The sequence below is a fragment of the Talpa occidentalis genome, unplaced genomic scaffold (genome assembly GCF_014898055.3).
Source record: "Talpa occidentalis isolate TD23 unplaced genomic scaffold, MPIMG_talOcc4v2.1 talOcc4.11, whole genome shotgun sequence".
Taxonomy (NCBI): Eukaryota; Metazoa; Chordata; class Mammalia; order Eulipotyphla; family Talpidae; genus Talpa; species Talpa occidentalis.
The window spans coordinates 67728219-67872397 of record NW_023601104.1 but is presented as its reverse complement, the minus strand read 5'-3'; the positions used below and the strand labels follow the sequence as shown (position 1 = coordinate 67872397).

Below are 144179 nucleotides of genomic sequence, written 5' to 3'. Positions count from 1 at the left end.
TTGGCTGTCACATGCCCTCTAATCAGTTAGGATTCAGTCTTTGCAGAAGTGGATCATGAATGAAAAGTTTTTTCTTTAGTCTTGACTACGGTTGTTGAAGTCTTCCCCTCTGAGGCCTCTAAACTAAATGGATTTTCAGCTGAAAGAGACCCTCCTATTTTCTGTGCCCATGGGATGTTTGTAACTGGACATACTTCATGAAGCCATTCTTTGCCAGCCAACATCAATGGCAACTTTTAAACATGTGAATATTGACTTAACATATATTATTTATCATTGGTATTTGTAATTTTGAGGTAAACATACTTCTAGCTCTAGATATTATAAAATTGTTATTTTACTATTAACTAAAACTGAAAATGACAAAACAAGGACTTCAAAAAACTACATAACATGATTAATTCCATCAAATTGGGAGAGCTGGTTGTTAAGTTTAGAGGCAGCCTAATTGTGCTGTAACAAAGAAGGAAAAAACAGGCTTGAAAGCACAGATATCTGTCTATTCTTTGTCTGATTTAATCTCTGACTTGCTCATAATTCAAGCTGGTTTTTTCTCCCATTTTCTCAGAGGCCCACTCTCTCAACTGTAAAAGAGAATAATTTATGCCCTTCACATAAAATACAGGGTTGGGGTAGATAGCCCACTCATAGTGGAGAATAGTTCAAAGTAACAGAAACATCTTGCAAGTTCTATCAACTTCTTAAAGAAATATATTAAACAGCCAATGTTATTAATGTTTGAGTCAAGATAATACTAATATACCTTAAATTTGCATAGAACTTATTTACAATGTAACTTGGTAAAGTAAAAATGTAGTCTCAGTTAAATTTGTGAAATCTTAACTTCTAAAAAGCTGATTTGGGTATTTGATATAAAAAGGAACATTGTTGAAGATAACCAGCATGCTATATTTTACTTGAATTTTAATTGTTTGCATTGAAAATAGTACAAATAAAAATAAAGTTTTCTTTAATGTACAAATATTAAGATGAGAACCAAGGATGGTTCAACATTTGAAAATCAATGTAATTCACCATAGCAACAAAAGGCAAGATAAAAATTATATGATCATAACAATAGATGTATGTCTAAGAAATATACCAAAAAGGGGGGGAATAGGAGGAAAATATAATAAAAGCCATGTATGACAAACCCACAGCTGACCTCATACTAAATGGTGAGAAAATAAAAACTTCTCCTCTAATATCAGATACACAAGAATGTCCACTTTCACCAATAATTTTCAACACAATGTTGGAAATCCTAGCAAGAGCAATTAAGCAAGAGAAAGATATAATAGGAATCCAAATTGGGAAAGATGAAGTGAAACTAGTAAAATAGCAAAATTACTATTTTGCAGATGACATGATAATATACATAGAAAAATCCTAAAGATTCCACTAAAAATCAATTAGAAACATTAAATCTACAAAATGACAGGTTACAAAATCAAGTGCATTCCTACATACAAACAATGAACTAGAACAGAAAGAAAAACAATCCCATTTATTATCACATCAAAAGATATTAAACACCTAGGAATATACTTTTAAAAAGAGGTAAAGAACCTGTACCATAAAAAGCCATAAGATATTTTAGAAGAAATTTCTTTTTTTCACAAAAAATGAAAAGACATTCCCTTTGTTTAAATGGCTATTTTACCCAAAGCAATATACAGATTCAACACAATTCCTATCAAAGTGTCAGTGGCATTCTTCAAAGAAATAGAACAAACATTACTGAAGTTTGCATAGCACCACAAAAGATCCCAATTAGCCAAAGAAATTCTTTGAATTTTTTTTTGCACAGTGAAAGAACCTATCATTAAAATGAAAAGTCACCTTAGAAAGTATTTGTTCATCATACATCTGAATGGATCTAATATCCAAGAGCTACAAAGAACTCACAAAACTCAACAACAACAACAAAACCCGATTAAAAATAGGCAGCAGACCTAAATAGACACTTTGCAAAAGAAGATATACAGATGGCCAACAGGCACATGAAAACATGCTTATTGTTACTTATCATCATGTAAATCAAAAACAATAAGATACCATCATATTTGTGAGACTGGTCCATATCAAGAAGACCAGAAATAACAAATATTAGCAAGGGTATGGAGAAAAAGGAAACCTTGTACACATTAATGGGAATGTAGACTGGTCCAGCCTCTGGAAGAGAGTATGGTGGTTTATCAAAACATTAAAAATAGATTTACCATAGGATCCAACATTCTACTCCCCGGTATACACTCAAAGAGTGTAAAAATACTAATTCTTAAGGCTATATTCACTCCTTTGTCCATTGCAGCACTGTTTACAGTAGTCAAATCAGTGTTCCACAACAGATGAATGGATTAAGAAGATGTGGTATGGTATATATACACAATGGAATACTACTCAGCTATAAAAAAGATTAACCCCCTCTTGCCTTTATGCCTGAAAAAGAAAAGGAAACAAAAAGAAATAAGAAAATATGAACTCTTGCCATTCATGACAACACGGATGAAAGTGGAGGGGATTATACTAAGTAGAAAAAGCCAGAAGGAGAAAGACAAATACTGGATGCTCTCAGACATGTAGAATATGGAGAAACAGTCAAACCAAAAGAAAACAAAGCAAACCCTAAAAATCTGACTGTACAATTGAGCCTACCAGAGTGGGAAGGGAAAAGGCAGATGGAGAGCAAAGCAGGGAGGTGGCCCAATGGACTATGGGTCTTGGTGGTGGGTGTGGTATGGTAACATACAACTGAAGAGGTATGATCCTATACATCTGAATTATATACTGTGCATAAACCAATATTACCTCAATAAGAAAAAGAACTATCACAAATCACGTGATTTCTAAACTGATGGGTTAGGTGGATCATTGGTGATGTTACCTGGTATGTGATAACTTCATTTTAACCATTTATGTAAAGAAAAATACATATTCACTCTCATTAGGAATAGTCCTAAAATAATTACAGTTTTTTTTGTATCACATGGTCCTGCTCTTCCTTATATTAAAACAATGATGGGATATAAAACCTTCATTATCTTGAAGGACTCTCATTCTGACTTGGAATTTAAATTAAAAATCAGATCAAACAATACCAGTGTTTTTAATCCAGTTAAACACATAGTTCTAAATTTGTAGGGATACCTAATGCCTGGCCTATACTTTTTAAAAGCTATAGTAAGACACCTACAACCTTCCTCCACCAGGAAGGTAGTTTATACCTGATCCCAAACAGGCTCTGATAACTCTAAACTGACATTGACTTCCACTATTCCGTTTACCTTGGACTGATAGCATTTTATTGGATACATTCAAAGATCTATATTTGGATTGCTTTTGCTTGGATTCCCAGTATCATGTCCTTCTTGAAAACTCTCCCTTTGCTTCCCTAATACAATTCTCCACATTTCTCCTAGCACTTAGATCTCTACTTCTGGATGTTTTCTGCTTGTTCCTCTTTTTTATGCTCATGCCTGGGGTTTTACAGGGTTACAGCTATTGATCTTTTCCTCTTGTAACTCTATAAACTCTTGCTGTGCAACTTGTCTACTGCCTTGAATGTTAACCTCTATCCATATGGCAATGCCCCCTACCTATAAGTATCTTTAGCTCTGCATACCTAATTCAGTTACTTTATGCACCAAAGTGGAATTCATTATCTGTTCTTGAACTTTTTGATCTTTACCTCTACCATCTATGTCATCACTTACATGCCATGCTAGAAGACAAAGTCATCCTCAGTAACTCCTTCTTTCTTACTCCTCCCTATCTAGTTTCTCACATACCATTACTGATTTTCTAATAAAACTGTACCTGAAATTAAATTCCTCTTTTTCCATAGCCACAGCTCCTGCCCAAGGGGAGGTCTTTTTCACACCTGGCCATTATCACTACAATCATATCCTAAACTGTAATCTCATGACCAGTCTCTTCTTGCACATAAGTTATCCCTCACTCCACTGCTAAAGTGAGCTTATTTAAAAGCAAGTCAGATCATGCTTCCAAGCTTCCATAAGTTTTTCTGATCAACAGAAGTGTTAGAATGAATGAACAATGGATCTCTTTAATAGAAAAATAATATTGCATAATGATCAAGAGTCCAAATTCAGGAGTTAGGCATGCAGTCTGATGTAGGAGCTTTTTATTATTATCTGAGTGACCTTGGGCAACATCCTGAAACCTTAGTTTAGACACGCTTCATCAAATGATTTTCAAAAGTAAAAGGTAGTTTGCAGATGAATCAAATGAATTGAAAACTTCAATCACAAAATTATTCACTTCTAAAAGGCTGATGAAGATGAGAAATGCTCATCTGTTTGGTTCTTACCTTTTTAAAATTTTTAGCTATTTCTCAGGGGGTTACAAGCACTTATTGAGACTTTGCTCATCTTTCTTTCTTCTACTTCCAAATAAATTTCCCATACATATTTCTACTGTCATAAATCATTTCAAGTATCCCTGGTCTGGACTCTTCAGAATTATAGATCATCACCTGGACATCATTTTCAAATCTCTGGGTGCCACTCAGCATAGCACAGTTCTGCATAATTTTGGCCTCCTCCTTGATGTCCAGAAGTTGTGTCTCCACATGTGCATCTTCAGTGATTCCTTGTGTTCATTTTGTAGAGATTTTTTAATTACATTGCTTTTCCAGCAATTTTTATTCATGAGATATTATGAGACCAACACCATTCTGGCATAATCTTTCAATGCACTTAAATTAGAATCATAAAATTCTAGAAGGGGTCTTAAGAGACCATCTGCTACAGCCCTCTGCCCATTAGCAATTGTCACAGACATTTCTCTTTTGGGAATACTGGATGATTTACTTGTTTTTACCACACCTGAGCAGCATGTGTTTAGTGTAAAAAAGGTTCAAACTAGTTTAAGATGAGATGGACTTTGGTCAAAGAAAAGGCCATACTCTTCACGTCAAAGGAAACGGATGCTGGGAGTAGGTGAGCATATATCACAGAGTCTGAGCAACAGGTTTCCCCAGGGTGGACTGAAATTCCAGTGGTTCATGATCCTGTCAAAATCAAGTGTAGAGAGAAATGGGCTCCAGATTTCCTCCACTGCAACTAAACTTGCAGATGCTGGTCGGTGCTAAAAATGAGAAGTTTGAGAACCTTCGTTTTTCTCTCACATACGTTATTATTCACCAAGAAAAATAAAGATTACTGACCATTAGGCTCCACCTTCAAAAGGAACAGGTGTTCTGTGGAGAAAGCCCTTTGGTTTTGTGTGTGAAAACAGGCCATCCTGGGAGCGGTGGTGATAATACCTGCTAAGCCTCATGGTAAAAGACAGCAAATTCGTTAGCCATATGGGATCAGTCAAGGGAATCTCATTGTTTTATAAAGGTCTTGGTGTCAGTCCAGGACTATTTGATAGGGTCTCTGGTACCTGAGACTGAGGTCTTTTATGCATTTCTTGCACATTTACCATCTGCTTGAGACCATGTTTTTAGAGTTAATTTATTTCACATTTTGTCAGACCTGGAAGAAACATTAGCAGTCATCTGGCCTCTTGCTAGCCAATTCTGTGCTTCCAGGGGCCAGAAACTAATGTAACAGGTATGCTGCTGGGTATAGGTGAGGGAGAGGGAAGGGTTTAGGCTGGACTGGAGAGGGGAACACACACAGGTTCATATACTTGCACATACGAATACTATCTCTGCCCATCAAAGCAGCATATGGGGCCAGATTTAAGCCACCAGTCACAACTTTGCAATTGTTAAGTCTCTAACTCTCTTATTTTATAGTGGGGGAGACTGAGGTCACCTGGATGAGGGATGGTAAAACTGGGAATAGAAACTGGGTCTCCAAATCCCAGTCCGGCCGTGTGAGGGGACTGTATTCCTAGATCCGAGATGTGCAAGACACGGTCAGGAGAGCATCTGATCACCAAGAAATGCCATTGCTTGGTGGGGCTGGAGTGCAGGCTTGAGAGGGGCAGAAGGAGGAAGGGAGGGAGGGAAGAGAGAGAGGAGGAAAGCAACAGGAAATGGAGCTGCAGATGGAGCCAGTGACTGAACTGTGAAGAGCCTTCTTGGACACTCCAAGGAGTTTGGATCTAATCCTAGAAAAACAATGAATAAAACCCAAAACCTGGGAAGCCACTACATTACCACAGAGCAACTTGTCCTTAAGAGAATGCTGCAAGGAGCCACTTCCATGTCGGGCAAAGTCCCATGGGCCAGGCCAGAGGTCAGCATTTAGTGGGTGTTCTAGGCTCTTCCCAGACTTTGCTTGGCCCCCACAGACCAGAGCCAGAACCCTGCTAAGTTACCTTCTCCTGGAGCTGAGTCAGGCACTGAAACCATCCTGTGAGCAATCTTCTATCTTGATAGGATTGGGCAGAAAGGTTGCCAGAGGATGAGAATATCAACACGCATAGCCAATATTCTTGAAAGTAGAAGCAGGCTACTTGAAAGAGTTATTGAGATGATCTACTTAAATAATTTATTAACCAGAGATAAAATTCTCCTAAATTCATTTCTTTTTTTTTTTTTTTTAAATAATAAATTTTATTTTTATATTCCCCCATACAACTGCACATGCCCCATTCTGACCCCAATCCCTCCCCTCCCGGCCCCCACCCCCCAAAAAGTGTCTCTGGTTCATAGTTTTTTGTTGATTTTGATTTTCACTTTCTTATAGTTATTCATTTTCCTGGTCCCTTATTTAAGTTTTCTAGATTCCTGCTATGAGTGAGACCATCCGGTATTTTTCTTTTTCTTTTTGGCTTATTTCGCTGAGCATGATCCCTTCCAGCGCCATCCATGTTGCTGCAAATTGCATGTGTTTATCTTTTTTGAATGCTGAGTAATATTCCATGGTATATATGTACCACATCTGCTTGATCCAGTCATCTATTTTTGGGCATTTGGGCTGTTTCCAAAGCTTAGCTATTGTAAACAGTGCTGCTATAAACATAGGGGTGCAGGTGCTCTTTGGAATTGATGTTTCTGTGTCCTTTGGGTAAATACCTAGGAGTGGAATTGCTGGATCATATGGAAGCTCTATGTTTAGTAGGTCCAGAAATCTCCACACAGCTCTCCATAGTGGTTGGACCAGTTTGCATTCCCACCAACAGTGCAGGAGAGTTCCTTTTTCTCCACAACCTCGCCAACATTTGTTGTTGCTAGTTTTTTTAATATGTGCCATTCTCACTGGTGTAAGATGGTATCTCAAGAGACAATAACAAAAACAAAGAGAAACCCCACCAACTGGGAGAACATTTTTGCACCCAACACTAATGATAAAGGACTGATCACAAAAATCTGCAAAGAGCTGATGAGACTCAACAACAACAAAGAAAATAACCCAGTCAAAAAATGGGCAGAAGAGCTAAAAAGAAACTTCTCTGAAGAGGAAATGCAAATGGCCAACAGACATATGAAAAAATGTTCAACATCACTTGTAATCAGAGAAATGCAAATCAAAACTAAATTCATTTCTTATGGCCCTCATTACTCCAAGTCTTCTTTCTATCTCCATCTTGAAAGGATGTTCCCTCCTTTTTAGCAATCATGTTATTTATGTTAAAGAGAATTATAAAGGTGAATTTTTTGGAAAACAGCAAATCGCCTAAGGTAACAATGTTTGCTCTTCTTTAGTGTTACTCTCTTACAGTCAGGATTGCAAGAATCCTTGGCTTGTGGGGATAGAACTGAAGGTCCTCAGCTGCTCCAGCTGTCAGTGTAGAGATGGCCCTTCTCACAGTTTCCTTCAACAATGATTAAAGTGTGCTGTCTCTTTGTTTTTCATCACTGTGGGAAGATGTCTATGCAGAATGGTGAAGCTTATATAAGGCAACATCATATGACCTAACTTGCCTCTGGAAGTTTCAGTGTTTAATTAAGGTCAAGTGACAAGCCTTTCTGGGCCATCATTGACAAGAAAATAAAACCTCGCGGGAAATTACAGGTTATTTTTTTCTTAAAAAGCTTATGATTGGAATGAAAATGTATTCTAAATTTGCTTAATCCCAAACCTGCTATCAGCACTGTTTCTATACTGAATATGCTTTTTGACTTCATGGGGACCTCCTGTCTATTGATCTTTGTAATATTTTGATATCCTCTGCCTTTACTTTTATCCCTAAACTGGTTTAGATTTGACTAAATCTTGTCCATCATTCTAATTTACCCCTTGTGAATTCCTGACTTTAGTTTCACCCAAAGGGATGGGTGGATCCTAACTGGGCTGCTACACATCTCTGGGGAACTTCCTTTAGACAGAATGCCCAGACCGACCATCTGGTTTTGTATTGTATTTGTATACAACCATCTTTGTATTGTGTGTGTGTGTGTGTGTGTGTGCATTTAGTTTTAGGGACTCAGGGATGCAAAATTATAATGTCAAAAAGAACATTTCTGATATTTACATTTCTACTGGTGGTGCTAATCACTCACTTTAACTCAGGGTCTCGCCACCTCAATACTAGTCCACTTGGTGCAGGATAATTCCTTGTTGGGAGGGTGCATTGTAGGATGTTTAGCAGTCTCCCTGATCTCTGCTGAGTGGATATCGGTAAACAAACCTCACCTGCCTCCCCACAAGAAAATGTCTCCAAACATTTTCAAAAGTCTTTGGAGGGGGGAAATTGCCCCTCATTGAGACTACTGCATTTAGCTTATACCCTCTCTTTGAGGGTACAGTCATATGCTGGCTCGCCTCTTTTCCCAAGCCCAGCTCACCTCTGATGTTGGCTGCCCACCCACTACTGCTACTGTAGGGGTTCCTGTCCCACCTCTGCATGCAGGCACTCTCATCCTGTCTGTGCTCACCGAGTCCTTGACCACTATTGGGGATGCTTTCAGGTCCCACAGGGGCAGACAACCCAAGGTGGCATCTGTGTGCAGAGGGCCTGCCTCACCTCCCTTCCCCCCTGGGCCTGCTGTGGCCTCCCAATCTACTCTGGCTCCTCCATGTTGGTTCAAGTAACCTGAAGGGTCTTCTCCAACATTTCAGATGCTGGGCACAACTCCCACTCCTGTCTTTTTTTCTCCCCAAAACATTCTGGGGGTTTCTATCACCTTGTTCCTCCTAGGATTTGGCACAGCGTAAAGAGCTCTATTATAGACTCACATCATTAACCCCGTTTAAGTCTTTTCACTCTCCCAAGTCTCTTCAGCTCCCTCCCTCAAGTGTTCTTATCATCTCTCAGTGTTTCAGGAAAACTACTTTTGCAATCACACACTAGACTTCATCATGTAAACATTATGTTATAAGCACTTCATGTACTTTTTCTTCTGAAGCTCAAGAAGTCTTATTTTTTCTGCTTGACCTGCCTCTGCTAGAGGTTTAAGAACTGTCTGTGTTCATTCTATATAGGCTTTGAGCCGATGACCTGAGTCTTTGATTCTTACTGGGGTTTTGTCTTCTCTTTGCTGGGGTAAAAAGCTTCAGCTTTAAGGTTCAGTATAAATGACAGAAGAACTGAAGACTAAAAAAATTAACAAGATGGAGAAAAAATATTTGCACTACATATGTCTGATTGTGTAACTTTTGCACTTCATTTTGCAAAGACACCTTACAGGACTCACCAAACATTTCATTTTCACTGGAGCTTCATCTCCTCAGAGGTAGATAGTACTACCTGTAACTGGCCTTGAAAGGGGGTTGGAGATAATGGGTTCATAAAGAGTTGACAACTCTCCCCATCCTTCAAACTCTGGAGTAGAAAATGCCCTAACACAGGAACCTGCTTTGAGAGGTACCACTGGTATAGAACCTTCAATCTATGTGGACACGACTAATAAAAATTTGAAGGGAGTGTAAAATATGTATATATGTTCTTAAACATTATTGGCAATGCCTAGTTGTTTCACTGCCAGTAATTGTCATTCATTTTATTCCATATAATTCCGTTCAGCTTTATTTTGGGCCAATTCAAAGAGGAAGCCAACATGATATCTACCAAAAATCATTTTAATCTCCAAGTCCCATATAACAATATAAGACACTCACATAACTCACTTTCCTGGAACGAAGGCTGCAGCAACTAAAGTGCTTCCAATTTTATTTTTAGAAACCAGTTCATGCATTTTACCCTGATTCAATTCTAGTTCCTTTCTGTGACAGTTGGGGAGTTGTTTTAAATCTTAGTGAGAAAAGGGTAATTTTTTCTGATCTACATTTTTGCTTTGAAGAAACCATTGACCCTCTTAAAACAAATGCTGGTTTTGTTTCCTTGAGAACTCACAACCTGCACAAACTCTGCTTGATAACCTGAGACAAAATAAATTGTGATAAAATGGATTCTATATGACAATGAATCAAACTGACAAGAGAGCTGAGGGACTGGTCCTGAAGAGTGACAATTACATTTACTGTGTTCTCGAGTCATAAGTGTTTCATGGTGCCTGCTTGTAAGAGCTTCTGCATGAAATTTCCATACCCTTGCAGATTCATATGAAATCATTCCAATTACTCAACACCTCATCTGGTTCCTAGACCTTCAAATGACTGCCCATAGACAACAGTATAACTTAGAAAAGAAAATCCCATAAAAACACACAAATGAAATGTAAGTTGAAAGTAGTATATAATTGATGGTGTATTACTGGTGGATTAAGAGTTTGTTGTATTAAAGTAATAATAAATCTTCAAGGGATTAAATAATTCTTAAAAGACAGAGACAGTTAATGATGAATTTCTATGTCTTACTAAGAAATACTAAAAAACACATTTATGTGAGAGATACATTTTTAAAGCTTCTCTAAAGACAGGATAAACATGGACTATCATTTTTGCTTCAAATGTGGAGATCGAATAACAAGCAAATCTTTGGTAAACCCTTTGCAGTCTTGAATTGGCTCAGAAACACAAAGAAGAATTCAGAAAAGCCACAAGGCGCTGTGGGTGCTTATGACAACCCCCCAAGTCTAACTACAAAAGAGGTTTATGTGCAAACCTCAAACCACTTGTATTAACTGATTGACCCTCAGCATGTGCTACCGATCCATCATTTATATCCTGCCTGACAACTTCTTTTTAAATTACTGTTTTTAGCTTTGTATTTATTATTTTCCTTGACTTTTTATCTTGAGAATTTTCAACACTGCAGAATCATTGAACTAGTAGTGGGAAAAAACATCCTGGTAGCCTTCCCCTAGATCCCTAGTTAGTAACATTTTAGCACATTTGTGATCAATTTATGTTTTCTTTGTCTACAGCTCCCCAGTCTTTTGCAAAAGTTGCACCCTTTGTATCTCCTAAGACCAAGGATGCTCTCCCACATAACCACAGCTCCATTATCACACGAGGAAATTTAACATTGTAATAGAAATAGGATCTGATTACACAGAACATACTCACATTTCTCAGATTGTTTCCAAAATGTCCTTCACAGCATTTTTTCCCCCTGATCTTGGGCCAATCAAGAATCAAGTCTTGGTTGCGGCTGCTCTCCCAAGATGGCGGCTCCTCCTCAGCCTTGGAGTCAAGTGTCAGGAGCTGAGATGGCAGGGTGAGGCTGTAGCCTTTGCCTGCTGGTTCAAAATGCAGACTTTTAAACATCCCTCTTCCCGGTGGAAGGCCCTACTGTAACAAAGGCATCTCCATAAAAGGAGGAGCTACCGTGTTCACTACCCCACTTTATAGGCAACCACTTTGCACTAGCTACCAGGAACTGGGAGAGGGAACTTTAGAGCATGCAAATTTGGTGGTCTCAGGTGGAGCTGAGCAAACAGGTGAAACTACCTAAGGCAGGTGGGCTCAGAGGAGAGACAGGTGCAGAAGAAGGGGGAGGGGCACTTGCTTCTTGCCATTGGGCATGCATTAGGCACTTGGGGATCTTGGAGGAGACACTAAATGGGATACACCACGGAGACACTTGAAAGAGGCATGTAGGGAGGCTGACAGTGGCAGCTCTCATCTTGATTTGTACTTTGATTTTGTGCCTTTTGTCTTATCCTTGCCTAGCCAATTTTGCCTCTTTCCTATGGTTCCCTGGCAGAAGGTGCTTTTGACTTGTGGCAAGTTTTTGGCCTCAGTAGCTGTTTTTTGGGCCAGCCCTATTTGGCTGGGCATTTACCTAAGAAAGGATGGGTAATTTTGGATGTTTTACTGGGAAACTAATATCCTTTCTCCTCCCCCCCCCACCCCGTGTGCGTGTGCGTGTGTGTGTGTGCTCATTAATCCTATTAAGGTTCATTTATACTGATTATGCTTTGTCTTTGTGTACATGGATGGCCAGACCCCTTTAGAGCGTGCAAATTTGGGGATCCCAGGGTGCCCCTCAGTCTGTACACTGACAAAACCTGGCAGACATCTAAAGTGGGAAGGTACAACCCCAAACCTCTCCTCTCCTGGTTTCACTTACTGTTGGCAAACTTGCCAGCAAAGCACTAACAGAAAAGAATCTGGACCAGGCGTCTGCAGTCACTGCTGGTGTCTCCCTCAAGGGCCGGCAGCTCTTCCAGACCATCCACAAGACCATTAAAGACTGTAAAATGCATGAAATAAACCCAAACACACACATCTTAGTTATGGAAGAAGCTGCAATTACATCTCCGCATCAAGTGGACAACTGGAAAGAGGAGAGTGCACTGCCCTACGGACGCAAAAACAGTTGAAAAACATTTTAGAGATGTGGAAAGTCAAAAGATACTGTAGCGTTCACAAGCCTGGCAGCCACAGGAGGAGATTGCCCTGTCATCCCGAGTCCACACACGGGAAGAATTCTTCCAGCATCAAGCCCCAGAGGTCAAGGCCGTGGCTTCAGCCAAAGCGGCAGGGGAGTGGAAGGGATCCCATGGACCCGAACAAACAGAACACCTGACAAAAAGGAAGAAGTAAATAACTTTTTTAGAAAAGATCATCCCAGTTTTTTGGTTATCTTGTGTTTGTTTGCTCCCTATATCTGGAACAAGGATCAGCAAACATTTTCTAGATATAAATACAAATATGTATACATAATGTAAATAATATAATAAAACTATTTAGACTTTGCAGATCATGTTTCTCTCTCACAACTGCTCCACTCTGTTGTTGTAGCACAACCAACTATCAACAATATGTGAAGGAATGGATATGGCAGTTTCAATAATGTCTTCTTATAGACACTGAAATCTGAAATTCATAAATTTTCATAAGCCACAAAATATTATTTTCTAACCACCTAAAAATATACAAGTCATTCGTAGCTCACAGTTTGTAAAAATAGTAGGTGGCAGGATTTTTTATTTGTTATATTAATTTCCATAAGTGATAACGCATCATATTTTAACATGCCTTTTCCTAATGATTAGGGATATTGAACATCTTTTGTGTGCTTATTTGTTGCTGTATATACATTCTGAACTGTACAGAATGTCTCTATAGCTTTTGCCCATTTTCTAATTGAATTTTCAAAGCATTGAATGAAATTTTGTTTAAAAATTTTTCTTTATTGAAGTACATATAACATTATGGTTTATAACATTATGTAGGCTGCAGGTATACAGAATTATAAATCAACACCTGTAGCACTATATTATGTTTGTCCCAAAGCTTAGTTTCTGTCCATTACCATATAATTGACCTCTTTTATCTGATTTATTAACTCCCCTTCCCATTTGGTAACCACAATTTTGTTCTGAAAGTATAACAGGTTTTTTTTGTTTGTTTTTGTTTTTGTCCGGTGATTAACCTTGTTCCTTTGTCTTTTGCATATTAGTGAAATCACATAGTATATGTCTTCTCTGACTTATTTTATGTAGCATAATCCCCTCTAGGTCCATATATGTTGTTGCATATGACAGGAATTCATTTCATTTTTTTTTTAATTGCTGCATATGTCATGAGTAGTATTCCTTTGCATATTTATCCCACATCTTCTTTATCCACTCATCTGACAAGGGGCATTTAGGTTGTTTCCTACACTTAGCTATCATGAATAGGGCTGTGATGGACATGGGGTGCACATACAATATCTCCTTGAACTGTACATCTCATTCTTGACAATAGTCTGCCTGTTGGGCCAGCCCAGCCAATCTGCAGCAGTCCCATTCGGAGCTATTTCAGAAGCCATGACAGCATCAGCAGGTTCCATTAACTGCTTCACCCCTTCTTATCTAGCTTTCCTCCAGTTCAGTGCACCACTTCAGAGGGTGTCCAGAGCATGAAGGTACTATTTTAAGAGTATACTCAACAAAAGGTAGAGATCAGCATGGCCCCAAACTCTTAGGTGTGGGCTAAGTGAAGTTCACCTTTATCAGCAAACCTGCTCTGAATATCTGGAATCATGACATGGTCTGGCTGGAGGAAAGCTATCATTCCTGCAGGGTAACTGTCAGATGAGGCCACTTAAAGCCTTTATTGTATCCAGTTTGCTGCATTCTATTTACCATGGGTGCAAAATCTCTTGGTTTTGTAAAGTCAAAACTTTGAAAGGCTGCTTTAGACATGGGAATGGTCATGAGTGATTCACGGGATCTCCTGAGACAGAAATAAGCTGCCTCACAAGGTCCTAGTTTTCCTATTTACTCAGGCGCCTTAAGTCTGCTTACAATATTTCCATGGATTATTCCAAGTGTAAAATGAGGATTAGGCATTCTTTTGGGACACAGATGCAAGGATCAGTCTTAGTTTCTCTGAAGATGACAGAATTGTTTGGATGACTGTTTAGGACACTACCTTAATGTGAGAGATACACAGTCAAGTAAACAGCGGTCCAGCCTGAGCCTCAGCACATGACTCAGTCACTCATTTTTATACTGACCAATTTGTTTGCAGAACTCAACCCCCAAGCAACCTCCTCTACAGACCTTTAATATTCTCCTTGGGAATCTCAAACTCACATTCCAAAATAAAAGACTAATTTGAGAGGCCTGGACACCCACATAAAGAACTGAACAGACTAGGGGGGCAGTCACTGCTGTGGTTCTCAAATCTTTCCTTTTTTCCTAAGCTCAGACCTAATTTTATGTTAATCTCCAGTTCATTCCATAACTCCTCCTTCTCCCCGCACCCCAGGTATTTTCATTGGGTTGAAGGCATTTAGTTATTAGCTCTTCAATTTTATTAAAATGTTTCTTTTCTATGTTCACATTCCAAATAATAAAATGGTGCAATTAAACAGAACAACATGGCAAAGATCTCCTAGTGAGAAAAAGAAACCATCAGACATTACATATTAGGGAATTCCAGCCTGGGAAGATTAAAAAAACATGCCGTGTTTTTTTTTTTTTTTTCTTTTTAAGTTTATCACAATGCAACTAGAAGAGATGATGGGCTTTCTTCTTTTTATTTATGATAGGATAAGATTGCTGGTTGGTAAGTAAATCCCATTCTCTGGCTTTCCCATCTAGCTCATGTTCCCAGCTCAGAGCATCATAAATAACCAATGAAGAAAAACACTGTCTAAACATTAGAGAAGATTTCCATAAATGTTCACATTAAAAATGCATGATTGGTATGAAGACTTAATTTTAACCATGGCGTAGTTTCTGTCTTTTTCCACGGTCACATTCTCTTTGCATTGTCTGTCTCAGCTATTTAACTTTGGAGCACACTAGAGATGATGAAAAATGGGTAATTATGGAGCAGACTCATAGGGTTCCAGTGGCTCAGCTGCTGGCATTTCCTCCTCTGTAGCATCAGCCCTTGTGTTCTCAGCAATGAACTTCAGCAAATCAGCCTTGAACCTGAGAGGTGGTGGCGAGAATAGAACAGTGCATGTTCAGCGACCGTATCTAGGTTGACCGTATCTATTATCTCTTTTGTCTGTAACTATGGTAAAGATAGACAAAACACAACTAATTGCTCCTTCTACTCGACTATGTGAATTCTAGAGATATGCAAAGTTGTGTCAGAGACACACACTGATATTAATGAGTTTTTTGAGTCAGAGGCTAGTAACACAGAGACAATGTTCACACAGTGACTTTTCATTTCATTGAAACTGAGTAACAAAATAGAGAGAAAGCCTGGAATATTAATTTCTATAAATATTTTGTTGTTTAAACAAGCTGAGAAGCTTCTGGCTAATTGATGTTCTTTGTTGTAACATGTTAGTGAGTATCCTGAAGGGTAGTTGGTGAAATGGTTAAAGTTGGGAATATAAACAATGTAAGTCTTTTTTCCTTTTAAAATTCTTGGCTAGTAAACTTTTGTTAAGTGTGGGTAGACTGCTGCGGTTTCTGTGGGAAGTATCATGTTGGCCTTGGAGAATTGCAAGGCATCATCCCAGATTTTGGAGTTCAGAGCTATTTGGCTGTTTGGGAAACAAGGCTGAGAAATGTTCCCTTTCTTTCCACTGGGAAAGGGCTACTCCTGCTTCTTTCTTTTGCCTTCTAGCACCAAAAATGTAAGGTATAAAGATCTTTCAAGTGAAGCAAGTGAAAATGATTAAGAAGACATAGTTATGCAAGGATGCAGAGAGATGGTCAGACTGGAAACAGTTTAGTCTCAGAGGAGGAAAGAGACAGGAACATCTAGTTTGATTGGATTCAGAAAAATTGAGATTTCTTAAACCAGAAAGAAAAAGAAAAATACTGGATGGTCTCACTCATAGCCGGAATCTAGAAAACTTAAATAAGGGACCAGGAAAATGAATAACTATAAGAAAGTGAAAATCAAAATCTACAAAAAACTATGAACCAGAGACACTCTATCGGGGGTGGAGGGCGGGGAGGGGAGGGATTGGGGTCAAAATAAGGGGGTTGCAATTGTATGGGGAATATAAAACTTATTTAAAAAATAGTACATAGCAAAAAGTATGTTTTCCCTTCAATATCACACAATAAATTTTTTTAAGAAAAAAAAATTGAGATTTCTTTAAAAGAAAAATTCTGATGATTCTATGAAAGTAATTCTTTTCAAGTATATTTCAAATTTCTTAAGGGTTGAGGTCCTTTACTCCTCTGTCTTTTGCATAGAATTCCCAACTCCCAACGAACACTGTACTTTAAAAGTATTCTCTGTGTATATGTTGAGTATTATGATGATGGTGAACTTTTAGGCAGAGCTGGGTCACATTCTTTTCTCATACCTATGAATTAAGCATAGAATGAATCAAGAACTAGCATCACCTAGTTCATAACCTCACATTCAAAATCCTTTCTGATCTGAGATGTTTGTAAAAGCAACACTGCCACCTTCTGGGAAATGCATGTCAACTTTCTTGCATCTCACAGATGGCATTTCAGCCCATCCACAGTTTCCATCAATACAGATTTAATATGCTTTGAAGCTTTCCAAACTTTAAATCAAGTCTAATAGTATCTTATATAATATGGTCAAATACCAAAGAACGGAGGTAAGGCCTTTGATTTCTACTTTTGTACCTGAAATAATTGTATATTTATAATCTGACCTTAGGTTTACCATGACATCAGCTTTAATATCTATTACTTTCCTGGGGTATTCTTACAGACTTTTAACACGACGAGAATATTCTGGCATTAGAGTTAAAGATAATAGGAGTGTGTGGAAGGAGGGTATGGTGAAAAATTCGAAGACAAGCTTGTTAGTCATGAAATTAAGAGGATGAGCAAGCAGGTCAGTATGTCTGCCCTAAATGGTAAACAGATTTTTCCACACTGTATTTTCAGACTTCTAGTTTACTTTATTCGAGGTTAAATGTTTTCACTTATGGCTACTTGAGTATGTTCATGGAAATTCAAGTGAACTTATGTTTTTCCTTGAGCTGGGTATATAGTAGGTGTCAAATAAAAATTAGTTGCATTAATGAATGAATGTGAAGATACCTTTGCTAAAAATTAATCATAAAATGATTACTCTCTAAATACTCTGTTGTGACTGTTGAAGAGTAAAGAGTTGACTTTCCTAATCATTCTTCCTGATTCTTCCATCCAAATCTCCTGGTAACTGCTCATAAGGGAAGGAAAATGCTCGTGGATAAATCCTCTTCATTTTCCTTTCACTTGATCCATGCCAAGACATTGAAGACATTGAAATAAGCAAACAACATTAATATAGTCTCAAGAGAATGCTGTAACACTTGGGATTATCTGCCTAGAGCAACATGGACTTTTGTCTTTGACTAGGATGTGATCTAATTCTGGAGACATCTACGTTACCTTATAAAACACTGGCAGCAATGCAAATATGTCAATAGACATATAAATACATTCTATCCAGTGGATGTTAATTGCTTTCTCCTTGTGCTCGCTCCCCCCAAATCATACTAGTTATGTTTCCATTTGCAAATTCGTTTGGTATTCCTGATTTTAAAAATCTGTTTTTTTTTTTCTTCTCCTTCGAACTAGCTGGTAATGGAGACTCACTCTCTCAATACCCAAGCAATTTATAGTATCAATCAAATGGAATTCCTGCTGAGTTACTAGAGGCCCTCATTTTACCAGTTGACACGTTTGTTTTATAATTTGTATGAGAGTCAGGAATTTTTTCTAAAGTTCTTTTATCATTTAGTAGTTAAAAGAAGGAGTCTGGGCCTTTTCCCTTTGCCTTCTATGGGAGTTGCCCCACAGCTAATCCAAAGAAGAGCATCCCCCCCCCACCCCCGCAAACCCTTTGAAGAAGAGGGTGCAATAGAGGACTGAGTCTATATGAAGAAAAATTTAGGAGTCTGTCCACCTTCCCATAACATCCTCCCATTGGCTAGCTCTTTACCCCTCCTAGTGATCTTCCTTTGGGTAAATCACTCCTGAAACTCCTCTGCTGGAAGTTTCTTCAGAGTCTGCAGCACTCTTTGTTCTTAGGTTTGCAGCAATGATGAATTTCACTGGATATTTAACTTTGGTATTGGTGAGATCTGCTTTGAATTCTAGCACTCTCCTACACTAACTAGCTGTGGGATCTTGTAGGAATCACTAGTTTCTAGATTTCCCAATCTGTGTAAATTAAGGCTGTTGCAAAGAGTAACTGATATAATACATGTGTGCCTAACATATGTGCTCCTTAAATCTCACCTATTATTGCTATGTAAGGACAAAACCACAGGCTGGATGCTGGCAACCTTCATACTGGTTTCCTCCTTGACCGACCCTGATGAGTATGTGGTAAGACCATCAGAGTGATTTTTGAGGCCACATGTAACTCAGACAGCTCTACACCCAGGTGGACCTACAGAGGGTCTGAAGGGTCTAGGGGGCTGGCTGGACTGGATGACATAACTTCCTGGAGTGAGCAGAGCAAACCCTTGGTCTTTCAATTATTTGATTTCAGAGACATCCCAGGTTATAGGGCCTCCCTGGTGGTGCAAGAGGTTGAGTCTCAGCACTATGAAGCTATCTGCAGCATGAGTTTGATCCCTGCCTGGCCAGGGAGGTGACCCACAAGGCACAGCAGACCTCTCCTGTCTCACCTGCTACTCTCTTCAGCAGTGTATTTCAGTAGATCTGTCTGTTCTGTTCCCCATTCTGTCTTTGGTGAATCCTCTCACCAGCTCCCCCACCCCCTGCACCTCTGGCCTACACCCCAGATCTTGTATGCATAAATAAATAAAATATTTTTTTTTCCAAAAGAGAGAGACATCCCAGGGTAGGGTAAGAGGTCAAGATGTGGTTGGTGGTAATTGGTAGCCAAGGGCAGTGACCTTTGACCAAGAATGGAAATATTTCAATAGTTAGTAATTTGTATGTCTCTGCTGAGTAAAAGAAATTGGTGGGCATAGCCCCAGATATTCCTACCGTAATCTCTGTTGGGATGGTCCTAAGCAGCCGGTGACCAAGTCAAGTACTTCATTGCTTTTTTCTGATGGAGTCTACATGAGCAATGGAGCAATTAATATGGAGAGTTTCTCCAGTGGTGGACTGGTTGACCCTTCCATCCCTCTGAGTTTCAAGTGCCAGTCGATATTACTATTGGACCAGGACAGCGAATAAGTCTTCTTAAATATCACCATGACATTGTGACTCTTTAGAGATGTCTCAAAGGTAGCAGTGACACAGACCGTATCTATTCTCTCCCTTCCCCTCAGCCAATACTTTCTATATGAAAGGAATAGCTGACTCTGAAATTTGCATTTGATGCACAGAAAAGAAATTCTGACATCAGTGAGCCAATGTAGCTGAATATTAATTTTAAAAAGCTATAAATGAGAGTTTAGAAGATCATGTGTATTCCTATTTCAGTCACACTGCAGTATTCATTACGTTTAATTTCAAATATCCAGTAGAGGGCGTGAAGGAATTATTTAGCTCAGAAATTTGCAGACAGGATTAAAACAGCAAAAATGCTTGGTGATTTTGATTTTTACTTTGTATTAATTAGTCTTTTTCCTGGTCCGTTATTTAGGTTTTCTAAATTCCTGCTATGAGTGAGACCATCTGGTATTTTTCTTTTTCTTTCTGACTTATTTCACTGAGCATGATCCCTTCAAGCTCCATCTATGTTGCTGCAAACAAAGTAAAAATCAAAATCAACAAGCAACTATAAACCAGAGACACACTATGGGGGTGGGGGGGTGGGTGGGGAGAGGAAGGACTAGGGTCAAAATAAGGGGGGGGGGTCAATTGTATGGGGAATATAACCAAAATGAAAATGCATACATTGTGCAAAAATGAAAAATGATATAAGAATTATATAAAATAAAATATTTAAAAAAACAGCAAAAATAAAAGTGCAAATGGGTAGCAGTTTTCAGCTAGGAAAAAACAAAAATCCTTTAAACATCAACATGAAATATTTTGCTTCCTTTGCTTTTTTTATTTCTATCTATATCTTTCATTTAAAATATTTGTCTCATTTCTCACTAGATTAGAGCTACATATGAAATCTTTAGATAAAATATCAATGATTTGTATTCAGATCGAGTAGAGACAGACTTGAAAAATTATAAAACTTTTGCACAAACACTACGTTAAACACTTGAAAAATAATTTTAATCTTTATGGCAACCCTATGAAGGGTTGCCTGAGATTCAGAGAGGCTCACAGCATTTCTCTGCCTTGACTTTTCACTGTTTCTCATAAAAACATTGAGATGTATGAAATGAATTTTTCTTATGAATAGGCAAGTGTCTAGAATTTAATCTAGAACTTGATATAGCCAATATGATCGCTTCTGTTTTTACATATTTTGGATATTATTTTTTCCTAGTCAAACCACACAGGTGGTTAATTTTTGCTTTTTTTCATGTTTCCTTTTGATTAATTTCTTAATAGCTCTTCAAATTAATAAGCCATCTCACATTTGTAAAACTGTAATCTGTTTGAAAGAGGCAACTAAAAGAAATCTGATCAGCAATGTCAATGTGTGTGTGAGTGTGTGTGTGTGCCCCCACACCAACAAGCAATTCTCCAATTTCATATCCTATAATTCAATACAATTTGGACACTATATCTGGATTTAGCATTGTATCCCACAGGTGAAGTGTTCAGTTCGACACAACTGCCCTCTACTTCAGTGTCAATCACAAACCAAAGCTGTCATGGTGCTTCTGACCACCTGGCTACTGACTGGAGGTTCCAATGACCCCCCTCCTTGGGTTACAGGTTGAGGACTCAGTCCTACCAGACTTCCCTTCTCCTACTTCAGACACTAAAAGTCCAGATAGTCCCTGAGCTGACCGGATGGCTGTAAACCAGGGGTCCCCATGACTCCTTCCTTGGGTTTGATGAATTTGCTGGTGTGGTTCACAGAACTCAGAGAAAACTTGTACTTACTAGATAACTAGGTATTAAAAAAGAATATGTCAGTAATAGCTAGATGGAAGAGATGCAAGGGGAGGTAAGGGAGTGTGGAGCTTTCATGGTGCTGTAAGCTCGCCACCCTCCTCGAATCTCCTCAGAAGGTGTGCAACCAACTAGAAGCTCTCAGTAACCTGTCCTTTTGGGTTTTTATGGGTGACTTTATTACACAGGCAGGATTGATTAATCAGGGTTGTTGGTGATTGAGCTCCATCTCCATGCCTCCTGCCTTCCTCCAAGAAGCGGATGTGGTGGTGGTGGGGATGGAAGGTGAAGTGGGGATTCCAACCTTCTAATCCCAAGATCATCCCACAGGCAAACACTTCCCATCAGGTCCAAAAACTACCTCATTAACATAACGAAAGACAATTCTATAGCTCTGTCACTTAGGAAATTCCAAGGGATTTCGGAGCTCTGTGCCAGAAACCGGGGCAAAGACCAAGTAAATATTTCTTATTAAAGTGCCAATATCACAGCAACGTTGTCTTATTCTCTTCATAGCTTGCAGTTTCAGTGTTTCTCTGATGAGGTTCAAGGACTATCTATATTAAAACACTCTGAAGAGCTTGTTGAAAATAGAGATTATTATGTCACAGCAAAGCTTAGTTTAATCAGTTTCTTGGATTGAGCCTTAAGAATCTGCATTATCATATCCTTCTTAGTTATTTCTCACACATCTTAAAAACTAATGCACTGGCTTAGACAATGAGAATGATTGGTGTTCAGGCAGCACCTGGTGAGCTTTGTCAATGGCTGGCTGTTCCTTAGGCATCAGGCCACACCACCCCACTCAAGGGATCTGTGGGCTGCTAAGCCAACCATACAGGTTAGTGGAAGAGCATGGCTGTAGGAAGCAGAGATACCTTGATCTTGATGACTTATTTAGCTTCAGTTTCCAACATCTATAAAATAATATCTACCTGTAGTATTTTCAAAGATAAAGGGAGAAAATATGGGTCAAGCACAGATCAAGGACAGTGTCTGGTCCATATTAGAGCCTGAAATAAAAGTAGATGCTAACGCAACATGAAATTACATTTAATAAATATAATAGTAGTACTTGGTATTTGTGAGAACAAGGCTTCTATGAAGAGTGAAGCTTAAAGGAAAAAGCATGGTATGATTTGCATTAAATTTTATTTCTAAGAAAGAGCACAGTTAAGTAAACCTTCTGGAAATTGTTTTCCAAGTAAAGTGATATGTTTGTGTGGTATACTTTTATATAAAGGATGCCAAATTCTGAGAGACAATTCTCCATAGGTATCTTACATTTTTGCATGCCTTATGCGCTAGGCTTTGATTACTTTTTCTTCTGGACCATCCTTTCAATGATATTTGTATAGCAAAACAACATTGGGAAATAAAGTGCCTCCCTCTGGGGCAAAGGTAGGGATGATTATTGCTCATTCTAAAAGATTCAGTTTCCGGGCCTCCCCCGGTGGCGCAGCGGTTGAGCGCTGGGCTGCGAGGCTGCCCGCGGCCTCTGCAGCGCCGGTTCAAACCCCGGCCGCCGGCGAGGGTCCCACAAAAAAAAAAAAAAAAATAAAAAAAATAAAAGATTCAGTTTCCCTAAACTCAGGGTTCCTGCCCTGAAATACAACCAACTGGGTGAAGGCTTCCTCCTGGACCTTTCTGTGTCATTACCATACAAATTGGAAACAAAAAGAACTGGCACAGATACATAGGTTCCCATGCTGCTTGCTCTGTCATAATAATGATGCCTTTGGTCCACTGACCCAGTGATTCCAGGTTTTTGTCATCATCCATGAAAAATCACAGTGCCCTAACACTTGAGATCTCAAGTTGGGTATAATCTCACACCTTTCAGTTTTTGACACTAAATAAAAGTAACCAGCATAGGTTCAGTACAGTTCATTGTTTTTGCTTAGCTCAAGTACCTGTCTGGTGAAATCAACAGTGACAGAAGTAAGTCATTTGACCAAGATCGCAGAGCTAGCTCTAGGATGGAACCTGAACTCACTGCTTCTAGTCCTCTGCTCTTTCCTCCAGGCACCGACACTCAGCTAAATATCCAGGCAAAAATGTGCTATGTGAACTTGATTTTATCAGGACAATTCTATCATGGACATTCTGTCATGGAATGGGATTCTTTCTATTGGGCCATTGGGGATTGAATAAAGTCATCGTTAAGTCATTTTTTCTACCATATTTTCCATAGGAAGATCAATGGGCTGGGCTATATCAGTGGCTTTTCCGTAGAAATTTCAAGTTCATGGATTTTTCAGAGATGGACATTATGTTTGAAGGAAAGCAGAGTAGAACCAACATTGCTGACAAGCCTTGGGATGGATGGTTGTGCTGAGCTGATACATGAAAGGGGAATTCTGGGTCACTCTGGAATGTAAGATGATGGATGGAATTCTCAGATAGCTTAGTGAAGTTACACTGTGTTTGGGGTGGATGGTGTCCGGGGTACAAAACTGGCTGGTGAACCTAAGAAATAATTCCATTCAAAATACTTCCTTATAAGCCACTCAATGCTTTTTAGTAAATGGATGAAAAATGTAGAGGCTTGGAATTGAAAACAGCTGGAGACCATTAAGCAATCACCAACAGTTAACAGACAAAGGCAGCAAGCAATGGGGATAGATTCTCAAAAACCCAGAACATTGGATTTAAAGTTCTGTCAGGATACTTGGCTTTGCTTTAGACGTTGTTCCTACTTAGGTATCAGAGTTCCAGTCACTAAAATGCAAGCATATTCTTTAACTTGGAGTATTCCTGTGCCAGTAACATTCTCTGGAGAACACAGAGAGTCCTTTTTAAAGTTAAGTTTAGTATAATTAGTTCATCAGGCAGCTACAAGGTCAAGCCAGAACAAACAGAGAGAGTACAAATGGTGCAAAATGCCTCTACCCTTAAATAGTTTACAATCCAGTTCAGGAGACAGACACGTTAAAAAAACAAAACAAAACCACTACAGCAGAGTGAGATATGTGCAATAACATAAATTTTATGAAATCCAGACAAGGGTCACAGGAAACATTAATTCTCTCTTGCAGTAGAGAGTAATGAAAATGTTCACAGCAGAGATGACATCTATGCCACTCTGACACTATGACATATGACACTGTGACATATGATGACATGATGACCCTTTGGCTCTTCCTTTTAGCATGATCTAAAATGTCCTGGTTTCCCCTGTTAGTAGCATGTCCTTTTTATTAAAAATGAGTAAAAATGGACGATCTCTTTCTTCATCCCAATTACGGAGGAAATTGTTTAAAAACCAAGTGTAAAGGCAGGAATGGACACGGTGCAGGTTTTCTGATCCAGCAGACTGGGTGAAGGAGGAGTCAGAGCCCTCAGTGGCTTTTTGCAGGCTTTTATTGGGATTTGCCCCGTACACAGCAGGCAGGGATGATGGGGGGCCAGGAGGCTGGCAGGCCTCCCAGCCCCCAGCAGGTCTTCACTCTGTCTGGGCTCTTCGGCCTTCTCTCTGCTTCTCTCTGCTCTTCTCATGGCTCTGCTTCTCTCTCGGCTTCTGCTGGCGTCCCCGTGATGCCTCCTTAAAAGCCCAGTCGAATCCCATCTACCTATGCCCACACCCTACTCCAGGTGCCCGCCATCAGGCATGCATTCAGGACCGCAAGGATCCATCATCTATCCTGATGGCGGGAGGGCAGAAAAGCCCGATACCTTTTACCTACCCTACACCAAGCAAGTTACTTGCTGCTTTGAAATGTTTTCAAACAGGGTAGCTTTAAATCAAATCCTTTTTGCAGGTAATGGCAGAGTTCCTGAACTATTGTGCTAAGAGAGACCATTGAGATAATCTGCTTCTTGATTTTGTCATAGTTATGCCAAGGACCAATTTATTTACTGACTTCAGGTTTGAGTTGACCTTAACAGTTAACCACTGAAGACAGGACTGGGACACCGCAGCACAGCTCCCATCACAGACACCTCTGATCCTGAAGACAGATGTTAATTTGGGGTTTAAAGAAACAGAGTAGCTGCTAGCTTTACTTACCATTGTAGTCCTTGTAATTTCATTTACTAGAGTTTTTTAAAAAGATTTTTTTTTGTGTATGATAATGCTTAACTTAATATTTTCATAGTAATCTTTCTCTTTGTTTTTAGACATATCATCTGGGCAAAATGCTCAGGCCCTTGGCCTGCACTCCTTCAAAATTCTTTTACTTTTTCCAAAGGGCCTCAGAATAGCAGTAAGATTATTTTTTCTCAACTTCTTTCTTTTTTGTTATTTATTATATGTTTCACAATCACAAACTTACGCTGCAACCCAGCTAGGCTGGGAAGGGGATAAGGAAAATATGAAATCCAAAGAACTGTAGGCAGAGCATAAAAATTATAAGTTATTTCAGGCAGATGGGGATGAAAGGGTTCTCTTCGGAGCTATAGAAGGGATGATGGTGGTTAAGATAAAGCACAAGTCAAATCCATGAGATTTTCCACACTTGGCAATATGCGTGACCTTCTTGATGGTCTTGCCATTCCTGGACCCAAGAGCTGCATGGCTTCCACAATATTCATGCCCTCTTAATGTAGTATAAATGATAAGGAAAATGGAGCTCATCCTGCTCCTTCCTCCCAGTGACATACTTTGTCATTTATTGCCCCATATATATTATTACAGTAACACAATAATAAATTTCCCTGTTGGAATCTGATTGGGTGAACCTCCAGCTCTTGCTCTTGAAACAATGCAATGAAGACACTTGGACGAGAAGGTAAAGAGAGAAGACAGAGTTTGCTACTTTATCCTCTGCAGCTCTGTGGGTGAGTCACCTGTACACACTTTTATTGCAGCTTGTAGGTACAGAGCAGATTACTCGTTCATTTCTATGCCCCTCTCATGCTATGCAGATCTTATTCCTCTTTGCCTCTACAGCATTGATCATTATGTCCAGGGTATTAGCTGATGCTTACAATACTTATGAAATGGAACTGAGGATGAGAACTGAGACCTTAAAAAACATTTTAAAGTTAAGCTAAGGAGGAAAAAATAAGTCCACAGAGCAGACAGCAGTAGACGGGAAATCAGAAAGGCATGTCTGGAGGGTGGAAGGAGTGAGACTATCAAAAGGATGGTCAGAGGACCTGGTGCGCCAGGAAACAATGTGGGTTAAGGGCCTCCCTGGTGGCGCAGCGGTTGAGTGCTGGGTTGTGAAGCTGCCGGCAGCCTCTGCAGCGCCAGTTCAATCCCTGGCTGCTCCCCGGCCACCGGAGGAGGGTCCCACATGGCACGCAGACCTCTCCGGCCGCCCGCTGCTCCCTTCAGCAGTATACTTCGGTCCCTCTGCCTGCTCTGCTCCCCACTCTGGCTCTGGTGAATTCTCTCACCTTCCCGTGCTTCTGACTGTACCCAGTGCTTGCATGCATGAATAATAAATAAATAAATCTTTAAAAAAAAATGCCGCATAGAGGTACTTGTGGTTTTACTCCAGAGTTGGAAGGAAAGATCATATTGCCATCAACTGAGAAGGGAGAGTCAGCAGGGACAGATAATATTCAAAGTTATCACAGCATAGTGTGATCTTACTTCCTGCAATCAAATATCACAAACTTCCATTTACATACCATTACAAACCAAAGAATAGATCCTTGGTCATTGAAAGACAGGCTGAATACTTTCTATAAACAAACAAAATGTTAAAGCTTCAGGGTGCACTGCTTGATATGTTTGCCCAGATGTTTTTTAAAAAGGAAGAATAATTTGTCTCTCACTTTACAGAGTGAAGTCTCTCACTGCAACATTTCCTGAGTGTATGAAAACATCAGCCTGTTTAAGGTGCAAAGTCTTACACCTAAGTTTCATGTAGAGAAGCGTGTAACTCACCCTCCATACATCAATTAGCAAAACATGTAAATCAAAATGCATATTTTCAGTTTTCACGTGAAATGCTCTTTTTGCTTCCTAAGGTTGCTGTGACAGATGACCACAATTTTAGTGACTAAGAGACACAAGGGTTTATTCTTTCACAGTTTTGGAGGCCAGAAGTCTGAAATCAGGTGTCAGCAGGGTTGATTTCTTCCAGAAGCCCTGAGAGAAAATCTGTGCCATACCTCTCTCCCAGCTTGTAGTGGTTGCCAGGAGTCCTTGACTTGTAGACACATCACTTCCATCTCTGCCTCCATCTTCACATTCACATGCTGTTCTCCTCCCCTCTGAGTGTGCAGGAAATTCTTCATAGAATACAAAACCTGAAGGTGATGGAAAGGATACAGATATAGGTAAGAGAGGATGGAGAAGGGCAGTGTACCACTGTGTCCAAAATGTACATCCTATCCCAAATCAACCCTGTGTAATAGGCGTTATCATTATTCCCATGATTAAAAGCTGGGAAATTTCCAGAGCTGGGTTTGGAATTCTGTCAGAGACTAACTCAGACTTTTTTAAGACTCAGGTTGGATAAAATCCATGTGCATGAAACTTCAAACTGTCCTGCCAGCGTGCCATCTGAATCTTTTGGTGCAGAAAATATCTGAAAGTAGTCTTTGCCCACTTCCTCTCTTGGGTTTTAAATCTAATAATCTTTTCACTCTGCTGACAATTCTGAAAGCAACTGCACGAGGCTCACTTTTGATTGAAAATGGCGGAGGCTTAAAACTGAGGCCAACCACAGACAGCAAAGTGCTTTAGAGCTGAGCTTTCCTGCTGGAAGGCTTCACTCCTTTCAGATTTCCCATGGATGGTGCTTCTAAATGTCCTCACCTAGGACTGAATTTATCTCCCAGCTGCTGCCAAATGTGTGGGTTCACCTTGTACTGCCTGTGCTTTGCTGCCAAGTAGGTGAGGAGCAAACCCCTTTGCCTACTTGGAAGAATTTCTCCAATTTCCCCCAAAACAACACCAAGCTTTAAATTATCAGGTTCTGTTGGCTCAGTGAATGTCAGCTGCTATGACATAAAATGCATTATTTCTGAACATTCTTTTTTGCAAAATATTGTAGCTTGTAGCATCATTCAAGCATTTCATTTTAGATGAAGTTACTAAACAATTCAGACACTTCTGAAGTCTTCTAGGGAAATACCCCTGGTTTCTTTTACTTTAGAGTTGGGTGACAGTCGGTTGTGGTGATGAAACACAAGAATATGAACATGGTTAGCCTTTTCCTATCTGGCTTCATTTATTACTGGGGTGAGGGTGGGAGAGAATAATTGAAAAGGACACTCCGTTCACTTCTTTATTTATACTTGACAGAAAGCAGAGAAACATCTATTAATAGAGCCTAAGATTGTCTCTTCGGAACAACTAACATCTTTATCATGTTAATCTTGGTATCAAGTGCCCCAAAACCACATGACAGGGTCTTCACTGTTTCTTCCACTCTCTTGTTACAATTTTCCTCATTGTTTTTTTTTAAAGATTTATCCTATTTATTTATGCATGCAAGAGCTGGGGTGCAGGCCAGAGGAGTGGGTGGGGGCGGTGAGAGGATTTACCAGAGACAAGAGTGGGGAGCAGAACAGGTGAATCTACTGAAAGACACTGCTGAGGGGAGCAGTAGGCGAGACAGGAGATGTCTGCTGTGCCATGTGGGTCAGCTCCCTGGCCAGGGATCGAACTTGCGCCACAGTGGCTGCCAACTGCCTCATAGTGCTGAGACTTAACCCTTGCGCCACCAGGGAGGTCCAATTACCTTCATCTTAGTATTTCTTTATTTTTACTTCTTTGGAACTAGAAAGGGACAAAAATCCAGAGCCTGTGCCTATTTTGCTATCTTAAACCTGAAGTTTCTCTTTTAAAAAATTTTAATAAGTTGTTTATACTTTCACTTTCAGGTCAATCAATGTAGTCAGTGTTTCAAGTCTTCTTTATATAAGCGAGATATTACTTACCTCACCATCCTTGACTTTCTGGCCTCCTTTCTCCTGTATATCTGCTGTAAGTGATACCTTTACATCGATAACATGGACACACCTTAGCGATATTGCAGGTTGAGTTCCAGACCACTCCAATAAAGCAAATTGCATAACTAAGTGACTCACATGACACTCTTGGCGTCCCATCATATATAAAAGTTACATTTATACTATATTGTAATCTATTAAGAGTGCAATAATAGCATTATTCTTAAAACAATAATGCATGTGCTATAATTAAATATGACAGAGACATAAAGTGCTCCTTGTTTTTGGGAAAATGCTGCCAGTAGGCTTGCTCAATGCAGAGTTGCCACAAACCTTCACTTTGTAAAAAACACAGTATCTGTGAGTTGCAATAAAGAGAAGGGCAATAAAGCAAGGTAAGTCTGTACAGGTTTCAAAAATCTATATTACCTTACAAGTCTGCACAGATGTTCATATCATTTGGAATGGAAAACTAAAGAGGCAAATGATCAGTGAAATGAAGTGATTGTCTTTTAGTAACCCTGGGGTATTCTGCTTGCTACAGCTTGTTGTTTCTTTCTCCCATTGCCTGGCTACTTTTTGTTCGTCCTTCATGTCTGAGCTGAACAGTACTTCTTCAAGGTGGCCTTTGAACAGGTTCTCAAAGTAACCTGTTCTCCCATAAACCACCCACCACACATTGTAGTTACATGTTTGCTGGTCTGCAGTTGAACTCTGTCCCTCCTACTAAGCTGGCAACTCCACAAAAACAGTAATCCTGCTTATTTTGTTCACCTTACCAAACCTAGTGCCTACCTCAGTGTCTGGAATCCAAAAAAGATACACTGAATGAACTAATTCACTATCATTGGGACCTAGCTTAACAAAGGGCTGCTGTTGAGAATATGACTGACACATCAGCATTTATTCTACCCCCTTGGCCATGGCATCACAGCAATACAGTCTGAGGAATCAGTCTCTGCTCCTGGATGCATACTAATTGGTCTAAGCCACACAAGGAATCTCATGCCCTTTGACACATATGGCATGCCTTTGGTGACAATTATTTGCTAGGCAGTACAGAATTCATGACTTAAATTGGCCTAATTAAGTTGAGGGAAGAAACGCTATTCCTTAGCTGGGGAAGGACACTTTTCTCTCTTCAACCACATGTGAAAGAGGAAGCATGTTGCCATCTCCTCCTAGCAGCCACCTTACACCTATGATAGGAGTCTAGCTGAGCAGGAAACAGAGGTTGGATGGACAGCAGAGAGAATGAAGAACCTGGGTCTTTGGTGATATTCATGAGGTACTGCATCAGAAAGTCCTGGTGACTGAGCATTTCAGAGAATGTTCCAGATAGAAAAAAAAAATAGTGAGGAAGGGCTACATATTTGAGGAACAAGAAACTGGATTATTAACCTAGGGAAGAGTTTCCTGAGATGAAGCTAGAATGGTAAGGAAAGACCAAATCACACAGGGGCTTGTGGTCATGCTAAGTGGCAGTTTATAATTCACTTTACTCTGAATGGAGCAACCCGGGGCTCCACTCCTAATGGTTCAATTTCCAGCTGGGGAACCTTGGGAAAAATACCCAAAACCCCAGTTTCCTTTCTTGTAAGTGAATGGCTATACAGTAGTTTCTTTCTGGTGTTTTGGGAAGAGTAAATGAAACGCTTACCCAGAACATAGCATTGTAAGAGTTTTATAAATGAACCAAAAAAAAAAAAAAAGAAATAAAAAGAGATTATGGTTGCTTCTGTTCTTATTGTTTGAGGGCAGAATTAATGTGAAATGATGATATTAACTATAATGAGTTTGGACTTTCTAAGAGTTTAAGCAGAGAATAGCATGGTCAAATTTCCATTTTACAAATTTCCTAAGGGAAATTTGCAAAGTTGATAACACATTAGAGAGGAGCTAGTGTAGAGGTAGGAGGATCAGATTGGAGAGGTTATTGCAAATTTCAGGCAAAGATATTGGCGGTTTGGGCTAAAGTAAAGGCAGTAAGAATGGAGAAAAATAACACATGGTTTAGAATTACTTCAGAGGTAGAAAGAGCAGACTATGATGATTGAATATGAGGGATAAGGAAGAGGGAAAGATATATATGACTCCAAAGTTTCAGGTTTGGTTTATTTATTAAACCAGGGAACCCTGCAGGAGAAACAGGTTTATGTAAGTTTTGGGGGGGAGAGGGCAGGAATAGATAATTTTAGTTCTGAATATGATAACTTTTAGTTACCTGTGAGTCATCCAGGGGGAGACACTTAGTCAGTAATTGGACATACTATATGTTTAGTGATTAGAGGAATGTTCTGGTCTAGACATATCATATTGATTGTCAACATATAAATGGCTACTGGAGCCATGAGAGTAGATGAAACTTAATAAGGAGAGAAAAATGACTGGTGCCTAGAGGAAATCCAAGATAAAAGACCAGTTAATGAATCACAAACAATGAGTTTGATTGCAAATCATTGGGCCAAGCTAGACTGGTTTGAACAATAAAGATTATGTATTGGGGAATTCCAGTGGCAACATGGGCTTCAGGGATGATTAGATTCAGCAGATTAATGATGCCATCACTTTCTCAATTTCTTTCCATTGTGTGTACTGCCTTCAGTGGGGTTGGCTTCCTTTTAAGGCTGGCAGCAGGATGACTGTATACAGTTCCAAGGGCCCATGCCTCCAGTCCATGCCAAGTAGAGTAGGTCTATTATTTTCTCAGAGAAGGAGAAGGTTTTTACTCCAAAGTACCAGGTAAAAGCTCCTTCACTGGCTAGAATTGAGTCACATTCCCACCTCTGAATGGAATGGAATTATGGTGCTTCATTTGACCAACACCCCACGCAAATGTTGAGATGGAAGTCAAGTTCTCCGTTGTTAATTGGCTATAAGCCTGAGGACTGCAGCTCAAGGACCCGGACAATGCTGGTTTGTTTATCAAAATAAAGTAGCCTGGAGATAGAGGAGGTAATCACGGCACCCACCAAAACCAAGCAGTGAGACTGAGAAAGAGCTGGGGGATTAGGAAGAAAATGAAGAGAGTTGCAATGTCATCTTCATGTGGCAGGATGGAAGGGATGGCCCACTGGGATGGATACTGTGGAAAAAGCAAGTAAGATAAGAAGAAAAAGGAATTATTAGTTGGGAAGGGGCAATTACAGGAGCATATGGGGAAGCAAGTAGCTTGGAATTAAGGAGAGAAGGGAGGTGAAGAAATAGAGGCAGAGAGTGTAGACCTATTTACTGCGAAGATAGGAGGGAGGGTAATAGAGGTATAACATGGAATGGAGGGAGCATTTCTGTCTACATTTCTATTTATTTTGAATAAGATACTGTAACTGGGCCACCCCAGTGGTGCAGCAGGTTGAGTGCAGTGCTGTGAAGCTGTCTGCAGCCTCTGCAGTGTGGGTTCAATTCCTGGCAGGCCAGGGAGATTCCCACACGGCGCAGCAGACCTCTCCTGCCTCAAAAAAAAAAAAAAAAAAAAAAAAAAGATACTGTAACATATATAGATGCTTATTGAACAAATCTATTATAGAGGGAGAGGCTTTATATGGATGGGGCGCCACACTTTAAAATACTAGAGTATGTCATGTTGTTGCACCAATGAGAGAGATGGGCTCCTGAGCATGAGTGGAGGGACTGACTGAGGTATGCCTCCTGCCTTGTGATGAAAGGAAAAGGGAATGAGTTTAGTTATGCAGAGTTGAGGTGCTCTTCCGAGTGATTTATATTTTGTCTCAACACCGAAGTATCTGTTGTTGAGAGGAAAGGGATCCAGAGTTTGAAGGCATATGGACAAATTTTTACATTGCCATCACAGATGGGAGAATTAGATGGCCAGAGGAACACAGCAGGATCACTAGGCTCTGCTGCCAGCACAGGGAAAGCTGCAGACCTGGGTTTATAGAGGTACAGATCTCCCAGCTGTGTGAGTTTCAGCAATATTCATCTGCTTGTTCAGGAAAGGGAATGGTGAATAGTTAGATTCATTCCAGGTTGTGCTGTCAGGGTCAAGGAAAAGATGGAAGGTCCGTAGGTTTACTGGAATGAATAAGAAGAGTGATGGAAATCAAGAGCTCTAGAATCTAGTTAATATTGAGAAAGCGGAAAAAATTGTAGGACATGAAGAGAAAATGTCAGTCGTTGGAGGTCTCAGATCTGACAGTTGCAATGGCGATGATTTAAATGGAAGGAAGGGTGACCAGGAGACTAGGAAGTAAATGAATTTAAGTTAGTGACTGAGGAGGAGAAGGTTTTGACTAATGACAATATTCTGTGCAAGACCCTGACAGCCATTGGCTCATGTGAGGCAAAGGCTCATTGGAGATGAAGAAAATCAGAATTGAGAGACCTGGTTGCTAAAGGGGTATCTTTCTTTGTGTGTTGAAGTCCTCCAAGGTGTTGGCAGGAGCCAGATACAAAGATTTCAAGTGCCTCTGACAGAGGCTGGCCCTATTCAAAGCCAGCAGTAATGGAAAGATCACTGAGCCTGAAATCCAGAGAACTGAGTTCTTTCATCTCTCTTTGGTCATTAAGTATCTGAGTAACTTTGGACAAGTAGCTTCATGCTTCCAGCACTTTGTTTGCTCACAGAACCTGAGGGAATTATCTAGCATGGTCTCTAAGATTTCTTCCAGGTGTAAAAATGCTACTATTCCATGATTCATTACACTAATCTGTCGGACTTGAGAGAATCATACTCTTCTCTCACGTTCTGAAAAGACTGAGAGAGAGCTGTAGGAATAAGAATGCACATAATGCAGTACCAGAGGATGTAGCTTGGACTAGGTAGGGCCCAAGAGAGCCTTCCTTTTTTTTAAGCTGAGGTATAATTGTTTTAACATTGTATTAGTTTCCACTTTAGGATATGATTTGATCATTGTCTGTATTGCAAAATAATCACCACACTATGTCTCCAGATATATTTACAGAATTTTTACACCAGATATATTTACAGAATTTTCTTTTTCTCAAAAAAGATTCTGTGCCTTGAATTGCATTTATCAACCTGATGGCAAAGTCACTGGACAAGCACAGACCTTTACTTTAGGGGGCATGGGCTTCCCCCGCAGGCTTACAGAGTGGAGGAAAGCTGGGTACAGGCAGGGGTCCATATCCCTAGAGAGAGGAGGCCAGCGAGACAGAGAGGCCACACGCATGGATGGTGGTTGCTGAGACATTGTTGACCCTGCTTGATGTGGGGTTCACTGGTTTTAGTCTCTCTTCTTCCCTAGGGAGAATAAATATCAGAAAGGAAGTTGAAAGATTTCTTTACAGCACCACCGATTCAGTAGAAGTGTCTTTGTTTTAATCATCTGAGACAAGAACTTGGGGAAAGGAAGAAAATATTTTTTCTTTTCTTCTCACCAATAACCAAAAATAAAGTCTTCAGTTATATCTATGAGCTTGTACATATGTATGAGAGAGATGCCGAGTTAACATGGAAAAAAGTTTCCTGAAGGATGGTAGGGTTCCAAGAACATTTTTTCAGAGTTTTCCAAATGTTCCATTTGTAACTTGGATTCAAGTCAAAATTATGAGGTTTCTAAGCAACATAACCAGAGACAGTAAACAGCGCTTGAGTCATTTTAAAGTCAGTTAAAATAAACAGATTTCTTGTAGCCCCAGTTCTACCTAGGTCAGCTGAGCTGTGGATCTCCTTTAGTATGGCTCTCATTTCTGGAACCCACTTTGCAACAATCATGATAAAAACTGGGGTGTGAGCCAGAGAGAAAAATGCAGTGAGCTCAGTCATTAGCCACCACCTTTGTTACACTGTATTCTGTTAAGCCTATATCTTTGCTGCTCCTGGTTGTAAGACTTTATAGGGGGAAAGCACTAGCCAAATGGATCCTAAATCCTGGAACAGAGGCAGCTACCTCTGAATATTGGGATATGCAGCACAGGCCCTGCCTTGTCAGGCAAGCATGGTGAAAACTGAGGAATACCAGGAGAATTCTATTTTCCCTTCAAACTTTTTCTGGTAGGATTTCTAGAAGTTCACCATTGGATGCTTCTATGGGAGGAGTTAAGAGAAATGATACACTGTTTGAGGAATGCAGTTCAAAGTTGAACTTGTCACTTGGGAGAAGTGCATGGCACTTGAGTTAATAGCCTCTAGAACCTTACTGTGCCTTAGCTCTAGCAAATCCCATTCCATAGACATTCCAGCTGAAAGCAGGCTCCACTAAGAAAAGGGGCGGGACAAGCGCATTCAGGGCCTGGGAGTGATGGAGCAGGGCCCCGGAAAGGGAAGCCCGCTTTAAAAGAAACCCTAAGGGCCTCCCTGGTGGCACAAGGGGTTGAGCACAGCACTGTGAGTCTGTCTGAGGCCTTTGCAGCACAGGTTTGATCCTGGCCAGCCAGGGAGCTACCCACATGGTGCAGTAGACCTCTCCTGTCTTGCCCGCTGCTCCCCTCAGCAGTGTATTTCAGTAAATCTGTCTGTTCTGTGCCCCACTCTGTCTCTGGTGAATCCTCTCATCCCCCATACCTCTGGCCTGTACCCCTTCTTATATGCATAAATAGATAAAATCTTTAAAAAAAAAAAAAAAGAAACCCTGAGGGAAGAAGCTCCAGAGGGAAACCAGGAGATAGGGGATCACCATGGATGACAGAAAAAATGCTGCCTGAGGAAACAGGAGGACACCAGTGAGCACCTCCACTTTCCTCCACTTCCACAGAGTTAGCTGTACTCTCTCCCTCCAGACAGTCAGAGGTGGACAGCTGACGATTTTGGCTTCCAGCAGCGGCTTCACCCCTGCTCCAGGCCTGACCTCATTACTGTTCAGATTTTCAGAGTGGACACGCAACCACCCACATACAAGCGCACACACTCAGACATGCACAACCATATAGACACACATGTGCACACACACAGCACAGGGACAGACACACAGACCCCACATAGAGAGACACACACATATCTATATACACACAGACATGTACACAACACACACACAGGACTACATCCCTGAGAACAAGCACAATAGAAATAACAAAAAGCTGAATTTGTCTTACTAGAATACCAAGTGGCAAGGATGTAACAGAAGATGACTCATTCATTTCAGGACCAAATTGTGAATAATTCTTCTTTACTAAACTCCATGCATGGCCCCCTCCCGGTTCTCCCTTCTGACCACAATTTGGGAAAACTACACTCTGGTCTCATATGTCTTGTTTTACCAAGTAGAACCTGGAAAATCCAGCTACCTGGAGATCAAGTAATTAGAGCTCTCATTTCAATGGTTCATTTTTCTGTTGTTTCTGACAAACTACAAAAGAACCACTGATAGGTGAATCTGAGCACTAAAAAAAACATTTCCAGGGTAAGTGAAAAACTGCTTGGCTGTGCAATATAATTTCTGCGTGCTGGTTGGGAGGCATGAATGACTTTCCTTATGACCGCTCCTCTTCAGAGAACATTCTAGGCTGTGCTGGGAGAGAACAGGAGCAGCAGGGCCAGATAAACCCCTTTGTGTATTTAAACACAACCCAGTGTAACTTCCAGAACTTCTTGTTCTATTTTATCCTTATTTCTTTTCTGTGGAGAATCTTACTGTCAGGAGTAGTTTATTGTTATTTTAAGAAGGAATTTATATTCTATTTATAACATATATATATACTAATTAAATTAACATGATAACTTCATGTGATATACAATTAATATATTACTATGTTGATGAAAATAAGCAATTTATATGATAAATTCAAATTTTATATTTCTATTTTTAAGGAAGAATTCTATTTTATGCTTACTGAGGCAGAAAATTGGGCTCATGGACTCTAATGCATCTCATAAATAATTCTCTAGGTTTTAATATAAAGCTTTATTATATACATACAGTCATGCATTGCTTATCAATGAGGATATGTTCTGAGAAGTGCAGTGTGAGGAGGTTTTGTCATTGTGTGAGTGACACAGAATGTCATTACATAAACCAGGATATAGCGCTGACATCACACAAACCAGACTGTGTGGTGCAGCCTTTTGGGGCCACCTTCATGCAGCACAAGGTTGACCTAAAGGTCAACATGACATGTGACCATATAAACATTCTCCAGCATTCTACAGAGCAGATCCCAGGAAGCCTGAGGTAACCATGCTATTCTGTTCTCCAAGCACTTCAGCTAATTGTGGTTTTATTGTACAAGTAAAACACAATATTTCTTTTCTTCAAGTTAGCACTGTTGGCAGCACACACATGAATTATTTGTTTCTAGGACATCTCAGGGATGTCTCAGGAGACTAACCACCAGGCTGGAGAGAAAAAATGGGTGGTGCTGAATTTTGATGTGTCACTTAATTTTCTGAATTATTTAATTTCATCTTTCAAATAGACAAATCATCACTCTCTTTGGATGACTCATGCAAGAAATCAGATCTCTTTGCTTCAGTTCAGCTTGTATTTTCTTCAATTTTTTAAAAAAGATTTATTTATTTATGCATACAAGAGTTGGGGTGCAGGCCAGAGGTGTGGGAGATGAGAGTATTCACCAGAGACAGAGTGGGGAGCAGAAGAGGCAGACTGACTGAAATACACTGCTGAGGGGAGCAGTAGGCGAGACAGGAGAGGTCTGCTGTGACATGTGGGTGGCTCCCTGACCGGGGATTGAACTTGTGCTGCAAAGGCTGTGGATAGTTTCATAGTACTGAAACTTAACCCCTTTCACCACCAGGGAGGCACTGTGTTTTCTTCAATTTAATTATCTCAGTCACACATAGTCCTGCCCCAGACCAGCTTCTGTGGTGGCATTTAATTAACAAGGTCAAGGACAAGAAAGGTGGCGGTAGTGCTGCAGCAGGTTCTGCTGGGTTCCAAAATCCCGGAGGACACAGCATTTTGGGTGCTTTCCAACTCTTTTGTTTGGAAAATTTTACATTTATTTAGTTATACCTAAAATGTGTTAGGAAAGCAGAAAGAGGTTCCTAGGGCCTAGAAACTTAATTTATGAAAATATTTATTTATGTTTTCTCCCTGGATTTTCCTTTCTTGCCAATTTGCTGTGAATACCTGGACCTGCTGAAAGGCTACCTTGGGGATTTGTGTAATGGGGAAGAATAAGCACCAGAAGCTTTTCTTATCTTCCACAAAATTTCAGGCCCAAGAGACACCATACTGTGTGCTCAGGGGGGTGATGAAAGAGCGAAGGTTCTTGAGTCTCCCTGGTGGCACAGGTGGTTGAGCAATGCACTATGAAGCTGTCTGCAGCCTCTGCAGCGTCGGTTTGATCTCCGCCGGCCAGCGAGAATCCCACATGGCGAAGCAGACCTCTCCTGTCTCACCCGCTGCTCCCCTCAGCAGTGTATTTCATCAGTCTGCCTGTTCTGCTCCCCGCTCTGTCTCTGGTGAATCCTCTCACCCTCCTGTGCATCTGGCCTGTACCCTGGTTCTTGTATAAATAAATAAATCTTTTAAAAAAATAAAAAAAAAAAGAAAAGAAAAGGTTCTTGAGAGTACAAGTGGGGAAAGAATTCTCAGAATTGGGAAGGGATGAAGGGATGGGGATCCTGCACATTTCTCTCTGCCTACCTGTGAGTTGGGCTTGCAGGGCGCTGGTAACTGGTTCCAAGAAGTGTCCCAGGGAGGCATACAGGGGCCACGGTTGAAACACCCTCTTCTTTCCTGAAAGGCTGTGGAGAAAATAAACAAAGAGGGGATCTCCTTGTGGGGCCCATTCTACTCCTGGCCCTCTTATCCACACCCCACTCCCGTTCTGTGGAGTCTTCCAATTACTAAACTCCTTCTCTGCCTTCATGGCCTGATCAAATCCTTCCTTTTCTGATACACCTGTTCCATTCACCCTGGCCCCCCTGCTCTGCTCCTCCTCAGAATTACCCCCACACTTAAAGATTGCCCCACACCAGGAAGCATTTGATGGTCTACTATCCCAAAGTCTTCTCTTATTCATCCATTCCACAGATATTGAACTCCTGCTGTACGTACTAGGCTCTGCTGCAGGCATGGCAGAGGCTACGGTGTACCCAGGAACAAGAACCCTGCCCTCATGGAGGCCACATTACAGAGGAGGTAGGAGAGAGAATAATAATTCCCCCTCCAAAATTGTGCCATGCTCCTTGTCTCAATCTAATTACACGTCATAGAGAGGGAAGAGTCACAGAACTTGTGGGCAGGCACTACTCCTTGAGAAGTGGAACATCAGACTCCCCAGAATACACCAGAACGATCTCCCCAGAATAATCTGCACACTGAGTAATTAAAGAAGGATGGTCCACTGACCACTGACATCAGGTAGAAGCCTATAAATCTCCAATCTCAGGCACAGTGAGACCTCAGATATTTTCCATCCTAAAATTTACATTTCATTATTATCATTTTTGTTGAAGACACATGCATGTGAAGATTGACTTCTGGTATGTTTCCTTTAACCTTACAATTGAACATAGAATCCTCCTACAGCTTAGTGGAAAAGGCATTGGCCATTTTGAAGGCACTCACAGAGCAGATGACCTTCCGTGTTCCTCCATGCCCCTTCCTACTCCAGCTTAAATGTGCCCAGTTGGTTGAAGAAACTTTGTTTTTCCTCTGGAGTCAGGAGTTGGCAGCTCCATTGTGGCTAAATATCTTCCCAGGCCTAAGGGAGATGTTGGTTTGAAAATCTGGCTTCCCTGCCAGTAGAAAGATTAAAAAAAGGAAGTAAGGCAAATTAAGTGGGTGGTCTTTTTCCAAATTACTGACATTGTCAAAAAATTTTCCTCCACAATATTAAATTCCAAATATCTCCTTGGAGAGAGGGGTCTTGGATCACATGGAATAGTAAAGATAGAACAATAGTTTAATGGTTTCTTTTTAAAAAGGCAATTATCTTACATTTGGTACCAGAATCATTTAGTGCAGTCCATTACTTATGAGCCATTCTTCCTGTTGATGATTATCATTTTGGGAGGCAGAGATCTCAACCATGGAATTAGGTATTGTCTTATTTATTTATCTTACAATGGTGTGTCAACAGCAAAGGAACAAAAGTCTGGAAGAAGCAGGGTAGTGGGAAAGAGATATTTGAAATCATTAACATGGTAAAGAAATAATTATGGATCTCAAATAGACCCTAGAGGGATGCCAGATGTGACTAGCAATTGAGAGAAAACCTGGCTGGGTATGTATGTGAAATAGAATCTACCCTTGCCAATGCCACCCATGGCAACTGACACTTCAAAAAGGAAAATTAGGGCTTTTAAAATTTCCTTGCAATTTGGCACGTAGTATTTTGTTTTAAAAAAGGGAGAGGGAGCTAATGTATGAGAAGACTTTCTTCTTTTGTGCCTGCGTTTTATATTACAGAAAGTTTCCTACCAGGGAAATAAAGCTAGGGTTAACTTCCCATTCAAAAAAAAAAAAACCAAAAAACCAAAAAAACTGTTATCTAAGATTATGTTAAAAAATGAAATTTTATCTTCTCCCGGAAAATTGACTAAGGCAAACTATCCTTTAGCCACAGTCACATGCAGGGTAGAAGGACCCTAGAAGAATGTCAAGGACAATTATCTTATATCTATTCAACTTTATTTAATAAGTGATGCTTTATGGTCACAGTTTGGGACCTTTGAGCTTCCTTTGGCTCAATGTAAATTAAGCCACATTAGAGAACTCATGGAACTTGCACTTTTTTTGAGTATTTTCCTATCACATATTTTAAATTTTTCCCTGGAAAGTGATTATGTAACATAAAGGGCTACACTTTTCAGAGTTTTGTTGCTTAAGTATTTATAGCATTGAAAATTTTGCCCCTTGATGGAGTCAAAGGTAGAGGAAGGATGTCTGCATTCCCCTGTCAGTAGGATAGGGCTGCTGAATTGGGTTAAGCAGAGGCCAGGAAACGCCCACCGTTCTGAAAGGTGCCATTCCCTATTCTGGTAAAATATTGGCAGCTCTTCTTGGGACAGACTGTCACTCTTCTGCCTCTTCTGTGTGGCATGGTGATTTCCTAATCTTTGCAAATTTCCCTCAGATGCTGCTCCTATTTTAGCCAAAAGCTGTCACTTAAGTTTACTCTCTAATGACTAAGTACTAATTCCCCAAAATTGAACCAGAGAGTAATGAAAATTAGAATGAGAACAGATGATATTAACTAAGAACAATATGAATCACACAAACACGCTCCATCTACTTGGGGAAAAATCAGAGGAAAGAGAAAATTTTGCATTGCTATAATTGTTATCTATGAAACTTTGGATTTCAACCATCTTGGGATTTCTAACATCCCACAAAAAAGTGAATCCAAGAAAGTCTGGTTAGAGACAGGCTTTACTGTCTCCAAAGCACATTATAAACAAATTATTTCTATATGCTGCCCAGTGAATGTTCACAGCAGCAAAGGACATAGCTAATAAAATAACCAGCTGGAAAAACACTCACATGCTTCCGTGCTGCATTAGGACTTATGGCCATTTTGGGCTCATCCCTCCCTGGCACTGCTCCCTAGCACATCTTCCATCCCCAAATTGTGTCTTTGTGTGCCGAGTTGGATCTTAACCTGGTTATTAATGCTGAGTCTCACCATAGTTCATGCTAAATTAAGAATTTATATATTTTTTCTGTCCTTCAAATCATTATTTGTGACTATTCTGAATGTGCTTTTTTTTTTTTTTCTTAATTTCAAATCTTGTGTTTAAGTAGCTGGTCAAAGGTAAATTATATACACATATCAGCCTTTAAATTCTTCTTCCTCATTCTATCATTTGTGCAGTCCCTTTTGTAACACAAGGGGAACTTCTCACACCTGGTGGAATCCTCACTCTGGCTTAGTGATAGATGATCCTGTGGGAATCACGGGAGCAGTTCCTTTGAGAGCGTGCTGCATCCTCTCTTGCTGTGTAACCACCCCCATAGATTTCTGTATGCTTTGTTTCTAAAGACATTTTATATGTCTTAACTGGGTTTGTGGGAATTTTACTGTTAATCCAGCTTTCATCTGGTTGTGATAACTATATAGGTTGAATCACATGGGATTCTCTATGCTTCTGTTCTTATATACACATTAAGGATTTATGAGAATCAGGTAATGATGGCTTCAGATTCCTCTGAGATAATCCAAAAGACCATGCAAACATAAGTGTTTCTTTCTATCCTAGTAGGCAAGGAAAAATCCCAGAACGTTACAGTGTGTGTGAGAAAATCTACTTAGTAGGTATATTAGATTGCTTCTATATCTTGTGGTTTGGGCCTAAAGTCTAATGTATGATTGGTTTCATTTAAACATGCGTATACCAAGTTAATAACTATAGGCCATAGGCTTTGATATAAATGCTAATAAAAACAAAACTATAATAAAACACAAATGATGCCTAAGTTTCTTTCATGATTATATTAATGAGAAGGATAATATTAATGAGCAGGAACAAATGATTCTAGGTCTGTAAGGACCTTGTTGCATTACCATTTCTTTCCAGAAGTGTGGAACAAGGTGAGTGACCACAAAAGGCACTGGGTAAATATGTGTTGCTTTTCAGGATAAACTGTCTCTGTCTAAATTCTTGATTCCCACAAGTTTGAAACCAAGATATTTGTTTTAGTATTCTTCTGTGACCCAAAAAAAGCTACTGTAGACTGACTTACTCCTGCCAATAAGAAATGCAAATCAAAACAACAATGAGATACCAGCTCACCTATGAGAATGACCCCTATCAAAAAGTCCATAAACAACAAATATTGGCAAGGGTCTGGAGAAAAGGAAGGCTCATCCACTGCTAATGGGAATGTAGAGCAGTCCAGTCCCTGTGGAAACAGCAGGGCAGTTTCTCAAAATATTAAAAATAGATCTACCATAGGATCTAGCAATTCCACTCCTAGGTGTCTACTTGAAGAACGCAAAAACACTAACTTGAAGAGATATATTCACTCATATGTTCACTACAGTATTATTTACACTCGCCAAGTTATGGAAACAACCTAAGTGCCTAAAAACAGATGGGCAGATTAAGAAGATATGGCACGCGCACGCGCACACACACACACACACACACACACACACACACACACACACACTCCTCTATCCATGTAGATGAATACTACTCACCTACATAAAAAAACCAATAAACTTGTCATTTGCAACAATGTGAATGAAACTGGAGGGGATTATGCTAAGTGAAATAAGCCAGGACAAAGACCAATACCTGATGATGTCACTCATATGTGGAATATAAAGAAATAAAACAAAGGAGCAGGTAAAACTAAACTAAAATAAACCCTAGAAATATGACTGCAGAATTAAGTCTATCAGAAGGGGATGGTGGGGGTGGATGGCAAAGGGTGAGGGCACCCAAAGGTGGAGGACAATGGGTGCGTTGGTGGTATGTGTGGTAATATACATGTGAAAGGTATGAATCTATATCCTTAAATCATATACAGTATTATAAAACAATATTACCTCAATTTAAAAAAGTGCAATTAAAAACTAGTAAATATGCCATTGACTTCATTATCAGTTTCTACAATAAAATGAAACAAATTGAAATTCTAAAACTTTTTTTAAGTTAAATTGCTTGAGCACTTCTGGTGTGTATTTGGATACTTTGATGGTTGCTCTCAGGATTTTTTTTGTGACCCACATTTTCATTTGGTGTAATCCTGTGAATTGTTTGTTTTTTGCCTCTGGGTTTTTTGTTTTTTTTTTTCCCGATTCCTTTATATTGTCTTTGTCTTTCCCATCTCAACTCTTGGAAACCATTGACATATTCTCCATACTTAGAGTTTTACCTTTCAAGAATGATATGTAAGCATAATAACATACTAGCAAGCTTTGACGAAGTTGTTTTACCTACTACAATGCTTCGGAGATTCATATAAATTGTATGTATCATATTCCTGTTCTGTTCTATGGTGGAGTCTGATTTGTGACTATTATTTTTATTTGTTTAATTGAGGTAATTAACATTGGTTTAATATGATTGAGAGGTATAGGATCGCCCCCTTCAGACGTTGGTATCACATCACACCCACAACCAAGACGCCCATAGTCCATGTGCTCCTTTTCCTCTTTATCCCTGCCCCTCCCTCTCTCCCTATTGGTGGCCTCCTTTCTACAGTCTGATTTTGAGGGTTTGCTATTGGTTTGACTTTATCCGATCCTTCATTTTGTTTCTCTATATTCCACACGAGATGCCATTGACACTTGTCTTTCTCCTTCTGACTTACTTTGCATAGCACAATCCGTTCATCTCCATCCATGTTGTTGCAAATGGCAAGAGTTTATTTTTTATAGCTGAGTAGTATTACACTGTGTGTGTGTGTGTGTGTGTGTGTGTGTGTGTGTGTGCGCGCGCACGCACATGCGCGCATATGTATATATAATTAACTCCCAGGTCGTGTCTAAATTAAAAACTAGCCATGATGATGATGATCTTGCTTGCATGCATCTCTAAAGAGGTTGCTGCTGCGTGGTCTTTATGAAATCAGCTCAAATGTGATACTGTGCCCGAAAGTGCTGGTTTCTGGTTAAGTCCACCACTGGGTTCATGAGAGAAGCTAATCTGTTTGATGTGTAGGTGAAAACTCAAGGATTACTAATTTTTAGAACGGTTTTGTCTTTATGACAAAAAGATCAACCTGTATGCTTTATTCTTAGACTTAACAGGAATAAGTTTGGTATTGGAAATGACACTTTAAAAATGGATTACTAGCTTCTAATGGATTACCCAAGGCAAAGTGCTTGGCCACAAATTTTTAAAAGTCAAAATTAAACCAGTGTCTTTGTTCATCGTGTGATTAAAAAGGTACATTCCCCTTTGATCTGGTTCTAGAAAGGATATTTTTAGATGCTTTACAAATAGACTTGTCCAGTACAATTCTTTAGGGAATACATCCAAAGAAATGGGGATTTAAAAAAAATATATGTACAAGACTTTCAGCTTTATTTATAATTAATAAAAACAGAAAATTAATCAGCAAAAGGAATCAGTTAAATTATAGAATATTCACATATTATATATGCTGCCTTTTAAAGTCATACTTTTGAAGACAAATGGTTTTAGAAAATTTTGATGTCAATGCTTTGAATATACATTAAATACTATAAAGTTAATGCAAATATTAAGTAAATTAACACTGATTTAATTTTTATGTTCACAAATGGGTGGTAGAAGCACAAAAGTAAAATAAGGAAACCCATCTAAATATTAATATCATTTATCTGTGTCTATTGTGATTAACAATAATTGAAATGTTTCCCCCTTTGGACATTCTTTTATTGCATACATTCTCTATTAAAAGCACACAGTATTTTTAGAGTTAGAAAGAAAAGTTAATTATGTAGCAAGGTGCTTATCCAGGCAGAAGTTGACATGTTTTCTTCTGTGAGAAGATACATGAGTAAAAGCAACTTGAAATCACGATGGAGGACATGGATCATTTGCCTGAGGATTCCCAGAGCATCAGGAAAAAGAAAAGATCCAGATTTCAGTCCCTTCTTCCTGATGTTCTAAGTAATTGAAATTGTTGGGTGGACTGGGCTAGCTCTCTGCATAACCCATGACAAGAAATGGAAATAGACCCCTAACTCACAATCATCAGGAGGCCAGAAAAAACAAGGCAAAATGGTTAAGAGGACTGATGTACTGGGTCCTAGGGGTTTAAGAGAGTAACTCTACCCCACAGCACAGCTTCCAGTTTTGGCCATCATGATCCCCTAGGATGAAAAATGGCATTCCAAGCTCTTAGAACTGATGGGTCTCTCTTCACTTCTTCCAGAAGTGAAGATGTAGACTTAAACCAGTTAGTTGAAACTTTAAAAGGACACGTGAACTGATTTTGTACCTTCATGTTGGTAAAATGGGACCTAAATTATAATTTTTTACAGAAAACTATAAAATGAACTAAGGACACATACAAACAAGATGTTGAGATAAGTGCTTAAGATGAAATGAAATGAGATAAGTGCTTAAGAAGAAATGAAACGATATAATGAAAGCCAAGATTAGAAAAATCCCTCAATAATAAAACAACTAGATTAAAACTATTGATACGATATATGAATAACAATAAAATAATTAGTTTAGGAATACACCAGAGAGATACTATTATTATTTTGTTATATACCCTTTGAGATTCTCTGTAAAATGGTATAATACCACACATAGTTGTTAACAACTTATTTAACTTGAAAATTTATCAGATATCTATTTGTACACCAATGAACATCCATCTCCATCGTCTCTTTCAATGGCTGACCTAGGATAACATTGATAGTGTTCAACATTCTAAATGTGGTGATCTAATTTGGGGGTTGAGAGACAGAAATCTGTTTGCATGTAGCAACTTTTCTCTACAGATGTTTCCTTCTTCTTATGAAAATATAGCAACCAGGGCCATAGTTACATTCAGAATTAAGAGAATGGGAATTCTCATGAATTAAAATATGATTTTGTGAAGGTCAGCAAGACCCAGGCAGAATAGTATTCTGACTTATTAGACTTATCTCTTTATGTTAGATAAAACGGTTGAGCCAATGTTAGTTTGACCTGCTCACAATATCTGAGCCTTACAGTGAAATATATACCAAAGAGAGATACTGCCATTTTCCCCTTTTGATGTAATAGCCTTGAACTGAGATGAAGAACTATCTATTCTGGTGCCAGAAATCTGGAGAGACACTATAATGCTCCAAGCTCTGGACGCATTGGGGTTATTGTGGTCAATGTTACCTCTGTCTTATCTGTGTGCCATCCTGACTGATATTTTTCCATACACATAATTCTAGGCTGGAAAACCTGTGGGTTTGTGTAGATGACCAATGAGTCAGGAGGTGTAAAATATACCTATTCTGAAGGGAAACATAACTGACCTATGAAAGTCTTTCATTAAAACAAGGGTGAGAGGATTTAGGGTAAGGGTTAGGGTGGGGAATGTCACAAAACAATAGCTATTGCTTTCATTTAACTCACATATTCAATACTTAGACTTATTTCTCTTTTGAAGTATTTGGTAGTAAAAAGAGCTTAAAGTAGTTGAATTATTCAGGGAGTCTAAAGAAAATTGAAACAGACTGAAAGCATCATAATTCATTTAGCCAATTCTTTGAAGACAGATGTTTCATTTATTTCTGGCTCTTTTTAATTTTTTGCTTGTTGCTTAGACTCAAAGCACCCATGTACATATGTCTTGTCACATTTATTTCATTATCCTCTTACGATAATTGCTTTAAAATGCAATTGCTGAGTAAGAGTTCATCAAACTTTAATGCTTTGATATATATTGCTACATGAGCTTCCAAAAAGATAGCAAATTATATTTCCATAAATGTATGAAGTTATTTTCTTAATATTTCCACCAACACTATATATTACCATTATATTATAATAGTTTTTAAAAACCTATTTAATCTGAAATTTGAAAGATGGTAGATCATTGTTTTATTTTCAGATTACTCCTGAGTGCAATGATCATGACAATCATTTTCACTAGCATTTATTTAGGTCTTGCAGTGTGGTCAACCACTGTGAAAATCATGTATCTTCACAGATCAGTGCAAAAAATGTAAGTTCTACTAATCTATCTATCCACTGACTTTTTACAATTTTGGGGGGTAAACTTTGTTCATGTCCTTTGCCTGTTTTTTCTTGATTCAGAAGTGCATCCTAACCTTTAAGGAAATTGACATCTTCCTTATAATCTCCCTTTTGGGGGAGGATATGTCTTTATTCGTATTTCTGTGGGTCAAAATTAATTGATAAATCAGAAAGGATGGAAGTAAAATCTAAAACTGAATACAAACAGACACAAATGAATCTCAATGTATATCAAAATGACAACATAGCCACACAAAAACAAAAATAAATAAGCCAAGTGGCTTTCGAATATAGTACTCTAGTGTACACCCTTAGTGGGATATATTCCAAGGATGAGGACTATAAAGACATATTGCACATTATGTTGTAAATTTGTTGTTAGTAGAGATATTGATGTAGGATTTCTGAAATTATTTTAGAATTGAGCAAATGAGGACAGATGTTGATATAGAAAATAGGCTCTTACTGAGGGATAAAGGTGGTACAGAGTGGAACAAAGACATGAAGAATTCCATAGTGTTTGATTGGAATTGAAAGTATTAGTATGAACTTATTATTGCATACTTACTAGATTTGTCTCTCTCAGAAATCTCTAGATTTGTAAATACGTGCCAACAAGCATCAGTCTACACAGAAAAGCTGTGTGGTCCTTAAGGAACATTAACTTCTCAATGTCTTCTGATGTGTCCACAGAGGCCAATGGACAAGGAATTACCTCCCAGAACTAGGAATGGTGGACATTAGGGAATTCCTCTCAGACAGCTAAATCATGGACATACCTCCATTATGGACAGGGGTCTTCACAAGCCCTGAGCAGAAGGATTTGACGGCTACTTATGGAAACAATGACTGCAGTGTGTTTTTCTTTTCCCTTTTCAAAATATTCCAAATCTATCGTTGTGAGTGGAAAAAGAAATTTCCCTTTGGCCATTGGTAATCAGAACAGAAGAAGCCACACAATGGAGAGAAAAGCCTATCACCAAGAGATCTTGAACTTTGAATTTGATATAACTGGATGGGACTTTGGGAGTATTTCCTGTGGGTAAAGGAAAAGCAAGACATATGCATTTGGATATTTGGTGGTTAAAGATACAAGTCTGTGAAAGAGACTGCTTGCTATTTGTCCCTAATCACTATTCTCTTCTTCCTCTTTAAGAGAAATTTTGAATATTCAGCAGAATCCCTTGCACCCAATTGTTTCAGTCTAAATTCTGATCAATGGTATACAAATGATAATGTTGAGTGTAAATTCAGGCTTGTGTCTTTATTTTTATTTATTTATTTTTTAAATAATAAATTTTATTTTTATATTCCCCCATACAATTGCAAATGCCCCATTCTGACCCCAATCCCTCCCCTCTCGGCCCCCACCCCCCAAAAAGTGTCTCTGGTTCATAGTTTTTTGTTGATTTTGATTTTCATTTTCTTATAGTTATTCATTTTCCTGGTCCCTTATTTAAGTTATCTAGATTCCTGCTATGAGTGAGACCATCCGGTATTTTTCTTTTTCTTTTTGGCTTATTTCGCTGAGCATGATTCCCTTCCAGCGCCGTCCATGTTGCTGCAAATTGCATGTGTTTATCTTTTTTTTTTTTTTTTTTAATAATAAATTTTATTTTTATATTACCCCATACAATTGCAAGCGCCCCATTCTGACCCCAATCCTTCCCCTCCCGCCCCCCACCCCCCAAAAAGTGTCTCTGGTTCATAGTTTTTTGTTGATTTTGATTTTCACTTTCTTATATTCATTTTCCTGGTCCCTTATTTAAGTTTTCTAGATTCCTGCTATGAGTGAGACCATCCGGTATTTTTCTTTTTCTTTTTGGCTTATTTCGCTGAGCATGATCCCTTCCAGTGCCATCCATGTTGCTGCAAATTGCATGTGTTTATCTTTTTTGAATGCTGAGTAATATTCCATGGTGTATATGTACCACATCTTCTTGATCCAGTCATCTATTTTTGGGCATTTGGGTTGTTTCCAAAGCTTAGCTATTGTAAACAGTGCTGCTATAAACATAGGTGTGCAGGTGCTCTTTGGAATTGATGTTTCTGTGTCCTTTGGGTAAATACCTAGGAGTGGAATTGCTGGATCATATGGAAGCTCTATGTTTAGTAGGTCCAGAAATCTCCACACAGCTCTCCATAGTGGTTGGACCAGTTTGCACTCCCACCAACAGTGTAGAAGAGTTCCTTTTTCTCCACAACCTCTCCAACATTTGTTGTTGCTAGTTTTTTTAATATGCGCCATTCTCACTGGTGTAAGATGGTATCTCATGGTAGTTTTGATTTGCATTTCCCTGATTACAAGTGATGTTGAACATTTTTTCATATGTCTGTTGGCCATTTGCATTTCCTCTTCTGAGAAGTTTCTTTTTAGCTCTTCTGCCCATTTTTTGACTGGGTTATTTTCTTTGTTGTTGCTGAGTCTCATCAGCTCTTTGCAGATTTTTGTGATCAGTCCTTTATCATTAGTGTTGGGTGCAAAAATGTTCTCCCAGTTGGTGGGGTTTCTCTTTGTTTTTGTTATTGTCTCTTTTGCTGTGCAGAAGCTCTTTAATTTGATGTTCAGGCTTGTGTCTTTAAAGTGGAGGAGGCACACCTTGCTCAGGCTTTTGTTTTTCTTCTACCTTGCTTCAAGTGTGGATTAAGTGGTAAACCATTATGGACATGAGAATAAATGGAGCATCCTAGAGACGGCACAACAATAGAGGAGCCTAGGTCACTGAGTGACTTCATGGAGCAGATTCCTTAAACTGGCATTGCACAGTTTACTATCAGATGGTGAATGAGAGAAAAATAGACTTCCAACTAAATTATTTAAGACACTGTTATTTTAGATTCGTTATAAACAAGTGAACCTATATTCCAATTTATGTATGTATGATTGTATCTTAATGTATTTTGGCATGCTACAGTTCTGAAAAACATGAAATTAAAGAAAGTATTTTTTGTATAAATTTTGTTGAGAAACAAAATTATTAGTAACAATAATTTCATTTATGATAGTATCATAGGTGAACTGATTAGGAATTTATCTTGAAACTGAGAAATGCTATAATAATTTCCTAGTTTTTAATGCAAAAACATTTATACATATGCTTTCAAACAGAAGTTTGAAAAAATATTTGTTTTTGCTCCTTTTATAAATGGAAGCTTTATAGTCTCAAGTATTTTAATTGGTTGTTTGGAAAGTATCTTTTTCCAAACAGAAACATTTTTGAAGCATAGAGACCCTCAAACATCATTTAAAAATCCAAATGGTTTACATTAAATCTACGAATCCATCATTCTAAGTTTAGAGTTCTTTTAGAAAGCTCATGAACTTATTTTTAAAAGCTAGCATTAGCACGGACACATTAAATATGTAAATTATTAAATGTGATGCCATACATATAACTAATGAAGACACGGAAATTTCCCCCCTTAATTTTGAAGTTTAAAAATCAACCTATTCTATCTTATCTTGAACAAACGGACATTTCCAAATTGTACATTTCAGCAGCTGTTTGGCACCAGATTGACTAACTTCATTTTCCTGCCTAGGAACTTGGCAAATAGTTTAGATTCAACTGAGAGTCCTTACAACTTCCTTTTTCCCCAAGGGCTTTGCAGCTTTCACAAACAGTAAAAAATATGAAACGAATTGGATTTAATTAACTTTCTCCCTTGAATCTCGAATTCATCCCTAAAAATGAATATACAAAATTATCGTTGGTTCATCAATTTTTATTTTTGAGGATCTGCAACCTTTACGGACATGTGAAATATTCTGAGGAATGGATGGGTACTTCCATTTCACAACAGAGTAGAAAAACAGATAGATGATTCAAACTAAACACAAGACTTGTTTAGCCAGGAGTAAGAAGCAATGAGGACGTGTGCCTAATCTAAACATAAAAAGAAGATTGTCAACATGGAAACTTTGTCCCAAGCCCCACTGCATATAGAACACCACTACTTAAACTATCATTTCTGCCACTTGGTCCAGTTAGGAACCAGTAAGGAAGGTGAGTCAGGACAGACAGATAGGTACTCTGCTCTTGATAATTCAGAAATTCTGAAACAGTTATCGTATCAATCTGATCCTAATTCCTAGTCAACTTCACAGAGTAGAAGTGGATGTATCTGACTTTACATGGTAGGATATGATAACTGCTACACTTTTTTTCCCTAAGACTGTGCCTAGGAGATTTAGTTACAAGGACACGGAAAGCATGATCTTGGGTCTGGAGTTAGATGGACGACAGGTAGCTCTCACAGAAGGTTTCAAAGCTTTCTTACCTGGGAGACTGGCATCAGGAGATGTAGAAAGGAGAATTCTGTCTTGCTAGACACAGTTGCTTTGAGTCAGCATCAAGACATCCTGATGTACTTAAACACAAACATAAATATAAAATTAGCACAATTTTCATGACCTTCTCTATTTTACATATCCATATCTCTTTTCATGTCTTGTATAGATATTACATTTTTAAATGTCTTCTAAAGATTATATTTACTAACCAATGCTTTTAACTAGGCTGTTTGATTTCTCACCATAATTAATAATGCTACTGATGTGACTACCTTTGCTATGCTTTAACTAATTGCAGGATTGGAGGGATAGTTACAGATAGAAGCTCTATAGATAGAGGCAGATGTGGCACAGCATAACCCCAGGGGTTTCCGTTCACACTCAAGTCTCTGTAGATGATGGGCTCTGGTGCACTGTCATTAACAATCTTTCAGGCTACATGTGATGGCCCTGCCTATAGAATTCTACATGCTCCTGGGAAGATAACCTCACCCCAGCTTTTTTTGGGGGCAGATCTCCCCACCCATCTCTCCAATATTCTTTGGCTTTTCCAGGATTCCTAATAGACTACTCCCAAGAAAGATATCACAATTAAATTGATTTTCTACCTCCCTTAAGACTAAGAAAAAATAAGAAAAGAATATGAAATCATTAGAATGAATCTATCATTTTTAATACCCCAAGTCCCTGTTGTCTTTCAACTCTGACTCTGCAAGAAGTTTAATCCTCTTAGATCGTTCGTCATCATTCTGACCATTAACTGGCGAAAACCTTATGAAGACCTAGCTATGCTATCAGTTATAGGCAATACCTTGCATCCAAATGTTGGGCTAACACTATGAAGTTGAGCACAAGTAATTTATTTGGGAAGCAGAGGCATGAAATGCTGGTAAGGGGGGATGTGATTGAGATGTGACTCTCATTTCACTGGTATTTACTTTTTTTAAAAAAGATTTATTTATGCATACAATAACTAGGGTATAGGCCAAAGGTGTGGGGGTGAGAGGATTCACCAGAGACAGAGTGGGGAGCAGAACAGGCAGATGTATTGAAATACACTGCCGAGGGGAGCAGTGGGTGAGACAGGAGTGGTCTGCTGGGTAACCTACGTGGGTAACCTACCTGGCCTGGGATGGAACTCATGTTGCAGTGGCTGGTGACAGCTTGAGAGTGCTGTGTCTTTAACCCCTGCGCTACCAGGGAGGCCCTGGTATTTACTTTTCTAATTGAGTTGATTGCTTCTCAAGTAAGTACATAATTTTGGTTGATTTTTGTGGGCTACTACTTGATGGTTGAAAAGATATATCAAGTTTTGGAGACAGACATTTGGGAAAAGTTGAAGGCCAGAGAAGCTTTCATGAATAACTATGCCAATATAATTCCAAAGGAAGTTGAAATCTTTTTATAGGTGAGAAATAAAGGGGTTCTGAGAGTGACATGATTACCAGTTGTGTGAAAATACCTATAGATAGAAAATTTTACATAAAGTCTTCCTATGCATTGTACTTAAATTTCTATAAATGATAGCACCAGTTTTATGTCATCTGAAGAGAGATGGATTCAAGATAAGCCATTATTGTGGTAGGAGATACACAGATAGCAGTAAGAGAAGGCAAAGAGGTAAGACAGGTACAGCTAAGAGGCAAAGTGATAAAGCAGACATTGCAAGGACCCAGGAACTCTAAAAGATACCCTGAAGGTCAAGAAAAAATAACCAATATGGGAATAACCTTCCCATTGTTAACAACTATGAAACAAAGCAAATATGACAAATAGCACTAACAGCAGAGTAGCCATCAAGTTCTTGGGAGACAGAAATTGTAGCTCAAGGTTCACTGAGTTAAAAGAATTTAGTAAAACCCCTAAGCTTTATGCTGAAATCCCAGAAACACTGCATCCTAGAAGTAAAATTGAAAATAGAGCAAGCTCTAACAAAGGCTAACATTAACTCTCAACAGGATCTGCTCGTATTCCACCTGCCTGCCAAACAAAACATAAAACCCGCTTTTAAAGAAGATAACATCATCCTGTGGCTCTACAGATTTTCACACACAATGGCCAGCATCCAATTAAAAATTAGGAAGTATGATTAAAAGTAGAATCAATTGGTTGGAATCTAAATGAAATGACAGACATTTAAAAACTCACAATGATTTCATATGACTTTAAAATAAGAATGGTTAGTATTTTAAGAGAATCTACAGAAAGATAGAGTGATTAAATCCTTTTTAAAAAGCATTAAACCAATGTTATAGAGATAGAAAACAACTTAGTGCGGTTACTGAAGTTAGGGATTGGGTAGTGGGGTAGGCGTGATTACATAGCGGTAGCATCAGGGAGAGTTTTGTTCTTTGTGGATAGAATAGCCTTGTATCTTGATTGTGGTGGTGATTACATAAATTATTATGTGCTTAGAAAAAATAACAGCTTTATTGAGATATAATTCACATACTATATAATTCACTTATCTAAAGATTACAATTCAATGTTTTTCTTAGTATATTCACAGTTGTGCAACAATTGGTTTTATGCTATTTTTGTCTGGTTTTGCTATCAGAGTTATGCAAGTCTTATAGAAAGCCCTGGGAACAAAATGCAAACTCCCTCCCTCTCTTCTTCCTTCTTTCCTCTCTCCTTTCTCCCTTCCTTCCTCTAACAACTATTATGTGTATCTACCTGGCCTAATAAATGATCCTGAGCTTGAAGCACTGTTGAGATTTTTATGCGAACAGATTTATCCCCATGGCAGGTTGCCTCTATTTTTCTTTTGAGATTTGGGCTTTTGTCTATTTCTTTAGCAATCAATTTCATTTCTTTTATGTCCTTTAGAAATTTTTCACAATTCAGATTTATCGATTGTTCTCATTTTTCAATAGTGTGACCTATTATTTTCCATTGTATGCTTTTAGTGTTGTTTTAATGGAATTTTAGGTGAGCAGGCAAGAAAAAAAGACCCCATTCCACTACTTTAAAGCATAGGGGCCCTAATGTGGTTGCATGCCAGTCTTTGATTACTATTTATAAATGACTATGGCATCTACCATTTCAATCAGCAATCTACAAACATCCCTCCTATAGATTCACTCAAGCATATGACCGTAATTAAATTTGTTCACACTCTGTCTTCATCTTATACCACCTATCAATAGTTGCTCCCTTTTTTAAAAAAGATTTATTTATTTATTTGTTTGTTTATTTATTTATTTATTTATTTATTTATTTATTTATTTATTTATTTATTTATACAAGCACTGGGTACAGTCAGAAGCGCGGGAGGGTGAGAGAATTCACCAGAGCCAGAGCGGGGAGCAGAATTCACTAGAGCCAGAGAGGGAAACAGAACAGGCAGACTGATGAAATACACTGCTGAGAGGAGCAGTGGGCATGGCAGGAGAGGTCTGAGTGCCATGTGGGACCCTCGTCAGCAGCTGGGATGGAACCAGCGCTGCAGAGGCTGTGGGCAGCTTCGCAGCCCAGCACTCAACTGCTGCGCCACCAGGGGAGGCCCAGTTGCTCCCTTCTTGACCTAATTTCTTCATATGATTTCCAAGACACCACACTCTAATTCTGAATTTTCTCCTATTTGGTCAGTTGTCCCTTCTTATTTGCCTTTGCAGGTTCTTCATGTTGAAGGGCTCTGTCCTCAGACCTTTTCACTTTATACTCATTTCCTTTGTGTTCTACCTGTCTCATGACCTTAAATACCACAGGTAAGTTGATGACCCCCCAAATTTGTATCTCTAGCTGAGGTCTTTCTCACAAATTTCAGGTTGTGATCTACTTGCTTTTTTTCAAATCTCCACTCAATATATAACAAACTACTCTGACTCATCTTTCAAAAAATGAACAGCTGATCCGTTCCCTTTCCAAAGGAGAACAGACCTTTCTCACTTCAGGTGATGGCAAGTCTATACTTTTAGAGGCTCAGGTAAGAAGGGAGCATCCCTCACAATGCTCTTTCTCTTTTGATCGAGGTAATGTCTCAGGAGTTAATGTCTCTGATGGCTACTTCCATCTGATTTCACTGAGCCACCATCCAGTCCCATGTGGAGTTTCTAAAGTTCTGCAATTTCTCCTAATAGATCTCCTTGCTTTGACTTCACTCACTAAATTCTCTTCTAGATACAGCAGCCAAAGTGACCCTTTTGGTATGTAAGCTATCTTCTCTGCTCAAAACCTTCCAGTGACAGGTTGCAAATTAAAGCTCTTTGATCCTACATCTGGTACTTTTCCCTATTTCCCCTATTCCTACCTCTTTTATTACTCTGCCTTAACTTGGCTCTAATCACATTACTTGATATTTCTAGAATATTCTAGATTCTACCTTATGGCTCTTTCCTTTGATATGATTGTTTCCTCTGCTTGGAATATTCTTTCTTCAAATACATGTTTGGCTAACTTTCTCATTGTCTTCAGGTCCTTACTCAGATCATATCAACTTAATGAGGCCTTACCTCACTTTTGACCCTCCCAATACTCCAGTTCCAGTTTATTTCCTCCTGCCAGAATCTGAATTCCAAAAAGGTGGAATTTTTTTCTCTGTTACTTTAATGGAAAAGTCATACATTTAATCAGTTCATACATTCTCCTTTTTGTTTTAACTTGTATGCATTGACTTTTCCTGTAAAAAATAAAATAGTTCCCTCAAGAAATGGAAATCTTTCTGTTAATTTGAATGTTAAGAGCTCTTTCATTTATGGCATCCACATTAAACACAGTAGGTAGGTAAGGTGCATTACTTCTTACTTTAATATAAATTTATTTTTTATTTAGAATGCCAATTGTTTAAATTTTTATCATACATGGAACTTTGTTTATATGGGGCATATCCCTTCAACCTTGCAAATTTAGAACTTGCTTTAATGGTTAAGGTGATGTTTCATCAATATAAAAAGTTTCCCCTTAATTTTGTATTTTTAGCTCATTTGTTTCTTCATAACAAATTCTACGTGCCTTTTCTCTTCATAGGGTGGTCTCAGCAAAGGCATTTCTATCTGGTCACATGCTACTGAGATTCATAGCAAACCCAGAGGCAGTCAGATTTTCCATGACTTCTTGTAGAACTGCTGTATCTATTTCTCTGAAATTCAGCTAGAATAGAACATAGCAAAAGAGTGTTGTTGTTTTGTTACAAAAAGTTACCATAGGTTTCTGCTAAACTTTACATAATTCTAAAATATTTTGTTATCTACTAAAACCATTAGAGTTTACAGAAAGAATAAGTATAATTTAAGATAGCTATTGCCATTTCCCAAGAGATTCCTGGGAAATACCACTGAAGATTGCCAGAGACCTCTGGCACTCCCACGGATTTTTCCCTTCTTATGGGAATATAAAAGGTTATTAAGTGATGACTGTTATTCTCAAGTTTGGAATGTTAGATCTACTTTCCCCTACTAAAAATAGGCTGTTATTCACATTTATGGAGAATATGATGCCTGCAAATTCCTGGCAAAATGATCATATTTGTTTAGAAACCATTCTTACTTGTTTACTATATTTCAATTGATTTTTGACAAGGGTGCCAAGATTATTCAATGAAGAAAGAACAATCTTACTAATAAATGGTGCTGGGTCAACTGATCTTCATACAAAAAAATTAATTTGGACTCCTACCTCACACCACATACAACAATTAACTCAAAATGGATCAAATATATAAATATGAGAACTAAAAATAAAACTCTCGGAAGAAAACATTTGAGGGCCTCCCTGGTGATGCAGGGGGTTGAGCACAGTGCTGTGGGGCCATCGGTGGCCTTTGTGGCACAAGTTTGATCCCCAGCTGGCTAGGGAGCATCCCACATGGTGCAGCAGACCTCTCCTGTCTCGCCAGCTATTACTTTCAGCAGTGTGTTTTGGTACATCTGCCTGTTCTGCTCCCCACTCTCTCTGGTGAATCTTCTCACCCCCTGAGACTCTGGCCTGTACCCCACTTCTTAAAAAAAAGAAAACATTTGAGTCATTCTTAGTGATCTTGGATTAAACACAGTTTTCTTAGATATGAAACGAAGCTTAAATAGCCAAAGAAAAATAAATAGAACTTGATCAAAACTTAAATCTTTTATTTATCAAAATGCATTATCAAATGAGAAAAGATACACCAAATAAAGGGTATAAGTATTAGTAAATGACATATCTGATCAGAGTCTAGCATCTAGTATATATTAAAAAATCCATGACAATTCAACAATGAAAAAGACCCAATTTTAAAATGAGCAAATTAATTTGTATAAATTTCTGCAAAATATATATAAAAGTAACCAATAAATATGTAAAGAGATGCTCAAATTCATTAATCATTTGGGAAATGCAAATAAAAAACCATGAGATACCATGTTTCACACAGTAGGGTAACTATAATAACAAAAATGAAAGGATAGTAATAAGTCTGAGCAAAGATATGAAGAAAATGGAACACTCTTCCCCTGCTGGTGTGACAATAAAATGGTATGGCTGCTATGAAAAATTATTTATAAGTTCCTCAAAAAGTTAAATATAGGGCCTCCCCTGGTGGTGCAGCAGTTGAGAGCTGGGTGCGAAGCTGCCCACAGCCTCTGCAGTGCCGGTTCGATCCCTGGCCACTGGTGAGGGTCCCACATGGCGCGACAGACCTCTCCTGCCACACCCGCTGCTCCCCTCAGCAGTGTATTTCATTGGTCTGCCTGTTCTGTTCCCTGCTCTGTCTCTGGTGAATCCTCTCACCCTCCTGTGCTTCTGACTGTACCCAGTGCTTGTATAAATAAATAAATAAATCTTTAAAAAAAAAACAAAACTCCAACATTCTCAAAAGAAAAAAAAAGTTAAACATAAAGTTAACATTGACCTAGCAGTTCCACCCCTTGGTTTATACTCAAAAGAAATGAAAACATTTGTCCAAAAAAAAACAACAAAACTAGTACATGAAAATGGTGTAGCAACATTATTCATAATAGCTACAAAAAAGAAACAGCACAAATGCCCATCAAGTAATGAATGTATAAAATAAATGTAGCTTACCCATACAATATTCATTCTATTGTATGATATTTCTGTCCAAGCCATACAGGTCACTGAATACACAACTGCATAAATTATAACTTGTGGTGAAATAATTTAAATGTCTTACTAGCCACAAAACATTACTCTCACTAAATTAGTGACAGAAAAATTCTCACTTCCCATAGAGTTCTTGATTTTTCAATGATTAATCATAATTATACAAAGCTTTTGATTGTTATAAATACATGTATGTGTATTTAACATATTCATTTTTATTGAACCATTGGAGAAGTCCCAAATTTGTTTTATCTAAATTTAGAAGAAATCTAGTCTTATATCATCATTCTGACCCACAGTACAAACGTTTCACCAGAAAGGAAGGCTTGTTTTGGGAAGAGGGTCCTAAAAGGAAAGATTAGCATTTTCTTGGCTAAATGTTTTGAGTGCAGTTGTGGAATTACATAGCTGCACATTTAGGGAATTTGCAAGGTCATCTTTGGAAGCTCTTAGTTTATTACAGAAAAATTTGAATGCCAAAATAAAATTATAATGATAATACATGAACTATAGTATATCTACTCTTCATAAATTAACTTTTAATGCAGAAATGGAGTGCAACATAGTTATGCTATTTAGAAGATAATTACAACGTTTTTAAAAGTAATGTATCCAAAATACATGATGAGATTGGACTATCTTTTAATGGGACACGAGCATAAAATTTTATGATGAAAGTCATCTTTGAAAGCTGTCTATACATCTCATTTGGAGATCCACATTTGAGGCTCATCACAAATGAGAGCTCAGGTCTCAAGCAAGGTAGTGCTGGACACAACTCAACCCTGCAAGACACTTCACAAATAGACTTTGAATTTAGTTGGCAATGATAATACTGTTCTGAGACTGCCTTGCCCCCTCCTGCCAATTCTCAGCTCAAGAAATATTGTTGTTTTCTATTGCATATTTTGAGTGTTTATGACTTATCAGGTGATGTAACTTGGCTCCTTGTGGAAATGACCTGGAGGGTTTTATTCGTCACAGAGATTTCTTTTGGTATCACACATGAATCTTGTTGAAGAGCCTGTGCAATAGTGCCCACTGCGTTGTGGATTTTAGTTCTGCCGTGCCATGACTGATCAAGTGACCTTGAGAAATTATCAACCACACTGAGCCTACATCTCATCTGTTAAACGGAGATAATAATGGTCCCTAACTCACAGAGTTAAGAAGAAATGAATTGTTGCAAGGAAAGCATTAGAGTTCTGCCAGCTTTCAGGAAATGTTAGCCACGGTTGCTATTTTTTCCCTAAAGTTACACTCAAACTTCCCAAACAACAGAGCTTTATGTGGAAGATACAAAAACTTTCACAAAAACTCTTTTAAAACTACTTTTTGATTTTTCAAATGTTTTAGATGTTTTCCTTAGTGCCTCAGGGTTGGAGTCACTAATTGCTCTCATGTTTAATAGTTGTCATGTGGTTCCAAACACAGCCTCCAGATGTCAGTATGAACTCAACTGATTGAGGCAGTTAACTCAGTCTCTCCAACTGGAAGGCTAACGCTCGTTTATCCTTATGCAGTAAATAGCAATGCAAAGACACAGTAATTATCTTTTGGTTTTAGAAAACTAATAAATAAAGCATCTTCTTTGACTTCAGAAGACATTTCATCATAAAACTAGTGATGAAAATATACAAGTGCATGTATCTTTATAGGAAATCTGGACCATTACAGGAAGCTGGACATCTTTAGCACAAGGAAAAATATGGAAAGAGTGTTGCATTTAACACTTGCCCTTAGAAGAAAATATTATTACATGATTGTGAAAGGTAGCCTCTGAGTCATTAACAATGACTCAAAGAGCCTACAGCTAACATTTGTACATTTTACAGCTGTCCAATACAAATTTAGGGTCATTTCCACTAGAAAGGTAAATTGGATAATCATTGTTCCATGTCTATGAAAATCACATAAAAGTAAATCATGCTATAAAATGGCCCAGATTTATTATGGGTGTTACTTCAAAAACTTCAAAAAGAAATTTGCTCATAGTAGACGCTGCTATTCATTTACTCATTCAACAAGTACTTATCGAGCACCTACTATGTTTCAAGCAAGTGTTAGGTGTTGGCATTACTGAAGTTGTGAACACATCAACAAAATCTCTGCTCATATGAGCCTTACAGTTTAAGGAAGAGCGAGATAATAAACACAAAAAATAAAGTTAAATAATACATTAGAAAATGATAAGTTTTATAGATCAAAAAAGGAAAGGACAGGAAACATTAAAATACAGCAGTTCACCTGGGCCACATTGAAAAGACACAGTAACCAAATACTTGAAGAATGGAGCAAGCTGCCTGTATATCTGAGGCAGCATCTCCAGACTAAGGCTCCTGCAAAGGCCAACTCTTCATGACAGCAAGAAGGCTTTGGGGCTGGTACAGAGTAGATGGGAGTTTTTCTTAAGATTTTTAAGAGTCATAACTATGGTAGAGTTATGTTTTAATAGAATCTCTCTGGTTGCTCTGTTAACAATAGACAAAAAATGTGGAATGGGCTGAAACCATTTAGGAAGCTTCTTTATTACCTTAACTTAGACACTGTGGTTGTTTGGAGGAGGAGTTAAATGGAGCATCTATATATTCAAAGATCTCTGATGCTTCTGGTGCCTGGAAAGTGTAGTAGGTTAAAAATAGAGCTGTTTTGAATTAAAGGCAATTCTCAAAGCCAAACAATCAACCAACAAACAAGTCTTTATTATACATTTATGCTAATGGATTGCTTCTTGGGAGCAGATTATAGTTGAAAGAAGAGTCAGGAAAAAGTCAATATGGATAAAGAGATTTTTATGGGAGACAAAATGCAAGGTTTCTTCTGACCCTAGCAAAAATATTTCGGACCAGGTTTTACTAACAAAACAAAGAATTTTCTATTTTCTCAGAATCCTAGCTTTTTAATACCACACTTATCTCAGAAATTCCAATTCAGTGCTTTAAAATATAGAATTTTAAAAAATCTTAGGTTTGCAGAAAAATGAAGCAGAAAACACTGAGAATTTCCACATATCTCCTCTTTTTCTCCTTCCCAAAGTAGTTTCCTCTATTATTAACATCTTGCATCAACATAGTATACTTTTGTGCAAGTGACAAGACAATATTGATATGTTATCAACAAGATTCCTCAGTTTACATTACATTCACTCTATATTGTAGAGTTCTGTGAGTTTCACAGTGTATAACACAATGCATTCACCATTACAGCATTCTCCAGCACCATTCCAATGCTCTGAAAATCCCTTATGTCTACGATTCCTCTCTCCCTCCCTTGCTCTGAAACCCTTGCAATTACTGATCCTGTCTCTGCAATTATGCCTTTTCCAGAATGTCATATAATTGAAATCTTACAGTATGTATGTAATCGCTTTAGATTGAATTCTTTTGCTTAGTGACATACATTTCAAGTTCCTCTATGTCTTTTCACGGTTTGATAGTTTATTGCTGACTAATATTCCACATAAGGATATATGAGTTTCTTTACTGTTCACTGAATTTAGTGATGAAGCTGCAAATCAACATCTGATAAAGCTGCAGGTTTTTGTGTAGACATACAATTTCAGCTTATTTGGGTAAATGTGAAAAAACACATGTTGGATAATATAGTAAGATGAAGTTTACTTTTGCAAGAAACTGCCAATCTGTCTTTCTAGTTTGCTGTATCATTTTTCATTTATAAATGAAAGTTTCTATTGCTCTACAACTTTAGTAGTATTTGATGTTTTCAGTGTTTTGGATTTTAACCACTCTAATAGGTATAAAGTTATATCTAACTATTGTTCTAATTTGCCATTCCTTAATGATATTTAATGTCGAACATCTTTGCCATAGCTTATTTGCCATCTGTAGATATTCTTAGCTATGTTGACATCTTTTGCCTATTTTTGAAATGTTGAGTTTTAAGAATTCTTTGTATATTTTGGATACAAGTGCTTTATTGGATCTAAGTTTTACAAATATTTTCTGCCAGTCTACAGCTTGGTGTTTTCATTCTCTTAACATTGTCTTTACCAGAACAGAAGTTATTAATTTTAATGAAGTCCAACTTATCAATATTTTCTTTCAGGAATTGTGGAGTTGGGTGTGTAAAAACTCATCACCATACCCAAGACCACCTATATTTTTCCCTTTGTTACTATCTAAAAATTGCATAACTTTGCATTTTAGATTTAGGTCTATGATCTATATTTTAAGTTTTTTTTGTGAAAGTTATATGTTCTATTTCTGGGGTCATTATTTTGCATGTGGATGTCCCATTGTTTTAGCACCATTTATTGAAAAGATTATTCTTTTGTTACTGAATTGCTTTTGTGCATTACTCAAAGGTCAGTGCACTGTATTTTGGTGTGGGTCTATCTCCAGGCTCTCTATTCTGTTCCATTGATCTATTTCCCATTGTTATTTTTTATTTTCCAGTGTGACACTATCTTGATTACCATAGTTTTATAGTAAATCTTGAAGTTGGGTAAAGTTAGTCTTCTGACTTTGTTCTTTATTATTAAGTTGGTTGTTCTAAGTCTTTTGCCTTTCCATATAAACTCAGATAGATATTCCATATAGAATCAGATTGATGATTTCCATAAAATAGCTTGTGGAGATTTTGACTGAGATTGGATTACATTTATAGATAAAATGGGGGAAGAATTGACATCTTAAAAAATCTAATCTTCCTATCCATGAACATGGAGTATTTCTCCATTTATTTAGACTTACTTTTATTTCTTTGATCACAGTTTTGCAGTGATCCCATATGTCACTCTTCTATTTACTTTGTAAGATTTATACCTAAATTTTTAATTTTCTTTTTTTCAAAATTATTTATTTATTTATTTATACAAGCACTGGGTACAGTCAGAAGCACAGGAGGGTGAGAGAATTCACCAGAGCCAGAACGGGGAACAGAACAGGCAGCTGACGAAGTACACTGTTGAGGGGAGCAGCGGATGTGACAGGAGAGGGCTGCGTGCCATGTGGGACCCTCACTGGCGGCCAGAGATCAAAACCGCACTGCAGAGGCTGTGGGCAGCTTCACAGCCCAGCGCTCAAATGCTACACCACCAGGGGAGGCCCTAAATTTTTAATTTTCAATTCAGTTTTTAAGAGACTGTATACTTTCTCAATAATGTAATTTTTACTAAATCTCAACTGATTGATACTTTTCCAAATTTTGGATTAAAACAGAACAGAAATATTGCCTTTAAAATCTAAAAAATAAGAAGTATTTGTGATATTCAGAGTTTTCGTTGGCCTTCAGTGAAAGCTTTGCACTGTCAGGCTTTCTATTCACAGCTCTACAGTCCAATGTAGTAGGACATAGTGTGTTTCTGTTTTAAGCTCTGAGTGTATTGGGCATGAAACATTCATCCTGCTTCACTAGTAGGTGGGTGGATGGATTGCAATAGTGGCTTGTCACATTGCTAATAAAATGGAGTGGCCCATAAAGCTTCACAATTTACAGGGCTCACACCTTTTCTTTAGGTAAAGGAGAGTGTGACTGAAGAGCAGTCACATACCTGCTTGATTTTCTTGTTCCATGAAGGGTCTGGGTGTCCCTCCCTTAATCCATGTATATAGAAATATTTCACCTAGCCCAGCACTACTGTCTTTGTATGTGGAACTGCTCAACTCTAAATATCATTAGACTTCCTGCTTGCCAGACTTCATGATTGTGGTGACTAATGACAACTTTCTTAAAATTAGATACATCTGTTTCTAGTAAGACATTTCTGTAAGCGAGACTACAAAGTGTCCATGCAAAATGCTTACAGTGCCACTGGTACCTGATGCTGTCCCAGTTTGTGACTGGGGTCCTGGTGACTTGGGTCCTGGCCTGCTTTTGGAATTTCCCTCATTGTGTATTTCAGGAAAGAAAATTGAGCTATTCTCTGCACTCTACATTCACCCTATGCCAAAGAATGTATTGATACCATCTTAGAATAGTAAAATTTTAGCTATATTGCATATTACCAGGATTATATAATAGTCTTTTTTTTTTTTTTTTTTTTAAATATTAAATTTTATTTTTATATTCCCCCATACAATTGCAAACGCCCCATTCTGACCCCAATCCTTCCCCTCCCGCCCCCCACCCCCCAAAAAGTGTCTCTGGTTCATAGTTTTTTGTTGATTTTGATTTTCACTTTCTTATATTCATTTTCCTGGTCCCTTATTTAAGTTTTCTAGATTCCTGTTATGAGTGAGACCATCCGGTATTTATCTTTTTCTTTTTGGCTTATTTCGCTGAGCATGATCCCTTCCAGTGCCATCCATGTTGCTGCAAATTGCATGTGTTTATCTTTTTTGAATGCTGAGTAATATTCCATGGTATATATGTACCACATCTTCTTGATCCAGTCATCTATTTTTGGGCATTTGGGTTGTTTCCAAAGCTTAGCTATTGTAAACAGTGCTGCTATAAACATAGGAGTGCAGGTGCTCTTTGGAATTGATGTTTCTGTGTCTTAATTAGGAAAATAAACATTTTTGGAGGGTTAGCATCAAAATGCTCTCAGTCTAAAGTATTTAATGGTGCAATAAAATGATGTTTGGGATTTTTTCCCCAAAATACTCTAGGGAAAATGTGTGGGTGTAGGAAAGAGTGGGAGATAAAACATGATAGAGAAAATGGTGATAAATATTGAAGCTGCTGATGGGTATAGGAGGGAATCATTACTTTATTTACTTTGTTTAAGTATTTCCATTCTAAAAGAGTTTTTAAAGGAAGAAAAGATGGGCTTTTTGAAAAGTAGCAGAAACTTTCAAAGTAACAATGGTTAATGGTTGTTAGTGTGTAAAAATTTCCTTATCTTTTTGCCAGAAAAGATGTGTGCCTTTGGGAAGAATTTGGGAAAAGGCATGGGTGATTTTAAGCATGGTTTCAAAAAGAAAATTGAAAAAGAATCTGGGCTCCAACAAATGGAGGTTTAATTTTGCCAGTGACTAAAAGAGTTGAAGGTAAAAATGTCATCACTCTCAAGAATAATAATAAAAATCATAATGATAATAATAGAGTTCAGAATGAATGACCTCTTTTATACATTGTTGGCAAAAAGGTATCTTAGTGTAACTCAAAAAAGAAAGATAGAGGTCAGATTTAATGATTACTATGTATCAATTGCAGTGAGAAACATTTTCTATATTATTTCACACCAATTTATGAGACATGGTTGTTTTCATTAGTTTAGATGAACAAACAGTGGCCCGGAGAGGCCAGCCTCTGTAAGTAGTGAAGCCATATTTGGAAGCAAGATCATTCAAAGTCTGAATTAACATTATATTCTGCCATAAAGTCTTTGTCTTAAAGTCTAAAATGTGAACCTTGGAAGTGAGCTGGAAGTGCTGTGAAAACCTGAACTTAACTGAAAATTAGAATAGCTTCATTTACTTAACTGGGATAAAGAGTACCCAGTTCACTGAGAAAATATCCTAACAAAAGAAAAGCAACAATTAAAGATAGGTTGGAACAGATTTTGTTTTACAAAATCAAAAGGAAACATTTTAGGACAGTGACTAATATTGAGCAAAGATATGTGATATTGTAATTCACCAAAGGGATGAAAGCAAAATGAAAAATCCCATAGTCCAAAAACAAGCATGGTTTGAGTTAGCTACACTGGGTTTTAAGTAAGTTCAAGGTTTTGGGCATAGGAGACATTGAATATTTGACTAACAGAAACCAGGAAACAGAAATGGTCTCCTAACAATTATTTAAAGTTGATTTTTTTTCTCACTTTTCCACTATGGTTCTCCTGGTCCTGCTGCTTTCTAATAATGTCCAATACTGTTCACAGGTGGAAGTATAATTTCATTTCCACAAGAACCATTTCCTGTGTAGGAAACAAGGCAACTTCTAGCATATGGGGATCGCCAGGACAAGGCTTTGCCTTCCAAGGCCAGAGGAGTCATATTCAGACACTAGCTACAGACTTAAATTTTTAGTAACTCCCAGATCATGTGCTTAGCAGGGGGAAGTCTGGGCCATTGGGATATTTAGAAATGGAAGTGTCAAACTATTATGTATACATAGGTATGGAAGAAGTAATATTTGTTGTGTACAATCCCTAACCTAGTTGACCTCCCTAACCTTGTTACCACTTCCTAACTTCTACCCTTCCAAGTGAAGGATGCATGTTGTTGAAAACAGGGGAAAAAGGCCTTCGAGGGAGTCCTTCATGTTGGGCCCCCACCCAGACTTAATACCTATTGCAGTTTCAATTTTTCCAAAAGTGTCATCCTGAACTAATCAATCTGGAGTTTCCTAACCACCACCAGGGAGGTCATCTGCGCCTATAACCTCCCTGCCTTCCTCTGAGGGAAGGTGAATTTGCCTGAAATAATCCTTCCTTCTGATAATAACCTCTTTCTGTCTGTAACTATCCTTATTATGTAACCAACATTTGCTTTTAATATCTGGAGGAGATGCTGCCCAATTCATGAATCATTTAATAAAGTCAATTGGATCTCTCAATTTGTCAATTTTTTTTAAACAATACCCATTGAAAAAAAATTCCTAGAGAAATTTTACCCACTCCCCCTGAAGACTTGAATGACACCCTTGCCTAATATATTAGGATTATTCAGTGAGCTAGGCCCGGCATTTAGAACTTTATGTGCTAAGAACTAGGAAATAGAAAGACGACCACCTGAAATCTCAGCTTAGAGCTTGATAACTTATTAACATCACATATCTAACTTGTTCTATGATGAAGCCATTACAATCTGAGATCTGCAATAACCTGAAACAGGACATTTTCCACTTAATGTCTTAGTCTATTCTATCCTAACGGAGGATGCAGGGAAAACTTGAAATTGTAAAGGACCCCTGGGAAATCTCCACTGGTGCTCTCATGCAAGGAGAAAGAGGGTGCCTCCCACAGAACAAGTGGAGGTGTATTCCCTTTTCCTGACTTTTTCACTTTCCATTAAATTAGATACATTTTCCATGCTACCAAATACTATTTAAGGTAATCGCTTTTAAGGATGCATAATATTCCACTCAGTAGATAGATAAGAATTCATTCTCTTATTCCTGGTTATTTAGGTAGTTGTCAATTTTTCTGATATACAAATAAATCTGTAATACAAATCATCATATAATTTGTATAACTTTATTTATCGTTAGGATATATTCCCTGTTTCCAAATAGGGGAACTATCTATTTGGCAGTTGGTATATAAATATATTGAATTTTTTTTTAATACAGAAAGTAAAAGTAAATTCCACAGCACCACACACATAAGTTGTGACTTAGCACTACTGACATTTGGGCCAGATAACTTTGTTATATGGGACTTTCCTGTGCACTGTAGGATATTTAGCAGTATCTCTGGCATCTACTCATTAGATACCAATATCTCTCCCCAGTTGTGACAACTAAAAATGTCTATAGACTTTGCCATCATCCCCCAAGGGGCAAAATAACTTCCAGGGTTGAGAACCACTGCTTAAGGAATAGGCTTTAGCTGAAAATTTAGCTTGAGAGAAGGCACAGGTCCTTCAGTCCTTGTATCTTACGCCCTCACAAGAGTGCTAGGGCCAGGTATTGGTAAACAGGAAATAATTTTATCCTACCCACCATTGCTCTCCATTCTGAGATGTTGAATTAAAGATAGACAACAAGACTGTAGACAATAAAACCCTAACCCACAACCTTTGTAGCAGTCAATCTAGGAAGTCAAACAACAATATCACAGCATCTGCAGCCAGCTGCCCAGAGTGGTCAGGTCCTGATCAATGACTGTGAACTTCCCTAATTTTCACCTCCGCTTCCAACTCAGGACTGATAAAAGTAAGCCAAACGAGTTCCTCCAAAGCAATTATATTACATGCCCTGTTTCCAATTAACTCGCCTTCAGCTACCCCATGCCAACAACAACCATCCCATGCCAACAGCCTAAAGTTGTACCTATTTTTTTTTTTACTATGGAGCTTTTCCATTTTCTTTGCTTGCCTTTGAGTCTCTGCCAAATGCAAGTAATGGTGGTTGATTCTATTGCTATAGCAAGACCCTAGTAAACAACATTCACTTGTTTTCAGTTGTGTGGTTTTCATTTACTTCTACAATTTTTATGGGTCAGGTAAAAGATGGACTTTTAGTAGAAACAAGCAAGAGTGTTGAGCTCCCAGGCATTCTGGCTTTAGATATAGTGGTTTAGGGAGTTGTCTGGGAAAGACAGCTGCCCAGCATGAGAGATGTCGGGGCCTGCGGAAAGTTGCAGCCCTTCCTGGGTGTGGGGTGAGTCATACAGGAGGGAAGCTCTGGCAGATGGGGAGATCCCTAAATCTCTGCCATCTTAATATCCAAGCCACTTGGGATGAATTCCTATGGTGCCTATTGGACAACTTGCTTGTTGCACTAGAGTTGCATTCTTGTCATAAAGAGGTGGGCTGGGGAATAGGGCCCATTAAACATCCTGAAGTCAAAAGATAGAAGTTACTTGTCCACCCCCATCTTACCTGTATATGCAGCTAAAAGCAAAGACAGAGAAGCCTGCAGTGCTCTTCCTTGCTCCCTCTTACTCCTGGCTCTGGAGATAGGCTTCAGCAAATAGACCTCCCATTGGCATTCAGCTCAGATTGAATGCATGTGTCTCCATCCATTTGGGCTGCTAAAACAAAACACCACAGACTGGGTGCCTTATAAACAACAGAAATTTATTTGTCACAGTTCTAGAGGCTGAAAGTCCAAGACCAGGCATAGTTAGGTGTGGGCCCTCTTCCTGGTTCATAGCCTGTGTCTTCTCATTCTGTTCTCACATGGTGGAAGGGGGCGGGGAGCTCTGAGGTATGTCTGTGAAGTCACTAATTCTAAAGGAAGCATCCACCAAAGGCCTCACATATTAACACCATATTTGGGGCTAGGATTTCAACATATGAATTTGGGGGGTGGGCACACAAACATTCAGATTATAGCACAATGATATTAAAGGTCATCAGTGAGGTTCAAGCAAGGCCAGGCACCATGGTTGTGCACAAGCCAAAGGAAGAATAGGCTCAATGCAGGCTAAAAACAAACAAACAGAAACCCAGTAACGCTCTCTTGAGCTCTAGAATTAAGAAAGCCAGATAATGTTTGAGATGTCTACTGTTTCTTTCAACACCAGTGATTCCCTTGGGGCAGGAGAGGGGACCTGGATCCCAATATTAGCTTCTTTTTAGTCAAAGGAATCCAGGTCCCACTAGAGAGACTTTCTGAACCCTGTACTGGAACCAGTCTCTGGGGCAGCACAGGGATGGTATGGGGTGCTATTTCCTTTACGCAAATTTAGCAATTTCCAACCATTTTCAGATTTTGAGTCGAGGACTTGGATTCTCTAGACTCTAGTGTCTGGATGAACAGCCTCGGTCTGAATGGGGTTATTGACTGACTGCCCCTTCCCCAGGGCCTCTTGACCAATGTCTTTTGGGTGCTTTCTATCCCTCTTTGTTGATGTCTGGATGCTTTCCAAATGTTTTCTATTCCTGGCTCTTCTGTCCTTCAGCAATTCTTGTAAATCTAGTCCTGATAGCTGCATTAGGATTTTTATGTCTCTGATCCACTAAGGCATTGTTAGGTGCTCAGGAAAATGTTGGCCCGTGGCCAGAAACTCATCATCTCTTAGCTGTGTTCTAAGCAGAAGCTTTCTGTAAGCAGATACATTTTTCTATAGTTAGCTTACTTTTCATTGAGTTTTAGAGAAGACATGTTCCTTCTCAAGCACCTAGTTCAAGAATGGGATGGGCAAGTCTGCACCTTTTTGGTGTTATTTTAGCAAGGAACCCTGAAATAAGGCCACATTGTAACTGCCTCACCCTTTCAGCTTTACTCAGCTTCATGGATGCCACACTTCTTTATATAAATAATTACAGACTGTAGTTATTTCTCAACTGTGTTGGAATCAGCTTCAAAGGGAGTGAAATTCTCTCTTCCTAAAAGACTAATTTTGTTATCTTTTTGAGCTTTCCCCTCAAATTCTTAGTAAGTAGGTACCTAAACAATTGAAGCTATCCGTGGTGCTCTGCGTGAGGCCAGATCTTTTTCTGGGGTGTCATCCTATATCTAAAATAGGCTTTTAGATAAATTATACTTTACCTGGAGAGACCTTGCCAACTACCTAGTGGCAGGTCAATACATTCCATCACAGACATCACAGAAAATGTAGCAATTTATTTACATAGAAATACATGACCTGAATTTTGACTTGATTGGCCATCTTCTTTTCTCTGTTGTGCAGCTGTCAACAATTACTGAATACTTTATACTCCATTAAAGTATCACACATCTCCAACTTTGACCATGGAATCCATGTGCCAGTTAAAGAAATAAGACAACAGGCTGATTGCTATGGGATGTGTTTATATTCTTATTTTTCTTTCATTCAGAAGCAGTGGTCTATTAGAAAGGCAATAGTCTATGGATCTGGGGACTTCAGTTGCACAGTTGGGGTATTGGTGTGATGTCATGCGTGCTCTGAAACCAAAGCCTATTGTAGTTCTTTCCCCGATAGACTAAAGACTAGGACCTAAGGGATGATGGTGACATTTTTCAAAATCATGTGGAAGGACACACTCACAAAATTTTTGCCTCTTGTCCTCATGATCCTGTGTTGGAATACAAGGATAGATTCTTCCTTTAGAAATCACCTTCTTCCTGTAACTGCTGCATTCCTTCCTTTACTTTCACCATCCGAGAGGCCAATTCAGGCTTTTCCATTTTGCTCAGCACCTGTGATGGCCTTTCCATGCTTCTAAGAGCCCCCCTGGTGGTGCATCTGTTCTATGCAATGGGCCTTGCTAGGGTGTGGTGATTAGTTGATGTGTAAATTTGACTGAACAACCGGGTGCCCAGATAGTTCGTCAAACCTTATTCTGGGTGTGTTTGTGAGGGTTTTCCTTGAATCTGTAGACTAAATCCAATAAATTGTGTTCCCCAATGTGAGTGGGCTTTATCCAATTCATTGAAGGCCTGAGTAGAAGGAAAAGATTGAGTAATTGAAAATTCATTCTCTCTGCCTGCCTCACTTCAAACTTGGATATCAATCAGTCTCTGCTGCCTCTGACTTACTTACATTAGGACTTACTACACCACTGGATGTTCTGGTTCTTAGGATTGAGATTATAACATTGGCTCTCCTGGGACTCCAGTTTGCTGATTTTTGGTCATGAGACTTTGCAGCCTCTATCATCACATGATGTAATTCCTTGCGATAAATCTCTTGTACTGTTGAAAGATAAGCTGAAAAATATTAAAAATATTTAAAGTTTGAGCAAAAATCAGTTTGAATCAGACTTTGGTTTTGGTTTGCCTCTGTAGGTTTACAAGGCATGAGAACCACCCCAGTCTAATGCCTTACTTGCAAAAAGATTGCATATAAAGATTGGTCTTATTCAACTAGAAAAATACAGGATTAAAAACCATGTCATAGGTAGGTACCCTGACCAGTTTTACATTCTGTATACCGTGATCAAGTATCCTCCAAATCTAAACCCAGGCACAGGTCAAGTCTTTCAATTCTTTGTTGGATGGCATCTTTCTTCCCTAAGCAGTTTCAGTATGTTCTTTGAAGTTTATGCAGGATTTAACTCTAGTTGTTGACCCGGCAGCCAGAAGAGGAGATAGGGCTTATTTCTAAGGGGAACACTACTGCCTTGTTGGAGAGAGATTTCTGCATTTTCCAGCACAGCACAAGAGCATATTCTTACCAGGGAAATGTGAGTCACCTTTGTAAGCCCAGGGAGTGCAGGGGTGAAGGAAACAGGGTCAACATCCTTAGGAATATCCATCTAGATTTCTCCATTCCATGTTTCAAGGGTCTCCACAAGGGCCTTAGTCCTACTTTGAACTGAGTACTCAAAGGTCTCTAGAGCACTATGAGTCCAAGAACTAGGTTCCCATCCTGTTGTTCATCTCTGACTGTCCACTATAACGGAGCTATAGAGAGGTTTTCTGGTTCTCACATTTATCCATTAACCGTACATATACACACACACACACACATGCACCCACACACACACTTCTCTATCAACTCTACTTCATCTCCATCTTCATCTCTATCTCCATATCTATATACCTATTAATATATAGAAAGAATTTATACTTTAGATTTTAAAAAGAGATCACACAAAAAATATTTTATCATGTCAAAGGCTAAATTTCCTAATCTTCTAAAGAGAGATTGCTAAAATGTATGAATTATACCTTCTGAAACTAACACATCTTTGAAGCCATATTGGGGTAAAAATACTTTTTCTGATAGAGTTAAAAACACATAAAATTCTAAGAAACACTGGATTGATCATTAGAAAGAACGTGTACAAGAAAAAGATTCCAATGAATGTAGCTCCACAGTTGTGCACATGTGTATCCAGTCTTTATTGAAATGTATGGTGGCGGGGGGAATGGAAGTAGAGCTTTCAGAATAAGTTTCTACTGTATACAAATGCCAGTAAGAGTATGAGCATGGGATGAGACTGATGTGAGGAAACATGACAAACTTGAGATATGCATTATATTTTAAAATTATTTTTCTTTTTTTTTATTATTTGGGTGCTAAGGATGTTCTCTTTTTTTGGTATGCAAATGAAGACTTTATTTAAATTTTTTTATAATAAATTTTATTTTTATATTCCCCATTCAATTGCAACCCCCTTATTTTGACCCCAATCCCTCCCCTCCTGCCCCCTACCCCCCATGGAGTGTCTCTGGTTCATAGTTGTTTGTTGATTTTGATTTTCACTTTCTTATAGTTATTCATTTTCCTGGTCCCTTATTTAAGTTTTCTAGATTCCTACTATGAGTGAGACCATCCGGTATTTTTCTTTTTCTTTCTGGCTTATTTCGCTGAGTAAAATTATATTTCTTAATGACAATACAAAATTTAAAAAAAATTTTAAGTGTGAAACCAACATAAAAGAAATGGAGAAACACCTAGCTGTTTTTTTTTTTTTTTTCTCCTTACTGTTCTGGCATTTTTGAAAGGACTTTGTGGAAATTCTTTGCAGTTTGGATTGAAGAAACCTACTAAATGCATTGACACCCATTGTCTGAATTCCTTTTTCTTCTCCAACTTTTATTTCAACTGTGTCCTTATTTAGCTTTGATTTCATTTCTTGAAAAAAGTTAACCATGAAATTAAATAGGAGAGCAATCCAAGCAAGGCCATGGACATTCCAAATTAATAAAACTGAGTAAGTAAAGTTCTGATTGTCTTGCACAGGATTTGAAACTAAAGACAGGGAGCAAATAAAGGGCAAACAACCAGATGGTGACTTTTTCCCATAACATTTTCTTTCCATTCATTAATATGGAAAAAAAAACCTCCTTTGAGAATCTGATCCTGAAAACAAATACAAGTTAAAATAAGGCATAGCTAAAATTATATTGCTCTCAAGGAGAGAATATAATTTAAATTACAAATACTCAGATTTTATGCATTTTTAAAGTTTATCTAAAAGCTGAAAATTCTCTTCCCTCTTTTCTCTTGAATACTGCATAAAGTATAATATTTTGGAAAAAGTGAACTTATTTATCATTGCTACTGTTAGGAAACTGAGGGAAGGAAAAGATAAATATATAACACAAGATCACTTACAGTGTGATTCAGGTTTTGTTAACAAAAATGCAGTACACGTCATTGTGTTACTTATCTGTATTTCTAAGTTTAAAAATATGTAAACTCCTTGCTCTTGCCTTTAAAAATCTTGGGAGAACTCTTTGAAGGATGAAAAGAAACTTGTAATTCAATCACCCTAATACTGCAAACAGTATAATTTTTACATTCCCTTCAGGTCTTATAATTTATCTTTCATGATTGCAATCTACATGTACGAGGACATGTAGCTAAAAGAGCATGGACTTGGAAGCGAAGAGGTGATCAGAGACAAATTAATATAATAAACACCAATTTATCAGAAGAATACAATTTAACTGTACTTACTGGAGCATGAAATAACAGAAAATATTTTAAAATGGCAGGCATTAAATTATTCAGTATTTGGCTGTAATTTCATTCATTAACCAGCAGAGCTTTATGAAACATAATTAACAGGGAATAAACCAAATAAGTACAATTGGAAGACTACACTCATCTTTGGTTTAAACTGATACTTGGTTAACTGGTGCAGCTTCTTCCAAACACATATGTACACACACATAAGCCCCCTGTCAAATATACGTTAGTCTGAAATCCCAACCTATTACCATAACCTGAGTGTACATTTTACTAATTAAAAAGCATGTATGAGGAATTTCTGCATCAGTGAAGGAAAACACAAGAGATTGTCATACCCACATCAACAAGGAGAAAAAAACTGGAAAGCTACAAAATCAAAGTTTAACTTTTCTAAAAATCAGAGCATTGAAGACCTGAGAAAAAATCCTAAATGAACACAATTTTCAAAAGTGAAGACCTTCCTAGAGAGAATCCATGTTTATTCATGGCTGCTTGCTTTCCTGCAGAGTGATACCTACCATGAGAGAGGTTGCCTGCTGAAGCCTGGGGTATGGCAGATGTGAACGTACCTGCTAGCAACACATCAGGCCTTCACTGGAGAGCAAAGAGTAGAACGTAGGTAACCACATCATTGCAGCCAGGGAAAGATCTCCCAGGCCTGTCTAAAATCTCACTGGCACTCAACTTGCAGTTTGTCCTTACTGAAAGTGTGTCTTCATTTAGCCCTCAAAAAATTCTAAGTCAGTGATGTGCTGACTCTAAAACTTCAACAAAACCCAAACTAGGTCATCTAAAGGGTTAATAGTTTCACCCTGCCCCACATCACCATCTGCCTATATGTGACCTGGAAGGAGTATTCTTATTACTGAAAATAAACTTTATCCTTTGCAGTTTCCATTGTTCTTTTACGTATAGAAAATAAAAATATTGAGAAAAAGAAAAATGTGACCCTTGGTTGAATGAAACTGAAATCCATTTTCTTAGAGACAGACTGTGTATTAGTATGGTCACAAAGACATTTAAAAAAAATTGAAAAATATGATAAAGGACATGTGGGTAACTTGTAAAAGCAGTTGGAAAAAATTTCAGAAGAGATGGAAACTAACAAGAAGAAAATGGAAATGGTAGAAATGAAAATACAGAATTGGAAGTAAAGAAATCATTTCCTGGGCTCAGTCTGAACAGAGCAGAGGAAACACAAGCGCAACAAAGAACAGAATCTCCAGGTGAACATCTTCATGACCTTGGACTCATTGTGGAGTTCTTAGATATAGTATGAAAAGCATGATCCATCAATAGGATGTGATGTTAAATCTAATTAAGATGAAAAATTGCTGTCTGTAAAAATATTGATAAAAAAACTAAAAGACAAGTGATAGGCTAGAAGAAAATATTTTCAATTAATAGGTTTTACAAAGGACATAGCTATATTATATAACAAGTTCTTAAAACTCAGCAAGAAAATAAACAAAATGTTTGAAATTTCAAAAGAGAAGTATGCAGATTTCAAATAAGCACATGAAGATAGTCAACATTATTCACTAAGGAAATGCAAATTCAAAATCGCTATGAGATACCTTACTAATCTATTAAAATGGTTAAAGTTGGGCCTCCCCGGTGGCGCAGCAGTTGAGCGCTGGGTTGAGAAGCTGCCCGCAGCCTCCATGGTGCCGGTTCGATTCCCGGCTGCTCCCAGGCCACCACCACCTGGCGAGGGTCCCACATGGCCGCAGACCTCTCCTGCCGCCCGCTGCTCCCCTCAGCAGTGTACTTCGGTCCCTCTGCCTGCTCTGCTCCCCGCTCTGGCTCTGGTGAATTCTCTCACCCTCCTGCGCTTCTGACTGTACCCAGTGCATGTATAAACAAACAAACAAACAAATAAATAAATAAACATGCCTCTATTAAAAAAATAATAATAATAAAATGGTTAAAGTTAAAAAAAAGGTGCCATGCCAAGGTTGTACAATAACTGGAATTTTCCTATATTGCTAATAGGAATATAAGTTTTACAGCCACTTAGAAAGCAGTTTGGCAATTTTTTATAAATTTAAAGGTACATTTATCATATGACCTGACAATTTTACTCTAGGCTATTCAAGATAAATAGAAACTTATGTTCATTATAAAAGCCTACATATAAATATTTATAGCAGTGTTATTCATAATTACCCCAAATTGGAAACAATCCAAATGTTCCTCATCTATGTGTGGAATAAACAAATGGTACATTCCATACCTTGGAAACTACTCATCAAAAAATTTTATTGATACATGGAATAATAAAGGATAATTCTCAAAACCAGACTAAAATCTCTACATACTGTATGACTCCATTTAAATGACAATATGAGGATAGTTTCAGAGGTCAGTGGGAAATGTGGGTGGGTGGGAAAGGCCATGGGGTGGCAGAGGTGTGGAGGGCTGTGATGCAACTGTCTTCTTTGTAGAAGGGATTACATGATTTTTAGGTTTTTCAAAAGTTGTTGAATTCTAAATGGAAAAAAGTGCATTTTATTGTTTGCAAATACAAAAAAAAAAAAAAAGAAATACCTAAAAATAAACCCAATATTTCAAAAAGGAACTATGTGAATGGCCAAAAGCACATAAAAAGTGTTCAACCTAAATGCCCATCCACTCCATAATGACTTACATTTTCATGCTCATGTTAGAAAAAATTCAAAAACATAAATGATACCAAATATTGGCACATTTGTGGAACAATTTGGACCTTCACACATTGTTAATAAAAGTATAAAATGATATACCCTTTTGAGGAACATTTTAAGCTTCATTTTATAAAATTAATGTAGAACAATCTATGGCCCAACAATTTTACCCTGGTCTATAGTTACTTGTTGATTTTGATTTTTACTTTATTGCAATTAGTCTTTTTCCTGGTCCCTTATTTAGGTTTTCTAGATTCCTGCTATGAGTGAGACCATTAGGTAATTTTCTTTTTCTTTCTGGCTTATTTTGCTGACCATGATCCCTTCCAGCTCCATCCATGTTGCTGCAAATTGTGTGCATTTATCTTTTCTGATTGCTGAGTAATATTCCATTGTGTATATGTACCACATCTTCTTGATCTGTTCATCTATTTTTGGGCATTTGGGTTGTTTCCATAGCTTAGCTATTGTAAATAGTGCTGCAATAAACATAGGGGTGCAGATGCCCTTTTGAATTAATGTCTCTGTGTCCTTTGGGTAAATACCTAGGAGTGGAGCTGCTGGATCATATGGAAGTTCTATCTTTAGTAGGTTAAGAAATCTCCACACAGCTTTCCATAGTGGTTGGACCAGTTTGCACTCCCACCAGCAGTGCAGGAGAGTTCCTTTTTCCCCACATCCTCGCCAACATTTGTTGTTGCTAGTTTTTTTTTTTTTTTAGATATTTAAATTTTTTATTTTGTGCTTCTCTCTTTTGTTTTGTAAAATTATTATGGTATAGACCAGTGATTTTTCTAGAAAATACTGTACAAATAAATGGTTGCCTTAGTGTTGAGCAGAGCCTGTATGCTGCTAGTTTTTTTAATATGTGCCATTCTCACTGGTGTAAGATGGTATCTCATTATAGTTTTGATTTGCATTTCCATGATGACAAGTGATGTTGAACATTTCTTCATATGCCTGTTGGCCATCTGCATGGTATTGGAACCAGAACAGACACACGGACCAATGGAACTGAATAGAATATCCAGAAATAAACCCACAGATTTATGGTCAACTAATCTTTGACAAAGGAGCAAAGAATATGCACTGGAGCAAAGAAAGTTTGTTCAACAAATGGTGCTGGGAAAACTGGGTCGCTACAAGCAAAAGAATGAAGCTTGACTACTACCTAACACCATGCACAAAAAACAACTCAAAATGGATTAAAGAACTAGACATAAGACCTGAAACTGTAAAATATATAGAAAGAAATACAGGTGAAACATTACATGACATGCACCTCAAAGACATCTTTACAGACACATCACCCAAAGCAGTGATAGCGAAGGCAAAGATAAACAGCTGGGACTACATCAAATTAAAGAGCTTCTGCACAGCAAAAGAGACAATAACCAAAACAAAGAGAAACCCCACCGACTGGGAGAAAATTTTTGCACACAACACTAATGATAAAGGACTGATCACAAAAATCTACAAAGAGCTGATGAGATTCAAAACAAACAAACAACAGAGAAAATAATCCAGTCAAAAAATGGGCAGAAGCGCTAAAAAGAAACTTTTTCAAAGAGGAAATACAATTCTACTCTTTTTTAAGTTTATTTATTTATATATATTTTACATCCTTGTTCATTTTTGTACAATGTTTGCTTTCTCCCCTCAGGTGTAGTCCCCATAAAATTCCTGCCACCAAATTACCCTTCCCTGTGCACCATCACCATAGTCCCTTGTGTTCTTTCCTCCCATGTTTTGATCCCTCCCTCTCCTCCTCCTCTGCAGAATGTTTTTGATTTATAGTTGCTGTTAATTTTGGTTTTTTATTTATTGTTATTTTTTTCTGATCCCTTATTTGGTTCCCCTATATTCCTCCTATAAGTGAAACCATACAATATTTTTCTTTTTCCTTCTGGCATACTGAGCATAAACCCTTCTAGCTCTATCATTAAAGAGAAGCAAAGCGTCACAAAACTTTTTGTGGAAATTCACAAGACCTTCATAGCCACCTTATTTATAATGACCCAACTATGTAAATGATCCAAATATCTATTGATAGGAGAATGGATTTAAAAAATTGTGGCATATTCATGCAATATAATACAACACAGCTTTTCAAAAACCTTAAGATACTGATGCAATACATGAGCGAATCTCAAAAAATGTCAAGCAAAAGAAGAGGAACACAAAAGAATACATACATTATACTTCTATTCATTTGAAATTCAAAACATGCCAACTGAATGTGCTGAGAGAAATCAGAAAGTGGTTACCACTTGAATGAGAGAGAATTGTTATACCCCGATTATATCTCAATTTTAAAAGGGAAAAACATTTCAGGAAATTTTAGTTAGTGGAACATTCAAAATAAATGCATTTGAGTTTGACACATTTTGCAAGAAGGTCTTCATTGATCTGCTGGGGTTGGATACTGCATTGGGGAGGTTTTAAACACCAACATTTGGGGGTGAATTCTCCAACAGCCATACCACTAACCTAAGGCTGCCAATGTCACCAAAGATCAGATGTTTCCTCTAGCGAAATCATTTCAAAGTAATCCTCTACTAGATCGATTGCTTTGCAATTTAGAACTAATGATATATTGGCTGAAAAGGGACATTTTGAGACTGTCCTAATGATCTTACCATCACTGCATAGTTCTGACTGGAGAATTGCAGGTGGCTAGTTACACACAGTCACCTTCCTATTATGAATTTCTCCAATCACTGTGCCCAACACATTCAACACTGATTCATAATCATTTGTCACCCAACCTGCTACACTTTTCTGTGATCTTATTCAGCTCAGAATTCCTGTTCATTCAGTTACCCACTGACACCTTTCCTGGGCATGCTGTGATGCCCATCCTGTGGTCAGGGGACCTCTTTCTGTTTTCCTTTCAAACTACTTCTTGTCCTTCAAACTCATGCTCAGTCAATGGCAGTTTCTGTGCCTAGTCCCACTCTGCTTGCTGAAGTCCTGCTCAGTCTTCCAGATTGGGATACATGACATCTGCAATACCCTCTGTGGTCCTCTCTAATCAGAAATAAGATTCTCTGTTGCTACCTCTATTACAGTATTTATTTGTACTTTATTTGAGCAAATTCTAGAGCTGGTATAGATAGATTTCACCTTATTCAAATTGTCATATCTCCTTCAAACACCTAATAGCACTTTACCTTCACAGTAAAAGCTTCTTGGATATAACTGAATAATTTCCATATGACTTGTACTATTGCTGGACTTTCTATTCTCCCACCCCCAGGTTACAACAGTCAGCAACAATGTAAACTATTGTATAACTCAGGGGAGTTAGAGTTCTGTAGCTCCGGCTTTGAGTCCTGGCTCAGTCACTATCTAGTTGGTAAATGTGGATAGGTAACTTCTCTAAATCTCTGTTTCTTTTTTTTAATTTATATGTAATGTCAATTTCATCATTCCCTTGCATTATTATGATTTTGGATTTGTGTTTCTTGTAGATTGCCTGCCACAAGATCATTCTCAATAAATACTTTTCATGAATTTATGACTAATTGTAATAACTGTCTTTATTTTTTTAATTTATTTAATTAATTTATTTATTTTAATAGAGGCATGTTATTTATTTATTTGTTTGTTTTGTTTTGTTTTGTTTTTTTGTTTATACATGCACTGGGTACAGTCAGAAGCGCGGGAGGGTGAGAGTATTCACCAGAGCCAGAGCGGGGAGCAGAGCAGGCAGAAGGACCGAAGTACACTGCTGAGGGGAGCAGCGGGTGGCAGGAGAGGTCTGCGCGCCATGTGGGACCCTCCATTGGTGGCCGGGGAGCAGCCGGGGATCGAACCGGCACCGCAGAGGCCGCGGGCAGCTTCACAACCCAGCGCTCAACTGCTGCGCCACCGGGGAGGCCCTAATTGTCTTTAGATAGAAAGAATCCTCCTAGCACATTTTGGATAACTTTCCTCAGTGTTAATTAATTTTTTTAATGCTTGCTGAGTGACTGAAAATGTAATAATGAAAAAGCTAGGGTCTTGGCCAGAAGAAATTCCTGAGACTTAGTCTGTGAAACATGATGTGTCACTTCCTCTTCACTTGAATGTCAAGGAAACAAGTGGGGCTCTCTCTCCACTAATTTATTCTTGACTGCTATGAACTAGGAATGAGATAACTACTTAGAATGTATGAACCAGGTGTGCAGCCCCCACAACACCCAGGGAAACATTAGAGTCCCCCAGGTTCCAAGATTTTGTGAACATGAGTGTTTCTAACTAAACCATGCCCCTGGGGCTGTCCCAAAGGGACTGCAAGGAGGCTACAGTGTTCTTGTCTTCAAACAAGGGTGTCAGATCCCACTGAGGGAACAGGCAACAGAACACTTTTTGCATTAGCATGTTACCTGCACTGTGGTGCCAGGATATGCTGAAGGGTGACAGGAGCCAGCTTGTCGCAGGTGGAGATTAGCAGTTATTCTGTATAAGTGACAAAACGGAAACCTAGGAAGAAAAAGAGAAAGATTATGTTTTTCCCTCATACTAGTGATAATAAAAAGAATAAAAGAAGGAGCAGAAGGGGGCACAAAGGAGGAGGGAGAGGAGAAGAAGAAAATAAGCTTTATTGATATTTGTTATACAGCAGGTATGATTCTAAACACACTCTCTGAATCATCCTAACATCCTATGGTTTGTTCTAATTCCATTGCTTAAGAGATGAAGAAATTGAAGTGCTGACAAATTGAGAAATCAGTCCAAGATCATACGGCTAATGTGACCTTAAAAGTCTAATCTGTATCTACTCAGCAAATGGAGCCATCTTTATTGTGACCACAATAAGCTGAGATTCAAACTAATATTTAATTAGTCCAAAACTCATCAGTGCACTTCACTGCAATGCATTTTTTAATTAAATATTAATTGAACAAATATTCATTATACATTAGTAACTGTTCTGGCAATGTGGATATAGCAGTAGATGAAACAAGCAAAAAGCAAAAAGTCCTACCCTCATGGAACTGATATCTTAGTAGGGTGTTCATGTTAGGTGATGAAGTGTGCCCTGGAGGAGAGTAGAACTAAGATGGAGATGGGGCTGGGAGGCTGAGAGCTGCACTTTGAAAGGGTCAATTAGGAAATGTGTCACTGACAAGGTCAAAGCTGAGCAAAATCTAAAGGATCAAAGTAGGGAGATATAGGAGCCCAGGGGTAAGCTTCCCAGCCAGTAGCATTGGCACTAAAAGTTGGAATGTTTTAATTCATTTTGACCTGTGTGGAGAACAAAGAAACTAGAATAACTGGACAGATTTAATGGGGGAAGAGAGAGTGCTCCTAAAAATTAGGGTGTAGTTGCAAAGGAGAGAGAGGATAGATGCTGTGTGACAAAAAAGTCATACAGAGGGTATAGGATTTGTGGAGGGAATTCAAAAGAGAAATAAATGCAGAAAAGAGAAATAGAGAATGTTGTGGTTTATTGCCACAAAGACTTTAACTGGGGCTAGGGAGAGGGGGTGGGGCAGAGCTTGCATTTGTCATTTCATACACATCTTTATCCAGACCACAATAAGCTGACATGGATATACCAAGCAGGTATTTCTATTGTAAAGTTCAATTAAAAGAATAAATATGTATATATGTGCCTAGATACATACACAAGAATACTTGTTGCTTCATTGTTTCTAAAGACAATCAATAGGGAAATGCTTTCTAAAAGTGTACTATTTATACAGAAAAATATAATGGTAAAATAGATCTACATATTGACTTGGAAAGAATATATGAGCTAGACTCAAAACACTGGAGTATGAAGTTTATCTAGTAAATGTAATTGAATAAGTGTTGCCAAGCTATGTGCCAATGTACAAAATTGCTCTAAAAGTTGTCTATACAGTAACAGCAAAAACAAACAACAAAAAAACCAATGGAAACTATCTGTTTATAATTATGGAATTAGATTAGAGAAATTATAGAGCATTCAAAAACCAAGCTATTAAACAATAATTTAAAATTACTTAGCATGAAAATACATACAGTCTATATTGTAAATGGATAAAAAGCAGGTTTTAAAATTGCAGATGTGGAATGATTCCATTTTTTATAAAAGGTATTAGAATGCAAAGTCCATGGAAAGAGGGACTGATGTTTTCAGTCCTGTGTTGCCTACACCTACTCCTAGGGCACAGCCCACTGATGATAAACATATGCTCAATGTGGAAAGAATGGATGAAAGTGTGCATCATCCACATACAGAACACAAAACCCAGAGGGCCTATCACAATATGTTCAAGAATTTATCTTTAGGTAATAACATTTCATTGACTTTTACTTTTTTTCATATTTATCTGTATTTCCTAAGTTTTGAAATTAACATAACATGTGTAACAAAATATTACTTTCATTTAATGTTTATTTAAGAAGTTTATGTTTCAGTATGCTTCAAGGCTAAGAATTTAGAAGATAATCACTATTGGGAATAACTGTAATTCATGAATTATCTAGCTCGAGACTCAGGGTTGCAGTGTGCACAGAGGACCATCAGCTTTTACCTGGTAGAAACGGCTGCTTTTGCAAGTGGTTGATAGGGGAGACTGAACAAATAAAAGTAAAAAACAAAGCAGAGTTTTTAAGCCTAAGCAGTCGTCAGGATGCTGCTGGATACCACAATTGAAGCACCCAGGGAACAGATTGTCCTAATCATGGGGTAACTCAACTTGTACCTACTCTAGGTTTATTTTTAGAGGCTACCCTTGCAAATGGGGCCACTACCCTACTACTCGCCAGTAATGACTCCCCAAACGTGGGTGTGAATTGCACATGATTCACCCAATTATGCATTTTCTCTTGGAAAATGATGTCTTCATTAAAACAGGAAGAACAAAACGTGGATTTGGTCAGCCTGAGCAGGAATAAGGGAAGGTTTTACATTTGCACTGAGGTCTGGGAGGAAGAAAGCTTCAACCGGTGGTCAAGTCCACAGCAGAATTATGTAAGTGATGTAAGAAGAGGTTTGCTGGCCTTCTGTAACTATCACATCCCAAAGAGCTAGAAACCAAAGTCACATAAACCCCCCCAAACACCTACCATATTTAGTCTTCATATTATCTTATTTAAAAACATTTTATCTTACCACGTCATCTTAATATATTATCTTAATTTTATCCCTCTACTTTATAAAAATGTAATCATCACATCTCACTTTACCAGTATAATGAATGATCACATTTCTTTTAAATGTTTCCATTAAACCAATTGAATCTAATCTGGGCATTCTTTCATGTGACAGAGTGATGGGGAGGCTTTATGTCATCCTGAGGTTGATTCCAGCCTTCACTCCAGACTCAAAGCTACCTTTATCCAGGGTGATCCATGTCCAAACTGTCTAGAGGTCCCAATTCACAATGTTACAGTTCTTTGAATACACAGCTATGTCATCTGTGGACCAAGGCAAGTTCTACGCACACATCACCCAGCAGAGCTTGTGCAGACAACAGTTGCTGCCCACCCAGCGGCCATCCCCCTACTGTCTCGTTGGTACACATTCCTGATCCATGGGGAGGAATGTATGTATATTCATAGTAAGAAGAAATACATGAGGGAGAAACAACTTTTTCGTATGTGTTAAATGTGATTATGTCTACATGTGATGCCTCAAATTACTGCAGCCTTCATGCGACAATGAAGGGAGATATTGTGAATAAACTGATGATGGCAAGGGGAAAGTTGGGAAGCACCTGGGTTCATTAATGCATTGGGTTGCTGAACCAAACCTGGAAACACTTTGCCTGGACTTCTTACAGATAATAAATACCCCTACTACTCGAGTCACCTTCAGTTGGGTATCATGCCACTCATGGTGAAATGCATTCTAACTGGGTTATACTGTTCCTATGTGAAGATTCACAATTGCAGAAGTCACCGCACTAACCTCACCTTGTTTCTACTCTCATGGTGATATTCTTTCACAGACCTCACTGCTACATAATTTTCCCTGACAGGTTTCAGGAATTATGAATCACTGACAAAAAGAGTCAGATTTTTCTTTACATCCCCTCAAGTGTTTGGGCTGCTTATGCAAATTTGCCCACAAATTCCAAAGCAACTGTCAAGTTCATCATATCGATTTTTTAAATAGAAAAAATGTAAAGTTCCTCCTCACTAAATACCCTCTACATAGTAATTTCCTTCATAATTACAGAAGTAAAGTATGCCCATAGAAGGATCTGGAAAATGCCAAAAGATAAAAAGAAAAAAATTTCAATCTACCCACCCAGCAGCATGTTAATATTTTGGTGTATTTCTTTTGAATCCTATACAATTGAAGTCACGCTGAAGGTATAATTTTCTATCCTGGCTTATTCACTTAATTTACTGTTTTTAATCTTGCATTGGTATTTTTCAAAAGCATGATGTTTAAAGGTTGGAAAATATCCTGTTCTGTTGTGGGGATTTTCCAAATGTATTTAATCATTCCATTATGTAGAAATAGACTATATATAATATTAGTTATAACAAATATTGAGAGTTAAAACCCCAGCTCCACTTTTTGTTACATGTGTGTATAGCTGTGGGAAAACTGTTTCATCTCTTGGAACCCTGTTTTTCTCACTTGTAGAATGGATTGATAATAGGGCCTCCCTGGTGGTGCAAGGGGTTAAGTATCATCACTATGAAGCTATCAGCAGCCACTGCAGAGTTTGATCCCCAGTCAGGGAGCTAACCCACATGGCGCAGCAGACCTCTCCTGTCTTGCCTGCTGCTCCCCTCAGCAGTGTATTTCAGTAGATCTGCCTGTTCTGCTCCCCACTCTGTCTCTGGTGAATCTTTTCACCCCCTGCACTTCTGGCCTATACCCCAACTCTTATATGCATAAATAACTAAAAATAAAAATCTTTTGAAAAAAACAGGTATAATAATAACACTACCTTCTGGACTTGTGAGAAACATGAGGACTGAAAACCGGATCTGGCACAAAATTAATACTCAATAAATCATTTTCATTATTATTATGAAACTTAAGAACTGTTTTCCCTTTCTCAAATATTAAAAAAAAAACCCATGTTTTAATACATCATTGAACATAAATCACTTTTTGAACCTTTGATTTTTTGGGAATTATTTTATAGGCAGAGAATTGCTAGGAAAACATCTATTTGATTTTGATAATAGTTTTATAAAAATAGAAAAAAGCAAGAAATTCAGTTTTCAGGTAATATTAAGGATACATTTCCTGACAAAATAAGTATTTTCCATTTTAGTTAGTCACCCTTCCAACATTATAGGGTAGATTCACTCCTTTCTTCTGTAGTTGGGTTTTCTGTCCTTAAATAGAAGTAATATATAATCCATTCACAGGTCAAAATTATCTCCTAACATGAACACTGGCTTATTCTGAAGACCATTCAGATCGTTGTAGCCCCTAGCTATAAGCTTAATTATGTAGCTTGAGTGGTATCTTAATAAAGTAATTAAGTAGTTTCATCAACCAACTGTCAATTTCCTCAGATATACTTTATTTAACATGTATTCTAGTTGGTGATGTTAGTATATCTTTAGCTGCCTGCCTGCCACCACTTCAAAAAAAAAAAAAAAAAAAAGCCATAGCATAAAAAAGCCATAGCATTTCTCCTGATTGCTTACCTACTAGTCCTAAAATTCTCTATTCACAATGGCAGACAAAAAGAAATCAGTCAAAGGAAGAATGCATCTTGTTTTTTCTCTACTCAAGAAAATCCTTTCATTAGATCCGCTTCTACTTACATTTTTTGAATCTTTAGATTGAATATAAAAGTTATTTTGGATAAAATTACATTAGAGTCATCAAGAAATATTCCAATGACTCCTAGTAGTTTAAATTTGTATTTTGTGACATATTTCTATCTTTTTAAAAACTTAGACTCTACACAAAAAGACATCTGGAAGGTACAGCTGATGCTTATGCTGCCTCCCTGTGGTGCCCAGTCTCTGCCTCTCACCCTTTATCCCCTGCTTGGTCTGCCACTCAGCTTCCTTCTTATTCTTATCTAGGATATCTAAAAAAAATCAGTCCCATGGTGATGGTGCATGGGTGCCTTGGGGAAGGAAATTCTACGGGGACTCAATCTGAGGGGGTGGAGGAAGCAAATATTGTTTAAAAAAATTAAAAAAATGATAAATGTCAAAATAAAAATAAATAAAAAATAAAATTACCCAGAAGCCCTTGTCTCAAAAAAAAAATTCAGTCCCCTAGTTACTCAGAATTATGGCTCATTTTGACCCCAACACTGCCATGCTATCCTCTGCTAACCTATCTCCTTTCTGGCACTGGTTTTCCCACTTGTGACTAAACACTGTCTTCCTCTTTGATGAGAGTGTGCATTCTCAGTAATGATGCATTAAGTGATCATTTGCTTAAAAAGATATTCTCAACCCTTGCTTATAACATGGTGCTTCATCAGCCAGGTGATCAGGTTGGGCATAACCGTTGGCCTAGCTTGGCCAGTGCACTGAGCATTGTATAGGCATTTTTAGGTCTGCTCGTTCTGGGGGTCTCTTTCCTATGTTTTTGTGTCTTTTCACCATCCAGAAAAATATAGCTTTTACTGGTTCAGAGATACACCATGACTTTATGTCCAATTGTAGGAAGATGTCTTATTCAGAGTCATTTGCCAAAATGAAATGCCTGATACATTTTATGGGAAATTAATCCTTTAGCTTCTGTTGGCACTTACTGGAGTTTTTAGAAATTATTTCTCCCCCTCTCCCAATGGAAACAGACTTTCAAAGGGAAAATTTTAAAATGTTTAAAGTGAAATGGTAAATTTCATTAAAAGATAAAACCAACATTAAAAATGGGCTGGTAAGTGGGGTGAGTCAAGGATCTAAGGTTAAGAATAATTACCTACCCATTGTCCCCTTACTAAACAAGCCAGTACTAGAAAGACAGGTACATAATGCTAGGTACTGCATAATGACACTATGCTAGTGATTTAGTGATTTCATTCATTTTTTTTTTAATTTGGAGCTAATAATACATATTTTTCAGAATTATTATGAGAAACAGATGTGGTGACATTGAGTGTTATTATTTACACTAAATCTTTTGGGGGATAAAATTGAAAGGAAAACATCAAAATAACTAACCAACCAAACAACCAACCAATCAAGATGCTTCTCTAATCAGTCCTTTATAAAAATTTAGCAACTAGGGGGTGATAACTCATAAAAATAATTTTTATTCTAAAGAAAGTTTCCCCTATTTACCTATTATAAATATGTGAAGGTTTACAGTGTATATAATTGATGGTTTCTTTCACTAAAGAAAAACCTTCAAACACAGGATTGCAATTCACAGGTTGCAATTCACAGAGAAAGCAGTGAAGTTGACTTTAGGGAGAAAATATGACAACAACCAACTTGATATTGACACATGACTCTGGCCAGTCTCTGAGTTAGTGGATTTTAAGGCACTAACTTTTGGATTTAAAGATGACCAAAAATTGCAAGAGCATCTTCCAGGAATTAACAAACTTCTCTCATGCTGGGGAAAGCACACTAAGGAAAGGTAACCCCACAGAGGAACAGCTTTCCCAAGTCCTGTTGCTGCTTTAACATGAGGTCACCTTGTTTCATCGGTCTTTATCCTTCATGAGTGCCAACATTTGTTCACTCTCTTGGGTCTTAGGAAATCTTACTGGTCATTTTAAGAGTTAAATTCTATACTGGTTTAATTTAAACACTGTAGTTATTTTTGGCATAGTAGCCAGATAACTTTTGAGAAGAAGCAGAACCCCCTTTTAAAACCAATCCCCACATGGAATTCCAATTTATAAACGAGTTCAAAGGAAAGCTGCTCCAGCTGAAATGGGAGTTAAGGAAGTGTCTAGATCTCTTTGAGATCTTCCTTCAGCTGTCCCTCCAGTCTCCTGGCAGTGACTGTCAATCCATTTCCAGGGAGCTGTAGGACTCTAGGAAAGACAGGTTTCTGAATGTGGAGACCAATCTAACAATTGGTTTTGAAATAAGAAACTAAGACAAATGAAAATAACTGAAGGCATTGTGAGAGAAACCAAATCAGTCTCTAGAGAGGATAATGCCTGAGAAGGGGAACAGGGAACTTTCTAGGATGGCAGTGGTCTGTATCTTCATAGCAGTATGGGTTATACAGGGGCAGACATTTGACAAACCTGAATTGTACATTTAGTGTTCAAGCCCCGATAAAACAATGAAGGCTAGAGCCAGGCTGAATCTGGTTTGTCCTTAGATAAATACTTAACTTCACTTAACTAAAATGATGCCCTGTAGTTTCAATGGATTTTATCTATAAAGATCCAGCCCGTGTTTTTAGAGCACCACCTATTTTAGATGACTTACTATGAATTACAAATCAAGTAACACAGTCCAATGGCATCAGCTCATTGGTTACAGTATATACTGCCATTTAACCTCTAGTTTCAATTTATTTTCAATCAAGAAAGAGGGATGTAACTTTCTTTATTAAATTGATTAATACTTTGCATTACCATTATGATGAGGACTAATACTATAGCACCCTAGAGACCATCCCCAGAAAAGTAATTCAATAAAGTGCACCAAGTTTCAGGTGTAAGTGAAATGTTAATTCTCAAGTGATACCACAGGTTAGAAGGCTCATTCCAAAAAATGCTTCATACATATTTTGGTCCATCTACAACTCTGTAACTCTGTGAATGTGATGAAATATAAACCTTTTTCTCAGATAGGTGTGTACACACATGCAACTCACACACACTCTCTCTCTTTCTCTCTCTCTTTCTCTCTCTTTTTCTCTCTCTCTCTCTCTCCCTCCCTCCCTCACCCCCCCAAATGCTGGATACATTTTCAAAATTTATATTCCCTGAATCCTATCCATGAATTCCAGGTAAAGAATCCCTTCTCTGAATATTTTTTTCAGCTTTATTCAGTCTCATTTCAGAATAATTATTGTAGTGTGGTGGAATAATCAAAAAGTTGCCCAGGGGCAATGATTTGATGCTCTATTCCTGAGTGGGATTTTTTTTTATTGTTGAGAAATTCACTTTCTTCAAATCAGCTCATGTCTATTAAAAGAATATCTAGGCTGTGTATAGCAATTTTTCATTTTCAGAGCAGTCATACAATGCCACTTGACATACCTTGGGGCTTGTACAGATATCAACAGATATCTATTGAATTAGAATTTAAACTTATATGATCTTGATGAAAGAGATTTTGAATCCTTGTTCTGGTGCTAGTCCCTTCACTCTTGGCTATGTTGCCAACCAAGTATTGGAGATAAATAAATAGCAACAGTAATACTAAAATAGTTATTTATCAAGCAGTTCTTAACAATAAGCTAAGAATTGCTTTAAAAAAAAATCCACTCTGAATCATAAATTTAAAATCAGAATCTTAATGTGAACATATTCTTTATCATCTGGGATGGTTTTAACATTGAGATTGCTCCTTCATTTTAGTGTTCAAGCTTGTATTTGCCTGACATTGTATTCACACTATGTGAGAGCCAAATAATTTTATGGCATCTCACACAAAAAGAGGCTTCTAGCAGTTCTAAGGGAGAAGTATTTACAGCACACATAATAGTTCAAGAAATGTGCTCAATAAATGCTTGTTGTTGATTGAACACAAAATACTATTTTGAAAATAATATTTAATTTTTCTTCCAGAGTGCCAATTTAGAGGAAATGGTATAATAAGTCTAAAGAAAGCTCCCTCACAATACCAAACACGTTCTATGAAGCCAATATTACACTAATACCAAAACCGAATAAGGACAACACAAAAAAGGAAAACTATAGGCCAATCTCCCTAATGAACACTGATGCAAAAATCCTCAATAAAATTTTAGCTATCAGAATCCAACAATGTATCCATAAGATAATTCACCACGACCAAGTTGGATTCATTCCAGGGGCACAAGGATGGTTTAACATCCGAAAATCAATCAACGTTATCCAACACATCAACAAAAAGAAATATAAAAACCATATGATAATATCAATAGATGCTGAGAAAGCTTTCGACAAAGTGCAACACCCATTCATGATAAAAGCCCTTGAAATTCTTGGGATACAAGGAACATACCTCAACATCATAAAGGCCATCTATGACAAGCCAACAGCCAGTATCATTCTCAATGGTGAAAAGCTGAAAGCAATTCCATTAAGATCTGGAACAAGACAAGGATGTCCACTCTCACCACTGCTTTTCAATATAATACTGGAAGTCCTAGCCAGAGCAATAAGACAAGAGAAAGACATCCAAGGAATCCAAATAGGAAAAGAAGAAGTCAAACTATCACTATTTGCAGATGATATGATAATATACATAGAGAACCCCAAAATCTCCACAGAAAAACTAATTCAACTCATCAATCAATTCAGTAAAGTGGCAGGATACAAAATCAACACGCAAAAGTCAGTAGCCTTCCTATACACAAACAATAAATCTGAAGAAGAAGAAATCAAAAAAACCACCCCTTTTATTATCGAAACAAAAAAAATCAAATATTTGGGAATAAATCTAACAAAAGAGGTAAAGGACCTATACAAAGAAAACAATAAAACACTGTTAAAAGAAATAGAAGAAGACACAAAGAAATGGAAAGACATCCCCTGCTCATGGATTGGAAGAATAAACATTATTAAAATGGCCATCCTACCAAAAGCAATATACAGATTCAATGCTATTCCAATCAAAATCTCAATGGCATTCTTCAAAGAAATAGAACAATTATTGATGAAATTCATATGGAATCACCAAAAACCCCGAATAGCCAAAGCTCTACTGAAAAAAAAAGAAGGAAATGGAGGCATCACACTCCCAGACTTCAAACTATACTACAAAGCCATAATCATCAAAACTGCATGGTATTGGAACAAGAACAGACATACAGACCAATGGAATCGAATAGAAAATCCAGAAATAAACCCACAGATTTATGGTCAACTAATCTTTGACAAAGGAGCGAAGACTATGCATTGGAGCAAAGAAAGTTTGTTCAATAAGTGGTGCTGGGAAAACTGGGTCGCTACATGCAAAAGAATGAAGCTTGACCACTACCTCACACCATACACAAAAATCAACTCAAAATGGATTAAAGAACTAGACATAAGACCTGAAACCATAAAATACATAGAAGGAAATATAGGCGAAACACTACGGGATTTGCACATCAAAGACATCTTTACAGACACATCACCCAAAGCAGTGATAGTGAAGAGAAAGATAAACAGCTGGGACTACATCAAATTAAAGAGCTTCTGCACAGCAAAAGAGACAATAACAAAAACAAAGAGAAACCCCACCAACTGGGAGAACATTTTTGCACCCAACACTAATGATAAAGGACTGATCACAAAAATCTGCAAAGAGCTGATGAGACTCAGCAACAACAAAGAAAATAATCCAGTCAAAAAATGGGCAGAAGAGCTAAAAAGAAACTTCTCTGAAGAGGAAATGCAAATGGCCAACAGACATATGAAAAAATGTTCAACATCACTTGTAATCAGGGAAATGCAAATCAAAACTACCATGAGATACCATCTCACACCAGTGAGAATGGCACATATTAAAAAAACTAGCAACAACAAATGTTGGCGAGGATGTGGAGAAAAAGGAACTCTTGTGCACTGTTGGTGGGAGTGCAAACTGGTCCAACCACTATGGAGAGCTGTGTGGAGATTTCTGGACCTACTAAACATAGAGCTTCCATATGATCCAGCAATTCCACTCCTAGGTATTTACCCAAAGGACACAGAAACATCAATTCCAAAGAGCACCTGCACTCCTATGTTTATAGCAGCACTGTTTACAATAGCTAAGCTTTGGAAACAACCCAAATGCCCAAAAATAGATGACTGGATCAAGAAGATGTGGTACATATACACCATGGAATATTACTCAGCATTCAAAAAAGATAAACACTTGCAATTTGCAGCAACATGGATGGCACTGGAAGGGATCATGCTCAGCGAAATAAGCCAAAAAGAAAAAGAAAAATACCGGATGGTCTCACTCATAGCAGGAATCTAGAAAACTTAAATAAGGGACCAGGAAAATGAATATAAGAAAGTGAAAATCAAAATCAACAAAAAACTATGAACCAGAGACACTTTTTGGGGGTGGGGGGCGGGAGGGGAAGGATTGGGGTCAGAATGGGGTGCTTGCAATTGTATGGGGTAATATAAAAATAAAATTTATTATAAAAAAAAAAAAAAAGAAAGAAAGCTCCCTCAAATAAATGCATTAAATTCCAATGGAATGCAGATTTCATTTTATTTAAAAATATTGACCTTAATGCTAATCTTTAGTAATTAATTAAAATCGGCATGCATGAATTTCTTGCCAGAAGAATTTTAACAATGTACTAGGCCTAATTAACCAGAACTACTACACAAATCCTTGGAGTTTTAATTTTCATTTTGTACAGCATCTTTGAGTCTTTTCTGTATTAGAAACAGTGAAGTCAAAATGCAGAGTTACAGAAACTGACATAAAGACTTACCATTTTAATATTAAATCAACACTGCTTTAGTGTCATAAGACAACACTATCTCATGTTAAACACTATTATTTTAAAATTTTTGATTCATGTGTTTGTTGTGATTTTAAAATATTTCTTGTTGAATAAAGTATTCAAATATAAAGAACTTCTAGTTTTAGGTCCATATGTTTGAATAATATTATAATAAAAATTATATAATAAAATTATATAATAAAAATTATAATAAAAAGTAATAATAAAAAATTAGACTAGGGAAATCTTAGAGTATAGTTTCCTTTAAATGGGAGCTACATGTTACTCAAGCATAAGACACACCAGCACAGATTAGCATCGACTCACATAGATTGGTATTCTTCAGACACTTAATTATCCAATTTCTCAAGTTTACATACAAATATACTATAAAGAAGTTGGACAAGTACTTTGGGGAAATCATTATATTCTGGGTGCCCTGCTGGCATTTTGGTACTTTTTTTTTTTTTTTCATTCCCATGGTCTATCTATTTAATGATATAATAAAAAAGTAAAAAGATTTTGCAACTCACTTTATCTATCTGGAGACTCAGTGAAAGCCATATTTGTTCCAGGTGATCCACTCTGAAGCCTTTCTTCTGTAGAGAAGATAGAAATCAGTATGAGATTTAAGTAATTTTGGTGTTACAGGGCAAGGCTTGGAATTGCATTTTTCACTACACTTGGGACAAGAAAGGACACTAAAATACGGAAGATCCCAACACTGGGGAGCAATCTCTACCTCTCATTCTCCTTCTCTGTTGGTAGAAGGAAAGATGTTGCCTGTGCTGTTGCCCAAGATCTGCCTGTATCTCAACTACCAATTGCAAGTGACTGATATCTTGCTTTGTTCTGGAAAGTGATGACACTACCCATTCTGGGTACTAAGATAGGGCTCCTCTTACAGGTTCTGATTCCATCCTCTCAGTCTCTGGACACGGAATACATGGACTGGAAATCCTACATTTGTTTTCTTGTCTCCTTTGAGGCTACAAGTAGTTATCCATGTCTATGTAGTCTACATGACTCACTGTCCCTGATTCTGCTCAGCTACAGTTCCAGCCTGTGCCACTGTGTGACTACTCAGATCCTTAGAACTAACAGGATTTCATACAATGTTAGCTCTTTGTTTCTTTTGCTCCTCTTCCTGTTTTGAGCATCTGGAAGTACCCAGCATATAATTGACTTTCAGTAAGTACTTAGTAAATGAATGCAAACCTTGAAACACATCCTAACCTACCAATTAAACAAAAATCGTCATATTTTCACTGGCCTCAGAAATGCAAATGATTTTTTTTTTCATCCTAGGTTATTTCATTTGTGTTGTCTCCAAACTCAGTACTTCATTCCTTGAGGTCATTCTATCTTTTAAAGGACTCTTAAGGCTCTCCTCACACCTTTCTCCATCATGGAGCAGGAGGAAACATGATATTCCCAGAGACTAGAAGTCAGTACTGCTTCTCTTCCAGGAGGTTAAGGAAAGAGTGTTCCAGCTGTCCAAACAGTAGAGGCAAGACCTCTCTTTTAACTTAAGAACGCTAGGGAATTTTTCTTTATTCTTCTCAGAAGTCCAATATGAACACAAAATAGGATTTAAAAATCCATTTCCAGGGAAACTTTTGTGGTTTAGTAACCATACTGCTTGCTTTCATTTTCTGTTTCAATGGAAGGACCCTTGGGTTACACTTGAGCAAAATGTATCCATCTATTCAAGTAACATTACCTTTATCTTGTTAAAAATGTATTAATAATATTGTTCATTTAGTCTTTATTTGAGATATATTTTCTACAATGAAAAACTGGGATTATGATCTACCTCTCAGATTTCAACTAGAAATATCACACTCCAGATATCCAGGACCTTCTCATGCCAGGAAGAATTTATTTTTTGCTATAAAAGGCCACACCTTTATTAAACAATAACATATTTGAAGAGAGGTTGCCTAACTGCAAATAGAATGATTAATAACATCTAGCCAACATAACATCTTAAAATAAAAACTATGTCACATTGTCAGCATCCCACTATGTACCAATATGGCAGGCTGCATTTTCAAAAATGCTACAGCGTGTGCTCCTGGCTCCACGTGGCTCTCCTCCTCAACCAGGAGAGACAGCTTTCCCTCTGCTCGAAATTCAGTTGACTGTGGTGACTGTCTGCCTAAATGAATAGTATGTGCTAAAAGCAACACCACTTACTTCCAAGGCAAGCTCCTAAGAGTTCCATCTGCCTCTCTTTTAGGATCCTCATTCTTGGAACCCAACGACTATATTGTGAGGAACTCAGGTCACATGGAGAGACCATGTAGGTGCTCTGGCTAAATACTCCAGCTAATATCACAACCAGTAGCGGTATCACCACCCAATCAATGAGTGACTGAGACCCCAGGTGAGTCCCGGATCTGGTGTGTGTGTGCGTGCGTGCGTGCGTGTGTGTGTGTGTGTGTATGAGAGAGAAAGAGAGGACAGAGAGAGAACTGGTCATGTTCTTGTATTAGAATTGTACAGATGAGTCTTAACTCTCCTAGTTGATTTTATCTTTTTCATTTGATCCTTTTAAATATTTTTTCTAAATTTTGTTATTACTCAAGTAATACAAGTTTATTGAAGGGAAGTTAGAAAACATAATCAAAACTAAAATTATCTACAAATCCAATATAAACATATACTATCTATAAAACATTTTAATAAATGCCTTCCAGGAATTTGCTATTCTTATATATTCTTATGTATGTATATCTTCTTTTAAGGAAAAAAAATGGCTTTGCACTGTATAAACATACTATTCTGTATTGATTCAATTTTTTCTATAAAAACTTTTAGAACAATGTAGACTGTTGGAACTTTTCAAGGATGATTAAAATGAGGTTGACTATTTAAATTAAGATAGTATAACCTTTTGTTTCAGCAAAACAAAAGTTAACAAAAGTTAAGTTGAAAGGGATTAGTTCTTTTCACTACTCACTTGGGAAGCATGGACATTGTGTGAAATTCAGAATCACCACCCCTACACAAACTCTAGCCACAAGCTTGCAGGACAATGACTGTAAGTCAGTATGAAGCTTAAGTAAAAGATACTCACCTGGCGGGGCAATGTTTTTCCCTTTCGAAGAAACCACGATAGCCTGAGCTCCAGGAGGAAACATTAGTGCCAAGGCATTCTGCTGATGTCTGCTTCAAGATCTTGAGGGTGGAACAGTAACTGTACCAAATCAATCAGCTGATTTTTTTCATTACTTGATTTCCAGTTAAACATTTATCTCTGATCCTTCTAAAACTCTAATATATTGACAACGAGGCAATAAAACTTAACCTAAATCCACAAAAACAAACAAAGGAAAGTGATAGCCAGTGAAAGATGCACATGAAATTTTGCAAGATGGAAAGTGATTAGGCCCATTGAACAGACCTGAGCCATGGGTCTTTACTGCTGATCAAAACCAGTGTCAGTGAGGACACAGTACAAGTAGAGTGAAGGTTTCTGAAGGTCCTATTGGTATAGAAATCAATCCTAAGTAGTTTCCCCAGGCATTGACAGTTTTTTTCATGATTCCACTGCGTGTTTAAGCTGCCCTACAGCTAATGCCATCAAATATCTTTCTACTGTTGTAATATGACAACTTATTTTGAAGATATCACAGGCAAGCTAATACCTAAAACTTGAAGCTCCGTTTCTCTTTCCCCTGTTCTGGTAGTTGACTCAGTAGGCATCCGGCAAGAAAAAAGATGTTTCCTACTTCCTGAAGACACACACAAAATTTGAGTGCTCTTTTTACGTCTTTTCAGTATGAGGAATCAGTTAAGCATTCCCCTCCTACATTTCAATAATTTACTTGGAGGTAGAACAGAGTCTCATGTCAAGTACAAGGTCTTGTTTAAACTTGGGCTTAGAAAATTTAGTAGATTTTGGGTCTCCCCTGGTGGCGCAGTGGTTGAACACTGGAATGCAAAGCTGCCCACAGCCTCCGCAGCACCGGTACGATAGCTGGCCACTGGCGAGGGTCCCACATGGCGCGCAGGCCTCTCCTGCTGTTCCCCTCAGCAGTGTACTTCATCAGTTTGCCTGTTATGCTCCCCACTCTGGCTCTGGTGAATTCTCTCAATCTCCTGTGCTTCTGACTGTACCCAGTGCTTGTGTAAATGAATAAATATATCTTAAAAAAAGAAAATTTAGTAGATTTTTTCTTGAATGAAATGCCAATACTCTTCAGTGATTTCCAGGAGCAGAAAAAGACCTTAATCAACACCTTACACTATCCTGTACCAGGCAGAAATAAGTAAAAACATTTGTTACTCCCAGATTGCCACCTATTGTTCATAGAACAGGAGGCCCAGGTAATAAGCCACACTTTACTGATGACCTCATTATTTCCTTTCCCTGGGCTTGATTTTCATGACCTCATAATGATCTGAAATTTGGATCTTAGTCTTCCTGTCAGTTCACTAATACAATCATTCCTTGTGAGCTCCTTAATCTATCCCATCCTGGGAAATAAGAACATCTTTCTCCTTTGTCTCACTAATCCAATGATTTCCTTACCCTATGTGTAGTGATCAGAAGAACTGACCCCAAATGAAGCTAGTGACCCTGTCTGGGGGAAAACTACTTTTACAGCAAAACTAGACTTCAATCCCTTTGAGTGTTTGAACTGGTACTACAGCCAACTGCATGTGTAAACCTCTTAGAAACTCAGCCAGAAAAATATACCAGGCCCTATTCTTTATTTCAGTATCAAATTACCTCAGGCTCAACCTGCAATGTCTTCTGAGTTAGTGCTTGCTCTGGGGACAGGAGCCAGGGACTTGTGAGATGTTTCAGGATATGATACAATGAGAGTCAAAGAAACAAACTTAGTCCTCTAAGTGACCCCTAGAAACTGCTGCACAAACCTATCAACAATTTTTCCTACTATTTCATCCCACTCCCAAAATTTGCTTCGATATATCACATCCATTAAGCAGGCACAAGCAAAGTGCTCCATGTTGCACCTCATAGCAAGCCCTGATGTACATTTGCTTAACACACTAGCTCTTACAGCAGTCAACTCGACTGATATCCTACATCCTCTTCTGTTTTTCTGGGATGGGTATTATCTGGATAATCATGCTGTTAACTTCTCCATCTCACCTCTCAGGCTTAATGTGTATCCTTCAAATTTCTAGCTATGGCCTTGGCTCCTAACTACTGCTTCAGTCATGCACTGCATAGAAAACAAATTTGGCTAATAACCATACCAGCCTGAACTGATCTGGAGACCTGTTCCACTAGAAGTACATCTACCTAACACATCCCAGCTCTGCGGGGGGTAATCCAAGCATCAAATTCACTCAGCCAAATTTCAGGTAAGCAATAGGGCAAAGTAAAACAAAACACATTAGTCAAATAGCAGAGTATCACCAGGGGCATGTTAGACTAAACTATTATCTTTTTTTTATTTCAATCTCATGCATATTGATGCTAGAAGTGCAATGATGGGTACATAAAATCAATGCAGTAACATCAGCTTGGCTTGGAAGGTATTATGAGTCTGGAAAGGATTCCCTTCAAATATTATTTTTATATTCTTGCCCTTAAGGAAAGTAAGATAATTCAACTAAATGTAGAATGTCTTTAATGTTTTAGGACTCCTCAACCTTTTGGCACATCTGTGTTCCTATATATTTATAATTATCTCAGATATCCAGAGTCATTAACACATTGTCTGTGACTAAAGTCTTGGCTTTGGAAAATGTACTTCTCCCATTAGCAACATCCCACATTCTGGAATGGCAACCTCTGAATCCTGATTTTAGCTGACTGTGGCAATCTGGGTTTCATTATTTAAGAGAGATAAGATGACAGTGGGCTGGTTCCCACTATCTCAGAATAGCAGCGTTAAGTATTTAGAAAATGTGAACTCAAAAATGTTTAGGGATTTGAAGAGTATAGGTTATTTGCTGTCTGGAAGAGAAAGAGCAGAAGATTATCACCCAAACAATTTTGATATTGGGTTTTATCTTCCTGCAACAAGCAGACTATCGCTGAAAGAGTCTGTTGCTGTAAGACTCTTTTTACTGTAAGACTGTGGGCTTACTGAAATCTCTGGCATCTCTTATTTAATTTTAGCTTCATGTTTAGTTAGCAACAGAGTAACCTGGGTACCAACATGTTTTTAGCAAATACTGTCTAGATCTGCCAGTGATTTCAGTTTCTCAAGGCCATGTAGAGATACAAAGCAGGAAAAGTAACGAAGAGGCTTTCAATGAGGGAATGTTCTGAAAGGTCTCAGGGGTTAGAGTTCAGCTTCAGCTATGAATTTCAATTTAGTGCACTTTTTCTTTTATCTCTTACAGTATTCACGCCTGGAGAAACAGCTCTGGAAAAAAAGTCATTTTGGATTATATTTTTATCACATAGAGGGATATTTTTAAATAGCCAATGGACTCCTATCTTGCCATCTTATTTCTAAAAGAACAGAATTTATTTTGAACTACTACACATTGCTCTGCTTCTAAGAGACAATCTTCTGTCAGTGAAAGGAGGCCAGGCATAACTAGACTTTAGCAAATGCGGTAGCAAAGATTAGTCCTCAGGAAATACGGATAAACTGAGTTTCTCAGGCTAGAATTCCTTGAGCAATTAAATCTGCATTGCTGAATATAGAAGCTTTCACTGGAGATATCCATTCTGGCCATCCCTTTTGTGACATTCTGCATTTCCATTAGACCACCCAAATGGAATGGAAATGTGAGCAGCAATCATCAGCAAGTTTGGAAATATAAAGCTAAAATTGAACGGCCTAAGAGATATTCAGTGTTTATACTATCTGCTTCCTCATGATGTACATGTACATAAATAAAAGTATCAAAGGCCAGATGGAACATCTGGGGAAATGCATGGCAAGTCTACAGTCCATTCACCTTCTAATTTCATTCTGGTTCTATAGCACTACACAGGCTATGGAAGTCATTATCACGTACTGCAAGACTAACTCATATTGGGGTAAAATAGGAGGTGAGATTGCAGGAGATTAGACTAGTTGAACAAAGGGAAGGCAATCCGATGTAATTTGTTTTAATCTGTATAAGTACTTTAATGTTTCTGAGAACAAAAGAATTCTCTCCCTCTTTCCTTTCTTCCCTCAGACCGTCAAGGAAGATTTAGAAGTGCTATTATAATTATGGCTTACATTTCATCATTTCTAGTTTCTGGAGTCTATAGAAAATGAAAAGAGAATGTTTTACCTTGAAAAGACTGAAATGGAAAAACCTTCTGTTCATGGGACCTCTCTGGAATGTAGTGATTTGTGTGATTGCAATCACAGAGCCAGCTAAAATAGCACACGAATTCTCCAATGGCTTCCTTCTGTCAAAAGGAACATTTCCATGAAACTACCTTTATAGCCTGGAATGGCTGTCTGCTTTCCAAAAAAGATCTCTACATGGCTATTAAGCAACCAGTAACTTTGCCTAAATGTAGAGCAATCAAAACCATTTTCCAAGTTTTGAAAGATTGTTCTAACGAACCCCCCTTCCCCGCCTTCCTTTGCAAAATTAGATGGAATCAAGAAAATAAGCAGCTTGGAGATGAATAAGACTGAAGTGTTTGGAGAAAGCCTCCTTAGAGACATAAACGAGTCAGCACTGTGTTTCAAAGTGCAATGTGTCTGCACCTTTGAAGCAATTTTTGAATTTCTAATTATTATGATTAACTGGGGGAAATGGGTGCCATAATCACAGGACATCTATCCTATTAAAAAAAAATTAGGTGCAGAATTGACCTCACTTCTTCTGTCTATGCAGGTACATCATTATGCATCTGTGCAAGCTAGATCATTTTAAACCTCTTTTCCCCTCTGGTTTCTTATTCGCATGTCCAGTCTCTACACCAGAGTCACCTTCTGCAGTGTGCTCAGAATACATATATTTATACATATTTTTATAGATACCTAGTTATGTGTGTTAACTTACACAATGGCATTGTAGTACAGATATTTTATTTTGGGAATATTAAGTTTTTTAAGATCTACCCCTGTTACTCTAAATACATCTAATGCATTATTTCTGCCTCTTGCATAGCAGTCCATGGTGTGTATTTGCCACTTTGTCTTTATTAGTTTCCAGCATGGACAGTTAAGTGGCTGGTCTCCAACTCCACAACCACAAGCAACATTGTGATGAATATCCTTGTATAGTCTCCCATGGATCTATAAGAGAGTTTCTCTGGGAGTATGGATCCAGCCTAGGATTTCATGGTCATTTATCCAGACTTAATTTTACTAAATTCTCCAGTCTTGACTCTTGTTCTGTAGGACAGAATAGCTAGTTTACTCTTTTAACAACAGTACAGTACCCACTATCTCATTAATAATTGCTATGTCTCTAACTTTTTATAATTTAATGTGTGTAAAGAGGTATCTTCTTGTCTGAATAGTGTTGAAATTTTGATATATGCTTTTGGAAAGAGGTTGAATACATTTTGTTTATGTGAATGCAATTACATTCTGTTGCTTTCAAGTTTAAGAAATGGGAAAGGGTATATAGATGCCAAGCTGAGTGTTGAAGACAGATGCTGTGGGTGCTTAGTGTAGAGTCTATTTTGTCAGTCCTCTCTGTGATTCTATAATCCCTATGATAAATCCCTTTCTGCTCAGAATAGTTAGAGGGGATTCTGTTATTGGCAACTAAGAAGGCTGGTCTACTCAGTAATTAGTACCTTAAGTCGTTGTAAACCCTCAAGGAATCTAGGATTGGCTAGTCAGATAGGTTAAGTTTGAAAGCTCTGAGGATCTGCTTTACATTATAAGACAGGTCCCTTCAAGATTTTATCTGTGGACTTTAATTTTTCCACATACATTTTGGAGTAGATTCACTGACTTGAAAGTATTTTCGGGTTTTTTAAAAAATATCGAATTTATAGAACAATTTTGGGATTGGTATCATTATAATATTGTTGCTCACTGATGAACAGAGTATAGTTCTCTAATTATTTGGACTCTTTCATGTCCTATAATAGGGTTTAAAAATTTTCCCCCTAAAAGTTTTATAAATTTTGTTAGAGTATTTCCATTTCTGGGTGATGTCAATTTCTCCTCTGCTCTAGTAACAATCCTGCTTTGGTATCCAGGAAATTATGAACTACATTTTAATGTTAACCATTAAAACCACATTTTATGACCACTATAAAATGGAAAGGGACTGGCAGAAGGAAAAAAATGAAATTGTTTATTATGTATAAATACGTAATTAATATGTTTTTAAATTCTCTTGTGGATGACGCCTGGTTTCTTTGCGCTTTCTAGTCAGTTGTAGCTTGAGTATAGTAAGGGCTAAGAGAACTTGATACACTTTCCTTACTAGTTCTATCCACTTCTTTTATTTTATAGAGATGATCTTATTATTTTCAAATAATGATGGTTTGCTTTCTTCCTTTCCAAACTTTAACCTCTTATTTATTGCCCTATTTCATTGACTCCACCACTATGTGGAATAGGATCAGGGATCGAGAAAGCCCAGTGTTATCCTCAGTCTTAAAGGAAATACATAACAATCAGAAGTAAAATATCCTGCACCCAGGCCCCTCATTGCCACCAACATTGTGCCCCACCCCTCTTTCTTTCCGAGAACCATTTCCCTCTGGTGCAGCCACTAGTCTTGGGGGGGTATGGTGGGAAGAGGAACAGGAGGTAAGAGAACCAGGAGCCTGCTCAGTGATCTGCTCTAATTTTATTCCTCTCCATCTCCTCCAGGCTCAACGGTTGTCCTTTGGTACTTGCACTGACCTGGACTTCTCTTTTATCTCAAGTTGTGGCAGCAAAGCAAGATGATTCAGGGCTTTCCTCCTACCCCCACACTATCTTCATCTGTGACTCCTACCCCCTTCATTTCCTAGCAACTTGGAGCCCTGGCAAGTTGTATCTCCCCGGGAACTTGTGAAGATTTCTAATAATTTCTTAGATCCACTATTTTTTTCCTCACCTCTGTGGCATCTTCATGACTGGCTTTAGAGCAGGGATCCAGAAATTCTTTCAAGAAGTATATTAAGATTTTGGGCCTCCCTGGTAGTGCAGTGGGTTGAGCACAGCACTGTGGAGCTGTCGCAGCCTCTGCAGCACGGGTTCGATTCCAGGCGGGCCAGGGGGAGACACACATGGCGTGGCAGACCTCTCTTGTCTCGCCCACTGCTCCACTCAGCAGTTTTCTGTCATTCTGTCTGTTCTACTCCCTGCTCTGTCTCTGGTGAATTCTCTTGCCCTCCTGCACTCTGGCCTGTACACCTGCTCTTGTATAAATAAATAAATAAATCTTAAAAAAAAAAAGAAGTATCTTAAAAGAACAGACAAAACTTGATTGACATTGTAATAAAGAGATGGCCACCACCCACACAGGTAACTCTCAGGCATTTTCTATGAAATATTGTGAAATACTATGAAAGTTAGCTAAGACTAGACAGCAGGCTGAGCACTGGTTCATTTCTCTGCATACTCCAAGCTAAAAATAGATCTCCCTAACAGTTAGTGTCACAATCCAGATATTTTGTTTAGAGTAAGACTAACAAGGGAGAAGATTGCAGCTGAAGAGGAAGATTTCTCATATTCTATTTCCACATGTCTAAAATTTAACTTTTGATCAGCAGTACAAGAGGTTGTCAAATGGAGTGAGAAAGAGAAGGCAGTCAGCAACAAGCAAAATAAGGTGCAGAAAAACTGGCCAGTGATCTTTGCTCTTGAACACCAAAAACTGAGAGAGAGGAGAAAGGAAACAAAGCAATGGCTGAGATACATTTGTTGCCGAGGTTACGTAGACATGGTGGGTTCTCACACACCTTTCCTTGCAGGTGTAGACATATGGCCCTTTTCATGAAAAACTCTTATCCTTAATGTGGTATTTATCAAATCTCATGGTGGGATAAGTAGTTTTTGTTTATGCAATTTCCCAGGACTAATTGCTGAGTTTTTAGAACAGCCTTTTACTACCTTTAATGAGCATAATTAAATGAACCACTAAGATAAAACAAATTACCAATTCAGCCACCTATTGTGAATCTGTAGATCTTGGAGTACCTGATGACTCTAGATTGCTGGCATTTTCCTTGGGATTGCTACAGGCAAGATTATCCAGGTAATTTCTCTTGGTGCACTTGAGTCTTTCCTCAAAATTCCCCAAGAGCACAAAGTGACTTCAGAAGTAAGCATCAGTTTTTTCTCTACATCCATCATGATACTTCTGCAATGTATGTGATGTACATTGTAAGTTGCTTTAGTAGTAAAATTTTACATCTGAATACTTTGAAAAATTCTAAGAATTGTAAAGAATTTTTCTTTCATTAAATAATTTCCAATAAAAATATGGAGCAGATATTTTAATTGCATAAGTGACAAAAACATTTCTTGGACATAAAATAAGAGCTTTCTAAATTTTTAAAGTTCATGAATTAAATGAGTATTCAGATGTTATTTATTCATTATAATCCTTTATAATGTCCTTTCATTACATCTTCTTTCATGTACATTTAAGACAAATGTCCAACAGCTGTTCAGAATAGAATAATAATAATGATCCAGTTTTTATAAAAAATATAATTGTCCCCACAATCCTATGCAATTGTTAGTGATTATAAAAATATTTCCTAAGAAAATAAGTTTTCTTCATAACTACATGTAAATTCATGGAACAGGATAGAGATCCTTAAAGAACAGGTTACTATCTAGTAATATACCAACTCTTATATATCTAACTAAACATACATTAATTTAAAATATGGTATTGTTAAATAAATAAAAGCAAGAAAAAATATATAATTCCAAAGAAACACAGTTTTAAACTGTCACCTTTCAGTGATCTTCATAATTGGCATATTTCTTCAGAGTTCTTTACAATTATATTCACAGCACACTGTGTCAATTGTCATTTAACCATGTTAATTAACTATCTTGATTTATTTTACTAAATAACCTTGTGCCTCGGATTATGTGAAACAGTAAAAAGGAAAAAAAAAAAAGACAGAAAGACAAATGAAGATAGACAAAGAAGAACTCAACATTCCCTGATCTAAGTGATAGTTTGTATTAAAATATAAAATGACTTAGTTTTTATTTCTGATAGTAGATTGTCAGGTGAAAATTGTAAGGAAAAAAAAATCCCTTTTCCCCTCTGATTAGATCAAAGGCAGAAAATATGTTGGTAAGCAGAGGTTACCTAGTAGCAGACTCCAGCACTGGGCAAGCTGGGTTCTGGTGCCCGCACTTTACCAAGTTTTGGATGGGGCTAACCCCGGGGGGTGTGGCCTCAGTGCAAGTAGACAGATCAAAAGGCACAGCAACTCAAACACAGAGACTTCTAGCCTCCCACACATCCACCCCTGCATGCCCATGTCCCTCAGCCTCTTTTGCTTGTCAGAATAACAGAGACCTTTCTACTCATGTCATCCATCACTTTGTCTGGCCTACTAAGAATATCCTATCAAGGAGTTTCCCTGATCCCCTGGGTCCTCAGCAGCATATTAAATGATGTGTCCTGAGAGAGAGCTCCAAAGTCAATGAATTCTTGCTTAGGCATTTTTGTTTAGTTCCAACCCTTTTGATCAAGCACCCTCAAAATCCAATTCCAGTGCCAATCCCCTCATTCCTAGTGGTGAATGGCAGCTAATTCTTATACCTCTTCTAGAGTATAGTTTCTTCTCTCCCTTATCAAGCTCAGCACACCCCCAGTCCAACTGTGCAGGGATTTAACCACTCCCAGTGTGGGCGGCCAGGGTGGAGCAGCTCCTGAGGAGAACTCCTTCTGTTTTGCAGGTGGAGGGTCTCTGCAGGAACTCCCAGCAGGAGAAGTGATAGTGGAGCACAGTTCAGACAGTTCAGAGCCCCAGGTTTGCCAGATCAGGACTTGACTTTGACCGGAGAGACCCGCTTTGTCTGAGCACTTAAACATCACTGGAGCTCTGTGACCCTATCTTAGCTTCTCTCTGCTGCTCAGCTGTTTTTCTGCTTCCATTTCAGAAGATAAAGACCTCTTCTTAAGCTGTCAAAGAAGCCCTCTGGCTCTCACACTTAGCCTTTAATGGTTTGTTAACTGCCCTCAATTTCTCATTATCCCATCTCAGAACATTAATATAGCTTATTAATAATAAGGCAGCTCCGTTCCTTGCAGGCATTCCTCTCCAATCGCTTTCATATGCCAGAATTACAAGGGCATTTCTCTCCAGTGGGATATTTTCCAACACCACCATTGGGGAAATCTCCAGCACTTGGACTCTACCTTGTGCCAGAGTCTACATTATGGCTTCTACTTTCCACTCAGGAAAGGGTCCTTTGTGCCAGCCAGACAGTGTGTGAGCCAGTCCCCAGCCCCGTCTTCCTGTTAGCTTTCTCAGACCCCACACTTGGGAGCACATGTGTTGGTTTATGACCTCCAAGAAACAGACACTAAGATGTATTAGGCATGCAGGAGATTTCTTGGGGGAAAGATAAAGGGGACAGGAGAAGGTATGGAGAATCTGCAGACTACACTGCAGGTCTGACTCCTATAAAAGCAGAGAGGAAAGGAAGGATTGGGTAGGAAGAGGCTCAGCAATGGTAAATGTGCATAAAAAGACTACATATCAATTTATGAACAGATGTAGGCATGTAGCCAACATATGTACGAGAAAATGTTTTAAGGAGCTGATCCTTTGATGTGTAGGTTCTTTTATAAGAATTTTTCTTTATCTCTCCCACACACAAAAAAAAATAACAGCCTAGTTCAAAGCACAATCAGTCTTTCATGGGAAAGACAATGGATGGAAGCAATTTGAAGCAAATGTCCTTTGATTAAATAGATGACTATTTGACTTCTTAATAAATAATCAACATCAAAATAAAAGTCTAGATCTTTTCAAGCTCACATGAGTATGGTTTATTTTAGCAGAACTAAAATGGTATATGCACTTTGAACTCTGTAACTTAAATATTTGAAAAGACTCTTTGGAAATAATTTTAAAATAACCCAACTTCATTTGTGCACCCACACATGGAAAACTGAAAGCAAGTCAAAAGCCCCAGAACATAGATTTGCCTATGAGCATCACCTTGTACCTATAGCTTTGAATCTAAAACCCCCCTTGCACGTGTCTGTCTTGAAGTCACTTTTGAGGTGGGGAGGGATGTGCTGCAACCTATAGATAAGCAGGAAATGAACCATGGAAGAAAATATCTATTAATTCCCAAACTTGGCATTACACATTTGTCCCTTTTCCAATTCAAAATTTCCCCATTCCAAATGAGGCCACAGGACTCCCTAGTTTTGAACTAGCCTTCCCTGCACTGGGAAGGCAGCTATGCCACCAACACAACCTTTCCTGCACTTGTACTAATTTATAGGTACAAGGGATTTCTTTTCTTATCAACAAATCCCTAAGAAAAACAATCATTTCCACACCTGTTCTCTGCTAGCATGCCCCCAATGGCAGCACTGGTCAGGCAGCAGGAAGACTGGATGACCTTCAGTTGAAAATGACAGCTGACCCTTATTTCAATCTTGGTTGTTCCTTTATTTCAATCTTGGTTGTTCCTTGGTTGTTCCTTTATCTCATGTTACTGAGATAAAGTGCTACTCTCCCCTGAAACACACAAAGGAGAAAAATACAAAACAGTAGCCCAGCACCCAAACTGGGTTTTAATTAAGTAGTTCTGAGCAGGCAGTAACTGAGAAAGACTGCAGTATTTCTGTTTACAACCTGCTTGGCCTCTGCTTATGACAAAGAAGAGAGTTCTTAAATGATTAAAATTATTAAACTAGCACTAAACTCAGTTACCTAATAAAATTAGGTGCTTGTTTTTATTTTTAAATTCATAAAGTAGGGAGAATAAAAAGTGCCAGCTGCCTTTATTTGCCCTTGCCTTGTCTAGGAACTTTGCACATTAGTCACTACTACAAAACAGTTTGAGACATATTCTTCCTGGTCATTTTATGGGTTTATATATCCACTTACATGTATATTTAGTGGGTTGAAGAGTGTCCCCACAAAAGTCATATCCACTGGAATCTTAGAATGTGATCTTTGGTTTAGGGACTTTGCAGATGTGGTGAAGGGAAGGATCTCGAGATACGATTATCGCAGATCTGGCAGGGATGATTCCCGATGACTAAAAGAATTCAGGATGGTTGATGACAGGGGCAGTGTAAGAGGGACTCTCACCATCTCCAACTCTCCTAACCAGGAATTCTGTTTGTGGGGAAAGCAGAGGCTAAAAGTGGGGTTGGGGTAGGAGGAGAGAGGACAGCAAAAAAGTGGTAGGTTTAGATGGTACTTAGGAAAATGTTACAGTAGTTTGCATTATTTGATTATGGAAAATAAGGAAAAGAAAATAAAATAGGATTGATGGAGTATTTTAAATGATGATGATGTTTAAATATGTATGATATTCTGATCTGCACATATCAACTTTTCAGGAGTGTTAATATGCTCATGGAATGCATGTGGAAAACAGAGTCGGAGGGGTGGAACTCAGGATTATTATAGAGCTAATAATAATAGTAGCAATCATAGCTAATAGTATTTTTATGGTCATTTTTTATTTAAAACAAGATTTCAAATCCCAGCTGTATGGCTTACCATCTATGTGACCTTGAACAAGTTACTCTGCTTCTTTTGACCTGGCTTTATCGGATCAGCTGCAATTTGCATTTCGATTCCAAAAAGTGTGGCATGGAAATTGTCATTGTATCTTCACCTCGCTTTAGGAACATGTGCAGTTGTAGATATACCAGTCAGAGGGGAACACCGACCCTGGCCCCTGCCCTCCCCTTCTCTCCCGCTGGCAAGAGGCAGGCAGCCCTTGGGGCAGGAGAATACAAAAACCACTGCCTTTCTGCTAGAAAGTAGGAAAATGGGAAAATAGGAAAAATAATATCTCAACAAATCATCCCGTTGCACCAGCATCCTGCTGGCTGAAAAATTCTAAGCAGCATAACCTCAAAAACCCTTGTACAAATGGTATGGTATTTTGTGCCACTTAAGTTATGGTATGAGGAACTACTTTTTTTTACCCATAAATGATTTTTTGGAACTACTTCTTGCTATCTCTTTTTAAAAGCAAACAGGGAATAGGTCATTTTTGTTAACAAATACAGGTAATCAACACAACTGCTATGTCAGTTCTTGGTTCACTGCGAAGCTTTGGGGGCACACGCCAAAGTGCCCAGAAAATTCCACAGGCTGTTGCTATCAAATGAATCAGGACGACTCCTTTAGCAGTTGAATATCACGCTCTGTAACATTTTCTGCTATAAATGAAGGCCTTGTTTTATAACTGGCTTGGATGCTTCTGATTTTATTGGAACTATACTGAGAAGTTGGTTTGCTGTGAATTCTTGCCTTGTGGCTACCGGGGCGCAAAGTCAATACAGACCTGAGAGGCTGCAGGTCTCCCACCACCCCCGTCCCAGGTGGAATGAAATGTCCTCAATGAGCCTGCTTTGAAATTCTAGTTTTTAAAGCATGCTTTTCAGAGTAGCAAAGCACAGATGACTGTGTGTATATTTACCGCACTTTATGTATCCTGTATATAAAAGCTGTATTGAACATTTATGAGGGGTTGCCTCTGAAAAACTGCAGAGAATAATAAAAAGTATGTTTTTGCATTTTTACCAAAACCTCAGACTTCAATAGACTGAGGGCTTGATGGAGCCAAGAAATAAAAAGGGGGAGTTGGTTACCACAACATATAGTTTTCCTGGCACAAATAAATCTGTTTCACTCACTCTGGCCTTGAGGCAAGGGAACAAAAGGTTCCAGCAGCTTCAGAGTGCTTGGCCCACATCTGCCCAAGCTCCTGCTCGTTTCCTCCACAGAGAGCAAGAGAGGGAAGGAGCAAAGCAGCAGGACCTATGAGTTCTGAAAAAGTGGGGTCAAGGGGGTGCTGGGATCCCTTTTCACCGTTGCCCATCACATTTCTAGAACATTTTCCTTGATTTCCAATTTCTAAAACAATTCTACGTTGTTCAGACAGCGAAGGTCTAATTACAAATGACCTCCGAATGTTTGCATGAAGCAAATTGACTCGTTTCCAACGTAATCTACAAAAAAAAAGGTTCACTGTGCTTATTGTTTGAAAAGTATTTACGTATACTTGATTTCCTCCCAACTGTCTGCTGGTAACAGTGTTCACAAGGAAACTATTATGACTGCCTTTTAAAGGGAAATCAATGCAGGGAATTAGTTCCCAGGTGACACAGGAATTGGATGCCAAAATGGAAATACGGAGGCTGCCTTGAGATTAACAGCAGCAGAGAGATACAGGGCAGTAAGGGCTTTCCGGAGTCAGAATCAGGGGCTGCAGGCAATAGGTGGGATGGCCGTGGTCTGTCCAGTTGCGGGGAACAGAGCCACAGGAGGGGAATGGTCATGCAGAGGAAGTGCATTGCAAACAGGCCAGGGCCTGGTAAGGAGGCAAGGCGCAGGGGCCGGGGGAGGGGGGGTGAGGGTAGGGGGTGCACAGGAGGCTCAGGGGGCAACTGAGGCCCCCAAGGCCCCGTGATCTCCCCATGCTCTCTCTCATCTCTCTCTGGTATTCTCCCTCTCAATCTCCTGTCATCTCATAGTCGACTCGTTGTTTCACCTCAAAGTGATGCTGCCCTTTTATCCCTCACCTCTCAGCACAGGTATCCATAATCATGGGAGGAGAGTGTAAGACACAGGCTGTGGCAGGAAAGCATTTAAAAAGCCTGATTTTTAACTCATTGACATTACAGGAAACTATTTAAAGTGGAGAGCTGTTCTGTGGGTGCCCTTCCTCCTGCACCCCCAGCTCACCCTGCAACCTCCCACCAGCACCTGACATTGCCCAAAAGTCAGACACTAGCTGACCCAGGAATCAGACAGAGGGTATGTGTTGGCCCCATGCTGTAGAGACAGACCTTTGGGCGGGAAATGAACCTGAGGACACATGAGATGACATTTTTCTTGACCATTCCCTGACATCTCAAATATATTTATTATGAAGTCTCTAGCTTATTGGGTAATTGGGGAGATGAAATTCTCAAGGCTACAGCAGCCAAAGAAACACTACCTCATCCCTGCCTGCAAGGTCCATATGACTCACCTGTGGTATCACTGATCTCTGTGGTTCTTCTAGCAAAGCTCAGTCCAAACAGAATCTCTGCAAATTCATCAGGGGAACCAGTTGCCTTTTTTCTTGATTTTCAGTATTTTCTCATGCTTGCACAGGAACTATTATGCAGTATTTTATGAGCTATCATAAGGGAAATGGCTTGAGGGTGAGTCCACGGCTGACAGGGTGCTTTGGGCACATATATCTTCCAGAACTTTGTGGTAAAGGAAGAGAAAAGGATGGAAAATGTAAATGAATGAATGGTGAGTTATATCTCCTGTCCATTTGTGGAAGTCAATAGAGTCAAAATACCTTTCCTTTTCTTGTCTTTTTTTTTAAAATTTTCCTCTTTAAGAAGACAAGATATACCGAAGAGAAATGTCTAGGTTTTCTAAGGGTGGAGAAGAACAATCCAACAGAAAACAGCTGGAATGTATCTGCAGTGCGAGAGCACAAAAACTCTGTGCTATCAGTGAATCCTTGCGGTGAGAAAGTCAAAATAGCAACCTCTTTATCGCCAAAACAATTCTCCCTGAGGCCCGGTCCCAGTGTGACAAGCATACCCAGGATACCTTCCAGCTGTTTGGCTGAGCTCTTCTTGGCTGACCAGAGGCTGGGACCACAATGGAAGCTGCCATGTCTAAGGGACCTTCACATCACATGCAATGGAGGGCACAGCAGGTCTTGGCAAATCCCGTGCAGATAAGATATGACACTGGTCAAGGTGAACACAGAGGTAATTTGGTTTCATTGAAGTAACATTACATTTTATAACACTGTATATAAGTAGTGCATCATTAAAAATCAATATCAGTATATATCTTATCAAGTTTACCACTGAAAGTCCAATCTACCCCTCACAATACAATTAACCCCCTTTATCTGTTTACCCACACCCTATTCCTCCTTCCTTTCCAGTAACTACTGATTGGCCATACAGCCCAAATGTTTGTTTGTTTATTTAGTTCATTTGGTGGTCTGGTTTCTCTATGTACCACATATAACTGAAATCATATGGTGTTTGTCTTTCTCCTTCTGATTTAATTTCACTAAGCATAATGCCCTTGAGGTCCATCCGGGCTTGTGCAAATGACATTTCTTCTTCTTTTGCAGATGTATAGTATTACATTGTGTATACACATCATATCTTCTTAATCTATTCACTGGTTAATAGTCACTTAGGTTATTTCCAAACCTAAAACTCTTGGTTTATCATAAATAATGCTGCAATAAACATGGGGGGGTACCAAAAGCCCTTCAAATTAATGGGATTTTTTGGGGGGAAGGTGGGTAAACAACCAAAATTGGAATATCTGGATTACACGGAACTTTTATTTTTAGTTTTTTTTAGGAATATTTTTGTCTTTAGATGATGTAGCTGACATCTATTGCACACTTACTGTGTGCCAAACTCTGTTATCTTATTGAATCTTCACAAAAGACCAATATGGTCACAGTTCCTATTTTCTCCACTTTCCAGATGAGGCTCCTGAGGTTTTAAGGTTGGGTTATTTGTCAAGCATCAGATGCTAGTAAGTGGCACATATGAGACTCAAATCTAGGTCTGTCTCCCAGATACTAAGTTCCCTAATACTCTGTTACTCTGTATATCAACTCTAAGGGAAATTCATTAGACAGTTTTTACATTCAGTGCTGACCAGCCTTGCAAACAGTCACTGACCTCTTCACCCATGATTTGCAGAAGACAGTAAAAGAGAAATATTGCTTCTTTGTTCTTTTTATGTAATACTTGATTGCTAATGACCAGTGAACTCTTGCTATCTAGTTCACCTTAATGACTGAGTCATACTTATCTGCTGGTATTCTAGCAACTTCGATGTTATGAATCTCTACAGCTCCCCAAGCCCTAGAAAACAAATGCTTCAGTTGTGCAATCTATCATTCTAGACCTTTCCAGCTAAAATCACCAAAGATTGGAATCTATAGGGTCAGATCCCGATCACTTTCGAAATGATTCCTAAGCTCATCTTCAAGGAAGGTCACTCATCCTAACTGCTTTTTGTCCCAGATTCCTTGCAATCTGTGATGAATCGGCTGGGTGTCCACCTGGTCTGCTCTTCTGTAGTCCACATGCCCAGACTTTGCTCTCATCTCTGCTGCATGGCTGGGGGCCAGATGTCTCCTCCCTACTGCATGGACCCTGCTCCCTGGAAGTTGACTCTATTCCTTGAATTTGTAGATTTATAGAAGTAACACGATTAGCATAGTATGACAAATATATCACGTGCATACTGCCAGAGTGATATTTTCAGTTGTTTTCTATCCCAGGACATTCGTGAGAGTGAAAGGGGTGCTAAATTATAGGATGACAACAGATATAAGCCAGGGCTGTCCCACAGCAGACATTGCTAATTGATCCTATCCTCAACAGAGCTCCAGGCAGCCCTTCAGAGATGAAAACGATGTGTCATTATATAATTGGCACCTTAGCACACTTACTGCCCATGTTTATGTGCATACAACTTTTTTTTTTTTTTTTGCAGTGTAAATGTGAGTGTTTATTCTGCAAGCTTCCAGATGAGGAGCAATTTACTCCTTAAAGAAAAAAAAAAAGATAATCTCTGCTCACAGATTATTATCTGGTTGTGAAGAAAAGACAATATAAAATAAATAAAGTATAAAGTAAATTCATTTTATGAGTGTAAATACTTTCTTCCATCAACAAATTTCCCTGGGTGAGTGAGAAGAACAAGTAGCAATTTGTAAGACAGGTTAGACTAGAACATAAACACTTGGAGTTGATATAAAATATAGCCCTGGATTCAAGTTCTGAAACTGCATTTGGCAACTGTGGGAAAATAATGCAATTTAGAAAATATGCACCAAAGGAGAGAAAAAGTGGAGAAAAGGAAGAGAATTATTTTGTTTAGAGCTGTGTGCCTTACTGTGCTCCTTTATATATCTGCTTAAAACATATTATTTATTGGGTTAAAAGAATCACTAAGAAGTACAAAGAGAAAAAGAAAAAAAGATCCACTATGATAATACTAGGATCACCATTGCTGATATTTAAAAACAGCAACAAAAGGACTGTAGATAGTATATGGTTAGAAAGTTCAAAAGTTCAGAAAGCTATAAAGTAAGCACAAAATAGGTCTCTTTCCCCTCATTCAGCATCACTTCCTGAAGTACCAACCATTACCATTTTCTTGTAGATCCTTCAAGGAAAATAAAATGCATCTCTCTGCATGTATATGCCTGTTTCCTTGCTCCCCTCACCCAACTTAATAATATGCCTTGGAGTCTTTCCATGTCAGCACACACAAAACTGCTTTATTCTTCTACCTAGAGCAAAATGGCCCATCACAAAGATTATAATTTATCTAACCAGCCCTTTTCATTTGTTTGGTTTTCCTAGAATAAGCAATACTATGGTGTACATTTGAACCTCTTTAAATGAAAGCAGCTTAACTTCACAAGCTTATTATCAGTGAAAATTAAATATGCCACAAGTATTTGCACTTTGTTTCCAGAGTTCATTCTTCAACTCCAATTATCCATTGACAGTTGGAAGCAATTGTCACAGCTTGTCCTCACTTCTAGTTACCCGTGTCCTTAATCTCCTGATTTTTGGCAGACCGTGTTATCTTCCAAGATTGGCCTAGCCCCATTGGTGAATGAACTGCTTTGGACTTGCTGTCTTGAACTTGACCTTAGCATTGTCAGGGGAACCACCTGTCAATATCTACCCTATTGCTCTGTTACAGGGCAGGGAGAGGGGCACAAACTTGAAATGTGAGTGCACTCTCTTTGGGCACTTGTGATACTGTGATTTATGATAAATACATATTTGGTCTTTATCCCTGGTTCTGGCACAAAACTCCTAAAATTCTTGAAATTTCCTTATTGAAGAAATTGATAAAGGGTCTTTTGTTATGTTAATAAGATGATTTTTGGGATGACCCCCAGGAGGGAAAAGGGCCTGGAAATTGAACCCAGTCACCAATGGTCAATGATTTGATCAACTATGCCTAAATAAATAAATCTTTCATAAAAACCTAAGGGACTCAGGTTAGAAGAGCTTTTGGGTTAGCAAATACTTAAAGATTTGGGGAAAGAGGTGTGAGTCTAAAAAGGGCATTGGAGCTCTGCCATTTCCCCATACTTTGTCCCATGCATCTCTTCTATCTGTGCCTGACGTATATTCTTTTATAATAAACTAGCAGTCTCATAAGTAAAATGTTTCTCTGAGTTCTGTGAGCTGCTCTTGTAAATTAATGGAACCCAAGGAGGGTGCCATTAGAACCTCCCATCTATAGCCAATTGATCAGAAGCACAAATCACAACTTGAACTTGTGATTGGCATCTGGTATGGGGGTTGGTGTGTGCAGTCTTGTAGGACTGGCTGTTAAGCAGTGGGACCGGATGCTATCTCTGGGCAGACAGCGTTGAATGATAGGACACCAGACTGTTGTTAGTAGATTGCCTGGTGATGTGGGGTAACTCTTCCCCACACCCCACTTGGAATTTGGGTAACCAGAATTGTTAGTACATGAACCTAACCAAGTGTTACTGATCAGTAGAATGGGAATTTGACAAAAACATTTCAGAGTGTGAGATTCTAGGTCTCCCTCAAAGAACAGGGTGGATTTTTGAAAAACTAGTTTGTTGGTTGTTTACATAATTATGTAACTTTGAGATTACATTTTTACTCCTTGTGTGCATGCTTCACTCACACCCTCACAGGTCTCCCATGCCAGTGCCAATGCCATAGCCCTTCCTCCCCAAGGAATTTAAAAAGCAAGGCAAAGTCCTTAGGGGAGGACTAAATGATTTTTCCATATGCTTTGCAATGCACGACTCTGCAGGCAGGTATTCTGTGAAAAGTCAAGTAGTTTAGCAAGATTCCTCTAATTGCTGCATTTTCCTGGAGGCCAGCTTAATGTAAATTAAATCACAATGAATAATCTCAAGCCAGACAAACTGTCTGCAGGATTACTAAGAGTCAACAGGGTGCCACAGTGACCTAGAAGCAGAGGCCCAGAGGCACTTGTGTAAACATGGTCTCTTGGGAAGATTCAGATACAAGGTTAAATAGTCTATGAAGAGTTATGATTTCTAATGATGAATGAGAAAAGCTAGAGCAAAGCCACCCTGCCAAAAATGAAAGGGCTTAAAGACTTTACAACTGTGGCACTTCTGTCTGCCAGTGCTGTAGAATAATTTATAAGCCACACAGTAATTCAGAGTGGTTTAACAACAATTACTGGATGATGAATGCATACTTGGAAGTGTTACCATTTCTGCAATAACAATGATATCAAATTAACTAATTCTATTTTTTTTCGTATACCTGAGATTTTTGAGGAGATAAATCAATTAAATATGCTAAAATAAAATCACTATTATTGAAGAACCCACAGCTCTATAAAAACCTCCCAAGTAAGAACCTCCTATATTTGGAACCTACAGAGTCTATATGACAAAGGGTGGATTGGTCTAGTTTTTATACTTACCTAGCAGTCAGGATAATGGTTCCCTAATGATGGCCAGGTCCTAATCCCAAGGACCTGTGAATATGTTGCCATGACCTGTGAATATGACCTGTGAATAATTTTGCCACGTAAGGTATTACATGGCAAAAACATAATTCCATGGCAAAACTTACTAAAGTAAGGATTTTGAGATGGGGAGATTATCTTGGATTTTTCTGGGTGAGTGTAGTGTCATCACAGGGTCCTAAAAGCAAAAGAGTAAAGAGAGTAAGAAACAGAGAAGGACATTTGACGAGGACAGATGTAAAAGCTGGAGAAATTTGAAGAACAGGGTCAAAAGTCAGCATATACAGATGGTTTCTAGAAGTTGGGGAAAAGGCTAAGAAATAGATTCTCCTCTAGAGGCTCGAAAAGGAACACAATCCTTCCAGTTTCTTGATGGTAGACAGTGAAGCCCATTTTGAACGCCTTACTTCCAGAATTGCAAGGTAATAAATGTTTTAAGACAATTAAATTTGTGACAGTTGATTACTGCAATATAAAACTAAGACATTTAATATCTTTCATCATTGTTTTCTTCATTTCTTTGCATCATAAATTTAGAGTCCAATAGCCAACTTGAATACTGAAGGAAAATTCAACAAAGCCTATTTCACAAAGTATGAGAAAGATGTCACATAGATCCAAATGAGAGCAAGAGAAATACTGTAAGCTTTATGACACATTAGCCTAGAGCCTTCTTTGGTTAATTGGTAATTCACTTTGTTTAAATATTTTCAGCTTCTCTTAGAGGTTCGTGTTAAATTCACCATAGCCCCCTAGCTAGGCTAGGAAAAATCTGCCAGAGAAATCTCTTCCATTTATTTCATGGAAATCAGAATATTTTAAAAACAATACATTTAAAATTTTAGGGTCGCAAAAACTTATATTTAGATGTTGTGCTGTATATCCTTTTGGGGATTCTCCTCCAGTTTCTCTGATAATTTCTACCTCTTTGGGAATGACCGTTGATCCACGAAGCCTAAATTTTACTCCTTCCTTCTAGGAACTGCTTACCCAAACTGGGTGAATTACTTCTCCTGGGAATTGAGACACATTGGACTTTGAGATTCACAAGCTGGGAACTGGAAATAGAGTTGCTTTAATGTCAAAAATCTAGACCTTCTAGAGAAGGTCCATAAATTCCACAGCTCAGCGTTAAGCCTTCCTATATCTGATTGTTAAACTCTGAATGACTTGTACTCCATCAAGTAACCTACGTGGCAGAAGGATTTATGTCTGGCAACAGCTCTTGTTCCTCCCTGTGTCCATATTCTTCTTGGTGTGACTTGAAATTCCTCTTCATAGTGGAGGAGCCTTAGGGCTAAGCCTCTGGCTGGCTCTTTCCCTGCTCAGAATCATTCTTGGCAATAAAATGAAACCAAGTTCAGCACAGTAAATGGAAACTTAATTCACTGATCAAGGAATGGATAAAGGTGAGCTCATACTCAAAAGACCTTTCTTCCTGAACAAGGAGATGTAGGATTCTTTACAGGAGGAGAGTTGCATGTCACTGTGCTTAAAGTGGGGTTTCAGGCAGTCATGGCAAATAACTACTTTTTGCGCTAGATACCTTTGTACAAATTTCTTTTTGCATATCCCACCCCATGATGATCTTGGAGATTGTTGGTTTGATCTAGTCCTAAGATTACAAGCATCCTGCCTTGGCTCCTACAAGCAAGCATAGCCCAGAGGGCATGGTTACTGGAATGGGTGGGCCTTCTTGTTATGTGCCAAAATATGCTTACCTACTCCTTGAATTTGGAACGGCCTCATGATTTACATTGAACAATGGTTTGTGGTGGAAATGATATATAAGCTTCCACCCCTGCTCAATTTCTTTCTCTTCCTTTCTATCTATCTCTTTCTTCTCTTAATGCTTCCTCAGAGAACAAACTCAAGCTAGCCTTCGGGAAGTTTAGAAACATGTTGTGTTATCCACTCACTACCTCAGTTCCAGCCAAGACCCTATCAATCCCCAGCCTTGTGAGTGAGCTATTGAGCCCATTCTAGAATTGCCAGCACCTATTTGAGCTGCCAGCTGATCACAAATTTATGAACAACCCTGCCAAGATCAGCATGGCCTAGACCAAGAGACTCACCCAACTGAATCATACATAGATTTATAAGCAATAATATGCTCATTGTTTCAATGTGCTCATTGTGTTTGGATGTTCTATCATGAAGAAATGTCTAGCTGATATACTTGGAATTGTTTGTCTGTTTCTTATTTCAAGAAATATTTGTTGAGCATCTAATAAGTACCAGATAAGTTCTTATACTAAGAATGAGATACTTGTGACATTACTGTAAAACAAAGTCCTCACTCTTATAAGTTAACATTCTAGTAAGCATTGTGGAAGAGGTAAGGAGACAGGCAATTAACACATAGAGAGTGAATACATAATATAACAAATAGAAAATAATAAAACAGAATTATCATGGTATCAAGGGGGAAATTGACATCTTATAAAAAGATGCAGAGAAAGGTCTTTGTCAGATGACATTTAAGCAAAGACCTAAGGATAGTAAGTCATGCAAATATCTGAAAGAAAAGCATTTCAGATAGAAGGAACAGCAAGGGCAAAGGCCCTGGGGCAGAGTGAACTTACCATGTTTATGAAGCAGGAACAGAGATGTGAGGAGACAGGCCTGGGAAGAGGTTAGAGTAGTGGCCAAGGGTCAGGCCATGGGAAGTTTAAGGATGATTATAAGGACATAGGATTTTAGTTTGAGCAAGATGGGAAGCACCTGCAGAGATTTGATCACAGAAGTTAAGTGAATGGAATCTCATTTTATAATATTCACCCTGACTATTGTGTGAATAAATTCTATGTGTGCACGAAAAGAGTTGGAAGGCAACTATAGCAATCAAGTAGAGATGATGGGGATTTGGATCAGTGTGGCAATATGGGAGCAAGCAAATCCAGGACTTATTTCTACAGGACAGTACACAAGACTTGTTAAAGGCTTGGATATGTGGTATAAATAAGGGGGAGTGGATCACTGTAAGGTTCTGACCTGACAACTGCAGAGAAAAGAAACTATTATTAGAAATGGGGAAGGTTGAGGGAAGGATTTGGGGAAATTAGGACTTTGGGTTTGAACATGCTAATTTGAGAGTGTGTTTGACAGTCACAAGGATAACATCAAGTAAAGGTTAGTGTGCAACCAAGGAGCACCAAGGGACCCCAAACTATTAAGGGGTGCACACTCTAAAAGTGATTTTGCCATCATTCACACAAAGGCAAAGGAATCATATTCTTAGTGTGACAGATTTTTTAATAGAATTGGTGTGCATAAAAAGAGAAGAAAAGATATTCCTAATAATAATTTCCCAATAAAATCCCCCAAATTACCCATCCCCTCATGAGCAAATGCCCAGCCAAATAAGCTCAGCCTGAAGTGAGGCAGATGAAGACGGAAAGCTTGTGATAAATCTAAGGTACTCTCTGGTAGGAAATCACAGGAAAGTGATTAGTATGGTCTGGGACAGGAGAGATGAAAAAGTACAGATCAAAATAACAGCTGCCATTGTCTCTGCCAAGGACAGTCTCTCCATATGTCTCTCAGCCATGTGTCTCTTCAAGTCTCTCTATATCTCCTTCAAGTCTTCTTCCCAGCAGTACCAGGGTGCAAGCTGGGCAGCAGAAGCAAGAGCTCGTGCCCACCTGCCTTTTGTGCTATATAGTCCAGTCAGCCCTGCCTCTAGTTTCCAATAAGTCTGGTTCATGGCATACTGGGACTTGTAATCTAAGGCAGCTGCATGTAAGTGGGAGATGAGGGAAACAGTGTCCATTCAGTGCTCAGCAGTGCTCCTCCCCCTTCACAGAGATGCCTCTGTAATAGATATGTTGGACTGTGTGAATATGGATTTGAAGACAGAACACTGAATTGAGGAGACATGAATTTGTGTATAGTTGGACTTGAAAGCCAATCTTCTAGGATGCGCAGAGAAAAAAGGATTCCAGAAGCCAGGGGTGAGCCCCAGAATTCCCTAGCATTCTATTACCCGGAGAGATGATAGAATGAGCAAGAGTTGAGAAGGGAGACTGGTAAGGTACAAGGAAAACCAGAGGAGTTTGCTGCCAATAAATTCCTTTCTCTTCTCTGTAACCTAGCTTAAGCTGGTTTCTGTTATTACGTAACAGGATAATACATGGAGATTTTAAACAGAGGGTTTCCTTTCTGAAAATTATCCCTGTTGCCCTGCGGCTCTCCACGTACTGGATCAAGGGCATTCGTGGCTGCACAGGGAAGGCAGAAACAGAGACAAAGACTTCCACTGACTTGCTAAGTGATTTTTTTTTTAAGTCACGGCAGGCATAATAGTCTAAAACCAAGGCATTTTTGATTTGTGAGAGCTAAATGTATGAGAGAAAAGTGGCTTTGTTTTGATTCCTAAATGGGTATGAGTCAGCCTGGGGTAGACATAGTCATCTAGGAAAGAGTGCTGTATAAGGATTAATGGCAAAGTCTTGCCCCACAGGAGGGCAATGCCATCCTGTCCTGGGCAGGAAGGAGGCTGGGGCATGAGGGCTCGAAATCAAGATCTTATCTTGGGCTGCCTCTCCACTACCCTCAGCCAGGGTTTAAAGGCCTGCTTTTAAGACCCCCACATAGGTTTGAAAAACCCTCAGTGAAAGGGCTTTGTTCCCCACTTCCTATCTGGAGTGCTGAATGGACTACATCACAGTGGGTGTCACACCAACTCTGGAGAGTGACAGAGGCGTGCATGTGGGGTGGGTGTGTAGTCAGGAACACGCTTCTTGTGGCCTGCTCTGGATTCTGCACTATTAGTGCACATGGAAAACAAGATTTAAAGATTTCCTCCTGTCCCCAGAGTGGATGCAGAAGGTGGCTGCAACTTGAGTGCCCGCAGGCCTGCCAAGAAGCCATCAAGGTCAGGGCCAAGTTCCAAGCTAGAGATCCAGGCTTGGAGATGCCAAAACCCCCAGCCAGCAGGAGGTCTCAGCTGAGGCTCACAGTAGCAGTGATGACAGTAGGAAGTACAGGAGGCCACTGCAAACTGACCAGTTGGGAGAGCAGCCCTAGTTAAGGTGAATGCAGTTACAGAGAAATTTAGTTATATCTGAACTGTGGTGATGCATTTTCAAATGAAGACATTTGCAATGAGAAGATCCTAACTTAATTATCAAAATTCTATTTGTATGGTCTGCATTTCTTATTCAACAACGAATCAGAAACTCTGCAAATTCTATTGAAAGTATTTTGGTCATGTTTTGTTATTAATAATACAGGTTGACCCCACCTGGTGACTTAAAATGTATTTCTCCAGATAAATGGTATTATAAATAGTGGTTGATTTCCTTTGTTAGCTCAAAGGTCTACGTAATCCATAATATGATTGAATTACAGCTAATCCAGTTGGTGTCAGAATAATGTAGTGCAAATGGAGTGTTTCAAATCTTTAGCACAACCTACGTATAGTGGTTCCTCAGCTATCTACTTAGCTTTTCTGGGCCTCAGTTTCCTTATTTGTGAAATGGGGATAACAGTATATTTTCTTATAGAGGTGTTGTAAGAATGAGTAATAATCTCCATATGGCACCCACATTTTCAGTGCAATTGATCTTGCCTAGGGGTTGGAAGAAAACAATCTGATTAAACAAATATACTTTAAGCTAGGGATGGAGTACATTTCCTTAATCCTCATCAGAAGCATTTTCACTGTTAGGTGAGAAAGATTTCTAATCTAATTAAATATCTAAATAAAGGGATTTTCAGTAATTCTTTTAATAACAAGGCCATCTAAAATTTTTAGGTCCATGAGGGAAAATAATTTGAAATAGATGACCGTCCTTTCAGCAAGGTAGAGCTACCTGGCCAAGATAGCTTAGTGTCTTTTCCGTTAGGATTTCTTTGGGCTGTATATACTGAAAAAGTGCTAACAGGCTTAAGATTAAAGTTAATCTCCCTCAAACACATAAAAGGAGCCTGGAAGTTAGCAATCCAGGACGAGTATGGTTATTTCACAAAGTTCTCACGGTCCAAGGCTGTGTTGCTATCCTTGACAGTGGCTTATGTTTTCATGGGCCAATACCGATCACAGAACACTCAGTCATCATATCCATGTTCCTTGCAGACTGCATGATGGAAGGCGGGACAAAACAAAAACCCAAATTTCCAGGAAGTCCCACATAATAATTTTACTTGCATTATTAACTAAAATAATCACATGACCACCTCTCGCTGCAAAGGACTCTGAGAAACATCCTTTAGCTGACACTTGCATAGTCAATAAATGTAGAATTGTAGCACTAAGAATGAAGGGAAGAACGATGTTAAAGATAAGCACCGAGCTGTCCTTGCCACAGCACTATTATCCACTTATTTAGCTCGTGTGTCACTGGCAATGTCTCCGTCTATATTCTGTGATGTTGGCGATGGGACTCTGCAAACTATGTTCTGTTTTGCCAGGGGAGTCTGGAGGAAGACTAGAGAGTCTGGGGAGCAAGGATGCTGTGCCTATCAGCTTTGATTCTTGACTCTGGCATTGGTAGTTTTTTCCAGAAGCAGCAGTTGATCCCAGTTTGCAGTTTGGTCAGCACCGGCCTCATCTCTGTCCCCTCCTCAGATGCACCAGTGCCAGGACAGTTGGCCCCTACTATGATCTGAACTGTGCCAGGCCAATGTTTCTATGCTGAAGGCTTAACTCCCAATGGGATTGTATTTGGAGATGGGGTTCTATGAGGTAATTAAGGTCAAATGAAGTCATAAGGGTGGGACTCTGATCCTAATCTCAACCTCTCTGTCTACCAGTAGGCACTGAAGAAAGACCTGTTAGCACACAGTCCCAAGGTGGCCATCAGTAACAGCTCTACCTTTTAGCCTACAAAGTTCTCAAAACAGTGGCAACCTAGGAAGACAGGTCTTACCGGACACCTACCATGCTGTCACTTTGATCTTGGACTTCTAGCCTCCATAGCTGTGAGAAAATAGATTTTTGTTCAGTCACTGAGTTGTCTTGCAGCCTGAGGGGCTGTGCCAACAGGGTGCCTTCTCTAGCCGCTTCCCTGTGCTCCTGAGACCCAAGGGCAACAGTTGTCTGCCTTGACTGTCTCCTTTTTGATTATATTCTACTTTTTTTGCCTTTTCAGTTCTTCAACATCTTTATTTCTTCATATAAAGGATTTGGGGGTATTTTTTTTCTGTTAAAATAACTGAAGTGGCTTTACTAGGGTCTTTACTAGACCCTGACAGAATACAAACAGCTCCCGGACACTCTCAGCTATGGCTCACATACTTTAATAGAAGTTCCAGTAACACGTTCTCCAGCCCCATCTGTCCCCAAATGCATGTCTGCCAAACCTGACCCCCCAGTACTTCACACCCCTGCTCATTCCCAACCTCGATTTTTGTCCCTGAATGGCCCTGTCTCTAGATCCTACTGCCCACTTTACCTAGTTGGATGACATACTTGGGTTCTTGTTCCCTTCCTTTGTAAAACATAAGGGCTCACAGGCTTGCCTGAAAAATTGAACAGCATCACATACCTAACTGGCCCAGTATTTTAGGTTTTTCTGGCTGGAGAAAAGGGACATACTCTAATATTACACACCCAAACCAACTCCCTTAATCAAGCTATTTGTTCAAAGTTTTAGAACTTTTTACTTTTTTGTAGCCTGCAAGCTCTCAAAATATTCCAGTATGTTCTCCTGATGGCAGCAAAGGGAATTCTGTGGAGTAGGTGCAGCACTTACATAAGAGAATTATTTGCTAGTAAAGCAGATTATTTTAAGTTGGGGGCAGCCTGAAATAATTTTGTAACTTAGTTGTGCACCTAAAAATAATTTCTTTTTTTATTGAAGTAACATATCATTATAATATTATAGATGTTTCAGGCTTCAAGGTTGAGGATCAACCTGTGACATGTACTACATTAAGGTCATTGTTAAAAGTCCAAATCTATCCTTCGCCACACCACTGTCCAGGCAACATATCCTCACACATTTGCAGGCTGCTTCCAGATAATCAAGATTTGCTTTTCTGTCTCATCCTTTGCATGCTCTGTTTGCATTGTTTGCGTGCTTCATGAACTGGAAACTGGAAAACATTTTAGAGAGTTTCTCTTTCCTTCCATATCTTTCATTCTTATTATCTCTGCTTCTTCTAGGTGAATTTAAGGGACTTTCCTGTGCCTATCATCATAAGTCCCACAATTATTAAAAGATGGTAGCAAATAAATGTAAAGCATCCTCTCAAAGTGCCCTCTTATCGAGTTAGCTTATACAAGACATTAATAATAACATTTTTAGGCCCTATTCATGTCAAGAATCTTGTTTACCAGAAGAGAATTTCTTGCACACATGCTTTTATAGCCTCAGGCGTGGATGAGGAAGGAGGCTGGAGAACTGCATTTGCTGATTTAAATTTCCTTTGCTTTCTCTGTGGCTGGAGAAAATGAAAATCCTCATTATGGTCATAGAGCTAAATTGTAATAAGCAGACTTTTTCAAAGACTTTTTTCCTGAGAAAACCTTAGGACAGATAACGATCTCACTGATTGAAGGAAGTGATCATTGCAACCTTTGCCAATCGTCCTCAGGGACCCTGCACCCCTCCCCATGGGGCTGTTTTCTTTAAACCAAAGGACAAAATGCACTACCAAATCACTATAAATTTCCTTATGCTGCATGTGAGAATTTTGTTTTTTAACAGGACTGTCCCAAGAAATTGGATTATGGCTGCTATGCCCACTCCGGATACATAAAATACACCAGGCTTTGTGGCAGCTTCAAGGGCAGGCACCCTTTTTCTATAAGAGGCTAGAAAGCCAATATTTTAGGCCTGATAGGCCACAAGGTCTCTGTTTCAATTACTCAACTCAGCTGTTGCAGGGCAAAAGCAGTCATAGATACTAGGAAAGACCAACACAATTTTTTTTTTTTTTTTAACAAAATAGGCAGCTGTCCATTTTGGTCCATGTGGCCCATGGGTTATAGCTTACAACTTCTGTTCTAGGCTATCCAAGAATACTCTTTTATATAAAGGCAAACATGCCAAAAATCTGTACTCTGCTTTTTCAGTATTTCACATAATAACTGATATGTTAAATCTGAAAAAACATTGTAGGGTAAAGAAAATGTCAGTCTTTTCTGCCCTCCTGCCATCAGGATAGATGATGGATCCTTGCGGTCCTGAATGCATGCCTGATGGCGGGCACCTGGAGTAGGGTGTGGGCATAGGTAGATGGGATTCAACAGGGCTGAGACTATGCTTTTAAGGACGGCGTCATGGGGACGCCAGCAGCAGTAGAAGCTGAGAGAGAAGCAAGAGAAGCAAAAGCTGAGAGAAGGCCGGAGAGCCCAGATAGAGTGAAGCCTTGCTGGGGGGCTGGTAGGCCTGCCAGCCTCCCGGCACCCCAGCACCTCTGCTTGCTGTGTACTGGGTAAAGCCCAATAAAAGCCTGCAAAAAGCCACTGAGGACTCTGACTCCTCCTTTGCCCAGTCTGCTAGATCCTAGAAAACCTGCCCTGTGTCCATTCCTGCCTCTACAAACATATAAAAGATGGTGTCCTTTTTCTTTCTGCTTCTTGAATGGAGACAATGAATTTTTATGCCCAGACAAAATGACATTTCATTAACTAAGAGAAAACTAATATAGAAGGAGATGAAGGGGATTCTGGAAGGGGATGAAGAGGCCCAAAGGGGAAAATAGTGTCATTTTTCATTTCTTATTTGCTAGGGCTGTATAGCAGCTTAAGACCTTGTAACTAACAGGATTGTTATAGGCAAGGTCTGGGTTCTAACTTAACCTCTTCCAAAAGGGTAAGAATGGGAACATTTCAGAACATTACAAAACCAATGACCCAACTCAGACAGGTGAAGGCTAGGGCTTCTAACGGTACTCAGGGGAAATCAATCAGCCAAGACAAACAGAGAAGTCTGTCAATGTTATATTGAAGATCTGGTGGGTGGGTTATAGGAAGAAAAGGAATTGGGTGAGGTGAATATTTGGTTGAGCAGCAGAGGTTGAAATTCTTTCTAGACTCTTGAGGAAAAGGTTCAAGTTCAGGGTTGAGGTTAATGAAGTTTACTGAGAATAGGTTTCATCTATTAGAGTCTGATGATCTGAAGATTTTTTTTTCCTTTTTGTTAAAAATGTTTAAAAAAATTTCAACTTTAAAAGTATTGCGGTTGAAGTTCTGAGTGGAGAAAACAATTTTCCTCAGAGCAGAAAATTTTCCACTCAGTGTAGAATTGTCTGAGTAGAGAATATCTGAGTGCTTACTGCGTTCTAGTTTTACATATTGTTATAACTAGTCTTTATTGTTATACCCAATTTAAAGGTGAGGAAACAGGCCCAGAATGGTTAAGTAATTTGTCCAAGGGCACAAAGATATTAAAGTCAGGATCAGAATATGTAAATGAGTCTGTCGGACTTGGAAACCCATATTCTCAATCTTTGTTTTGTACAGTTTCTAAGTTATTTTCTCTCCTCACTTCGTGGTGGTGGCCAAATGTAGGGTAAGGAACAATGTCAGGCTTTTCTGCCCTCCCGCCATCAGGATAGACGATGGATCCTTGCGGTCCTGAATGCATGCCTGATGGCGGGCACCTGGAGTAGGGTGTGGGCATAGGTAGATGGGATTCACCTGGGCTGAGACTGGGCTTTTAAGGGTGGCGTCACGGGGACGCCAACAGAAGCCGAAAGAGAAGCAGAGAAAGAAGTAGTAGAAGCCAAAAGAGAAGCCGAGAGAGAAGCAAAGAAGCAGAAGCAGAAGCAGAAGCAGAGATCACTGGAGAGCCCAGATAGAGTGAAGATTTGCTGGGGGCTGGTAGGCCTGCCAGCCTCCCGGCCCCCCAGCACCCTTGCCTGCTGTGTACAGGGTGAATCCCAATAAATGACCTGCAAAACCAACCGAGGACTCTCTAGGACTCCTCCTTTACCCGGTCTGATGGATCAGAAAACCTGCACCGTGTCCGTTCCTGCTCTTACACTAAATCTTTGGGTCACAAAGGATTCTGAAAGAAATTTTTAAACAGATAATCAACTAGCTTTTAGCTTTCATGTTTCAAAGACACCCAAGATCAAGTTCTCCACCAACGTAGTTGCTTAGAATTCTGGTATTGAGAGGATGTTGTCTTAAATTTAGAAAATTTTATCCTGGTCCTGAAAAGGAAGGGATTGTAAAAGGAAAAATTTAATATTTAATTAACTTGATTAAATATTTAATTTAATTAATTTGTTTCTGTGGAAGTTTAGGGAAACCCTTAGGAAGATGCTTTTTATAGACTAGTTTAAACATGTAGACTGTGACTTATTTATTTAAATTTTTTGGCTGAAGAAAGTAAAGCAAAGGAAGTCTGAGGAAAACCAGCTCCCTCTGGGATCTTGACTTCAGCTGCTTCTTGTTTTTCCCTTCACTTAATGAATTTTCACTTAATGAAATCATTTTTGATTTTGAGGCTTTTGCCTCCAAAAACACCATCTAGAATGGAGTTAATTTTGAAATATTTTAAGGCATATGCCAGAACCCAAGACCCCAGAGAGTTAAACTGTCTGCAGATCATTTAGACCACCCACCTGTAATAGATGCATGGTCTGTCACGGCTCCTCAGAAACTCAAAATCCCACCTCTTACTATCTCTCCAAATAGTTCCCAGGAGGCTTTGCTCCTCTTTAGAACTGCTGAGCTAGACAGGATTTCACTCCTCTTGCCCAGTGTCACTTACAGGTGGGAGGGAAATGGAAATTAAGACACAAATTCCATTCCCAGTGAATAAATGTTGAACACAGGAGACCAGTCTAAAACTGGGGAAAGGAATTTGGGGCTTCATACTCATGCATTGTGCTTCCACTCAAATGTTTCTATTTCCCGCCCAAGACATTGGTTCCCATTTCAGTAACATAATCAAATGTGAAATCAGAGAGCCTCCATATTGAAATTCCAGACCTTGTTTCTGGGTTATATAAGCAAAATAGTCATAATGCCTTATCATCAAATACATTTTTAATAAAAAAATTGATCATCCATCTTATTCACTAAGTGACTTTTGACTGTATTCAAAGAAATATTTACACTCTTAAAAATCTGGCACTACTGAAGGCACTTGAAAGAATGAAAGCTGTGAAAGTGTGGTAGGCAGATTTCTAAGAATGACCCCCAAAGACCTTCACTTTTGTGTAATTCCCTCCCTTGCTGATATGATGGGACATCACCAAAGAAATTTTATGGATGGAATTAAGTTTACCAATCATTTAATTTTTTTTTTTTTTTTTTAGCACTGGGTACAGTAAGAAGCGCGGGAGGGTGAGAGAATTCACCAGAGCCAGAGCGGGGAACAGAACAGGCAGACTGACGAAATACACTGCTGAGGGGAGCAGCAGGCGGCAGGAGAGGTCTGCGCGCCATGTGGGACCCTTGCCCAGCGGCCGGGGGTCGAACCGGCGCTGCAGAGGCTGCCGGCAGCTTCACAGCCCAGAGCTCAACCGCTGCGCCACTGGGGAGGCCCCCAATCATTTGATCTTAAAATAGAGAGCACTTGGGTGGGCTAGGTGTAATTACATGATTCCTTTAAAAACAGCTTTCTCTGAGTGATGGCTGAAAAATATCGGATGGTTTCACTTATAGCAGGAATAGAGGGTCCCAAATAAGACATCATGTAAAAAAATAACAACGGTACAGAACACAACAAAGCAAAAATGGACAATTATAAATCAGAGACATCCTGCAGGGGAGGAGGAGGGAGAGGGATCAGAGGGCGGGAGGGAGGAGCACAGGGGACTGAGGTGATGGTGTTTGGGTGCATTGGGGAAGGAAACCCTATGGGGACTACACCTGAGGGGGTGGGGGAAGCAAATATTGTTTAAAAATGAACAGTGATGTAAAAAATAAAAAAAATTAATATAAAAACTAAAAAAAAAAAATAAACCAGAGCAACTCCAAGCATAAGAATAACTGGATATACCATTGCTCACTGGAGGTGGAGGGGCCAGGTGATGAGGAACGTGTGCAGCCTCTGCAGTAAGAAAGTGGCCCCCAGCTGGTCGTCTGCAATGAACTGGATTCTGCCACCAGTCTGAATGACTGTGGAGCAGCAGATTCTTCCCCCAGAACCTCCAGATAAGAAGGCAGCCATGGCCACAAGGACTTGTGACTTAAAATCTGGGTGCTAATAAAAGGGTGCTATTTTTAGGCCACTCAGTTTATGATAATTTATTTTGCAGGAAGAGAAGAGTAATTTAGGAGGAGATGAAGAGGATCCTGAATGGGAATGAAGAGTCCCAAAGGTATTCAGAATAGTAAGTGCTTCCCTGGAACATGCATCTTCACAAGGGGGAGGCCATGTCTGTAGCTGAGAATAATGTAGAGACAGATGTATGCATTTTAAGGTAATTCTTTTTTTTTTTTTTTTAAGATTTATTTTTTCATGCATACAAGAACTGGGATACAGGCCAGATGTGAGGGAGGGTAAGAGGATTCACCAGAGACAGAGGGGGCAACAGAACAGGCAGACTGATGAAATACACTGCTGAGGGGAGCAGCGGGCAAGACAGGAGAGGTCACTTTGCCATGTGGGATTCTCGCCGGCCACCTGGGATCGAACCCATGCTGCAGAGGCTGTGGACAGCTTCATAGCGCTGCGCTCAACTGCCTGCGCCACCAGGGGAGGCCTTTAAGGTAATTCTTAATAAATTATTTTATAGTCTTATTCCATCTGGTGTTTTGGAATCTTCTCTTTGGTATCCATTCCAAAGCCACCTTGGAAAAAGTAAGAGATTAGTGTGCCTCCCTGAGCTGTCCAGCATCACAACATAGCAATAGGTTGGGCGTGTTTGTCCCTCTGCCTTTCAAGAAATGAAGGTTGTGGGACTAAACTCCCTTAAATGCCTGTTCTTGCCACACCATTGGTCAGTCCTGACTTGCTCCTCCAATCCACTAAACATACTGTGTTAGTTGATGGTTCCATTTTCCCTCTTGCCCAAAAAGGCTGAAACCAGGATGGTACAGAGAGGTCTTTACTGCAACTTGGAAGGGGTGTTGCTGGTGCTCCCTTGGGAGCTGAGATCCATGACTATGTGACGGATAGAAAAAAAAATAGAAGTTATAATCATTAGTCAAAAAGTAGGAACTAGCAAAATAGAAAAAGATACAGGCTAAATAAAAAATACCCACACTGACTCAACCTCATTCTGTTGGGAAGATTCACATTGGCTGCTGTCATCTGAAAAGATTAGCTGCATGGGTACCATCAGATCTGGCACTTGATCCCATTTATTATTTTGCCAACTCATACATTTGAATGTTAGAACTTTCAGTCTTATTGTGTTTACAGCACTGTGTTTGCAACACTCACTCTCCCCCTACTACTTGAAATGTTTCTCTTAGGTTTCCTAATACCAGTCTCTCTTGCTTTTGTGACTTCAACTCTGGTTCTTTTCACCTCTTTTTGAGATCCTCTGTTTCCACTCATCCTTAAAATTGGTGTTCCCCAATGACTCATCTTTGACCAACTTCTCTATCCATTAATCCTAGATTATTTCATTTACTCTTACGGCTTAGTTAAACATGCACACATGATGAGGACTCTTTAATCTCTATCTCTAATCATTCTTATATCTTGAGTTCTAGAGATGTATATACAACCATCTTCTGGATACGGATTTGATGCTCCACTGGTACCTTCAACTCAACCCATCTGTCCCCCAAACCATGTTCTTCCTCCTTGGTCCCTTATCTGGTTTAATAATATCATACATTAAATGTTAACTATAAATCTATCTTAATGGATGTCAAACTCTCATTCTTATACATAATTCTCAAGTTACATGCGTTAACAATAAATTGTTGACATTTAATGAGAAATAGTAAACAATTATTCTTTAGCTTCAGGCAAAACACATAAAGAGAGTAAGTAAAGGAAAAACCAATTTCAGAGCATCAGTTAGCTGGATGTAGGTCACAGTGTTTCCTTGATCAAATCTATATGCCAATAGGAACAGAGGTCTCATGGGGAAAATTGCTTTAGATAAGGTGCAGCGCTCTTGAGAAATATTCTCTCAACCTAGAGAGAGAGCTCATGCTTGGATCTCATGCTTCTCCCCAAACTGAAAAGCTTAGTCCTTTGATGATTCAAAGGATTCTGGCAGCTTTATTACACAAATAGCTGATTCTCCAACAACTTTAGCTCCCCAGTGAGGTGCCAGGAGTTCCTGGAACAAATAACTCACAGACAGGGCTTCCCCTGTTGCTCAGGGTCCACTTGTGCTTGTTTCTATCTTTCACACACGCCAGGAAGATAATTTACACATACCTCTTATTACCATTCCATTTAATTACAATATAATCCTACATATGCAAACATGAAAACAGCAATCATGTTTTATTCCAAGTTCTAATTGCATGTAGCAATCATGTGCTTTCACTAAATTATTTCCATCAAGCATACATAGTGCCATTATTTTCAGCATGCCAAAAGGCCCACCTGCAGCCCCACCCCCTGTCAGAAAAGCCAGCCTGTGTCATATACTTGCAATGAGTTTCATGTAGTGGTCATACCCCATAAATTCACACACACACACGTGCACGCACCTGCACGTATGCACATTCTTCCGTACCCCAAATCTATGTGAGTTCAGCTCTCCTATTCTGCTTTCCTTCCCCACTAACACACTGACTTGAGATTTGAACGTGCACCCTCTGCTTCTCTTCTTACTCTTGTGCATAGGAACATTCTCAGCTGGAATTTCTACCTAATCATTTTCTGTTTCTCTGACGTTAGCATGTCAGTCTCTATCCCTCACAGGAAGAGCCCTTTGTAATCTCCTTTCTTCTTTAAAAAGACCTTAAGTCGTCCCTGGTGGCGCAAGGAGTTAAGAGGCAATCTATGAAGCTATCCACAGACACTGCAGAATGAGTTCAATCCCTGGCCAGGGATATACACACATGGTGCAGCTGACTTCTCCTGACTCACCCACTGCTCTCCTCAGCAGCGTATTTCAGCAAATCTGCCCATTCTGTTCCCCACTCTGTCTCTGGTAAATCCTCTCACCCCCCAAACCTCTGGCCTGTACCCCAGTTCTTGTATGCATAAATAAATAAATCCTAAAAAAAAATAAAACCTTTAACTAGTCTTACTATTAGCAACAAACTTTTTTACTTTTAAACCAAAAAAATTAAAAACAAAACAAAACAAAATGAAAAAGTGAAAGAGAAGAATGTTGGCCCTAATTTCATTCTGAAATTCACTTCTCATTGAAGGAACTGTGCATGCTTTGCCTCGTTCTCTCCATCACATCATTGGAAACAAGCCTAGAAATTAGTTAAGTCATGTATATAAAATGAAAACTAGAGAAAGAAAACATGAGATTGTGAAGAGGTGGATTTCTAAGCACTGGGGTCAGCAAATCTTTGAATTTTTGCTTCTGCTCTTCAAAGTTTTATACTGTTGGGTACATTCCAAGTGAATTTTCAAGCCTTTACCAGATTGGGTCGTCTCTGTAGGTTTTTCTTTTACTTTTTTCCAAAGATGTTATCAATCAAGCTTTCCCAAAGGCTCATGGGCTATTAGCAAAGCAAAGGGGAGCTCAGTGGCTCAGATGCGGTATTACCATCTGCTGCAGGAAGCAGAAATGAAACCAAGAGAATTGGGCTTTGCACTATGTCTCTGTGTTTGAGGAAAAGCCCGAGAGAACTCTGAGGACTTGAAAACAGCCAGCATGACTGACCATTTAAAAAAGGAATCCTGGAGCAGCATTCCAGAAGACAAGATCAGCACTGTACAAGTGAAGGAGGTCTTTCCTTTGGGACTATTTCATGGAATTGAGAGAAATGACTTTTTAGAAGTGGCTGTCTGGGTGAGAACAATCAGGGACTTACTTATTTCTAGGGCTGAGCTCCATGATCACTAATCTTAAATACAAAGGCTGACTATAAAATGAAACAGAAAAAAAAAAAATTCTATTGGTCTCCATGAGGCCAGCTGCCAACCTGCCTAGATGGGGTGGTGATTCTCACCCTAAAGTTAGCAGAGAGATGGGTTCTGTGTTTTTGTTGTTGTTTTTATCACTGTTACATTTTAGCCGTGAAAGGCTTTGACCTTTAGCAGGAAGGGTGACAAATTGTGGTCAGAGTTCATGGTTATAAACTCATATCAACCAATAAACGGATACAAAAAGGCACATAGCCTCTCTTGGCCTCAGTTTCCTGATTCATAAAGTGAAAAAAAGAATGATACTGCTTTAAGGCAGGCTTCTCACTACTCACATCCTGACCTGAATGTCACCTCCTCAGCAAGATATCCTATCTAAAGTATCTTCCTTCAATCACATAGCCACTTTCTCTCACATGGCCCACTTCCAATTCCTTCCTCCAATTCCTCTTTGTTTGTTGTCTATCTCCCCAATTAGAACATGAGGGTGCTGGGGTAAGGAACTTTTGTCCTTTTAGATTCATTCAACAAATATTGTTGTTTAGTAGCTTCTGGATGCCAGATACTCTTTAGTGTACTAGGGATGCAGAAGTGGAGAATGGTTCCTTGTTTTCTGATAGAATTCTTATTTGAATAAATTCTTATTTGAATAAATAAGCAAATAACTTATGATGTGTCCTGTGGCAAATGGTGATTTGAAAAATAAAATGGTGTAATTTAAAGGGCTGGTCAGGTTGCAGAGATCTGAGAGACAGAAGGAGCAAAACGTGTAGGGATTTGGAGCTGTCGTATTCCAGAAAGTGGGAGCAGGAATGGCAGAGACATGTTTGGTTGTTCAAGAGCAGAGTGACTAGAACAGAATAGGGGAGGGACTCAGTGGGAGGTGATGAAAAGAGCCCAATTCACGGAAGAACACATCAGCCAGGGAAGGAGATTGATTTCATTCTTAGGAAAATGGAAAGATGGTCTGATTTAAGGTGAAGGAGTGACTTCTGTTTACTGAGGCTCATTATGGCAGCTGTGTGGAGAACGGATTGAAGAAGGGGATGCCTAGAACTGTGAAGGTTATAGCAATGACCCAGATAAGAAGTAAAGTTCTTTCAATAAGGTTGAAAGAATAAGTCTTATTGCAAAATACCTTGCATTGGTTAGAATGGCTATTATCAAAAAGACAAGAAATAATAAGAGTTGATGAATATATGGAGAAAAAGGAACCCCTTTGCACTATCATTAGGAATATAATTTTTTGTAGCCACTATGCAAAACAGTATAGAGGTTCCCAAAAAGATTTACCATGTAATCCAGCAATTTCACTTCTGGATATTTGTCTAAAGAATGTGAAAACGCTAATTCAAAAAGACATATGCACCTCAATGGTCACTGCAGCACTTGTCACAATAGCCAAGATATGAAAACAACCTAAGTGCCCATCAATGGATAAGGAAGATAATAGAAGCAAATACACGTTATTGATTTATTAATAAAGATGTGCTATAAATATACAATGTAATACTATTCAGCTATATAAAAAAAGATGAAATCTTTCTACTTTTGACAACTTGGATGAATTTGGAGGGGACTATTCCAGATGAAATAAATGAAAAGGAGAAGACAAACACAGTATGATTTCACTCATCTGTGCTCTGTGAAGAAAAAAAGCAAATGAACAAGCAAAATGAAAACAAAAGACCCTGGCAACAGAACAGTGCATACCATAGGTAGGAGGGTGATTGGTTGGTGGTGGATGTCGACTGGGCATTGTGTAGTGTGTGTGGTGTGATATATACATTGTTAAGTGAGAAGCATGTGTTGTAAACCAATATTACCTCAATAAAGAAAACAGAGATAAAGGAACTTTGATTGGATGGTAGCAATGGCAACAGTGAGAAGGGTTTTGATTCCAGATATATTTTTAAGGTGGAGGCTACAGAATTTCCTGAAAAATTAAATGTGGGGTGGGGTGAGAAAATGGGGGAAAGAGGAATCAAGAATGTCTCCCAGAGGAATAAAATATTGCACAAAAATGAACAACAATGTAAGAAAATAAAGTTTTATCAATTAAAAAAAAAAAAGAATGTCTCCTAGGTTTTGACCTAAACAATTGGAACAGAGAAAGGCTCTCTGGGGAGGAGGAGGTTAATATGAGAAGGGATGAGAAGTTTGGTTTTAGATATACTAGTTTTGAAATCCCTATTAGAAATCCAAGAGGAAATGTTGAATAAATGAGCTATGACTAAGAAGTTAAGGGAAGATACAGAGGTTGGAGATAAAAATCATTAAGTATCAGTAAACACTTACATTTTAAAGATTCTCTTTCACCATTCTATCTTTGGTGCCCAGCAGAATGTTAGCACTCATATATTAGTTTAATGAATGAATGAATGTTATAAGGATCCAGTAATACAATGGGTAACAAAGTATTTTTCACACAAAAAATATCCATCTGCATATAAAAGACTATGTACAACATTCTAATATAATTATTTACGAGCAGAAAGCCATTGCATGAGCAATAAAAATTTAACAAAAGTACAGCTAGAGATCATGCCTTTAACAAAAACAAACTCCAGATGGCTTCTTTCCTCCTACCTCTTTTGATATCTAAAGTTGATACTGCCTAATACTGTACTTAAGGGCAGTAAAGCTCCATTGAAAACCAAGTACTAGTGAAATATAGGAATATTTTTTCTAATAATAGCTCTTCAAATTGTCAAAAGGATTTTTACAGCAATTTTTCAAGCTGTTTCTGAAGGAATACATTTTCAAAATGTAATTCTATAACTTTATGGATTTCATATGGACTTTCCCATTGCAGATGACTCCATAACTCTAAATTCAATTGACTTTATTTTGCATTAAATAAAAAATAGTTTCAACTTTCATTTTCCTTTCAAGTCACGGACCGATATTTTCATTTTTTTTAAAAAGCTGCTTGATGAATCCTGTTGGGGAAACTTACTTTGTAGCTTAAGCAGTCATTCCAGAAAAATTCTCTAGATTTTTAAAAACACATGCTATACATTAGAAGTCATAAGTTATGTTCCATTTATTGGTTATGGAAACATAATATAGTTAAGGGCTTTCTGTCTATTAAAGCTGATTTGTGATATGAAGACTTAAAAGTTTTTCTGGACTAAGAAAATAGGGGCTAGGTAAGCAGATGGATGGTAAGTGGATGAATGGATGATGAGAGAGGAGAGGGTTGGGAAAAGGAGAGGCAAGCATCTATGAGAAATGCAGAGGAAAATGTGACTTTTGATAAGGGGCGAAAATAATTCAATAGGGTAGGATAGTTTCTTTTTTAACAAATGACTGAAACAAATGATGTCCCTAATAGAGAAATAAACCTTGTTGTTTACTTCATATGATATAAAAAATTAACTATATATATCTATGTAACAACTAAATCTATAAAATATGTAGAAAAAATATAGGAGATAAATTTTTTACTTTAATTTAAGCAAAGAGTTCTTAGATAGGACAAAAAAAAAAGAAACCAAAAAAAGAAAAATTCATATATTAAAATCAAATTTAAAATATTTTCTTTTTGAAAAATACTAATAAATTGAAAAGCATGCCAAAGACTGGGAGACAAAATACCTATAAAATATATACCTGATAAAAAGACCTTTGTTTAGCACATATAAAGAAATTTTAAAACAAGATTTTTTAAAAGCAGGCAAAATATTTGAACACACACTCAGCAAAGATAAGAATAACAAACAAACATAAGATACCCAATATCATCACTCATTGGAGAAATGCAAAATAAAAAAACAGTGAAATATTAGTATATATGCAACGGAATGGCTCAAATTAAAAATAAAAAGCTGACAATGACAGTGCCTCTAGCCATAAGTAAATAGTAGGGACATGGTTTACCTCTCTGTCAGAAACTACTGACAACTGAGCAAAACACATGAAATGATGATTTTCAGAAATAGAAAAAAAGTAACACATGATTATCATCCCCAGGCAAAGGATATAACCAAAGTGAACCCTATTATTATATCAACTAACAACCTGGAATCAGCTTCTAGATTGTGTTACAAGGAGATAGAATCCAATAATCCTACTAAGTTGGGGAGTCAGAGGTTGGAATCTCAGGAGGCCAAAGTGACTAGAATTTCTGGGTTAGAGTAGGAGAGAAGAGCGATCAACACAGACGGAAAAAGTTTCTGAAATCTGCTGAAGGGTCCACTTGAGACTTTCATTGAATATTGATATATTTAGCTCTGAGAGGATCCTAAATGAGGTTAGGGAAGAAACTAGTAGGTAGAAATAGGCAGAACAATTTTTAGAGCTTGCACAAGACAGGATAGTTCTTGTTTTCATCAACCAGCATGGAAAGACTACAAGACACTAGGAATGTAGAATATTCAGAAGCCTTAGTAGCAGAGTTAAATTAGCCCTAGACTAAAGGCATTCTGAACCAATGCTAAAAATGTCAACAGCAAGGTTTGAAAAGAGCCAACTGATTTTAAGTAACTCAAATATAAACCAGATGAAATCCAACACTATTTAAAGGAAACTAACCAATCTAGTAACCAAAACCTGAAAGCTTACAATGTGTAGCATCCAATTCAAAATTAGCAGGCATGCAAACAAGCTGAAAATATGATGCCAAGTCAAAAAAATCAGTCTATAAAATCAGATCTAGAAATGACACTCATACGAAACTATCAAACAAGGACACACAAGCAGCTATTTTACATATGTTCCATGTTTTAGAAGATAGAGGAAAGTATGATGGGATTAACAGCGAATTAATTATTGCAGAAGAAAAGATCAAAAACCCTGAAGACAAAGTAGAAAATATCCAAAATTAAGTACAAAGAGGGAAAATGAAAAAATAGAGTTTTCATGACGTGTGGGACAAGACTTGTGGGTCTAACATGCTTGTAAGACCAGAAAGAGAGATCAGAGAGAAAAGAGATCAGAAAGAAAAAATTTTAGAAGGAATTATTGCCAACATGCTTGAAATATGAGAACTATAAACCCAAGAAAGTCAACAGAACCCAAATAAGATAAACGCAAAGGAATTCAAGCCAAGGCACATCTTAATTGAGTTGTTTGAAAACCAGCTATTAAAACAAAAACTCTTAATAGAATCCCCAAGAAGGACATATATCCAGAAGGACAGAGGTAAATATGAGAGCAGCAGCATTAGAAACCTGAAGACAATAGAGACAGATCTTTTTAGTAATGAGGGGAGCGTGTGGGGAGAGGAGAGGAAAAGAAATGTCAACTTAAAATTATTCAGCAAAAATATCTTTCAGTATTGAAGGTGAGATAAAGACATCATTAGACAAAGCTGAAGAGAGTTTATCACCAACAGATCTATGCTATAAGAAATATTAAAAGTATTTCTTCAGGGAGAATAAAAATGATGCCAGATGGAAATTTGTATCTATACGAAAGAGTGAAAACTGTAGTTGGTAAATATGTAAGCAAGCCAATACAAAAGCCTTTTCCCTTTAAAGTATAATTGGCTATTGAAAGCAAAAATAATTACAATGTATTATGGAATTTTTAACATAAGAAGTAATCAATTATATGCATAATTCCATTTATATGATATTTTTCTCAAAAAATAAAGATAAATCTATAGTACTTAAATAGATCAACAGTTATCAGAAACTGGGGTTGGAAGGATGGAATTGACAACAAAGAGACAAGATAGAACATTTTCTAGTTCTGATGGAAATAAAATATTTTAGATCATCACCAATAACGGATCAGAAAATTAACGGGAAAGTCAATAGACTTTATCCTAACCTATTAAAGCACAAAGAATAAAATTTTCAGAAATGAACAAAATCTCACTAGTATCAAATCTTTTAACACAGATTTTCTTAGAGCTTTGGAAGGACAGAAAGAGTAAATGAGGTAAATTAAAATACTTGAATATTGGTCAAAAATATTCCAAATTTAATTAAAAGCATCAATCAACAGACCCAATGAATCCCAAGCAGATAAATACAAAGAAAACCAAAACAAGGTACATCATAATTACACTGCTGAGACCCAAAGGTAAAAACAGACAGAGTGGGGAAATAAGAGAGGAACAAAATTAAGAATGACTACTGGTTTATTACAAACAACATAAGCACATAGAGCTAAACTTGAATGCTTAAAGACGTGTTGAACTAGAATTATATGTTCAATGAAAATATTCTTCAGAAATGAAAACAGAATAAAGGCACTTCCAGATAAATGAAAACAGAAAATATGTTGCTAGCAGACCCTCACTAATAGAAATTTTAAAAGAACTTATTCACAGTAAAAGAAAATGGTATTAGATTTACAGGGAGGAAAAAAATATACCAAAGATAGTAAAGATGTGGCTAAGTTTAAAGGCTATTTTTAATTAAATTCATTAAAAGATAATTGACTGGATAAAGCAAAGTTAACTGTACAAAATAAATAGCACAAGTGTGAAAGGGAAAGTAAATAGCATAAGAATATTGTATTATACTATAATAGTGTATCTCTAAGGCAACCATTAAATAAATAATACAAAACGTTGTAGTTAAAACTTTAGCATAGAACAGAATATTAAATAATAACTTGGATTTATACACAACCATATCAATACTTATAGTAAATGGAAATAGACTAAATACTTCAATTTAACAGAGTTTATCTTATTGGATAAAAACAAAACCTAAATATATGCTGCTAATAAATGATTCATTTTTAGTATAAAGATACAGATAAATCCCCAGTAAAGAAAAATTGAGGAAATTAAATTGCTACTATCAGAAATGAAAGATGAGCCGTCTCTACAGATCCTGCTGGTATTAAAAAGAACTTGTCAGTTATGTTCGTATTGAAGGCTTACAACCTAACATCACATCCCAGCGGGCTAAAATGTTCATTCAGAATAATGACCAATCGTTTACTGTAAGCCGTGGGCTAAACAATTTGTGTACATCTTTTTTTTTTTTTTTGGTGGGACCCTCGCCTGGGAACGAACTGGCGCTGCAGAGGCTGCGGGCAGCCTCGCTGCCCAGCGTTCAACCACTGCACCACCAGGGGAGGCCCTGTGTACATCTTTTTATTTAGTCCTTTCAATAGCCCTTTAGTGAAGATGTACTTTTGTTCATATTTTATAGAGAAGAAAAGCAAGTTTGAGAGAGGATAATTGACTTGCCCAAGGTCACACAGCTAGTCAGTAACAGAATCACTAATTTGTTGGACCCATGACTTGGGGATATTCCTCCTCTCATAAATCTCATTAGAATGAATCTAAATGTATATGTCTTATTTTTTTAAAGAACAGGCTTTTTATTTTTTAGGAAAAAAAAAACAATTTTAGTCTGAAGGTCTTAAAGGAAGAATAGAAAAGCTACTCACTGAATTACTGCCACTGTTGCCATGGAAACCTGAAAAGAGATTACATACACATCAGTTCTACAATTCCATCTTTTAATAGGTGCAGAACATAACCATAGGCTGCTGACTCCTCATGGAAAACTCCCCGAAAAATCCATTTAATCAAAAATCTCCTCAGCTTTTCTAATACAAAAATCCCAATTCATACAGCAATCTGAACTTTACTAGACAGGGTATATAATGATTCTTTTTTTTTTTTTAAACTACTGCCCATCCTCCAGCTAACGAGAAATGAACCAAGACAAAAAAAAAAATAAGTAAAATGATTTTGAATAGCAAGAATGAGAGGCTACTGCACTGGTGGCACACATTCTCAGGGCCAGATCTACAGAGCTGGAGAAGGAGTTATGATTTAAAGGAATAGCAAATATCACTGAAATAAATAGGCAAATGCAAATAAGTCTCTGCTCTGACAATGGAGGAGGAATTAAACGCTGTTGAGTAGCAGAGACCTAACACTGTTGAGGTTTCCTGTGAGGCTGACATGTAGACATTGTGAATTGAATGTCAACTGTCAGAATAAGATGGAATTCTGAAATTGAATAAGGCATAAGTCTGTTTGCAAAGAGAGATATGTCCTTGCTTATCTAAATTTTGCCCTTTAACATGCCTCCTAGAAAGTTCATTTGAAACATCACAAAAAAAACTAAAGCAAATACAGAAATTACCAAATTTTCCATGACATTTGGCTCTGATTCAAACTGTAGAAGTGATTTAGTGATATAATAATTAAAACTGGGTTTGGCTGCAAATAGCAGAAACCCCAATATAACCAATGGCTTCACCAACATAGAATTTGATTTTTCTCTCATTTGCATGTCTACATAGATCATCAATGGCTGTTACAGCAGCTCCATAGTCATCAGAGACCCTCCAGTTTGTCATTCTACCATTCTCAGCATACGACTTTAGCTCTTGCTCCAAGATGGCTGCAGCCCACGTATTCATAACTGAGCCAGGAGAAAGGAGTGAAGGACACACCCTTTGCTTTAAGGATATTGCTCTTAAGTTTCATGTCCCACATGATCTGGTTGGCCCTGTGTACCACAGACAAGCAGAACTTCATATATTATATAGAAATCACCAGAGAAGAAGGGAGCTGTACAGTCATTCTCTGCATGACTGGGGAGAGGAAGGGAGGGGGTGCAGGGCTTGGGTTTGATTGATGCATTCATTTGTTCTTATATTAATTCAAGAGACAATTATTAATCACATGGACCGTGTCAGACTTTGTGTTCAACTCTGGAAATAAGAATGAAAACATTGACACATAAGCCAACACATCATTTCCATGCAACATGTCAGGAATTTCATAGAGATAAGGAAGCACCTTACTTTAATACATTGCAAGGGGGGACTTTCACCGAGGAAATGCCATGCCAGGTAAGTCTTCAAAGAACGAGAATTTTCCAACTATACTGGAGATCTGGGGGTGGGGCAGGGAGGCAAGGGTTAAGCCAGTTAAAAAGTAGAGAAGGCATTCCAGGCAGAAGGAGGAACAGATGCAAATGTGACAAAATATGGGAAAGTATAGCATGCTAGGGAGCTCTCTCAGTTCTGGAGAACTTGGAATGGGGAAGAGGATGCAGGATGCCGAAGGGAGCCAGGAAGGAGTGGTAGGAAATGGCACTGAAATGTAGACAGGTTGGAGAGCTGGCACATCATTCTGTGCTCAGAGGAAAGTCACTGAGGAGGTCTAGGAATGGGCTACAGTGAGGTTGCATTTTGAATGGTTAATCTGGAGGGTGTATGGAAATGTGGAAGGAGAATGGGAAATGGAGTTGAAACAGAAACACTGTGCATTTATCAAGCAATTAATGGGCATCAAATCCATGCAAGGCATAGTGTAAGTGCTTAAGATAGCAGATGATATGCAACAGACACAGGAATTCTCAAGAACCCCCAGAAAGGGAGAGACACAGACCTATGTTAACATTACTCTGCAGCGTTTGTG

The 144179-nt window shown here is 38.5% G+C and overlaps 2 long non-coding RNA genes across 2 annotated transcripts in view; both read right to left on the bottom strand.

Moving 5' to 3' along the window:
- Positions 1-27487: 27487 nt before the first annotated feature.
- LOC119239141 (uncharacterized) lies at positions 27488-113146 on the bottom strand. The gene is made up of 15 exons (XR_008550125.1): positions 112998-113146; positions 112426-112648; positions 101591-101711; positions 97449-97679; positions 94900-94965; positions 82263-82359; positions 72344-72510; positions 69753-69904; positions 52248-52337; positions 40276-40432; positions 39904-40073; positions 38977-39077; positions 34522-34673; positions 29441-29554; positions 27488-27802 (listed from the first exon to the last, which is right to left on the bottom strand). It is a non-coding gene; the product is annotated as an uncharacterized LOC119239141 (long non-coding RNA).
- A 12947-nt stretch (positions 113147-126093) lies between these two features.
- LOC129145078 (uncharacterized) overlaps positions 126094-144179 on the bottom strand; it is a 22866-nt gene continuing 4780 nt past the window's right edge. Inside the window, exons 2-3 of the long non-coding RNA XR_008550126.1 lie at positions 142187-142215; positions 126094-126344 (exon numbers count right to left, since the gene is read on the bottom strand). This is a non-coding gene — a long non-coding RNA (uncharacterized LOC129145078). The remainder of the gene's footprint in view (positions 126345-142186; positions 142216-144179) is intronic.